Here is a 121,896-nt window from a genome sequence, read left to right on the forward strand (position 1 = left end):
AGTCCCACGTCGGGCTCCCAGTGCATGGAGCCTGCTTCTCCCTCTGCCTGTGTCTCTGCCTCTCTCTCTCTCTCTCTCTCTCTGTGTGTGACTATCATAAATAAATAAAAATTTAAAAAAAAGAAAAAAATGCAAACAATAACATTTCACCATGGCAGAAAGTGCTATTGGAAAGCATTGCTTTGACCTATATAGAGTTGATATCTAAATAATAATGGCAAAATAAAGATCATAGTGTCAGATAATTTTACAAGGGTTTACTGTTACAGATTTTTTTTACATTTAATGTATTATCATTTAGTTCCAATTATCTGTGAAGAAATAAAATTCCAAGATATGTACTAATTGTTGACACATGTATTTGAACTTTTTGCTCTTGGTATAGTATATCAGTGTAATATGAAAAGAACCTGAAGTGGGAACAGGCAATGAAGGCACTGGCAAAATAGAGATCTCCTATCTTTAGAACTAAGAAATGCTGTGCTTCCTGCCACGCTGCCCAGAGAGGAGCTTTATATGAACCAACCATTGATGGGTGAGTTGAATCTTCTGCCAGAAGGGATGACTGACATTCTAGCCCCATGCTGAGTGCAGCTGAACTGCAGAAACAGGAGATCCTCTACCATGCTACTGTCCAAGCAGGGCATGAAAGAGTGCCTAGACGAGATTGAGGCGTGTCCTCTGAGACTGAAAGGCATAGACTATTGTCTAGATGATGAGAAGCAATGGGAGGTGCTTCCCATCCAGAGTCTGAAAAGACTTGGAAGCCTGAGTCTTCATGTGAGCCAAGGAAATAACAGAGAAGTAGCCAGGCTTGAGACATCTAGGAAAAACTTCAGCAAGAAGACTGCCAGCATTGGACATCTTGAGGGTGTTGCCAGGGCATTTATAGAAAAAATTAGCAAAGAGCATTTCACCTTATCAGGGAATGCTGCAGTCTGGAAATGAAAATGCCTTTTGGACTGAGAATGATGGGTTATGGAAATGCCTTGAGGGAGGATAGACTAAAAGTCTTCCAAAGACTCATCAACCCAAGATTCCCAGTTCCCCTTCTGTCTTATCACAAATCTTTCTTCTAAGGCTCCAAAAGTGTCCACAACAATGGCAATTGTGATCTACCATTTTGGTTTGGCATTTTTTAGGGGGTTTGGGGGCTTGGGGCATTTGTTTTTTTATTCTTTGGTTTTGGTTTTGGGGGGTTTAATTATTTATTTATTTATTTATTTATTTATTTATTTATTTATTTATTTTAATAAATTTATTTTTTATTGGTGTTCAATTTGTCAACATACAGAATAACACCCAGTGCTCATCCGGTCAAGTGCCCACAGGGGAAATTAACAAGGCAGGAAACCACAAATGTTGGAGAGGATTTAGAGAAAGGGGAACCCTCTTGCACTGTTGGTGGGAATGTGAACTGGTGCAGCCACTCTGGAAAACTGTGTGAAGGTTCCTCAAAGAGTTAAAAATAGATCTGCCCTACGACCCAGCAATTGCACTGCTGGGGATTTACCCCAAAGATGCAGGTGAAACGCCGGGACACCTGCACCCCGATGTTTCTAGCAGTAATGTCCACAATAGCCAACTGTGGAAGGAGCCTCGGTGTCCATCGAAAGATGAATGGATAAAGAGGATGTGGTTTATGTATACAATGGAATATTATTCAGCCATTAGAAACGACAAATACGGGCAGCCCCGGTGACGCAGTGGTTTAGCGCCGCCTGCAGCCGGGGGTGTGATCCTGGAGACCCGGGATAGGGTCCCACATCGGGCTCCCTGCGTGGAGCCTGCTTCTCCCTCTGCCTGTGTCTCTGCCTCTCTCTCTCTCTCTCTCTCTCTCTCTCTCTCTCTCTCTGTCTATGAATAAATAAATAAAATCTTTAAAAAAAAAAAAGAAAAGAAAAGAAATGACAAATACCCACCATTTTCTTTGACGTGGATGGAACTGGAGGAGTTATGCTGAGTGAAATAAGTCAATCGGAGAAGGACAAACATTATGTGGTTTCATTCATTTGGGGAATATAAAAAATAGTGTAAGGGAATAAAGGGGAAAGGAGAAAAAATGAGTGGGAAATATCAGAGAGGGAGACAGAACATGAGAGACTCCAAACTCTGGGAAACGAACAAGGGGTGGTGGAAAGGGAGGTGGGGGGGGGGGCGGGTGGTGACTGGGTGACGGGCACTGAGGGGGGCACTTGATGGGATGAGCACTAGGTGTTATGCTATATGTTGGCAAATTGAACTCCAATAAAAAATAAAAATAAAAATAACTTGTGGTGGGGACAAGGGGTGAGATGGTGGTGTAAACAGTAAATGGAGGATATGAGGATGAGCTCCTACATTCAGAAATCCCAAGAGTTACAAGGACAACAACACAACAACTCAAGCGAACTTAATAGGAAGTGCTATGAAGAGAGACTTGGAATTGTAATCATGATTCTTCCCAAATTTTGCAAACAATTGGCACTAGATGCCCCTGTTCATTTGAAAATCAAAGAAAATCCTTATTTCTAGACCATCACTCATGTAAACCCCCCACCACCACCAAACTCTTACCTTTTGGCTTCTCATCTGTGGCTCTTATAAATTATTAGCAGAACCTCTGAATTCCTTTACTTTATGAGATTCCTACTTTGAGAATGCACAGGTGACCTTACGTGCCTCTTTGGTCAGAAAGCTACAGTTATAACAACTGCATTCTCCCTTGTGAGCTTCTGATAATTTGGGTATGAAGCTTAAGTATGATCTGAATAGTTCAGAAAAATGTCCAATTTTCCTTAAGTTCAACACTCTGGCCTAAGAAAGAAAAGAGTGAGGGTGTTTTTACAAACGTCGTTTGTTATTTTGTTGGGAGAGTAATTGGAACCCAAAAGGTCCCTCCTCCAAAAGACTCAAGAAGAAAAAAATATGCACAACAAAACAAATAAGATTGCAACAACTGAGACTTATTAAACGCTAACTTTGGGTTGGACACTGTACACATGTTATCACCAACTTCATGACTCCTTAGCTCTCAGATTTGTTAAACAAGAGGAGATATGTGTACCAGGATCTAGGAAGGAAATCAAAACCATGATAACCCAAACCCAGAGACTGGCCTCCAGCCTCCTTGACTGCAAGAGATTTCATAGTTCCACCTAATATCAAATTTGTGTCCCCATTTCTGTCCATGGAACCAACAAACAAGCATCAAGCTTTTCGTGGCCGGGTTCAACCATGTCTAGACTCCCATCTCCAGCATGGTAGTGTGAAGCAGCTGAAATACTTCTCTCTACACAGTTGCCCAGTCTTTTAATCACATATTTTTATTACTGGCCACCCCAGACTTATTTCCTTTTTTACCCTCAAATTCATGGTTGGAAACAGACACAATGTATGAGATGATGTATAAGGAACAGTGGCCAGGGAAGTGATTGGGATTCCATGAAGTTTTGATACCATTAAATTCATGTTGTTCCCCACTTCCTGACTCAGGTAGATTTGTCTGTACTATTGGCATGTCCATTCCCACTATCAGTTGGAGTCAGTTTATCAAGCGTTGATCAAACACAAAGTACCTAGTTATTCCCCTGGATCATATTCCAGAAAACTGTCCACTCGGTAGAGTCAGAGATAGGTCCTACATTCCATCAGTATTTTATCAGTTTTTAGGAGCTTTTTCCAAAATTGAGAACAAAATTGTGGGTTTTGACTACAGGAAAGAATACCTCCTAGGGCATTAGGAAACCCTAGAGTCTAGCCTCACAATATTCTAACTCTTTTTAAGGGTAAAGGCTAGGGCAGGAATATAACCCCTCCTGGGGTCTCAGTACTGCTCTTACCATCAAGTCTAATATTCTGGAGCAGTGAGTAAAGCACCCAGAAGGGTTCAGATGAACCTCCTAGTTGATGCTATCAGGACAAGATGGGAGAACTTTTATCTGAGCTCAGATTATTCTTTTAAATTGGGACTTAAATTTTTTGTGGCTCCTCTTAGATTTAGTTCCTATCTTCCCCACTTAACAACATTTCAGCCCTTGGGACAGGACAGGATGTTCCCAGTAGCTAATGAACCAAGGGAGACCTTGTGTCCCAAGAGCCCCATCCCATTCTTTCCACCTTCAAAGCAGCTTGGTGTCCTGGAAAAAAAATTTTACTTTAATATGAAGACCTGGGTTCAAATCAGTTTATGGTTTTTATTTTTTTATATTCAACCTTGTTTTGAAGAATGTAAGGCAGCTTACCAGGATTCATAATATGTAATATTTTTTTAAAAAACAAATCTAGGGGCACCTGGGTGGCTCAGTCAATTGATTGTTGGACCCTTTTTTTTTTAAAGCTAATCTTATGCTTACTCTAAAGGTTGTAACTGTGTTCTTATTGTATAGTTATTACAAAAACTTCTAGCCAATTTTATGATACCTCATAGCAAGTGTCTGTGACCTTGTAGCATGTATTTGCTATGCTAATCTCCTATGTAGTTCTACCATACTTTATTATTTTCGTATCTTCTTTCCTCTACATAAAGAGCCCAAAAAATAGGCTAATTTTTTTTATTTTAAAATATTTTTGTTTGTTTATTTGAGAGAGGGAGAAGGAGAGCATGTGTGCAAGTGGGGGGAGGGGAGAAGGAGGTAGAGAGAGAGAGAAACAGAATCTGCATTGAGTATGGAGCCTGGCATAGGGCTTGATCTCAGAGCCCTGAGATCGTGACCTGAGCCAAAATCAAGAGTCTAACACTTGGGATGCCTGGGTGGCTCAGTGATTTAGCTCCTGCCTTGGGCCCAGAGCATGACCCTGAGGTCCTGGGATCAAGTCTCACATCGGGCTCCCTGCATGGAGCCTGCTTCTCCCTCTGCCTGTTTTCTACCTCTGTGTGTGTGTGTGTGTGTGTGTGTGTGTGTGTGTGTTTGTGTCATGAATAAATAAAATATTTTTTTAAAAATTAATTTTAAATGGATAAGGACTTAAACATAAGACCTGACAATGTAAAACTTGTAGAAAAGCATGAGGAAAAAGTTCCTTGGTATTAGTCTTTGGTAATGTTTTTTTTGTTATGACACTAAAAGCATAATCAACAAAAGCAAAAATAAACAAGTAGGACTACATCAAGTTAAGAAGCTTCTGCAAGCAAAGGAAACAATCACAAAATGAAAAGGCAATCTATGGATTAAGAGAATATATTTGCAAACCACATATCTGTTAGGGAGTTACTGTCCAAAATATATTAGAAACTCATACAACTCATTAGGTGGGGGGGAAAGCCAAGTACTCTGATTTTTAAATAAGCAAAGGACCTGAATTGACATTTTTCCAAGAGACTAATAAGTAGCCAACAAATACATAAAAAGGTATTCAACATCAGGGGATCCCTGAGTGGCTCAGTAGTTTGGTGCCTGCCTTTGGCCTGGGGCGTGATGCTGGAGACCCGGGATCGAGTCCCACATCGGGCTCCTGCATGGAGCCTGCTTCTCCCTCTGCCTGTATCTCTGCCTCTCTCTCTCTCTCTCTGTGTGTGTGTCTATCATGAATAAATAAATAAAAACCTTTTTAAAAAAAGGTATTCAATATCACTACTCATGAAGGAAATGCTTATGCTAGACATAAGATTAATATATAATATAAATTACGGTTTTGTACATCAGAAACAAATAGAAGTATAATGTTTAAAGATACCATTTACAATAATACCAAAAATATAAATAAGGTTACAAGACCTGTTTGGGAAATATTGTAAACCTTGCTAGGAAGTTATTAAGAAAACCAATATAAATGAAGAACTACTGTATTTATGCAAGATAATATTGTAAGGATGTTATTCTCCTCAAATTGACCTGTAAATCCAAAGCAATTAAAATCAATATCCAAGCTGGGTCTTTTGAAGAATTTGACAAACTGACCCTCAAATTTATGTGAATATGCAAAATCCTAAGATAATACAAAATTCAAGTAATCAAGAATGGCTTTGGAGCAGGAATATACAGTAGAGTAAAATAAAGAGCCCAAAAATAATCCCACATGTATAAAAGAAGTTATCATATAAGTAGATAAAAGTTGAATTCATCAACAACTGGGTCTGAAGCCACTGAAAAATTAAATTGTATCACACCTTATTATTATTTCACACCTTACCAAAAATAATCAATTTCAGGTAGTCTAAGAGTTTAAATGTGAAAGCCAAAATTCAAAAGCCTTACAAGAAAACAAAACCAAGGTGTCCCATATTCCTAGGTAATATAGTATAGTGAGTTCAAATTTGATTGCACATATAACTTAGCCTCAGCCTCAGTTTTTTCATCTGTGATAATAATAATTGCTCCTAACTCATGAACTGCATATGCTTTTTGTGAGAAAAAAATTTTTGTTTTTGAAATTTAATGATTTTATGCAGATGGATAGATAATAGTGTCTCACATGAAGGAAGTACCATAAGGGTTAGTTACTATCATTACTACTATTGGTTTTATTACATTCTTCCTGTTTCACCGGGATCAGTCACTTCCTTGTTGTGGAAGATTGAAGAGAGAAAAGAAATCAATCTTTTTTTAATTCATTAATCATTCTATCTTCCATGATTAAGCTTATGCTACAATCTCTGATCCTTTTGTTTTTATGGTTTCTAAGATGAACATGGGACTCACTATCAGGGGTCTAATTGGCCTGGGATCTTCAGCTTCATGGCTGGGCACCCAAGCATTCACTGTTCAACTCAATGCCTAGTAATGCCCTGGGGTAAGTGGGCTTAGCCCTCTCAAGTATCAAGCCCAAAATATAACATCAGTTGATACCAAGCCTCTCCTACCTTCTGCTTACTACATCATGAAGCCTCCTGAGTTGGGATTTCTTCTAGGGTTCTTCATCTTCCTCTTGCTGACTACCCCATTAATGGGTGGTGTTGCTAAACTTGCTGAAATGATATGTGGAGACCTCAAAGGTATGAACTTAAAGTAGAAAATAAATGCAAAAACCAATTATGAATGGGGGAGAGAGTGTCAAAAAAATGTGATATCCAGCTGGTCCAGAAAGGTCCCCCTTTTGTGTTAATAACCATTAACACTTAGTCCCTTGACTCCAGGCATTACTTACTCTGGGTATCTTGTAGATGTCTGATGAGAAAAAACAATGAGGCAAATGAATCCAGATGGGGCTGTCTTTTAGATGGTCCAAAGGATCAAACATATTTTGAATTAGGGGTTTCATGACAAATTTTGAAGATCCAAGACCATTTAAGAATACATATTGAGAGGAGAGTAAAGGAGGGCTGGAAATGGAGCAAACTGAGGCATTTTCAATATCTGGGCTATGGGCGCAGAGAGAACACTTGAACCCATGGTCCCTGTTAGAGAAGTTCACAATGTAGATGTGAAAGATAATGAAGTTTTCTTCCACAGGTAATGTGTATAGGCTTGGTGCTTCTGGAGCATGGGGAGGTGGCACAGTCTACGCTGTGAGTCAGACACCCCAAATTCTGGCCCTGCCACTTAGCAAATGTGTGCCCTTGGTCAAGTCACTCAATCACCTTCCACCCAATTCCAAACTAATGTGAGGAATTTTTAAGGGCCCTGGAAGGCAAAAATCTCCTGCTAAGTCCTAACTCATTCCGCCTAATGCAATGGGAACCTCTCGTGCAGATCCTTGCAAAATGGATATGAAAACTGGTAGCTGCTTTGAAATTCACTTTAGATATTTCTACAACCGAACCTCCAAGAGATGTGAAAGTTTTGTATTCTCTGGATGTGATGGCAACCTTAACAACTACAAGCTTAAAATAGAATGTGACATAGCCTGTGTCAAAGAATACAAAATAAAGTAAGAAATCCCACCCTGCCCTTGGCCCTTGGGGGAGAGGAAAAGGAGAGGTTCTTAGATCCTAGGATCCCTGGCTTGGGATGGGAAGTGGGAGAATTGTCCTCATTAAAAAACTTAATAGGTTAGATCTCAGGATCATTTGTCATTTTTCCTTAGGAAATCCAAAGTCCAGAGAAAAATTAGTAGTCACCATTTATCAGATAATTACCATGTGCCAGGCACTGCACTAAGCAATTTACATATATTGATATAATTTAAAATTAAAATCACCCTAAGGGAGATTTGTATCATTATTTTAGAGTGGCAAATGAAGAAACAAAGTCCATTAGAGGTAACTAACTGGACCAAGTTCATATTAAATGGTTTCTAATCAGATGTGATGGTCACCAGGGCTTGACTATTTTACAAGCACAAGTTCACCCAAAACCAATCCTTGTAATCTCAGACCTATGAACTCTCCATAGCAACATGCTGTTTTATACAACTAAGCTCTCAGCCCACACTTGACCATTTCCCAGTCATTGGAACTAGAAGAAGGCCCATGGAGGCTTTGGTATGGCTGATTCCCAAGAAAGTGAGATGGAAAGTGATCTTGTGAGTAACTCAAAAACAAATTTTGTTTTATTTATTTAATATGCCTTGTGAATTTTTGCAATGCCTGGCACATAGTAGTAGACAATTACTAAGTTTTAGGGAATGAAAGAATAAGATATCAATAAATGGAACAGGAGAGACATTGAAAGATATGATATCCTCTGGACTTGTTTTGGGATAAAAATGACTTAAATTAATCCAGGGAGACTTTCCAAAACCTTTAACACAGATCTGTTTTGTTGTTGTTGTTGTTTGTTTGTTTGTCTGTTTTTGCTTTAACAGAGACAATAAGCCGAGAGGTTAGAGTTGATACACCATTCTGAAACATAGTTGTAAGAAAATTCAAATCAATTTTAAGACCTTTGTAATATTTCCATAATCCTGGAAACTTCCATATGTTTGCTATTTTCCTAACTTGAGGTTTGCCTTTCCTGAGAAATAATTGTATGACCATTAAAATGAAAGCAACTTTGTGTCAGCCTTCCCTACTCTCTGAATGTCTCTTCCCTTCCTCTGCCTTATTTAGAGTTGAATGTCAACTGGTCCCATCCTTTAGTTGCCCTCTATCCCATCAACCATTTCTCATATATGTGTATGGTGTTTTAGGTGTGACAAACCCAATCTGTATAGGTTTGTATCACCTCCCTTCTCATGTTGAACTAGTTAGTAGAACCAGAGCACCAAACTAGTGCTCTTTTTTTTTTTCCTTAGAACCAAATTGTGCAGTGAACCTAACACATGAAATTTATGTCCACCAAGTCAGGAGTCCCAGTTAGTTTAACTAGCCTCCTGACCTGATCCCTAATAATAAGTAGTTATTTAGACATTGTTTAGTACCCCAGTCAATGAAATTTGACTTGGCTGTTCTCAGTCCTTCTGGAAAAACAACCCTCAATTTCAATCCAATGACTGTGTTTTAGCCGCCAAGAGAATAATCACCCAAACACTGGTTACCAAGTTTCCTGAATGCTACAAGGTTCAACATGGCCATCTTCCCAGCTGTAGGACACACAGCCTGACCATTTCATCTCTGAATTTATCCAAGCATCCCTTTTCTGCATACCTTCCCTGTCCATCTTATTGACTAAGTCCAATCCCTTACGTGTGAATGCATCCTGGACTATTGGTAGCTAGGGCCAACATCAGAGGCATTATAAATGAGATCCTGTAACTAGGCATGCAAACCTGTCTTTTCTCAATCTTAAGAATAGGAAAACTAGTCCCCTAAATTGATACCATTTTCTGCAAGATATCTGACTACTTCAAGATCAGACCATTATCCAAACAGGATTTATTCTGAACAGGTAAAGCATGTTCCAACTTTAGTGAAGACCTGGGAATTATAAACTATTCTTCAGCTAAATCAGCTGCTGGAAACATGCTATGAACCTGAAATAATAGGAACTGGGCTAACATGACTGGTTCACATAAATGGAAGTTCTGAGATTTTCCTGTTGTGAGTCATGAAGCTGGATGTCCCAGAAATAAACAATCTTTCAGGGACAAAATAACATATTCCCATAGCCCATTTGCTTCCTTTTCCAGCCAAATCCTGGAAAAGTGAGACAACTAAAAATAAGGTGAATGGGGGGGGTGCCTGGGTTGGTTGGTATCCAGCTCTTGATTTCGACCCAGGTCATGATCTCAGAGTTGTGAGATCAAGCTCCACCTTGGGCTCTGTGTGGAGTGTGGAGTCTGCTTAAGATTCTCTCTCTTCGGAAAAAGGCTAGGGGATGACAAAGACAGATTTCCAGAATTACCACATTATTAGGTTCAAATGTCCAGTTTTCATTAAAAATAAATCACAAAGCTATATGTTGGCAAATTGAACTCCAATAAAGAAATATACAAAAATAAAATTTTTTAAAAAATCACAAAGCATAAAAAGAAACACAAAAATATGGCCCATTCAAATAAAAATAAACAAATCAACAGTCCCCAAAAAAGATCCAATGGCAGATCTTCTAGACAAAGATTTTAAAACACCTATCCTTTCATAAAAAGGAAGAAAATGGGGCAGCCCCAGTGGCGCAGTGGTTTAGCACTGCCTGCAGCCCAGGGTGTGATTCTGGAGACCCGGGATCGAGTCCCACATCAGGCTCCTGCATGGTGCCTGCTTCTCCCTCTGCTTGTATGTGTGTCTCTCTCTCTCTGTCTCTATGAATAAATAAATAAAATCTTTTAAAAAAAAGGAAGAAAATGAAAAAAATAACAATAAATAAATAAATAAGACAACTATCTTTAAGATATTTGAAGTACTAACATGGAGAAAATCAAGAAAACAATGTATGAACAAAGTGGAAATATTAATAAGGAAATTTTTTTGGTCTTTAAAAAAACTGAAAAAAATTTGAAGATAAAAAGTACAATAACTGAAATGAACATTTTAGTAGAAGTGTTCAAAGGCAGATTGAAGTAGACAGAAGACAAAAAGCAATAAACATGAAGATAGAACCATGGAAATTACAAATCTAAAGAACAGGGATGCCTGGGTGGCTCAGTGAGTCCAGGGATTGAGCACCACATTGGGCTTCCTGCGGGGAGCCTGATTCTCCCTCTGCCTATATTCTGTCTCTCTCTGTGTGTCTCTCATGAATAAATAAAAACAAAATCTTTTTTTAAATGAATAAATAAATGAATCTCTAAAAAAAAACAGAAAGAAAAGGGTATCTGGGTGGTTCATTTGGTTAAGTGCCTGGCTGACTCCTGGTTTCTGCTCAGGTCATGATCTCACTGTTGTGAGATCAAGCCCCATCAGACTCTGTGCTAAGCACAGAGACTGCCTCAGATTCTCTCTCCCTCCCCCCTCTGCTTCTCTCCTGACTCATGCTCTCTCTCTCTCTCTCTGTCTAAAATAAGTAAATAAATACATAAATAAATAAAGTAAATAAATAAAATCTTTTTTAAAAATGAAGAACAGAAGGAAAAAATATTGAATAAAAGTGAACAGAGCCTAAGTGATGTTTGTACACCTTTGAATAAACTAACATATGCATTGTGGAAGCCCCAGAGAAAGAGAGAGAAAAGACCAGAGATAGAGTTTGAAGAAATAATGATTGAAAACTTCCCAAATTTGATGAAAGACATGAATATAAATATCAAAGAAGTTCAACAAATTGGAAGTAAGATGAACTCAAAGAAATGCACACTGAGACACATTATCATCAAACTTTCAAAAGCTTAAGAGAATCTTGAAAGCAATAAGAGAAAAGTGACACATCACGTACAAGGGATCTTAATTAAGATAACAGCAGATTTCTCATCAGAAACTTCACAAGTCAATAGGCAGCAGGATAATACAGGAAAAATGCTAGAAGAAAAAAAACCTGTCAACCAAAAATCCTATATCCAGCAAATTGTCCTTCAAAAGAGGAGAAGGTAGGGGAACAACCAAGATGGCAACATAGGATGCTCCTGAACTCCCCTCCTTCCATGAATACACTGAATATTCAGCTACACATGCAACAGTTACTTCTGAAAGAAATCCAGAAACTAAGGTGAGCAACTCCTACACACTGAGAAAATGAGAACATACTCATATTGAAACAGGTAGAAAAGCCTGAGATACTCTCATCATAAATCCCACCCCTAGCACAGCACCATACAATCAGGAAGGAATTCTCAATTCCCAGCCTTTTCTTGAGGAGCAAAGTATTTTTAACCCGAATTAGTGCCCCAACTTTTAAGACTCCCCCAGGGTTCAATGCACAGGAATCAAGCAAAACTGCCTTCTTCTAGCCTTTCCCCCAAATGGGTCCATCTGCATACTTTGAAAGTTGCTGCCTTAAAATCAGGCTCCTAATTTAGTACACGTCAAGAGGCTAGCTGTGATCCTTCCCAGAGACTAGGGAAACCAGTAGACACAGGAGCACTGCATCACTGCCCATGGGCAGTCCATGCCAGCAGAGTGAAGACAGGAATCTGATGGAAGACTAACCACAAGAGGGGAGATTTTTTGCTCTTCTGTGAAGGCTTTCTGAACAGCAATTGGAGCAAAATCACCTCTCCAGGGAAGAGAGCACACTGCTGGTTTTCACCCCTCCCATCAGTACAGATGGACTTCAATGCAGAGTGCACACAGTGGAGGCTTGAGCCACTGATACCAAGCCCCACCATCCCCCGCCATGCTCTACAGGTGTCTTTTTTAATAGGACAAATGTGATTGAGAACCAAAGCAGCAGCAGGCCCCTCCCCAAGAAGACTAGTACAAACCCTCTCTCCATACACACACACACACACACACACACACACACACATACTTACACACACACCAGTGTCCACTGACCACTGAGTGCTGCAAAGCTTCAGCTCTAGTGAAAATGGGACCACAACACTATCTGGAGCTGAATCAGACACCCTGTGCCTCAATTTCCTCAAAGATACATGGGGATAGTAACTGTACCCATTCCATAAAGTTGTGCTAAGGATTAAATGAGTCTATAAACAGTTAATGCTGAAAATTAGGAATCTATAGGACCCTCCATCTATATGGAAAAGAAGGCATATGCATATACACCTGAAGCTACAATAAGGCTGTCCAGTAGAAAGGATAGAGAAGTCTGGGAAGTTGGAGGAGTCTTTGAGTGCCACAGGTAGAACATGTGAGCAGTCACTCATGTTGCTCATTCAGGGGCAGCCCTGGATATTCTTTAAACCTTTCCAGGACATTCCACTGGAATTTGTTCCCTAACCACCTTATTACCTAAAGGAGCTCCTTTTACTCTCTCTGACTCGTTTTTATCAGATACCAATCAGACTCTAATCATGTAATTTAAACTTTTAGGGCAGCCCCGGTGGCTCAGCGGTTTAGTGTCGCCTTCAGTCCAGGATATGATCCTGGAGACCTGGGATCAAGTCCCACGTTGGGCTCCCTGCATGGAGCCTACTTCTTCCTCTGCCTGTGTCTCTGCCTCTGTGTGTGTGTGTGTATGTGTCATGAATAAATAAATAAAATCTTTAAAAAAAAAAAGAAAAGAAAAGAAAATGGGACCAAATGTAGGCTTTACTAAGAAGACAGAGACCTAAACAAAATGCCAAGACTGAGGAATTCATCACAAAAGAAAGAGTCAGAAGAGGTCACTGCCAGGGAGAGCATCAAAATAGATATAAGTAATATGCCTGAACTAGAATTTAAAACAACAATCATGGGCAGCCCTAGTGGCTCAGCAGTTTAGTGCCACCTTCAGCCCAGGGTGTGATCCTAGAGACCCAGGATCCAGTCCCATGTCCAGCTTCCTGCATGGAGTCTGCTTCTCCCTCTGCCTGTGTCTCTGCCTCTCTCTCTCTCTGTCTCTCATGAATAAATACATAAAATATTTAAAAAATAAAAATAACAAATAAATAAAACAACAATCATAAGGATACTAGCTGGGCTTGAGAAAAGCATAGAAGAAACCAGAGAAACCCTCACCATAGAAATAAAAGAACTAAAAACTAGTCAGGCCAAAATTTAAAAATGTTATAAACAAGATACAAGACTGACTGGATGTAATGGCCACAAAGATGGAAGAAGAAGAAGAAGAATAAATAACTGATATAGAAGATAAACCTATGGAAAATAATGCAGCTGAAAAGAAGAGGAAAGAAAGGTATTGGACTACAAGCGTAGACTGAGGGAACTCAGCAACTCCATAAAGCATAACATTCCTGATAGGAGTCCCAGAAGAAGAGACAAAAATGAGGCAGAAGGTTTATTTGAGAAAATTATGCTGAAAACGTCATTAATCTGGGGAAGGAAACAGACATCCAAATCCAGAAAGCACAGAACTCCCATCAAAATCAACAAAAGCCAATTAACACCAAGACATATTGTAGTAAAATTTTCAAAATACGGAAATAAGGAAAGAATCCTGAAGACAGCAAGGGAAAAGAAATCCCTAACCTGTAAGGGAAGACAAATCAAGTTCGAAGCAGATCTATCCACAGAAATATGGCAGGACAGAAAAGAATAGCATGACATATTCAATATTCTGAATGGAAAAAATATGCAGCCAAGAATACTTTATCTAGCAAGGCTGTTGTTCAAAATAGAAGTAGACATAAACAGCTTCCCAGACAAACAAAAACTAAAAGAGTTTGTGACCACTAACCAGCCCTGCAAGAAATATTAAAGGGGACTCTTTGAATGGGAAAAACAACACAAAAGCAACAAAGACTAGAAAGAAACAGAGAAAATCTTCAGAAACAAACAAAAAAAACCTATGCTTTTTTTTTATTTTTTGTTTCCTTTCATTTTATTTTTTTATTATACACACCATAAAATATACATATATGTATACATATTTTTTCTACTTTTGGGATCTAGTTTCTTTTAACAAGCAGATCAAAATACACCTAGGATCTAGGGTTTTTTTGTTTTGTTGTTGCTGCTGCTGCTGTTTTTTCCTTTTTCTTTCTTCCTTTCTTTTCTGAACAAAATGATGAGACAGAGAAATTCACCCCAAAAGAAAGAACAGTAGGTAGTACTCACTGCCAGAAATTTAATCAATAGAGATATAAGTTAGATGTCAATAAGATAGAAAAACCCCTGGCCAAACTTATTAAAAAGAAAAGAGAAAAGACTCAAATTAATAAAATCATGAATAAAAGACGAGAGATCACAACTAATACCAAGGAAACACAAATGATTTGAACTGAAATTTAAAACGATTGTAAAGATACTAGCTGGGCTTCAAAAAAACCATAGAAGATACTAGAGAATCCATTACTGTAGAGATGAAAGAACTAAAATCTAGTCAGGCCAAAATTAAAAATACTATTACAAGATGTAGTCCCAACTGATAACCATAAAAATGAGGGTGAATGAAGCAGAAGAGCAAATCAGTGCTACAGAAGATAAAATTATGGAAAATAAGGAAGCTGAGGAGGGAAAGAAAACTATTAGACCATGAGGGCAGACTTAGGGAACTCAGCAATTCCATAAAGTGAAATACTATCCATTTTATAAGAGACCCAGAAGATGAATAAGCAGGGAGATAAGGGGCAGAAAGTTTACTGAACAAGCTGAGAATTTCCCTAATCTGGAGAAGGAAACAGGCATTCAAGTCCAAGAAACACAGAGAACTCCCCTCAACAGAAATAAAAAAAAAAAAAACAGGTGAGCACCTCAACATATTATAGTGAAACTTGCAAATTACAAAGATGAAGAGAAAATCCTAAAACCCACTCGGGACAAGAGGTCCTTGAGCTAAAAGAGTAGACACTTTGGCTGGCAGCAGACCTGTCCATGGAGACCTGGCAGGCCAGAAAGGACTGGCATGATATAGCCAATGTGCAAATTGGTAAAAATATGCAGCCAAGAATACTTTATCCAGAAAGGCTGTATTTCAGCATAGAAGGTGAGATAGAGAGTTTCAAAAGACAAAAACTAAAGGAATTTGTGAACACTAAACCAGCCCTCACAAGAAATATTAAAGGGGATCCCTTGAGCAGAAAGAGAGACCAAAAGTAACAAAGACTAAAAAGGAACAGAGAAAATCTCCAGAAACAAGGACTTTACAGTAATACAATGGCACTACAATCACATCTTTCAATAATCACTCTGAATGTAAATGGACTAATTGCCCCAATCGAAAGACATAAGGTATCAGAATGGATGAAAAAACAAGACCAATCTATATGCTGCTTACAAGAGACTCATTTTAGACATAAAGACACCTCTAGATTGAAAATGAGGGGATGGAGCGCCATCTATCATGCTAATGGATGTCAAAAGAAAGCCAGAGTACCCATATTTATATCAGACAAGCTAGATTTTAAGCCAAACACTGTAACAAGAGATGAAAAGGGGCATTATACCATATTTAAGGAGTCTATCTAAAAGAAGATCTAACAATTGTAAATATTTATGCCCCCAACTTGGGAGCACCCAAATATATAAATCAATTAATAACAAACATAAAGAAACTCAGTGATAATGATACAATAATAGTAGGGAACTTTAACACCTCACATACAGCAATGGACGGATAAGCTAGCAGAAAATCAACAAGGAAACAATGGCTTTGAATGACACACTGGACCAGATGGATTTAACAGATATATTCACAGTATCTCCTCCTAAAACAGCAGAATACACACTTTTCCAATGCACATGGAACATTCTCTAGAACAGATCACACACTAGGTCACAAATCAGGTCTCGACGGGTACAAAAAGATTGATATCATACCATGCGTATATTCAGACCAGAATGCTATGAAACTTGAAGTCAACCATAAGAAAAAAATTGAAAAGACCACAGTGTAGAGGTTAAGCACATCCTACTAAAGAATGAATGGGGAGGGCAGCCTGGGTGGCTCAGCGGCTTAGCACCACCTTCAACCTAGGGTGTGATCCTGGAGACCTGGGATTGAGTCCCACTACAGGCTCCCTGCATGGAAGCCTGCTTCTCCCTCTGTATGTGTCTCTGCCTCTCTCTGTGTGTCTCTCATAAATAAATAAATAAAATATTTAAAAAAAATAAAGAATGAATGGGGGGCACCTGGGTGGCTAATCCATTAAGTGTCTGCCTTTGGCTCAGATCATGATCCCGTGGTCTTGGGATCAAGCCGTGCATCAAGATCCCTGCTTGGCAGAGAGCCAGCTTCTCCCACTCCCTCCACCTCCCACTCCCCATGCTTGTACTCTGTCTTTCGCTTTCTCTCTCTCTGTGTCAAATTAATAAGTAAACCTTGAAAAAAGAAAAAAAAAAAAAGAATGAATGGGTCAACCAGGAAATTAAAGAAATTTTTTTAAATATATGGGAGCAAATGAAAATAAAAACATAAGAGTTCAAAACCTTTGGAATGGGAAAGCACTGGGAGCTTTTCCCCTAAGATCAGGAACAAGACAGGGATGTCCATCCACTCTCACCACTGCTATTCAACATAGCACTGGAAGTCCTAGCCTCAGCAATCAGACAACAAAAAGAAATAAAAGGCATTCAACTGGCAAAGAAGAAGTCAAACTCTCCCTCTTCGCTGATGACATGATACTCTAGATAGAAAACCCAAAAGCCTCCACCCTAAGATTGCTAGAACTCATACAGCAATTTGGCAGTGTGGCAGGATGCAAAATCAATGCCCAGAAGTCAGTGACATTTCTTACACTAACAATGAGACTGAAGAAAGAGAAATTAAGGAGTCAATCACATTTACAATTGCACCCAAAAGCATAAGATACCTAGGAATAAACCTCACCAAAGAGGTAAAGGATCTATACCCTAAAAACTACAGAACACTTCTGAAAGAAATTGAGGAAGACACAAAGAGATGGAAAAATATTCCATGCTCATGGATTGGAAGAATTAATATTGTGAAAATGTCAATGTTACCCAGGGCAATTTACACATTTAATGCAATCCCTATCAAAATACCATGGACTTTCTTCAGAGAGTTAGAACAAATTATTTTAAGATTTGTGTGGAATCAGAAAAGACCCCAAAGAGCCAGGGGAATTTTAAAAAAGAAAACCATAGCTGGGGCCATCACAATGCCAGATTTCAGGTTGTACCACAAAGCTGTGGTCATCAAGACAGTGTGGTACTGGCGCAAAAACAGACACATAGATCAATGGAACAGAATAGAGAATCCAGAAGTGGACCCTGAACTTTATGGTCAACTAATATTCGATAAAGGAGGAAAGACTATCCACTGGAAAAAAGACAGTCTCTTCAATAAATGGTGCTGGGAAAATTGGACATTCACATGCAGAAGAATGAAACTAGACCACTCTCTTGCACCATACACAAAGATAAACTCAAAATGGATGAAAGATCTAAATGTGAGACAAGATTCCATCAAAATCCTAGAGGAGAACACAGGCAACACCCTTTTTGAACTCAGCCACAGTAACTTCTTGCAAGATACATCCACTAAGGCAAGAGAAACAAAAGCAAAAATGAACCATTGGTTCTTCCTCAAGATAAGAAGACACCTGCACCCCGATATTTCTAGCAGCAATGTCCACAGTAGCCAAACTGGAAGGAGCCTTGGTGTCCATCAAAAGATGAATGGATAAAGAAGATGTTGTTTATGTATACAATGGAATATTATTCAGCCATTACAAATGACAAATACCCACCATCTGCTTCGACGTGGACGGAACTGGAGGGTATTATGCTGAGTGAAATAAGTCAATCAGAGAAGGACAAACATTATATGGTCTCATTCATTTGGGCAATATAAATAATAGTGAAAGGGAATAGAAGGGAAGGGAGAAGTAATGAGTGGAAACATCAGAAAGGGAGACAAAGCATAAAGACTCCTAACTCTGGGAAACGAACTAGGGGTGGTGGAAGGGGAGGAGGGTGGGGGGTGGGGGTGACTGGGTGACGGGCACTGAGGGGGGCACTTGACGGGATGAGCACTGTGTGTTATTCTGTATGTCGGTAAATTGAACACCAATAAAACATAAATTTATTATTAAAAAAAAAGGAAATATCAGAAAGGGAGACAGATCATAGAAGACTCCTAACTCTGGGAAACAAACTACGGGTGGTGGAAGCGGAGGAGAGCAGCGGGTGGGGATGACTGCCTGGCGGGCACTGAGGGGGGCACCTGACGGGATGAGCACTGGGTGTTATTCTGTATGTTGGCAAATTGAACACCAATAAAAAATAAATTTATTATTAAAAAAACGAAGCTTTTGCACAGCAAAAGATACCATCAACAAAACTCAAAGACAACCTACAGAATGGGAGAAGATATTTGCAAATGACGTATCCGATAAAGGGCTAGTTTCCAAGATCTATAAAGAACTTATTAAACTCAACACCAAAGAAACAAACAATCCAATCATGAAATGGGCAAAAGACATGAACAGAAATCTCACAGAGGAAGACATAGACATGGCCAACAAGCACATGAGAAAATGCTCCACATCCCTGGCCATCAGGGAAATACAAATCAAAACCACAATGAGATACCACCTCACACCAGTGAGAATGGGCAAAATTAACAAGACAGGAAACCACAAATGTTGGAGTGGATGCGGAGAAAAGGGAACCCTCCTACACTGTTGGTGGGAATGTGAACTGGTGCAGCCACTCTGGAAAACTGTGTGGAGGTTCCTCAGAGAGTTAAAAATAGACCTGCCCTACGACCCAGCAATTGCACTGTTGGGGATTTACCCCAAAGATTCAGATGCAATGAAACGCCAGGACACCTGCACCCCAATGTTTATAGCAGCAATGTCCACAATAGCCAAACTGTGGAAGGAGCCTCGGTGTCCATCGAAAGATGCATGGATAAAGAAGATGTGGTTTATGTATACAATGGAATATTACTCAGCCATTAGAAACGACAAATACCCACCATTTGCTTCAAGGTGGATGGAACTGGAGGGTATTATGCTGAGTGAAGTAAGTCAATAGGAGAAGGACAAACATTATATGGTCTCATTCATTTGGGGAATATAAGTAATAGTGAAAGGGAATATAAGGGAAGGGAGAAGAAATGTGTGGGAAATATCAGAAAGGGAGACAGAACATAAAGACTCCTAACTCTGGGAAACGAACTAGGGGTGATGGAAGGGGAGGAGGGCAGGGGGTGGATGTGAATGGGTGACGGGCACTGAGGGGGGCACTTGACGGGATGAGGACTGGTTGTTATTCTGTATGTTGGTAAATTGAACACCAATAAAAAATAAATTTATTATTTAAAAAAATGAGTTTCAAAAGACAAAAACTAAAGGAATTTGTGAACACTAAACCAGCCCTCGCAAGAAATATTAAAGGGGACCCCTTGAGCAGAAAGAGAGACCAAAAGTAACAAAGACTAAAAAGGAACAGAGAAAATCTCCAGAAACAAGGACTTTACAGGTAATACAATGGCACTACAATCATATCTTTCAATAATCACTCTGATTGTAAATGGACTAATTGCCCCAATCAGAAGATATAAGGTATTAGAATGAATGAAAAAAACAAGACCAATCTATATGCTGCTTATGGATGTAAAAAGATTGATATTATATCATGCATATATTCAGACCAGAATGATATGAAACTTGAAGTCAACCACAAGAAAAAATTTGGAAATATCACAACACATAGGAGTTAAAGAACATCCTACTAAGGTGATTAGAGCAGAACTCAATGAAATAGAGACCAGAAGCACTGTAGAACAGATCAACCAACCCCGGAGCTGGTTCTCTGGAAGAATAAGATAGACAAACCCCTGGCCAAACTTATTAAAAAGAAAAGAGAAAAGACTCAAATTAATAAAATCATGGATAAAAGAGGAGAGATCACAACCAATACCAAGGAAATACAAATGATTTTTAAAACATATTGTGAGCAAATATATGCCAAAAATCAGGCAATCTGGAAGAAATGGATGCATTCCGGGAAATCTATAAATTACCAAAACTGAAACAGGAAGAAATAGAAAACCTGAACAGGCCAATAACCAGTGAGGAAATTGAAGCAGTCATCAAAAACCTCCCAAGAAACAAAAGTCCAGGGCCAGATGTCTTCACAGGGGAATTCTACCAAACATTTAAAGAAGAAATAATACCTATCCTACTAAAGCTGTTTCAAAGGATAGAAATAGAAAGAATACTTCCAAACTCATTCTATGTGGCTAGCACTTTGATCTCAGAACCAGGAAAAGACCCCTTCAAAAAGGAGAGTTACAGACTTATCCCTGATAAACATGGATGCAAAAATTCTCACCAAAATACTAGCCAATAGGATCCAATAGTACATTAAGAGAATTTTTCACCATGACCAAGTGGGATTTATCTCTGGGATGCAGGGATGGTTCAATGTTCATAAAACAATCAGTGTGACAGATCACATTAATAAAAGAAAAGACAAAAACCATATGATTCTCTCAATAGATGCAGAAAAAGTATTTGACAAAATACAGCATTCATTCTTGATTAAAACTCTTCAAAAATGTAGGGATAGAAGGAAGATAACTCAATATCATAAAAAGCCATCTATGAAAAGCCCACAACAAATATTATTCTCAATTGGAAAAAACTGAGAGCTTTCCCCCTAAGGTCAGGAACATGAAAGGGATGCCCACTCTCACCACTGTTGTTCAACATAGTACTAGGAGTCCTACCTCCAGCCATCAGACAACAAAAAGAAATAAAAGGCATTCAAATTGGCAAAGAAGAAGTCAAACTCTCCCTCTCTGCAGAGGACATGATATTGTATATAGAAAATCCAAAAGAGGGGCACCTTTTGGCTCAGGGTGGCTCAGTGGTTGAGCATCTGCTTTCCGCTGTTTGTAATCCCAGTGTCCTAGAGTTCCACATCAGGCTTCCTACCTGGAGCTTTGTGGCAGGTTACAAAATCAATGCCCAGAAGTCAGTAGCATTTCTATACACTAACAATGAGACTGAAGAAAGAGAAATTAAGGAGTCAGTCCCATTTACAATTGCACCCAAAAGCATAAGAAGCTTTTGCACAACAAAAGAAACAGTCAACAAAACTAAAAGACAACCTACAGAATGGGAGAAGATATTTGCAAATGACGTATCCGATAAAGGGCTAGTTTCCAAGATCTATAAAGAACTTATTAAACTCAACACCAAAGAAACAAACAATCCAATCATGAAATGGGCAAAAGACATGAACAGAAATCTCACAGAGGAAGACATAGACATGGCCAACAAGCACATGAGAAAATGCTCCATCCACATCACTTGCCATCAGGGAAATACAAATCAAAACCACAATGAGATACCACCTCACACCAGTGAGAATGGGGAAAATTAACAAAGCAGGAAACCACAAATGTTGGAAAGGATGTGGAGAAAGGGGAACCCTCTTGCTCTGTTGGTGGGAATGTGAACTGGTGCAGCCACTCTGGAAAACTGTGTGGAGGTTCCTCAAAGAGTTAAAAATAGATCTGCCTTATGACCCAGCAATTTCACTGCTGGGGATTTACCCCAAAGATACAGATGCAATGAAATGCCAGGACACCTGCACCCCGATGTTTATAGCAGCAATGGCCACGATAGCCAAACTGTGGAAGGAGCCTTGGTGTCCATCGAAAGATGAATGGATAAAGAAGATGTGGTCTATGTATACAATGGAATATCACTCAGCCATTAGAAACAACAAATACCCACCATTTGCTTCAACATGGATGGAACTGGAGGGTATTATGCTGAGTGAAATAAGTCAATCGGAGGACAAACATTATATGGTCTCATTCATTTGGGGAATATAAAAAATAGTGAAAGGGAATAAAGGGGAAAGGAGAAAAAATGAGTGGAAATATCAGAAAGGGAGACAGAACATGAAAGACTCCTAACTCTGGGAAATGAACTAGGGGTGGTGGAAGGGGAGGTGGGCAGGGAGTAGGGTGGGGGTGACTGAGTGTTGGGCACTGAGGCGGGCACTTGACAGGATGAGCACTGGGTGTTATCTATATGTTGGCAAATTGAACACCAATAAAAAATAAATTTATAATAAAAAAAGAAAAGATATAAAAAATAAAAATAAGAGAAAAAATAAAAACTCTCTGTGTCTCTCATGCATAAATTAATAAAATCTTTAAAAGGGGGTGGGCACCTGGGTGGCTCAGTGATTGAGCATCTGCCTTTGGCTCAGGTCATGATCCCAGGGTCCTGGGATTAAGTCCCACATTGGGCTCCCTGTGGGAAGCCTACCTCTCCCTCTGCCTACATCTCTGCCTCTCTTTCTGTGCCTCTCATGAATAAATAAATAAAATCTTTTTTAAAAATGAACAGTTACCTGGAACATAAATAGTTTCATATTATGGGTCCACTTATTGAGCAAATTATTCTTCAGCAATAATCATGTACCATAATGAAATTCCATTCATATTTCCCTCCTCTAAAACTTGTTCTCACTAAGTTTCTAATCTTACTTATTCCACTACTCTTGCAATGTAGGCACACCATTACAACTGTCCATAAATCCATCATTTGGATTGTCCAGTTAAAGTGGACAAGGATGGATATTTCTTCAAGTCTGCCCACTGAGAAATTTTCCATTCCTGTCTTTCAGGGCACGGGATAAGCAGTTCATTTCTAATTGTCCTAAAACACTTATCGTGGAAGGATTATGCAAAATAATTTTTTCACCATAAGTCATCTGGTCTTTGGGAATTCCTGAAGAAGCCATTAGTATGGATTTCAAATTCTGTGACAACACAACACAACAAAAAGAGTATATTTCAAGAGCGGAGGGTGTAATTTGCTTGCTCATAAAATGTTCTTATGCCTTGGGGTCATCTCATATTCACTTCACAAAGTCAATTCTTTCCTTATTTTGATGGGCTTCTAATGGGTTCACTAGGTACTCTAGGCTTTTTTCTCAAGTGTTTTCCTTTCATAGGATTTTACCAGACAAATCAGGGAGTTAATGACCCTCACACACTGAAATGGAACATTTTATCCTCTCCTTGTGGACCTGCAGTTCAGAACATTCACTCCCATGCTTCCACATGACCATAGAGAAACTTCAGGAACCCAATATTTAAATAATAATGTTATCAGATAGCCCTTCTTCTGAACACACAGGGGAAGAATTCAAGGCATTCAACACTCCGGAATATATTTATTTCTCCATCACAGCCTAGGGCCTCTCCCACTCAGCCCTGCCACTACTCAGCCTTGTCCTTTATAGAGATAAGGAGTCAATGACCTGAAGAAGTGAAGATGCTGACCCTCTTGAAAACATGAAACTACCAACTCAGATTCTATTTACTATATAACCTCTGGCCCTGACCTTTCTCCACACTGTGGAGAATGTATTCCAGCCAACACCAGACACTTAGTCTCTACTCACTGACCAGGTTTCAAGTCCTTAATACAATTTCATTATAAAAGCCTTAAAATGGGAATCATGTCTCATTTGGGTCCCTCTAACAATGCATAACCTAGCACAGTAGAGAAATTAGGTAATTGTATATCAATTACGTTATCAGTGCAGCACAAGATCATGATTAACACCATAGAACACAAATACACAAAAACAATTAGAGGTCATCAGAAATTTTTAAATATGAGCTTAATATTTTTCAAAAAGAATATCTCACCTATATCCATATTGGGGTTACTTAGATTTATTGCCACATAAAATGTATATTATTAATCATATGGAGATGTAAAGTCATAACATGTAACAGAATTGAAAGTTATACACACAAGCTGGACTTTTTTTTTTTTTTAAGTAAGCTCTATGGCTAATGTGGGGCTTATACTCATGACCCCAATAGTAACAATTACAGTCCCTACCAACTGAGCCAGTCAGGTGTCCCTAAGCTGGACTTTTTAAATACCTTCTCATTCATAATAGTCAAATACAAAATAAAGATTTACTTCCTTAGCAAAAAGAAAATATCCTAGCACCAATAAGCGAATAATATTAAGATTTGTTCAATGTGAACCAAAATCCAGATGAAAAATCCTGAATTTCCTGACTGTTACTCAAATATTCACAACTCTCAATCCTCCCATTCATGAGTTGTTCTTGCCCACACTCACAGGAAGGAAAAGATACAACATTGAGAGTCCAATACATGGAAGGACAGTTCTGCAAAGAAAAATTGGGATCCCATTACCAGAGGCATATAATGGGAGGATGTAATGCTCCCAAACAAACAGACAAAACCAAAAATACTCACTACATTCCACCTCTTGACTTTTCAACTCACATGAACTGTTTTCTATTCTGGTCATCACTGGCCTCACAAATCTTTGTGCATTGACCTCATTGCTTGCTGCCTTCTCTCTGGTAGAGTTTGGCACTCATATATATAATGGTATATAAAGAGTATATAATGAGCTGCAGCTTATTCCAAGTGGTCATTTTGGGCTATTAAAGTAACCAGTGCTGATGACCACAAACCTTACTATTGTCTCTTTCTAAAGTAAGCAAAGCACCCGCCCACATCCCAAAGGGAGACAAATCTCCATTTGCTCTTTCAACCATTTCCAGATCTAAGGGATTCAGGTCTCATTCTTACAGTACTGCGTGGATCTTCACAAAAAGCTCTGCAACATCTGGACTAAATAGTAAATTTTATTACTCAAATAGCCTAAAAAAATAAACATTCACACCCTAACTTAAGCATTGGGTTTTTTCTTTTAGTTTTGTAACACAACAAACACGGGAATAGAAGTTTTATTTGTGCCAATCAAGTAAGGTCATAGTGGGTCTTTATGCCATCCCTCCTCCGTTATATACCATATGTCTCTGCCTTCCACCAGCACCTCAGATAATCAGGATTCTTTACACCACCATGAACCAAACCTTCATTCCTTTTTTTTTTTTTAATTTATTTTTATTTATTTATGATAGACAGAGAGAGAGGCAGAGACACAGGCAGAGGAGAGGGAGAAGCAGGCTCCACGCCGGGAGCCCGACGCGGGACTCGATTCCGGGACTCCAGGATTGCGCCCTGGGCCAAAGGCAGGCACGAAACCGCTGAGCCACCCAGGGATCCCCCAAACCTTCATTCCTAAAGAATAAGAGGTAACCCTGGATGGAAACAACCTAAGTGTCCATCAATGGGTGAATATATAAAGAAATCATATATATGTGTGTATGTATATACCATATATGTGTGTATATACACCTACACACACGCAATGGAATATTATTCACCATCAAAAAAAGAGGAAATCTTGCCATCTGTGACATGGATGAATATAGAGGACATTATGCTAAGAAAATAAGCAAGACATAGAAAGACAAATACTAAATGATTTGCTTATATGTGTAATCTAAAAAAGTCAAACTCCTAGATATAGAGTAGAATGGTAGCTAAGAGGTGGGAGAAATGGAGAGTTGTTGGTCTAAAGGTAAAAGTTTTCAGTGATACAATAAGTTCTAGGGATTTAATTTACAACATGGTAATTACAGTTAACAATAGTGTATTGTGTACTTGAAAATGCTAAGAGAAAAGATCTTAAGTTTTCACACCTCAAGGGAAAAAATGGTAATGATGTGAGGTGAGGGATATGTGTAATTCTCAAGGTATATGTACATCACAATATTACATTGTACACCTTACACATATATAATTTTTACTTATCAATTATACTTCAATAAAGCTGATGGAAAAAAGAGATAGATCTCAATAGTCACTTTATGTTTCTATATTTCAAACTTTCTATTTTCTATTACATTTTACTCCTTAATAGAATAATGTAATTAGGTGCTGGTCCAGGAACGCCATTCATATCCTTCATGTGCCCTATCGTAACACATTAACCATATTTTTCCCTGATAGGGTCAATTGAATAAAATTGAGAGAACAGAAATAAATCCTTACTTTTTTGATTAATTTATTTTCAACAGTCAAGATAATTCAGTCAGAAATGCAATAGTCTTCTCAACAAGTGGTGCTGGAATGATTTACATATGCAAAAGAGCAAGTTTGGACCTCTATTTTAGACAAAAACTAACTCAAAATGGATCAAAGACCTAAATGTAAAAGCTCAAACTATAAAACTCTTAGAAGAAAACAGAGCAAATCTCTGTAGCCTTGGGTAAGGCAATGGCTTCCTAAAATGACACCAAAAACACAGTAGCAAAAGAAAAAAGAGATGCAAAGGACTTCATCAAAATTAAAAACTGTTGTGCTTCAAAGGGGACTATTAAGGAAGTTAAGATAACCCACAGAATGGGAGAAAATATTTACAAATTGTCTATTTGGTACAAGATTATCATCCAAAATATATAAAGAATTCTTACAACTCAAAAATAAGAAGACAACAATTAAAATAATTTTTAAATTGGCAAAGGATTTGAATAGACATTTCTCCAAAGATATATAAACAGACAATAAGCACATGAAAAGACCTCCAGCACCATCAGTCATTACGGAAATGCAAATCAAAATCACAATGAGATACTTTTCACATCCACTAGGATGGCTACAATTAAAATGTTAAATACCACTGAGGGGGGCACTTGATGGGATGAGCACTGTTGGTGGGAATGCAAGCTAGTACAGCCACTCTGGAAAATAGTGTGGAGGTTCCTCAAGAAGTTAAAAATAGAGCTACCCTATGAACCAGCAATTGCACTACTGGGTATTTAGCCAAAGATACAGATGTAGTGAAACAATGGGACAACTGCACCCCAATGTTTATAGCAGCAATGTCCACAATAGCCAAACTGTGGAAGGAGCCTCGGTGTCCATCAAAAGATGAATGGATAAAGAAGATGTGGTCTATGTATACAATGGAATATTACTCAGCCATTAGAAACAACAAATACCCACCATTTGCTTCGACATGGATGGAACTGGAGGGTATGAGTGAAATAAGTCAATCAGAAAAGGACAAACATATGGTCTCATTCATTTGGGGAATATAAAAAATAATGAAAGGGAATAAAGGGAAAGGAGAGAAGATGAGTAAAATATCAGTGAGGGTGACAAAACATGAGAGACCCCTAACTCTGGGAAATGAACAAGGGGTAGTGGAAGGGGAGGTGGGCGGGGGCCTGGGGTGACTGGGTGATGGGCACTGAGGGGGGCACTTGGTGGGATGAGCACTGGGTGTTATGCTAAATGTTGGCAAATTGAACTCCAATAAAAAAATTAAAAAACAAAAACAAAACAAAATCGCAATGAGATATTTTTCACATCCACTAGGATGGCTACAATTAAAATGTTAAATACCTCTGAGGGGGGCACTTGATGGGATGAGCACTGGGTGATATGCTATATGTTGGCAAATTGAACTCCAATAAAAAATAATAATTAAAAATAAATAAAAATAAAAATAAAATGTTAAATACATTAATTCAAAAGGATACAAGCACACCCATATGTTTATTGCAGCATTTTTTATTATAGCCAAATTATGGAAGTAAACCAACTGCCCATCAATAGATGAGTGGATAAAGAAGATGTGGCCTATATACACAATGAAATATTAGTCATGAAAAAGAATAAAATCTTGCCATTTGCAGCAACATGGGTGAAGCTAGAGTGTATTATGCTAAGCAAAATAAATCAGTCAGAGAAAGACAAATACTGTATTATTTCACTCATATGTGGAATTTAAGAAGCAAAACAAACAAAGGGTGAGGAGAGAAACTAAAAAGAGACTCCTAAACATAGAGAACAGAGGGTTACCAGAGGGGAGGTGGATGGAGGGATAGGTAAAACAGGGGTTGGGGATTAATAGTAAGTACACTTATCATGATAAGCACTGAGTAATATATGGAATTGTTGAATTACTATAATATACATCTGAAACTAATATAACACTCTATGCAACTACACTGGATTAAAATAATAATTAAAAATATTTTTTAAAACTTAGACAATAGAAAGTGTTGGCAAGAATATAGAGAAATTGAGGCAGCTGGGTGGCATAGTTGGTTAAGTGTCGGAATCTTGGTTTCAGCTCAGGTTGTAATTTCAGGGTCATGAGATCAAGCCCCACAACAGTCTACTTTAGATTCTCTCTTCCTCTTCCTCTGCCTTTCCACTCATGTGCTCGCTTGCTCTCTCTCTCTCTCTCTCTCTCATAAATAAATAAATAAAGCTTTAAAAAAATAATGTAGAGAAATTGGAGCCTTCATGAATTGCTGTGGAATTGAAAAATGGAGAGGCTATTTGGGAAAGCAGCTTGACATTTCCTCAAAAGGTTAAACACACTGCAATTCCACTCCCAGGAGTTTACTCAAGAGAAATGAAAACATATGTCTACTTGTACATGAATTGTTCATAGAAGTATCACTCATAATAGCCAAAAAATAGAAAAAAAGAATCTTCAATACTATGACATTTCCGTTAAAAGTAACCATAATTTTGTAAAGCCCTTCCTTTAGCTTCCTAGAAAAGGAATTAGAGACTCTAACGGAGTTTGTTGCATGCCTGCCCTTGCCCCACTGAAAGTTTTGCTGGACTCAGCTTTGGCAGTGCAATAGGAGCATGATTTAGAGGTTGCTAGGACAGCTGCTCTCCCAAATGAGGATGGTGACCTGTGAGAAAATGAAGCTGGAACCCAGCAACAGAAGTCTGGTATTAGGGATCCCTGGGTAGCGCAGCGGTTTTGCGCCTGCCTTTGGCCCAGGGTGCGATCCTGGAGACCCGGCCGGGATCGAGTCCCATGTCGGGCTCCTGGTGCATGGAGCCTGCTTCTCCCTCTGCCTGTGTCTCTGCCTCTCTCTCTCTCTCTCTCTCTGTGACTATCATAAATAAATTTTAAAAATTTAAAAAAAAGAAGTCTGGTATTATAGGAAAACCGTGATGTCAGTGGCACAACCTGTCTACTTCTATAATGTACAGCTGAGAGAACATGTGCTTCCTCTTTAGGATGCTGAAGATGAACGGGCTTTGGAGTAAATGTTGCAGCTAAACAAAGCACCTTCATCTTTTGGATCTACATACTTAGCTGTTTTATTTTTTTTTATTTATTTTTTATTGGTGTTCAATTTACTAACATACAGAATAACCCCCAGTGCCCGTCACCCATTCACTCCCACCCCCCGCCCTCCTCCCCTTCTACCACCCCTAGTTCGTTTCCCAGAGTTAGCAGTCTTTATGTTCTGTCTCCCTTTCTGATATTTCCCACACAATTAGCTGTTTTAGAATACAGCTGTTTCCTTCTTGAATTTCCAGTATAAGACTACTGCACTCCGATGTTTCTAGCAGCAATGTCCACAATAGCCAAACTGTGGAAGGAGCCTCAGTGTTCATCGAAAGATGAATGGATAAAGAAGATGTGGTTTATGTATACAATGGAATATTACTCAGCCATTAGAAATGGCAAATACCCACCATTTCCTTCAACGTGGATGGAACTGGAGGGTATTATGCTGAGTGAAATAAGTCAATCGGAGAAGGACAAACATTATATGGTCTCATTCATTGGGGAATATAAATAATAGTGAAAGGGAATAGAGGGGAAGGGAGAAGAAATGGGTAGGAAATATCAGAAAGGGAAACAGAATATGGAAGACTTCTAACTCTGGGAAACGAACTAGGGGTGGTGGAAGGGGAGGAGGCGGGGGTGTGGGGGTGACTGGGTGGTGGGCACTGAGGGGGGCACTTGACAAGATGAGCACTGGGTGTTATTCTGTATGTTGGCAAATTGAACACCAATAAAAAAATAAATTTATTATTAAAAAAAAAAAAGACCACTGCAATCATGGGACTCCTGAGTGTCTCGACGGTTGAGCATCTGCCTTTGGCTCAGGACGTGATACCTGGCTCGGTATCGAGTCCCACATCTGGCTTCCTGCATGGAGCTTGCTTCTCTCTCTGCCTATGTCTCTGCCTCTGTGTGTGTGTGTGTGTGTCTCTCTCATAAATAAATTAGTTAAATATTTTTTTAAAAGACCATTGCAATCACAGCACGATATTCAAGGGTGAAATCTTGTTTTCTACCAAAGGTAGATCTAAATCACTGAGCCACACAGGCATCCCACTCCCATGCATTTTCATTTAGAAGCAGAATAAAGTTGTATTTCAAATGTCAGAAAAAAAAGAAGAAAGAAAGAAAGAAAGAAAGAAAGAAAGAAAGAAAGAAAGAAAGAAAGAAGAAAGAAAGAAAGAAAGAAAGAAAGAAAGAAAGAAAGAAAGAAAGAAAGAAAGAAAGAAAGAAAGAAAGAAAGAAAGAAAGAAAGAGGAAAGGAGAGAGGGAAGGAGAGAGGGAGGGAGGGCAGGAGGAAGGATGGAAGGAAGGAAGGAAGAAGGGAGGGAGGGAGGAAGGAAGGAAAGGAGGAAAGGAGGGAGGGAGGAAGGAAGAAAATACTATGATACTAAGTTAGGATCCAGATACAAAAGACCCCAGATTGTAGGATTCTGTTTATGTAGAATATACAGAAAAAAGCAAATTTATATAGACAGAAAGATTAGTGATTGTGAGGTGCTGGAGCAATGGCGTAAAGGGTTTCTTTTTGGGGTGATGAAAATGTTCTGGAAGTAGATAAGGGTGACAGTTGCACAATTTTTTTAATATATTAAAAACCACTTTAAATTTGTGAATTTTATTAGAGTATGTAAATTATATCTCAATTTAAAAAAAAATAGTGCAGTGCTGGTACAGAAATGGAAACATTCATGGATACATCAATAGAAAATCCAGAAATAGATCCAAGTATAATTGAGAATATGATGAAGTAAACATTTCAAATCAAGGGAAATTTGACATATTCTTCAATAAATGCTAGGACAGAGGGGCAAGATGGCGGAAGAGTAGGGTCTCCAAATCACCTGTCTCCACCAAATTACCTAGAAAACCTTCCAATCATCCTGAAAATCTATGAATTCGGCCTGAGAATTAAAGAGAGACCAGCTGGAATGCTACAGTGAGAAGAGTTCGCGCTTCTATCAAGGTAGGAAGACGGGGAAAAAGAAGTAAAGAAACAAAGGCCTCCAAGGGGGAGGGGCCCCGCGAGGACCCGGGCTGAGGCCGGGGCGAGTGTCCCCAGGACAGGAGAGCCCCGTCCCGGAGGAGCAGGAGCTGCACCGACCTTCCCGGGCGGAAAGGGGCTCGCGGGGAGTTGGAGCAGGACCCAGGAGGGCGAGGATGCCCTCGGGTTCCCTGGGACAGTAACAGAGCAACTGCGCGCCCAGGAGAGTGCGCCGAGCTCCCTAAGGGCTGCAGCGCGCACAGCGGGACCCGGCGGGACCCGGAGCAGCTGAAGGGGCTCGGGCGGCGGCTCCGCGGAGGGGGCTGCGCGGCCCCGGGAGCAGGTCAGAGGGGCTCGGGCAGAGGAAGAGGCTCCGTGCGGAGGGGGCTGCGTGGTTCCAGGAGCAGCTCGGCTGCTCGGGCGGCGGCTCCGCGGAGGGGGCTGCGGGGCAGGAGCGCGAATCCACCAGCGCAGGCTCCGGAGCACAGGGCGCCGGGACACAGCCCAGGATCCCGCCTCCCCCGGGACAGGCAGAGGCCGGGAGGGCCCAGGACAGCAAGGACGCTCCTGCCCCAGCTGAGCACATCAGCGGCCCCGCCCCGGAGCCTCCAGGCCCTGCAGACTGAGACCTCCGGAGTTACTGCGGGGGCTGAATCCAGGTTTCCAGAGCTGGCCCCGCCACTAGGGCTGTTCCTCCTGCGGCCTCACGGGGTAAACAACCCCCACTGAGCCCTGCACCAGGCAGGGGCACAGCAGCTCCCCCAACTGCTAACACCTGAAAATCAGCACAGCAGGCCCCTCCCCCAGAAGACCAGCTAGACTGACAACTTCCAGAGGAAGCCAAGGGACTTAAAGTACACAGAATCAGAAGATACTCCCCCGTGGTTCTTTTTTTTTTTTTTTTTTTCCTGTTTTGTTTTGTTTTGCTTTTTGATTTGTTTCCTTCCCCCACCCCCCTTTTTTTCTCCTTTCTTTTTCTTTCTCTTCTTCTTCCCTTTTTTTTTCTTTTTTGTTTTTTTTTTTCTTCCTTTTTTTTCTCTTTCTCTTTTCTTTCCTTCTTTCTCTCCTCTCTTTTTCTCCTTTTCCCAATACAACTTGCTTTTGGCCACTCTGCACTGAGCAAAATGACTAGAAGGAAAACCTCACCTCAAAAGAAAGAATCACAAACAGTCCTCTCTCCCACAGAGTTACAAAATCTGGATTACAATTCAATGTCAGAAAGCCAATTCAGAAGCACTATTATACAGCTACTGGTGGCTCTAGAAAAAAGCATAAAGGACTCAAGAGACTTCATGACTGCAGAATTTAGAGCTAATCAGGCAGAAATTAAAAATCAATTGAATGAGATGCAATCCAAACTAGAAGTCCTAACGACGAGGGTTAACGAGGTGGAAGAACGAGTGAGTGACATAGAAGACAAGTTGATGGCAAAGAGGGAAACTGAGGAAAAAAGAGACAAACAATTAAAAGACCATGAAGATAGATTAAGGGAAATAAACGACAGCCTGAGGAAAAAAAACCTACGTTTAATTGGTGTTCCCGAGGGTGCCGAAAGGGACAGAGGGCCAGAATATGTATTTGAACAAATTCTAGCTGAAAACTTTCCTAATCAGGGAAGGGAAACAGGCATTCAGATCCAGGAAATATAGAGACCCCCCCCCTAAAATCAATAAAAACCGTTCAACACCTCGACATTTAATAGTGAAGCTTGCAAATTCCAAAGATAAGGGGAAGATCCTTAAAGCAGCAAGAGACAAGAAATCCCTGACTTTTATGGGGAGGAGTATTAGGGTAACAGCAGACCTCTCCACAGAGACCTGGCAGGCCAGAAAGGGCTGGCAGGATATATTCAGGGTCCTAAATGAGAAGAACATGCAACCAAGAATACTTTATCCAGCAAGGCTCTCATTCAAAATGGAAGGAGAGATAAAGAGCTTCCAAGACAGGCAGCAACTAAAAGAATATGTGACCTCCAAACCAGCTCTGCAAGAAATTTTAAGGGGGACTCTTAAAATTCCCCTGTAAGAAGAAGTTCAGTGGAACAGTCCACAAAAACAAGGACTGAATAGATATCATGATGACACTAAACTCATATCTCTCAATAGTAACTCTGAATGTGAACGGGCTTAATGACCCCATCAAAAGGCGCAGGGTTTCAGACTGGATAAAAAAGCAGGACCCATCTATTTGCTGTCTACAAGAGACTCATTTTAGACAGAAGGACACCTACAGCCTGAAAATAAAAGGTTGGAGAACCATTTACCATTCGAATGGTCCTCAAAAGAAAGCAGGGGTAGCCATCCTTATATCAGATAAACTAAAATTTACCCCAAAGACTGTAGTGAGAGATGAAGAGGGACACTGTATCATACTTAAAGGATCTATTCAACAAGAGGACTTAACAATCCTCAATATATATGCCCCGAATGTGGGAGCTGCCAAATATATAAATCAATTATTAACCAAAGTGAAGAAATACTTAGATAATAATACACTTATACTTGGTGACTTCAATCTAGCTCTTTCTATACTCGATAGGTCTTCTAAGCACAACATCTCCAAAGAAACGAGAGCTTTAAATGATACACTGGACCAGATGGATTTCACAGATATCTACAGAACTTTACATCCAAACTCAACTGAATACACATTCTTCTCAAGTGCACATGGAACTTTCTCCACAATAGACCACATATTGGGTCACAAATCGGGTCTGAACCGATACCAAAAGATTGGGATTGTCCCCTGCATATTCTCAGACCATAATGCCTTGAAATTAGAACTAAATCACAAGAAGTTTGGAAGGACCTCAAACACGTGGAGGTTAAGGACCATCCTGCTAAAAGATGAAAGGGTCAACCAGGAAATTAAGGAAGAATTAAAAAGATTCATGGAAATTAATGAGAATGAAGATACAACCGTTCAAAATCTTTGGGATGCAGCAAAAGCAGTCCTAAGGGGGAAATACATCGCAATACAAGCATCCATTCAAAAACTGGAAAGAACTCAAATACAAAAGCTAACCTTACACATAAAGGAGCTAGAGAAAAAACAGCAAATAGATCCTAACCCAAGAGAAGAAGGGAGTTAATAAAGATTCGAGCAGAACTCAACGAAATCGAGACCAGAAGAACTGTGGAACAGATCAACAGAACCAGGAGTTGGTTCTTTGAAAGAATTAATAAGATAGATAAACCATTAGCCAGCCTTATTAAAAAGAAGAGAGAGGAGACTCAAATTAATAAAATCATGAATGAGAAAGGAGAGATCACTACCAACACCAAGGAAATACAAACGATTTTAAAAGCATATTATGAACAGCTATACGCCAATAAATTAGGCAATCTAGAAGAAATGGACGCATTCCTGGAAAGCCACAAACTACCAAAACTGGAACAGGAAGAAATAGAAAACCTGAACAGGCCAATAACCAGGGAGGAAATTGAAGCAGTCATCAAAAACTTCCCAAGACACAAGAGTCCAGGGCCAGATGGCTTCCCAGGGGAATTTTATCAAACGTTTAAAGAAGAAACCATACCTATTCTACTAAAGCTGTTTGGAAAGATAGAAAGAGATGGAGTACTTCCAAATTCGTTCTATGAGGCCAGCATCACCTTAATTCCAAAACCAGACAAAGACCCCACCAAAAAGGAGAATTACAGACCAATATCCCTGATGAACATGGATGCAAAAATTCTCAACAAGATACTAGCCAATAGGATCCAACAGTACATTAAGAAAATTATTCACCACGACCAAGTAGGATTTATCCCTGGGACACAAGGCTGGTTCAACACCCGTAAAACAATCAATGTGATTCATCATATCAGCAAGAGAAAAACCAAGAACCATATGATCCTCTCATTAGATGCAGAGAAAGCATTTGACAAAATACAGCATCCATTCCTGATCAAAACTCTTCATAGTGTAGGGATAGAGGGAACATTCCTCGACATCTTAAAAGCCATCTATGAAAAGCCCACAGCAAATATCATTCTCAATGGGGAAGCACTGGGAGCCTTTCCCCTAAAATCAGGAACAAGACAGGGATGTCCACTCTCACCACTGCTATTCAACATAGTACTGGAAGTCCTAGCCTCAGCAATCAGACAACAAAAAGACATTAAAGGCATTCAAATTGGCAAAGAAGAAGTCAAACTCTCCCTCTTCGCCAATGACATGATACTCTACATAGAAAACCCAAAAGACTCCACCCCAAGATTGCTAGAACTCATACAGCAATTCGGTAGCATGGCAGGATACAAAATCAATGCCCAGAAATCAGTGGCATTTCTATACACTAACAATGAGACTGAAGAAAGAGAAATTAAGGAGTCAATCCCATTTACAATTGCACCCAAAAGCATAAGATACCTAGGAATAAACCTAACCAAAGATGTAAAGGATCTATACCCTCAAAACTATAGAACACTTCTGAAAGAAATTGAGGAAGACACAAAGAGATGGAAAAATATTCCATGCTCATGGATTGGCAGAATTAATATTGTGAAAATGTCAATGTTACCCAGGGCAATATACATGTTTAATGCAATCCCTATCAAAATACCATGGACTTTCTTCAGAGAGTTAGAACAAATTATTTTAAGATTTGTGTGGAATCAGAAAAGACCCCGAATAGCCAGGGGAATTTTAAAAAAGAAAACCATATCTGGGGGCATCACAATGCCAGATTTCAGGTTGTACTACAAAGCTGTGGTAATCAAGACAGTGTGGTACTGGCACAAAAACAGACACATAGATCAGTGGAACAGAATAGAGAACCCAGAAGTGGACCCTGAACTTTATGGTCAACTAATATTCGATAAAGGAGGAAAGACTATCCATTGGAAGAAAGACAGTCTCTTCAATAAATGGTGCTGGGAAAATTGGACATCCACATGCAGGAGAATGAAACTAGACCACTCTCTTTCACCATACACAAAGATAAACTCAAAATGGATGAAAGATCTAAATGTGAGACAAGATTCCATCAAAATCCTAGAGAAGAACACAGGCAACACCCTTTTTGAACTCGGCCACAGTAACTTCTTGCAAGATACATCCACAAAGGCAAAAGAAACAAAAGCAAAAATGAACTATTGGGACTTCATCAAGATAAGAAGCTTTTGCACAGCAAAGGATACAGTCAACAAAACTAAAAGACAACCTACAGAATGGGAGAAGATATTTGCAAATGACATATCAGATAAAGGGCTAGTTTCCAAGATCTATAAAGAACTTATTAAACTCAACACCAAAGAAACAAACAATCCAATCATGAAATGGGCAAAAGACATGAACAGAAATCTCACAGAGGAAGACATAGACATGGCCAACATGCATATGAGAAAGTGCTCTGCATCACTTGCCATCAGGGAAATACAAATCAAAACCACAATGAGATACCACCTCACACCAGTGAGAATGGGGCAAATTAACAAGGCAGGAAACAACAAATGTTGGAGGGGATGCGGAGAAAAGGGAACCCTCTTACACTGTTGGTGGGAATGTGAACTGGTGCAGCCACTCTGGAAAACTGTGTGGAGGTTCCTCAAACAGTTAAAAATATACCTGCCCTACGACCCAGCAATTGCACTATTGGGGATTTACCCCAAAGATACAGATGCAGTGAAACGCCGGGACACCTGCACCCCGATGTTTATAGCAGCAATGGCCACGATAGCCAAACTGTGGAAGGAGCCTCGGTGTCCAACGAAAGATGAATGGATAAAGAAGATGTGGTTTATGTATACAATGGAATATTACTCAGCTATTAGAAATGACAAATACCCACCATTTGCTTCAATGTGGATGGAACTGGCGGGTATTATGCTGAGTGAAGTAAGTCAGTCGGAGAAGGACAAACATTATATGTTCTCATTCATTTGGGGAATATAAATAATAGTGAAAGGGAATATAAGGGAAGGGAGAAGAAATGTGTGGGAAATATCAGAAAGGGAGACAGAACGTAAAGACTGCTAACTCTGGGAAACGAACTAGGGGTGGTAGAAGGGGAGGAGGGTGGGGGGTGGGAGTGAATGGGTGACGGGCACTGGGGGTTATTCTGTATGTTAGTAAATTGAACACCAATAAAAAATTTAAAAAAAATAAAATAAAATAAATAAATGCTAGGACAATTTGCTATTCATCTGATATGATAGTCAAGTTAAATAACCCACATCACATACAAAAATAAATTTCTAATATGTTAAGGTTATAATGTAAAAAAATTTAAATGATAAAGTACTAGAAGAAAATATTTTGTAAACATTTAACTTTGAGCTGATGGAGGACTTTCTAAGAAAACTCAGAAACCCCTAAATTTGTGCATGACAGATTTAATTATATAAGTATTAGAAGTACTCAGTTGAAGAAACTACAAGATAAAAGGGAATATAATATCCTGGGAGAAAATACTTACAGCAGATGTAACTATTAAGACTCATACTTTATAAAATATTCTTGTAAATCGGTAAGAAAAAAACAATATCCCAAGACAAAAATTACAGAAGTGTAAGAGGAAATTCAAAATGTCAATAATTAATCTCATCCCCACTAGCAGCCAGAGAAACCTAAATTAAAACGACAGTGGCCTACCATTTTTCATTCATTAGATTTACCAAAAAAATAAGTGTTATCAAGGCTGTGGTGAATTGGGTATTATCCATGAAACTTGTAAATATATATGCTTTTGATCCAGAAGGCCACCTCTAAAAGTGTACGCCACAGAAATAATTATACATAAAGACCCATGTACAAGAATATTTATTAGAGTATTATTTGTAATTAAATATCAAAAAACAACCCAATTTGCCTTCAATACAAAAAATAAAATAAGTTATCATACAGTGATATAATCCATGTAGCTACTTAAGAGGCTCAGCAATGTAACATTAAGAGATAAACCCAAGTCCCATATCTACCTGCATAGCATAATTTCAATTATGTCTTTGTTTTTTTTTAACTGAAATAGAAGTTCTCTTAATGAAACCCACTTAATGAATTAATTAGCACTTCATTTCCTATATGAAATATACTGACTGATTTGTTCTCACTTTAAGAGACATTCATGTTAGTAGATGGGTAAACCATAATTTGTCCTCAAAAAGATGATTCTAACTTTTAAAGGAGCAAAGAATACTACTGATACTTACAGATAGGTTTCTAAGCATCTGAGGAAAAATTGGAGATCTAGGTGCAAGGATTGAGGAGAGAAGTAACCCTTCCTTTTCTCTAATTCAGTAAAGAAAATGATGTGGATATAGATGTAGATGGTCTTCAACTTCAGGATGGTTCAACTTAATGACATTTCAACTTTAAAATAGCATGACAGAGGGATGCCTGGGTGGCTCAGCAGTTGAGCATCTGCCTTTGGCCCAGGGCGTGATCCTGGAGTCCTGGGATCAAGTCCCACATCAGGCTTCCTACATGGAGCCTGCTTCTCCCTCTGCCTCTCTCTTTCTCTGTGTCTTTCATGTATAAATAAATGAAATCTTTTTTTTAAAATGGTATGATAGCAATACACATTCAATAGAAACCATACTTTGAATTTTGATCTTTTCCCAGCAGCACTAACCATCTACATTCCACAGCTCTCTTATGTTGGGCAGGGGCTATGAGCACAATTCCCAGTTGGCCACCATAATCTGAGGATCAACAGTCTACACACTTGCAACCATTGTCCACCCATGCAACCATTCTGCTTTACACTTCCAGTACAGTATTCAATAAACTACATGGGATATTAAACACTTTATTATAAAAAAGACCTTGGGTTAGAGGACTTTGCCCAACTGTAGGCTGCTCTAAGTGCTCTGAGCGTATTTAAGGTAGATTAGGCTAAGCTAGGATGTTTGGTAGGTTAGGTGTATTAAATGCTTTTTTGATTTATGATATTTTTTATTTAAAATGGGTTTATTGGAATATAGTAAGTCCAGGAAGATCTGTATCTTTTCATTTTCTGTAATTTTTAAATATTTTTACTGTAACAGTTTAAAAGACACAAAAAAAAGGCACCTGTGTGGCTCAGTTGGTTAAGCATCTGCCTATGGCTCAGGTCATGATCTCAGGGTCCTGGGATCCAGTCCTGCATCAGGCTTTCTACTCAGCAAGAAGTCTGCTTCTCCCTCTCCCTCTGGGCTTTTGCTCTCGCTCTCTCTCTCTCCCTCTCTTTCTCCCTCTCTCTCTCTCTCTCTATTAAATAAATAAATAAATGATATATTTTAAGTAAATAACAGACTCAGAAAATTGTTGACTGGTGTTTGGTAGAATTTATAGTATAATCATCTCACCTATAAAGTCAGTATTTACTTCTATTTCATACATGCTTATTAATGAGTTTAAGCATTCTGCTGTATATTGAGTCAATTTGAGTAATTTCATTTTATGAAGATTTTTATGCTTTTAACCATAAAAATGTACAAACTATTCCCCAGTAAGCTTTTCCTCTTCTCCATGTTTGAGTTCTATCCTTTTCACATTCCTATTATTGAAAATGTTTTTTTCTTTCTTGGCCGTTCTTGTCAAAATGTTGTCTTTTTTTAATATTTTATTTATTTATTCATGAGAGACACAGAGAGAGAGGCAGAGACACAGCCAGAGGGAGAAGCAGGCTCCATGCAGGAAGCCCGACATGGGACTCGATTCCAGGTCTCCAGGATCAGGCCCCAGGCTGAAGGCAGCACTAAACCACTGAGCCATCCGGGCTGCCCAAAATTTTGTCTATTTTAATGATACTTTTAAAGTACAAACTTTTCATTTTATTTGACAATCTTAGTGGTTTTTTCTAACTCATTAATTTCAACTACTATCTTCATCAATATCTTGTCTACTTTCTTTATATTTATTTTGCTTTTTTTGTTCCATCTTATTGAGTTCAAGCCCACATTAACTTTCAAGTTTTTACATTTATATACTAAATACATTTATATACTAAAATACTGATAATAATTTATTTACAACTGTTCATTATAGAAATGCTAATGTCCTGAACCAGGAGTAGTCGAGATCCCCAGATATGAAGAAGAAAGGAGGGATGCTGAGGCTCACCAGTAGAACTGTGACAAACCATGACTTTGTATGCTACATGGTTGGGTACCCAAGCACTTAATGTTCTGCTCACCAGGCTGATTCTGGACACACCAGAATCCTGCCCAGGCTTGGACCCTGGGGGGATGAAAGAGATGGATTCAACTTCTCCCAAGAGAAGGAACTCCACCCCCAAGATATAATGTCAGCCCAGTCCAGGACTCTCCTATCTGCTGTCTGCAACACCATGAAGCCTAAATGGATCCTCTTTTCTTTGTGTATACTCATCATGTCCATGCCTCTCCAGACGCTTTCAGGCATGCTGTTTCCTGAAAATCTCAGAAAACAATTGTGTGAAAGTGGACATCTTGGAAGTAAGACAAAATAGGAAGGGCAGTCCTGGGGAACAGTGTGAAGGCAATGGTGGTCTAGGCAGCCTGGGTGACAAGCAGGAATGAAGTTCTGCTTTTATATCAAACCATATGGCTCAAGAGAATCTGATTCCAGAAGTTTCATTCAATTCTGCCTATGGATTGGAGAAGGAGGAAGACATAAAATAAAATCAACTTAAGTTTTTTCTAAGGGATTTCGGTGGAAGAGGAGCGGGATCATGAGAATTGGATTAATGTCAAAAGTGTCTAGGAAATCCTTTTATTGGGGTGTGTATATGTATGTGGGTGTATTAGATGTGCTTTAATTCTACTTAACACATACAGGACTACTCTGCATTCTATGGATACAAAGAAGCAGAGGCCATCACTCACAGGCTTAGGGCACTCACATCTACTTACCATGATGAATACATGTGAAATACTCAGAGTAAATGTAGCAAATTCCCAGTTGTGGGTAAGGGCTGTAGTTGGACTTGAAGAAGACTGACATTAATTCCTTCTTTGTCTTCAACATGGCCATCATTGTTCCTGCTTTGACCACCCACCTCCATGGTCTCAGCTAAGCCAGGTGAGTCTGCATGGTAGGCAAAAAGGGGGATCAGATGGGAGAGGACATAGACACAGGTGGAGGAAAGGAAGATCTTCTGCCAAAATAAGCATTTTAAACCTATCCTTCAGAAGTACATGTAGAGAGCCAAAGATCTTTTTAGCTTGTGTGTTTGCAGGGAGTCTGTAAAAATCAAAGTAAGGGTTCTGACCTGTGGCCTTGGGAAAGCAGATGATGACATATTCAGTTCCAGTGCCTTGGGGAAAGTCTGTGGAGAGTCAGAAAATGAGACCTATTTAATATAAAGTTCTGTGATACAGGGCAGAAGCCTCAGGTCTTTCTTGCTTTCAGCTCTTTAAAATTACTTCAAAATTTTTATAATTTTCCAATTACTTCTCAGAATCTCTGACCCAGGCCAGAATCTAAATCATTGCCCTATATCGCATATACAGTGAAATTTATGTTGAAGGAACTCGCTCAATGAAAAGGTATCAGGTAGATTCACATGGACTGATGACCATCAGTCATCTGAGTCCATGAGGAAAAGAATGTCCATTTGGCAGTAGAAAAGAAAACCTGACTCCAGGATTCTCATGCCCAGAAATCTGCAACTACCCTCCGCTATTTGGTACCTGTAAGTCAGTTTACACCAGATTCTACTACAACACCTTGACATTTGTGTGTGAGCCCTTCGTCTTCTCTGGCTGTGGAGGCAACAGGAACAACTTTAAACAAAAATATCTCTGTGAAAAATACTGTATTCCTGAAAAGTAAGTCTCTCAACACTTCATCCCACCCCAAATGACAACAACCAAATACTAGAAACCCTGGTTTTTCAGGAAAAAGAAAATAAGAGGCCAGGGGAGATTAAGCAATGGGACAAGAGATTATACCTGGGTTGGAAACAATCAGTCACAGGCACAAATTTCAATGCCTTGGGTCATTTAGTCCAACAAAGCTCTTTTTTAATTGTGAAAATTGAAGCCCAAAGTGAAAACTGGCTAATGACTTCCCAAGCTCATTCAGAAGAAGGACATGGATCCAGACCCCCTAGCTCTTTACCCAGCATCTCACTACTACCACGATGGCCGCATGTCTTTAAGATCCTATCCAACCCTTATTTTTGCACAGGTAAAAGAGAAGTAGTGAGATTTGGCTGAATAGTTCAGTATCTATAGTGAATGGCCACACAATAGCCTCAGGCTCAAGAGCAGAGACTTCAAAGTATTAATCCTCAGAGTATAGCACTATATTTGCTCATTAACATTTTATGGATGGATTATGGGTCAGGATGTATTATAGGCATTAAAAACATCTCTGAAGTTCTGCTAATGTGCAAAATACCCTGGATTCTACCAAAGACCATAACAATCACTACATTTATTTATTAACAGTGACAGAGGTGGTGGAAAACAGGAGGCTTAACATGACAGAAGGAAGAAACAAGCAAAATGGAATATTCTTCATGCAAAAGTATCCCAAAATAATTCTGAGTAAATAAATTGAAATATTACTGGAAGATTTTCAAATTTAGAATTCTTGCTAATTTCTTTGCCCAGATTTGCCTTTCATATTGATTAGATGTATAAAATTTTAATTGGAAAATTTTTGTATGTCAGACCCTGTCTAAAATCCTTTATCTCTCTCAACCTAGATTCTTCCAATGTAAACTACAGATGACCTACATTGGCACAAACAATGTAATGAGTTAGTCTGTATAAGGACAATCATTATTGATATCTCCTTGGTATGGCCTGCCAAAACTGAGTTTGCTTCTGTATTTTGTCACTGATCCCAGTGGATTTCCATATAAATGGCACTAAAATAATCATCATTAAATTATTTCATCCTCCCCAAATTAATGAGCATTCAACCCTCAACAATGCTCACATTCTAGGGAAATGGCTCCAATGCCACAGATGCCTGCAATATAGAAATTGTGACTTTACACCTGGAAGCTACAAATATTAAATTAACCTGAACTTCTATAATCAGACTATGGAAGATCATTCCCCTTTGCCCTGACTACCCTATTTATATTCTTTTTTTTTTCCTATTTATATTCTTATCAAGGACCCACCCTCACAAAGGAGTAGAGTGGTATGAGCAGCCTAGGCCAGTATTTTAAGGACCACAAACAGTAATGGCCAATGTAGCCCAGGGTAAATCCATACATGGGCATTCTAGGTCAATACCAACAATGGTAACCCCTGCTTCTGGACTTTGGGCATAGACTGGGAGCTACCTTGGGAATTGGCAGAAAGCATAAGTTAGATATGTCACTCTAGCCCTTCACCCAGAAATTGTTCCTGTGTAAAACCGGACAAATTAAAAAGGTAGTTTCTGGGTACTGAGCCAAAGTCTAGTATCCCAGATCATTCTGACTCCACGGAAACTTTTTTCTAGGCCTGGTATCCTGAGTATAGCTTATCTGGTGTCCATTCATGGATTCTGGAGATTTTCCTCCCTCTAATCATTGTGAAACACAGTATCACATAAACAAGACTTGAGTGAAATTTCCTTGAAAACTCTTTCAGAACTATAGTCTAGTCTATTCCAAAGAATTACTATAAGCAAAATACTCTCTGAAGATAATTATTACCAAAACAAGTCCATTTTAGCCTCAGATTTTCAGATTTCTTCTGGGTGCTCAAGTGATTATCCAAGTTTCCTTCTCATTCAGTCTCAAATTTGCCTCTAAGAAGTTTTGTGTGCGCTGTCCGTGGTACTGAAGGAATATTCACAAGTGCCCACAATGATCAGTAAGATGGCACAAGGCCATACAACATTTGCAGACCTTCCTACAGAACTACACACCCAAGGAGTAACACAGGACATCAATCTACAAGAAATCCAAATGAGTTTCACATTAAATTCAAGTGAGATATTTTGAAGGGATGATCACTGGTAAAAGAGGGACACAGATGACAACATAAAACAAGGTCTTGGGGTACACACCAAGGATAGAATGAAAAGATTACAGTCCTGAGTCTGGTCTATTCCCAAAATCATATCCGATCACTAGAGAAACTCAAAAGGAAAATTCCATTATATATGACAGAGAATTAAAAGTAGTTCAAAAATGATTTGGTTTCTGGTTCCAGGAGCCACCAAAGAAAAGGAATTTGTGCAGTAGATCTTGAAATTTGGCACAAGCTTGCCTGCCATTCAAGAGATACTCAGTGCTTGTGAAATCAGAACTTTCAGAAGTCTTCTACAGTGGGGTACATCCCTGTATTAAAGTTGCTCAGGTAGTAAGGTGGTGTGGAATCCCAGGTAGGACAGTGTTGTCTCAGGATCCTCAGTGTCACAGGAAGAACAGGTGGTGCCTAAGTGTGGTAGATTTCCCAGGCATAGGAGCAGGGAAGCCCACTGAGAACAGTGAGTCTAGATGCCAGCTTTCTGGTCTGTGTTGCCATAAACTGTGAACCACTAGATAGTCATAGGATTGCTTTCCTGGAGGTCCAGCAAAATGCAGAAGCATGTCAAGACCCTCTCCCCCCACCACCTAGCACCACTGGAGGAACAGCACTCTCCATATGGAGGCAGTCTCTAAAATTTGGAGTTTTGAAACTCAGTAGCAACTGAGATAGAAACACTCAGTCACAGGCTGGACAAAAATGGAGTTCTGACAGAAACCTGGGAGACAAGAGTAACTGAAGTTTTACTGTTAGGGCTTACTAAAGAGTGCAAAGGGAGGGAGAATCTTCAGCTCTGGGGCTAGAGAGTGGGCACAGCCATATTCATCCCACCCATCAGTGCTGAAAGCCTTTAGGGAGCAAAACAGCACCATGTAGTGAAGTCCAGAAGTGCTTATGCTGAGCTCTGCCTCCCTACACACTGGACTTACTCCTCCACTAGGGCAAGTCAACCTGAGAACCAGTGCGACAGACCCCTGCTCCAGAAGACTGCCACAAACAACTGGCTGGCACCAAGTTTACTGATCATAAAGGGCTAAAGCTTCAGTTCTTAGGGAAAACAGTATACAGAATTCTTCCTATTTTTATTCTTTACTCTTTTAGTATTGTTTTTTCAGTTATTTTCTTATTTTCTCAATTATTTTTTATTACTTTTTAATTTTTATTTTTATATATACTTTATATTTTATATTTTTGTTTCATTTTATTTTTTATTATAAACACCTTAAAATTTATTTCTTTCTTTCTAATTTTAGGATTTAGTTTCTTTTAACAAGGAAATCAAAACACACCCAGGATCCAGGGTTTTTTGTTTTGTTGTTGGTGCTGCTATTTTTTCCTTTTTCTTTCTTCCTTTCTTTCCTAGACAAAAAGATGAGACAGAAAAATTCACCCCAAAAGAAAGAACAGTAGGTAGTACTCACTGCCAGATTGAATCAATAGGGATATAAGTTAGATGTCTAAACTGGAATTTAAAACAATGATAAAGATACTAGCTGGGCTTCAAAAAACTATAGAAGATACTAGAGAATCCATTACTGTAGAGATGAAAGAACTAAAATCTAATCAGACCAAAATTTAAAATGCTATTACGAGATGCAGTCTCAACTGGTACCATAAAACTGAGGGTGAATGAAGCAGAAGAGCAAATCAGTGCTATAGAAGATAAAATTATGGAAAATAAGGAAGCTGAGGAGGGAAAGAAAACTATTAGACCATGAGGGCAGACTTAGGGAACTCAGCAATTCCATAAAGTGAAATACTATCCATTTTATAAGAGACCCAGAAGATGAATAAGCAGGGAGATAAGGGGCAGAAAGTTTACTGAACAAGATGAGAATTTCCCTAATCTGGAGAAGGAAACAGGCATTCAAGTCCAAGAAACACAGAGAACTCCCCTCAAAAGCAATAAAAAAAAAAAAAAACAGGTGAGCACCTCAACATATTATAGTGAAACTTGCAAATTACAAAGATGAAGAGAAAATCCTAAAACCCACTCGGGACAAGAGGTCCTTAAGCTAAAAGAGTAGACACTTTGGCTGGCAGCAGACCTGTCCATGGAGACCTGGCAGGCCAGAAAGGACTGGCATGATATAGCCAATGTGCAAATTGGTAAAAATATGCAGCCAAGAATACTTTATCCAGAAAGGCTGTATTTCAGCATAGAAGGTGAGATAGAGAGTTTCAAAAGACAAAAACTAAAGGAATTTGTGAACACTAAACTAGCCCTCACAAGAAATATTAAAGGGGATCCCTTGAGCAGAAAGAGAGACCAAAAGTAACAAAGACTAAAAAGGAACAGAGAAAATCTCCAGAAACAAGGACTTTACAGGTAATACAATGGCACTACAATCATATCTTTCAATAATCACTCTGAATGTAAATGGACTAATTGCCCCAATCGAAAGATGTAAGGTGTCAGAATGGATGAAAAAACAAGACCAATCTATATGCTGCTTACAAGAGACTCATTTTAGACATAAAGACACCTCTAGATTGAAATGAGCCATCTATCATGCTAATGGATGTCAAAAGAAAGCCAGAGTACCCATATTTATATCAGACAAGCTAGATTTTAAGCCAAACACTGTAACAAGAGATGAAAAAGGGCATTATATCATATTTAAGGAGTCTATCTAAAAGAAGATCTAACAATTGTAAATATTTATGCCCCCGACTTGGGAGCACCCAAATATATAAATCAATTAATAACAAACATAAAGAAACTCAGTGATAATGATACAATAATAGTAGGGAACATTAACACCTCACATACAGCAATGGATGGATAAGCTAGCAGAAAATCAACAAGAAAACAATGGCTTTGAATGACATACTGGACCAGATGGATTTAACAGATATATTCACAGTATCTCCTCCTAAAACAGCAGAATACACACTTTTCCAATGCACATGGAACATTCTCTAGAACAGATCACACACTAGGTCACAAATCAGGTCTCGACGGGTACAAAAAGATTGATATCATACCATGCGTATATTCAGACCAGAATGCTATGAAACTTGAAGTCAACCATAAGAAAAAAATTGAAAAGACCATAGTGTAGAGGCTAAAAACATCCTACTAAAGAATGAATGGGGAGGGCAGCCTGGGTGGCTCAGCGGCTTAGCACCACCTTCAACTTAGGGTGTGATCCTGGAGACCTGGGATTGAGTCCCACTATAGGCTCCCTGCATGGAAGCCTGCTTCTCCCTCTGTATGTGTCTCTGCCTCTCTCTGTGTATCTCTCATAAATAAATAAATAAAATATTTTAAAAAATAAAGAATGAATGGGGGGCACCTGGGTGGCTAATCCATTAAGTGTCTGCCTTTGGCTCATATCATGATCCCGTGGTCTTGGGATCAAGCCCTGCATCAAGATCCCTGCTTGGCAGAGAGCCAGTTTCTCCCGCTCCCTCCACCTCCCACTCCCCATGCTTGTACTCTGTCTTTCGCTTTCTCTCTCTCTGTGTCAAATTAATAAGTAAACCTTGAAAAAAGAAAAAAAAGAATGAATGGGTCAACCAGGAAATTAAAGAAATTTTTTTAAATATATGGGAGCAAATGAAAATAAAAACACAAGAGTTCAAAACCTTTGGAATGGGAAAGCACTGGGAGCCTTTCCCCTAAGATCAGGAACAAGACAGGGATGTCCACTCTCACCACTGCTATTCAACATAGTACTGGAAGTCCTAGCCTCAGCAACCAGACAACAAAAAGAAATAAAAGGCATTCAACTGGCAAAGAAGAAGTCAAACTCTCCCTCTTCGCAGATAACATGATACTCTACATAGAAAACCCAAAAGACTCCACCCCAAGATTGCTAGAGCTCATACAGCAATTTGGCAGTGTGGCAAGATACAAAATCAATGCCCAGAAGTCAGTGACATTTCTTACACTAACAATGAGACTGAAGAAAGAGAAATTAAGGAGTCAATCCCATTTACAATTGCATTCAAAAGCATAAGATACCTAGGAATAAACCTCACCAAAGAGGTAAAGGATCTATACCCTAAAAACTACAGAACACTTCTGAAAGAAATTGAGGAAGACACAAAGAGTTGGAAAAATATTCCATGCTCATGGATTGGAAGAATTAATATTGTGAAAATGTCAAGGTTACCCAGGGCAATTTACATGTTTAATGCAATCTCTATCAAAATACCATGGACTTTCTTCAGAGAGTTGGAACAAATTATTTTAAGATTTGTGTGGAATCAGAAAAGACCCCAAAGAGCCAGGGGAATTTTAAAAAAGAAAACCATAGCTGGGGCCATCACAATGCCAGATTTCAGGTTGTACCACAAAGCTGTGGTCATCAAGACAGTGTGGTACTGGCGCAAAAACAGACACATAGATCAATGGAACAGAATAGAGAATCCAGAAGTGGACCCGGAACTTTATGGTCAACTAATATTAGATAAAGGAGGAAAGACTATCCACTGGAAAAAAGACAGTCTCTTCAATAAATGGTGCTGGGAAAATTGGACATCCACATGCAGAAGAATGAAACTAGACCACTCTCTTGCACCATACACAAAGATAAACTCAAAATGGATGAAAGATCTAAATGTGAGACAAGATTCCATCAATCCTAGAGGAGAACACAGGCAACACCCTTTTTGAACTTGGCCACAGTAACTTCTTGCAAGAGAAACAAAACCAAAAATGAACCATTGGTTCTTCATTAAGATAAGAAGACACCTGCACCCCGATGTTTCTAGCAGCAATGTCCACAATAGCCAAACTGGAAGGAGCCTCGGTGTCCATCAAAAGATGAATGGATAAAGAAGATGTGGTTTATGTATACAATGGAATATTACTCAGCCATTAGAAACGACAAATACCCACCATCTGCTTCGACGAGGACGGAACTGGAGGGTTCCAGTCCTCAGTCCATGCTGAGTGAAATAAGTGAATCGGAGAAGGACAAACATTATATGTTCTCATTCATTTGGGGAATATAGATAATAGTGAAAGGGAATAGAAGGGAAGGGAGAAGTAATGAGTGGAAACATCAGAAAGGGAGACAGAACATAAAGACTCCTAACTCTGGGAAACGAACTAGGGGTGGTGGAAGGGAAGGAGGGCGGGGGGTGGGGGTAAATGGGTGACAGGCACTGAGGGGGGCACTTGACGGGATGAGCACTGGGTGTTATTCTGTATGTTGGCAAATTGAACACCAATAAAAAATAAATTTATTATTTTTTTAAAAAAAGGAAATATCAGAAAGGGAGACAGAACATAAAGACTCCTAACTCTGGGAAACGAACTAGGGGTGGTGGAAGGGGAGGAGGGCGGAGGGTGGGGGTGAATGGGTGACGGGCACTGAGGGGGGCACTTGACGGGATGAGCACTGGGTGTTATTCTGTATGTTGGCAAATTGAACACCAATAAAAAATAAATTTATTATTAAAAAAAAGAAGCTTTTGCACAGCAAAAGATACCATCAACAAAACTCAAAGACAACCTACAGAATGGGAGAAGATATTTGCAAATGAAGTATCCGATAAAGGGCTAGTTTCCAAGATCTATAAAGAACTTATTAAACTCAACACCAAAGAAACAAACAATCCAATCATGAAATGGGCAAAAGACATGAAGAGAAATCTCACAGAGGAAGACATAGACATGGCCAACAAGCACATAAAAAAATGCTCCGCATCCCTGGCCATCAGGGAAATACAAATCAAAACCACAATGAGATACCACCTCACACCAGTGAGAATGGGGAAAATTAACAAAGCAGAAAACCACAAATGTTGGAGAGGATGTGGAGAAAGGGGAACCCTCTTGCACTGTTGGTGGGAATGTGAACTGGTGCAGCCACTCTGGAAAACTGTGTGGAGGTTCCTCAAAGAGATAAAAATAGATCTGCCCTGTGACCCAGCAATTTCACTGCTGAGGATTTATCCCAAAGATACAGATGCAATAAAATGCCAGGACACCTGCACCCTGATGTTTATAGCAGCAATGTGCACAATAGCCAAGCTGTGGAAGGAGCCTCGGAGTGCATCGAAAGATGAATGGATAAAGAAGATATGCTTTATGTATACAATGGAATATTCCTCAGCCATTAGAAAGGACAAATACCCACCATTTGCTTCGACGTGGATGGAACTGAAGGGTATTATGCTGAGTGAAATAAGTCAATCGGAGAAGAACAAACATTATATGCTCTCATTCACTTGGGGAATATAAAAAATAGTGAAAGGGAATAAAGGGGAAAGGAGAAAAAATGAGTGGGAAATATCAGAAAGGGAGATAGAACATGAAAGACTCCTAACTCTGGGAAACGAACTAGGGGTGGTTGAAGGGGAAGTGAGCGGGGGGTGGGGGGACTGGGTGACGGGCACTGAGGTGGGCACTTGACGGGATGAGCACTGGTTGTTATTCTATATGTTGGAAAATTGAACACCAATAAAAAATAAATTTATGAGGGGATCCCTGGGTGGCTCAGCAGTTTAGCACCTGCCTTTGGTCTAGGACGCGATCCTGGAGTCCCGGGATCAAGTCCCATGTCAGGCTCCTGGCATGGAGCCTGCTTTCCCTCCTCCTGTGTCTCTGCCTCTCTCTATGTCTATCTTAAATAAATAAATAAATAAATAAATAAATAAATAAATAAATTTATGGAAAAAAAATTTGGAATGCAGCAAAGAAGGTACCTGGGTGTCTCAGTGGTTGAGCGTCCGCCTTTGACTCAGGTTGTGGTCCCGGGGTCCTGGGTTCAAGTCCCACATCTGCCTCCTGATGGGAGCCTACTTCTCCCTCTGCCCATCTCTCTGCCTCTCTGTCTTCCACTTTCTGTGTGTCTCTCATGAATAAATGAATAAAATATTTTTAAAAAACAGAATGCAGCAAAGGTAGTCTTAAAAGGGAAGTATATAGCTATACAGGCCTCCCTCAAGAAGCAAGAAAAGGCTCAAATTAATAATCTTGCTGGAAAAGTACAGCAAATGAAACCTAAATCTAGCAGGAGAAAAAAATAATAAAAATTAGGACAGAAATCAACAGTATAGAAATCAAAAAACAGTAGAAACAGATCAACAAAACTAGGAGTTGATTCTTTGAAAGAATTGACAAGATTGATAAACCCCTAGCCAGACTTATCAAAAAGAAAAGGGAAAGGACCCAAATAAATAAAATCGTGATTGAAAGAGGAGAGATCACAACCAACATCACAGAAATACAATTATAAGAGGATATTATAAGCAATTATATGCCAACAAATTAGGCAATTTGGGAGAAATGGATAAATTCCTAGAAACATATAAACTACCAAAACTGAAACAAGAAGAAATAGAAAACCTGAACAGACCCATAACCAGCAAAGAAATTGAACCAGTAATCAAAAGTCTCCCAAAAACAAGAGTCCAGGGCCAGATGGCTTCCCAGGGGACTTCTACCAAACATTTCAAGAAGAATTAATACCTATTCATCTGAAACCATTCCAAACATATAAATGGAAGGAAAATTTCCAAGCTCTTTCTATGAGGCCAGCATTACCTTGACCCGAAAACCAGACAAAGACCCCACCAAAAAGGAGAATATCCCTCATGAACACAGATGCAAAAATTCTCACCAAGATACTAGCTAATAGGATCCAATAGTACATTAAAAGGATTATTCACCACAACCAGGTGAGATTTATTCCTAGGCTGCAGGTGTGGTTCAACATCTGTAAAACCAATCAATGTGACACACCACATTAATAAAAGAAAGGACAAGAACCATATGATGATCTCGATAGATGCAGAAAAGGCTTTGGACAAAATACAGCATTCTTTCTTGATAAAAACCCTTCACAGTGTAGGGATAGAGGGAACATACCTCAATATCAGAAAAGTCACACACAAAAACCCACAGTGAATATCATCCTCAATAGGGAAAAACTGAGAACTCTCCCCCTAAGGCCAGAAACACAACAGGGATGTCCACTCTTACTGCTGTTGTTCAACGTAGTACTGGAAGTCCTGGCCTCAGGAATCAGACAACAAAAAGAAGTAAAAGGTATCCAAGTTGGCAAAGAAGAAGTAAAACTCTTGCTCTTTGCAGACAACATGATGCTCTATGTAGAAAACCCAAAAGACTACACCAAAAAAATTACTAGAACTGATACAGGAATTCAGCAAAGTCACAGCATATAATATCAATGCACAGAAGTATGTTGCACTCCTATATGCTAATGAGGCAGAAGAAAGAGAAATCAACAATTGCACCAAAAACCAAAAGATACCTAGGAATAAATGTAACCAAAGAGGTAAAAGATCTGCACTCTGAAAACTATTAGAACACTTAGGAAAGAAATTGAGGAAGACACAAAGAAATGGAAAAATATGGGACGCCTGGGTGACTCAGCGGTTGAACGTCTGCCTTCAGCTCAGGGCATGATCCCCAAGTCCCGGGAGTCCTGGGATTGAGTCCTGCACTGGGCTTCCTGCACGGAGCCCACTTCTCCCTCTGCCTAGGTCTCTACTCCTCTGTATGTCTCTCATGAATAAATAAATAAAATCTTTTTAAAAAAAAAAGAAAGGAATGAAAAAACATTCCATGCTCATGGATTGGAAGAGCAAATATTGTTTAAAAGTCTATACTACCCAAAGTGATCTACATGTTCAATGCAATCTCTATCCAAATACCGCCAGCATTTTTACAGAGCAGGAAAAACAATCTAAAATTTGATGGAACCAGAAAAGGCCCTGAATAGACAAAGGAATGGGGGAAAAAATAAACCAAAGCTAAAGACATCACAATTCTGGAATTCAACCTCTATTACAAAACTGTAATCATTAAGACAGTATGGTAATGGCACAAAAACAGACACATAGATCAATGGAACAGAATAGAAAGAGAACACAGAAATGGACCCTCAACTCTATGGTCACCTAATCTTCCACAAAGCAGGAAAGAATATCCAATGGAAAAAAGACAGTCTCTTCAACAAATGATGTTGGGAAAATTGAACAGCCACATGCAGAAGGATGAAACTGGATTATTTTCTCACACTATACACAAAAATAGAGTCAAATGGATGAAAAATCTAAATGTGAGACTGGAATCCATCAAAATCCTAGAGGAGAACACAGGCAGCAACCTCTTTGATCTTGGCCACAGCAACTTCTTGCTAGACACATCTCCAAAGGCAAGGGAAACAAAAGCAGAAATGAACTATTGGGACTTCATCAGGATAAAAAATTTTTGCACAGCAATGTAGACAGTCAACAAAACTAAAAGGCAACCTGTGGACTGGGAGAAGACATTCACAAACAACATATCAGATAAAGGGCTAGTATCCAAAATCTATAAAGAGTTTTTCAAACATAACACCCAAAAAACAAAAAATCCAATCAAGTAACAGGCAGAAAAGCACCTGGGTGGCCCAGTGGGTTAAGCATCTGCCTTCGGCTCAGGTCATGATCCTGGGGTCCTGGGATCGAGTCCTGCAATGGGCTCCTCCCCCCAGTGGGGAATCCCCTCTGCCCTCCCCTCCTGCTTGTGTTCTCTTTCTCTCTCTGAAATAAATACTTATTTTAAATATGGAAAGAAAGAAGAAAGAAAGAAAGAAAGAAAGAAAGAAAGAAAGAAAGAAAGAAAGAAAGAAAGAAAGAAAGAAAGAAAGGAAGAAAGGAAGGAAAGAAGGAAGGAAGGAAGGAAGGAAGGAAGGAAGGAAGGAAGGAAGGAAGGAAGGAAGGAAGGAAGGAAGGAAGGAAGGAAGGAAGGAAGGAAGGAAGAAAGAAAGAAAGAAAGAAAGAAAGAAAGAAAGAAAGAAAGAAAGAAAGAAAGAAAGAAAGAAAGAAAGAAAAAACATAACAGACATTTCTCCAAAGAACACACATGAAAAAGTACTCAACATCACTCAGCATCAGGGAAATACAAATCAAAACCACCATAAGATACCACCTCACACCTGTCAGAATGGCTAAAATGAACAACTCAGGAAACAATAGATGTTGGCAAGGATGTAGAGAAAGGGAAACCCGTACACTGTTGGTGGGAATGCAAACTGGTGCAGCCACTCTGGAAAACAGTATGAAGGCTACTCAAAAAATTAAAAATAGAACTTCCTTAGGACCCAGCAAATGCACTAATAGGTATTGATCCAAAGGATATAAATGCAGTAATTCAAAAGGGCATATGCTGGGATGTCTCGGTGACTCAGTGGTTGAGTGTCTGCCTTTGGCTCAGGGCGTGACCCTGGAGTCCCGGGATCGAGTTCTACATTGGGCTTCCTGCATGGAACCTGCTTCTGTCTCTGCCTCTCTCTCTCTCTCTGTTTGTGTGTGTGTGTGTGTGTGTGTCTTTCATGAATGAATAAATAAAATTTTAAAAATTTTTTTAAAAAGGGGGCATATGCACCCCAATGTTTATAGCAGCAATGTCCGTGATAGCCAAACTCTGGAAAGAGCCCAGATGTCCATCAACACATGAATGGATAAACAAGATATGGTACACATACACACACACACACACACACACACTGGAATATTACTTGGCCATCAAAAAATGAAACCTTGAAAAAAAAAAATGAAACCTTGCCATTTGCAACAACCATGGAACTAGAGGGTATTATGCTCAGTGAAATAAATCAGTCAGAGAAAAACAAATACCATATGATTTCACTCCTGTGTGAGATTTAAGAAGCAAAACAGATGAACAGAGGAGAAGGGAAGGAAAAATAAAATAAGATAAAAACAGAGAGGGAGGCAAACCATAAGAGACTCTTAACTATAGGAAACAAACTGAGGGTTGCTGGAGGGGAGGGAGGTGGGGAGGATGAGGTAACTGGGTAGTGGGCATTAGGAGGACACTAGATAAGGAGCACTGGGTGTTATATGCAACTGAAGAATCACTCAATTCCACCCCTGAAACTAATAATACACTATATGCTAACTAAATTGAATTTAAATTTTAAAATAAATTTTTAAAAAGAGATACTCAGTACATTCTGCCCTCATATCTGGATGCAGAGCAGGACCTGGGAGAAGATGGAAAGAAATATCATCACAAAGACTCTGATCTCTTTCCCCATCTAACCATCCCCTTCCATCTCCTGTAGGGACATAAAAGCTTAGGAGAAAACCTCCAACCCTTCTTCTGTGTAGCCTTCGCTGGGTCTGGTAGATCACTTTCTCCATATGAAATTCCATATCCAGTACCCTGAAACCTGTCCCATCTACCAGGCTCTCTTCATCAGATCCATTCATGATCTGGCCGCTTCCACCTCATTAATTCTATCTCCTGTTGCCAGAATCATTATCTGCAAGTACCATTTCTGTTTTTCAGGCTCTTGATCCGAGACATGCAGTGTCTGTGGTTAAAATTTTAACCTAATATCCAGGTCTCCCGCATCTGCCCCATATTATTACTCTTTCCTACACTGGGCTTTTGTCTCAACTTCACTAGTCTTTTTATGAGTAGCATGGATTTTGAGAGAGGAAAGCGACCTAAAAGATCCTCTAATCCAATTCTGACCTATTATACATACTGGAATTGAAGGTCTGAAATGTGAGGTGACTTGACAAATGCCCCATTGTATCTCAGAGTTTCCTTTATGTCTTATACTTCAACTCTCAGTTGGGAACTTTCTTCCATGTTATTAGCAGGTAGAAGAAAGGAACTTAATCTATCCATAGATTCAGCAAATATTTTCCAGAGTAAGTGATATTCGAGCTGATATCTGAGGTATAATTAGGCACAAGGGGACAGGTGTTCCCACCAGAGGGAATGATATGCATAAACCTTGAGGCAGGATAGAGCATAACATAATCCAAGCATTGAATGTGCTCCCATGAGCTAGGGGCCATAGTGAGGATAAAGAGGTTTGCAGGCCCAGGTCTTCCATATGACTTTATACGTCAGGGAAAGAAGTTTAGATCTATTCCAGCTGTGATGGATAAAAATGGAGGGTTTCAAAATGAAGAATAATGTGTCTCAGAGAACATTTGAGGGATTATGGTTCTGATAATGGCAGAATGGTTTAGATCAAACTATCCTACACATAACAATTATAATATCTTAACAAAATGTTAAAAAAAAAATGCAGATGAAGTTCAAGCAGAAGGCCACAGTCTTGTGTCCTGAGCAGTCAGAAGACAGTAATGAGGATGGACTCCCAAAGTAGCTATGTATCAAGGGAGGAAGTCCAAAGAGGAGACAACCACAAGGGGAAATCTCCGATAATGTTATACAGTCTCCTCTCAAATCCCTGATTGTCTTTCCAATCTGTAATGTGCAGGTGATATTCCAAAGATCCAGCCATGACACAGGTGCCAAATCACTGGGTAAGCTTTATAGCTTTGATTTTTTTTTTTAAATAAGAGAGTATTACATTTGTGAACCCTTTCCAAAAAATAAAAAAATAAAAATCTTTAAAATGTTGTTTTTTTAATGAAATAACAGAAGGACAATAATCTAAAAATCAAAATGAACAAACTAAAAGCCCAGGAGCATCAGCACCATCTGGGAGCTTGTTAGAAATGCAGAATCTTGGGCCCACTAGAGAATTGGCAAATTAGAATTTGTACTTTAACAAGACCCCTTGGTGATTTATAGGCTCATTTCACAAGTACAAGCCTATGAAAAATCAGGAAGCTATCAGGAAAGGAAATCTACCTGAGTAGCTTCTTAGAACAAAGGTTTCTCCTACACCAACTAACTTCTACCCATAAAATGTGAAACTCTTAACAGGAGTCTGTATAGCTCTGAGGATTTACAGTGACCTGTATCCGTCCCTTCCCACTTCTAGGAGCATTTTATTTTCCTTTTAGGGAACTCTCTCTCTCCATCCTATGATGTCTTGTAGGGGCCAATTCCAGGAGCCTGCTAACCACAACCAAAGTCAGGGAACTAGACCACTTTTCTACACAATGCTGTGAGGGGACAGCGTTGTGTAGAAATTTTCAACCAGGAGCCATTTGGCCCCTCAAGGATATTTGGCAAAATCTGGAGATATTTGGGATTATCACAAAGAAGGTGAAGTCTGCTGGCATCCAGTGGGAAGAAGCTAGGGATGCTGCTAAACATCATAGAATACACAGGACAGGGATCCCTGGGTGGCGCAGCGGTTTGGCGCCTGCCTTTGGCTCAGGGCGTGATCCTGGAGACCCGGGATCGAATCCCACATCGGGCTCCTGGTGCATGGAGCCTGCTTCTCCCTCTGCCTGTGTCTCTGCCTCTCTCTCTCTCTCTGTGACTATCATAAATAAATAAAAATTAAAAAAAAAAAAAAAGAATACACAGGACAGCCCCTCCACCTTGACAAAAAATTATCCAGTCTAGGGGCACCTGGGTGGCTCAGTCAGTTAAGCATCTGCCTTCAGCTCAGGTCATGATCCCAGAGTCACGAGATTGAGCCCCATGTTGGGCTCCCTGCTCAGCAGGGAGTCTTTTCCCTCTCCCTCTGCCCCTCCTCACCCCACTCCTGCATTCATTCCTCCTCTCTCTCTCTCTCTCTCAAATAAATAAATAAAATATTTAAAAATAATAATAATTAAAAGAAGTATCCAGTCTAAAATAATAGTAGAACCAAGGTTGAGAAACCCTTAATCAGGAATCATGATCTTTGTCTCTTAGAAAATCTAAATCTTAAGAGAAAGACATAGGAGAAAGGGAACATCACTGTTACAGCAGTACCACCAGAACCCCATCTAGGTAACCTTCCTGCTTAGAGGACATGCTTCCTCTTTCTTGACCCTCCATGGCACCACCAGTTCCCAACCATGGAACCCCACCTTTCCATGAATAGAATGAGTATCAATATCTTTCTTGTTTGCTTGAGTCAGCCAGTATCTTTCTGTTGCAAGTAACTGAGAATACTGACCCACAAGTATCTAGTCAGATGAGAGTCCCGTTCCAAGGAAGGGTGGACTCACCCAGCCACTAGGCTAAGCATACATGTAAAACATCAGCAAAGTAAAGTTCAGCTTTAATGAACTTTACTAGAATTTGTAATCTGAAAAACTAGAAAGAAAACTATTTTCATTTAGTCTAAATGAAAATTTTGTATCACTGATACAAACTGCTCATTATTAGGAGCCCAATGATCTAGACCACTGGATGGGTAGTGAAGCAAGCTTGCTTTAGTTTTGAGTATCAGTGCTAAGAAGGCAGAAGAAAACAAGGGAGAGAGAAGAGATTGGATTGCTTCTATATGGCCCTGGGGGAGAGAATGGTGAAAAAAGAAGCCTATATTCAAAAGACCAAAAAAATGTTAAAACTGGGAAAATAGGGATCCCTGGGTGGCGCAGCGGTTTGGCGCCTGCCTTTGGCCCAGGGCGCGATCCTGGAGACCCAGGATCGAATCCCACATCGGGCTCCCGGTGCATGGAGCCTGCTTCTCCCTCTGCCTGTGTCTCTGCCTCTCTCTCTCTCTCTCTGTGACTATCATAAATAAATTAAAAAAAAACTGGGAAAATATTAAAAATGGAAAGACATAACCTATAAAATGGAGTGTGCTGCAGAACAGGAGAACCTAAAAATTAAAATCAGGACCATCATATATCAAGAAACATCTGAAAAAAAAATAAAAAAAAAAAGAAACATCTGTAATGATCTACCTGCAAGCCTAAGAAGTGTTGCAAAAAACAGAGTCTTTGCTGTTTATAAACACTTACTGGTTTAATCGCAGTAAGATTGAAAGTAAAAGCCTTTGAAGCTGATTGGCAAAGAACATGGGGAACAAGTCAAGGAGCAGCTACAAAGTTATGGGGTCTTGTTAAATATAAAACATCCATATGTATTTTTTTTTTACTAATACTTTAACAATTAAAAATCATGTCTATCAGGGCAACTGAGTGGCTCAGTCAGTTTGGCAGCCAACTCTTGGTTTCAGCTCAGGTCATGATCTCATGGATCATGAGATTGAGCCCTGAAGCAGCTCCGCATTCAGGAGAGTCTGCTTCTGCCACTCCCCCTATTCACTCCCTCTCTGTCTCCAATAAATAAACCTTTTTTAAAAATCATGTCTATCTATGACATACTGTTGAGTGACAAAAGCCTACTGTAGAACAGCAGGAACTTCCTTCCCATTCTTGCTATCCTATCAACGTTTGCCTGAGTACCTAAGGGTAAGGCTGGAGGGATGCGCACCAGTTAGCAATGGTAATCTATGGGTGGGAGATCCTTCTCTTTGGACTTTTCCATGTTGTTTGAATATCTCAATAGTGATCACGCATCCTTTCTCAAAAAATAAGAAACTGGAAAAGGAGGAGGAGGGAGAAGGGACAGAGAGGAAGAGGAAAAGAAAAACAAAAAAGATGTATGATCCCAAGCATATCAGCAGCTCTGACAATGCAAGAAAACTGAAGAAGAAAGAAAAACATGGAAGAGGTGAAGGAAGGATGAACATTTGAGGTTACTGAGTTGGGCTCAGATATCCTCAGAGCTGGGAGGGGCTTTCACAAACTTCTAATTCAGAGATTACCAAACCAGATCATCTATGAGAATTCCCTGATGAGCATTTTTTTAAATGTAGCTACTAGGGGCATCTGGGTGGTTCAGTGAGCTAAGCATGTGCCTTTGGCTCAGGTCATGACCTCAGAGTCCTCGAATTGAGCCCTGCATTGGGATCCCTGCTCAACAGGGAGTCAGTTTCTCCTTTTGTCCCAAACCCTCCCCCTCCCCCTGCTCATGGGTACACTCACTCGCTCTCTCTCTCCCAGATAAATAAATAAGATCTTTAAAAATTATATAAATAATAGTGAAAGGGAATAGAGGGGAAGGGAGAAGAAATGGGTAGGAAATATCAGAAAGGGAGACAGAACATGGAAGACTCCTAACTCTAGGAAATGAAGTAGGGGTGGTGGAAGGGGAGGAGGGCAGGGGGTGGGGGTGACTGGGTGGTGGGCACTGAGGGGGGCACTTGACGGGATGAGCACTGGGTGTTATTCTGTATGTTGGCAAATTGAACACCAATAAAAAATAAATTTATTATTATTATTATTATTATTATTATTATTATTAATAATATAAAATGTAGCTACTAGTGGACAAACCAGCAGTTCCTTTGGCCTGCCCCACCTTTGACCAATTGAATCAAAATATCTGGGATGAAATTTGGGAATCTGCACATTGACAAGCCCTCTCAAGTAACTCTGCTCTAAAACTAGCCTCTGGCAACCTCTATTCTGCTTCCTGTCTGTATGGGTCTGCATAACTTAGGTATTTCTTATGAATGGAAGCCTACAGGAGGTGGCCTTCTGTGTCTGGCTTCGTTCACTCAACACAGTGTTTGCGAGGCTCGTCAAGTTGTAGCAAGTGTCAGTACCTCAGCCCTTTTCATGGCTGAATACTACTCCATTGGAGGGATAGGCTACATTTTGGGGTTTTTTTTTTATTTTTTTTATTTTTTATTTTTTTATGATAGGCACACAGTGAGAGAGAGAGAGAGAGGCAGAGACATAGGCAGAGGGAGAAGCAGGCTCCATGCACCGGGAGCCCGACGTGGGATTTGATCCCGGGTCTCCAGGATCGCGCCCTGGGCCAAAGGCAGGCGCTAAACCGCTGCACCACCCAGCGATCCCCATTTTGGGTTTTTTATCTATATATCCTCTGATGGACATCTGCCTTGCTTCCACCTTCTGGCTATTGCAAACGGCATTTTGCGAACATTCAAGTACAAGTTTTGGGTTGAACACCTGTTTTCTATTCATTTAGTTCTATACCTGAGAGTAGAATCACTGGGTCGTATGGTAATTCCATGTTAACTTTTTGAGGAGCCACCAAACTTTATACTTTTTTAATTTGGCCACTGGAAAACCTGAAATTACATATGTGACTTGCATTATATTTCTCTTGGAGAGAGCTGTTCTAGATGTTTCTTTCTGCCCACGCATTCCACAGATGCTAACCTCTCATGCATGTATACCACACCATCTGCCAAGCAGGATTAGAGGAACTTAATACTATAAAGTAGATTACAGGAAACTGAAAATCATTATACCAAGAGTAAAAGAGAGCCAAGAGATTAATTTTTCCAGGAAAACGTGAATAACCATCACTGAATGTGCCTTTTGTGTCAGGCTCTGTGCTAAGTGCTCTCTTTATGTATTCACTCAGCAATCCTGTGAGGTGGGCAATGTGATAATGTTATTGTCCTCATTCATATTGCACAGAGCTAACAAGCAGCAGAAGAGTTCAAATTCAAACCCAGACCTTACTGCAAAACCCAACTCTAGGCGTCCTGGTAGCCACAGCAAAAATGAAACACTTTTCCACAGGGGTCAGCAACAGAGGAGATGCCAGTGACTTTCCTGCCCATTCTCAGAATGGCTCATGGTCAGAAGGAAACTTTCTCCTGATATTGAGCTCCACAAAGAACTTGCCCTCTGTGACTTTATACAAGAAACACTGATACAAGGGGATCATAAGTGATACAATATAAGTGTTACCAAATGGCAGTCATTCCACAAGGTATGAAAAGAAAGGGCATAACATTAGGTCTTATAGGGGCGCCTGAGTGACTCAGTCGGTTAAGTGTCTGCTTTCAGCTCAGGTCATGATCCCTGGGTCCTGGGAAGGAGTCCCACATCGGGGTCCCTGCTCAGTGGGGAGTTTTCTTCTCCCTCTCCCCCCACTCCTCCCTGATGCTTGTGTTTGTTCTCTCTCTTTCTCTGTCAAATAAATTAATTAAATCTTTTTTAAAAACATATAGTAGGTCTTATAATTGATTAAGTGCAATTCAGTAGGAATCTGGAGTATAGAGCCAGCTGTAACTTTTTCTCATAGTGACTGGAAAAAGCTGGGAAGAACTCAGACAATACTGAACTTTTCCCTTAACTAGGCTTCTAGATTTTAGGTTCTTTTCTCTTGCCTGGAAATAGTCTGTTATTTAGACCTCTGCTGCCCTCTGGTGGCTGTGAGAATAAAGGCACCCAGCCAACAATTGTTCCCACTCAAAACTCCCCCACCCATTGTTGTTTCCACAAGTGTCCCCAAAACAGCTGAGCTCAGGGTCTGAGAAGAGGAGCATCTGAGCTCCTCACCACTCCTCATAGGCCTCGAGCCTTCGCTGAATACCCGCACCCCATTTTCACGGTCTGGGCTCTGCCCCCACCCTCACAAACTGCATTTCATTTGCCTGCCCTGGTTGCACAGTGTCCTGCTTCAGGCGGGAGCCAGGGCCCAGGTCACTGTTGGAAGAAAACAATTCAAGAACTGCTATCCGATATGGTTATGTAAGACCAGGAGGGCAGAGTGACCAGAATATGAATGAGAAAGATGAAAGGGAGGGTATGAATAGGTCACAGATTTCCAGGGCCAAGCTCCTTCCACCTGGGACCTGCTCGGCCCTAGAGTCCCAGGGCTGGAAGGGACTTTAACTCAGGTTATCCCCTTCTCTTTCTCTTAGTCTCCCTCCCTCTCCTTCTCTCCCTCCTTCTCTCCCTCCCTCCCTACAGAGGGAGCACCCTGCCCCAGCTCATGCAGCCAGTCTGGACTGGCACCCAGAGTTACCCCTGCCTATCCCTCTTTTCTTACTTCTCAAACTGTCGCAGTTGATCCCAAACCACTTGCCTACCACCATTTCACGGTGAGAGAAAGTAGCGTACCAAAATTGCCGGAGTCATACAGACCAAGGGTCAAACTACCCCGTGACACCCTCAGTGTCACCCTTGGGCCAGTTATTTAAACGTTCTCGGGGGACGCCTGGGTGGCTCAGTGGTTGAGCATCCGCCTTTGGCTCAGGGTGTGATCCCACAGTCCCAGGGATCACAGAGGGCTTCTCCCTCTGCCTATGTCTCTGCCTGCCTCTCTCTGTGTGTGTCTCTCATGAATAAATAAATAAATAAATCTTTAGGGGTGGAAAAAATGCTCTCGGTTTCCTCGTTAGCTCGTGTGGAAGACACAGAACGTCCCAGGGCCTCTCTGCATGTCCAGGTTCTGAGCCCAGCACTTGGGACCCGGTAGGCACTCAGTGTTAGCTGTTAACTCTTTGGCAGGGGACTTCTTCATTCTTTTCTGATGTTTGTGAATCTATTGGAATCTGGCCTTCTGGGCACCAATTCCCTTGACAAGAGGGCTTAACTTGGGTAGGAAAAGGAAGGTCACCCTCAAGAGCACTCCCTTGCCACGTCACCCCACATATCCCGCCTACCAATGACATTATGCCCCCCAGAGAGTAAGACCCAGAAGAGCAGCACACGGAAGAGGATCCAGGGCCCGTGATATCACTAAAGTGGCACACAAGTGTGCAGCCTGGGGTTTCTACCAGCTGTTGGTCAAGGAAAGGGATGAAGAAAGACCCAGTGACTTGGGTCAAAGAACAGATCTCACGTGACTCACACTTGAGGACCAGGAAATATCAGAGCCCCAGAAATTCCTGCCCACTGTTCGGAAGTGTTGGAGGCCACAGAGAGGCCATGACCCCCTGTTGACCCCAGGGCAATGGGAGGCTCTTTCCCCTTCCCTGCCCTTAGAATGTACCACCACTCACGCCACTCACGTTCCATAGTGGGAGCCATCTGCCAGGATGTAGCCTGAGGGAGCAAGGTGTTGTGGAGACCCTCTGACAGGTGCCTGTGACTGAGCCCCGTTAAGGCCTCTCTGTAAACTGCTAAGGCTCTGGTGGGTGGGCAGGCGCTAAGATCTGCTGCCCTCAACAAGCATCCTGTGGTAGCTCCCTGATTTATTACACCTGCTACCTGCTGATCAGAGCTGTGCTTCCCTCCCTCTCACCAGGCCCTCTGTGAATGGGGAGCTGGCTTCAGACTTCACCCCCTAAGGTGAGCCACAGGAAGCTGAGGATGTGGGGAGGAGTGTGTGTGTGTGGTTTTTCAATCTGGCCAGGGCTAATTTCAGGGTGCAAGATTAGGGCGTCATAGGAGCAGGATCCACTGAGCCTATTCCTCCAGGCCCAAAGCTGACATGTCCTTAAACTGAGGAAGGAAAGGTTCTGATAGCTTCTTTGGTTTGGGGTACAACGGTAGGAAAAGCAACCTAGAAAAGCCTGGGAGGAGGGTGGGGTGACATGGAATTGGACCCCATCTCAATCCTTGACGTCCAACTCCAACACAATCCCAAGGTCAAATTCGGCCCTTCAGTTCATGCTTTCTCTCTCTCTCTCTCTCTCTCTCTGTCTCCCCTCCCCCTTCCCCATGTCATTGCTCCTATGTGGACAGAGTGGGCTGCCCCCGATGAAGAGGAAAAATCTGGAAGGGACCTTTCTCCCAGTGTTCAGCCTGAGCTGTGCTGGGGCTCAGGCCTTCCTTTCCAGTCTTAGCCCCACCCCCAACAGAAAATCACCCCAGCAGTATTTTAAGATCCCAGGACTGCTGTTTTGCATCAAAAGCAGTATTTTAAGATCCCAGGACTGCTGGTGTGCATGTGTTGTTTTGTTTTTTTAATAAATCATAACATGATAAGCAAAACCATGGAAGAGGAACCTACCAAAAGTTTAGCAGCCTATTATACTGACCCTGGTGGGTCCTCCTACTTCCTTTCACTGAGCCTGAAGCCCTGAGTGTCCCTGGGATGGCCACTGCGATGCTTATGCCAGCCACTCCTCCTGGCATCAGGCAACATAGACATGTCTACTCATCTTTTTCAGTTCTCCTTGGTTCAGAACCCAGGAGAAACCAGAATTTCACAGGCTAGTGTGAAAACAGAGGGAGAAGAGGCACAAAAAGATAGCGGTAGTGGAAATCTTTTTTTAAGATTTTTATGTATCTAGGGGGCAAGCAGAGGGAGCGAGAGTCTTAAGCAGACTCAGCTCACCATGGGGTTCAATACCACATCCCTGAGATCATGACCTGAGCTGAAACTTAAGTCGGATGCTTAACAGAATGAGCCACCCAAACGACCTAGAAATTGTTGTTGTTGTTGTTGTTGTTTGAAGTTGTAACTCACCTTTTTCCATTAGTGTTGGGAATTATAAAGATATTTTTGCAATATTCAAGGTGAGCACTACTATTCTTTTTTTTGTTATAAAATCCCTGCCTACTTAGTAATTTCTGTCCACATTTTGGTTTTTGGGGGGGTTTTTTAATAAATTTATTTTTTATTGGTGTTCAATTTGTCAACATACAGAATAGCACCCAGTGCTCACCCCGTCAAGTGCGCACCTCAGTGTCCGCCAATCAGTCACCCCCACCCCCCGCCCACCTGCCCTTCCACCACCCCTAGTTCGTTTCCCAGAGTTAGGAGTCTTCCATGTTCTGTCTCCCTTTCTGATATTTCCCACTTCTTTTTTCTTCTTTCCCCTTTATTCTCTTTCACTATTTTTTATATTCCTCAAATGAATGAGACCATATAATGTTTGTCCTTCTCCGATTGACTTATTTCACTCAGCATAATACCCTCCAGTTCCATCCACGTTGAAGCAAATGGTGGGTATTTGTCATTTCTAATGGCTAATATTCCACTGTATACATTAACCACATCTTCTTTATCCATTCATCTTTCGATAGACACCGAGGCTCCTTCCACAGTTTGGCTATTGTGGCTGTCCACATTTTGAACATATATATCCTTTGACCCCATGCAACACACGCAGTTCATTACTTACCTACCCCAAAATCATTCTCCCCTTCTTTCTTGCTAATAGAATCTTGACTTTTATATCCAGGTGGGCTCCTCCCTCAGCTTCAAGGATAAAGCATGTATAATCTAAGAACAGTCACATTTTCCCTTTCCTATTTGCAGACATTTGCTTCTCTGTCCTCCCGGGCAGCAACACCTCTGGCCAATGAGAGGATGAGGAAAATGTGGGGAGGGGTCAGCTTCTGGGGAAGATGGTCGCCATCACTAAAAGGAGCTCACCAGGGGCACCTGGGTGGCTCAGTGGTTGAGTGTCTGCCTTTGGCTCAGGTTGTGATCCTGGAGTCCTGGAATCAAGTCCCACATCACGCTCTGCTTCTCCCTCTGCCTCTCTGTGTCTTCATGAACAAATAAATATTTTTTTAAAAATGGAGCATATCATTTGAGGTGAAGGTCTTTCCACCACTCTGCTCACCACAAACCTTCCTGCCATGACATCCAGATCTGCAGCAACTATCCCAGGTGACAGTCTCACTGACATTGGTACAGGAGGAAGGAAGGAGTCTGCTCATTAGTATTGTGGGTGAGCTGCTGGACCAGCCTCATAGCCTCTCTCCGAAATCTAATATGAGAAAATTAAATGTCTTTATTGGCTAAGCCACTATTAGTTGGGTTTTCTATTACTTGCAGCTCAACAAATTCCTAATGGAAAGACTCAGGGATTATATTCATTCATTCAACAAACACTAATTGAGGGCGTTTTTTGGGGTCAGGCTCTATTGAAGGAACTAGAATTCTACTACAAAGAATTTCCCCAGATTTACCTGCAAAAGTAGGCCAACACTTATAGGTACAAGCATTAATGTCCACCAGGAGATGACTAGTTAAATTAGCTATTTTCACGGTGTCCCATTACAAGAATAATGTGATGATATAAACTTCTCCAAGACATAGAATGTGATCCATTTTGTATGCATTTTAAAATTATTTTTAATTGTTTATATTCTGAGACCCTAAGAACAATCCCTCCCTACAGCAAAGCTACCCAGAGAGGACAAACTGCCTGTCTTAGAGCTAAGGGACGGGCCCCCAAGGAAGGAACTCCAAGGTGGGAACAACCAAGGGACTACAGTAAACTAGTCGCTCACCCCCATTCCATCACCATTCATACTTTCCAACAAAAGAAAGGTCAGCAGGCCCAAGAAGGAGCCTGATGGTCCCACTCCTGAAGCTTGCGAGAGACATCTGTGACAAGTCAGCCTAGGCTGAGCTCTCACCTACCTGAGCAGCACCCAGGTTTGGTGTTCTCAGAAAGGATGGATTGCCTTAATCCTGTAATCCTGTAAACATGCTCAGACCCCTGGCTCTCTCTCCTCATCCTGGCCCTCAAACAGCACAGACAAGAAGGTGAGCAAAGTCTTTATTGGGGACACTGCACACCATTGCCCAAACCCACAACTCTGTTTCCCATGCTCAAGGCAGCAGCAGGAACAGAAGCAGAGCAAAGAGGGCCACGAGAGCCCCCACGAGGCTCACAGCCCCAGGGCATCACCCTCTCCTGGCAGCCAGAACAAGCCCCCTGCAGTCACCAAGCAGCTCAGGATAAATCAGGACAGCTAAGGCATCGGGCTCTCTACAAAAAGAAGAAACATCAGGTCAAAGCTGTGCCCTCCTGGCTCCCCCCATCCTAGAGATGTTTCCCCTCTACCCTAGAGAAGTTCGGCATGTGTTGCTACCCAGAGCCTTGAATGGTGTCCTGCTTTCCAGACAATCCAGTCCAAACTTGCAGTGAAGACTCTCCTCATTCAGATGTCAACCTTATATCTCCTGGCACAAAAACAGCCCACTCTCACCCACCCCACCCCGCTCCCCAAACACATCACATACATCCCACCCTTTGTGCCTTTGCTAACCACCAGACCACCCATCCAGCATGCTCTCTGTGCTGTCCTCCCTTTGTCACATCCTGCCTAGCCTCTAAGGCCCAGATCAAATCCGGCTTCAGGTGGGAAAAACTACCAAGGAGGCATACCCACTCTGAGAGCCTAGAAGACCATGATGTCAATAAAAAAGGGTTCTCATCTGTGACATAGGATCTTTTTCCCCAACTAGAACTTTGTCTTGACCTTCTGAAATCCCCTACCCAGCACCTAACCCAGTGCTCTACACATAGCAGTTCAGTTATTATCAGTGATGACAGACCATACTCACCTAATGCAGAATCAGACCTGAGGTCCAGTTGGAGTTCATGGCTGGTTCTGGTGGCAGAACTGGAGAGAAACAGAAGCGGCCACAGCCTGACTTGCAGCATTTTGCCCCAGCCTGGCAGTTCTCATCCATCATGCAGCCAACAATGCACAGGCCCACCAAAATGTTTGGACAATCACCACCCCGCCCTGCAGGATAAACAGGCACAGGTAAAGAGACAGGACGGTCGGCTCCACCCACTCCAAGTTCCTGGCTACAACTGAGACCTGGAAGTTCCAGAGAAATCCATCCCTGACTGTAACTAGATCTTAACCAAAGATCTGCCTGGGAAACCTGGAAGCTAGAGCCTCTGAAAATCGGTAGGGCCCACGAGAACATCTGGACTAAAACTTTTCAAATGATACCCCATAGAGTTCCCCAGAGGTCCCTGGGTTTGATATCTCTGTGTGTGGGGCTGGGTGGGGTGCCAAGGAGCCCCCTTCTCTCTCCCCTCTGCCTGGGCTTCTCAGGGTCACTTCCTCAGGGAGGCCTCCTCTGCCATCCCAGACAAGGCTTGGTGCCCTGGGTTGTGCTCCTCTCATCAGGATTTATTACAATTCCTGATCTGATCTACCTTCCCTGATAAACTACATAATTTCAAGAATATGTCTTCAGAACCTTGAACACTGCCTGGGAATCTACATGTTGTCTAAAAACCACATCTGAGGGATGCCTGGGTGGCTCAGCAGGTGAGCATCTGCCTTTGGCTCAGGTTGTGATCCTGAGGTCTGGGGATCAAATCCCATATTGGGCTCCCTGCAAAGAGCCTGCTTTTCCCTCTGCCTGTGTCTCTCATGAATAAATAAATAAAATCTTTAAAACACACACACACACACACACACACACACACCTGAGACAGTGATTCTGAAATGGAAGTTTCACAGCACCTGGTATAAAAGGAGCATTCATAAATATGGATTTGTTTTAAATATATATTTTTTGAAACAAAGAAATCAGATCAGGAATGCTTTTATCTGTTGCAGATATGTTCCTAAGAATTTGGTCAGAAAACCATGATCTTGGGCAGTTCCCTCATTTTACTGAGGAAGAAACTGGCTCAATGAGAGTTTGCTTCCCCAAGGCCACAGAGCCAGTCAGCAGTGGGACCAAGACCAGCAGCCATGCTACCAGTCTTCCAACCTCAGAACTTTTCCTACTAACCCACACTGCCTTCCCCTAGTTCTTAAAATGCCAGCATGGGCTCCGGAGCCTGAGGAGGAAGGGTGGCTTTGGGCTGGAGGCTAGGAGGACAGGAAGGATGAGAACTCTGACTCCCCCCAGGAAGGGAAAGACAATAAGGCCACCAACAGCTCCCTCCCCAACCAACCGTGGAACTCAAGGATTTCTTCCCCAAGGAGCCAACATACCTCCCTTAATGTCTCCGCGGCAGGCGTGCCCACAGCCGGTGCTACAGCATTTTTGCCCCTGGGGACAGGACTCATCCCTGTCACATAGCTCCTCACATGGAAGGGGGTCAGCAGGACATTCACCACCAGACTCTGCAATAGAATCAGAGCATGGGGCCCAGAGGTGTTCAAGTCCAGTGTTTCCAGTTGTTTTCATTGTGATTCTTGAGTGCAAAATTACATTCTTCATTGTGTATATTAATCCATAGACATGCTTAAACTTTATATATATATATATATGTACATATATCAATATACTCTATAGTCTTTCTATGTATTTTTTCAAATGCTGGTCCTCAACTACTAAACTAATCTCAAGACTCACAGTCTGGAAAACACTATTGAGCTCTAACCTACTGTGGCAAACAGACCTATTGCCCACCCCATATTCACTCTTTCTCCCCCCTTCCTGTGGTAGACATCCATGGTGGTGGTCCCCAGTGAACCACACCTCCTATATTGTCTCTGGGCTGGACTGTGTGACTTGCTTTGACTAACAGGACACCATCAAGTGTGATGAGAGCAAAGGCTGGATAAGCACTTGTATATTGGGGCTTGGGAAACAGCGCCCCCCCCCCCCCCCCCTTGGAAACAGGCTGCTACACTATGAAGCAGCTTGGGCTCAACTGTGGAATGATGAGATAAGCTAGATGAAGAGAAGCATCCTGAAAGGTCCAGCCATCATCAACTTCCCGGCTGAGCTACCAGCTACATGCAGCTACGTGAGTGACCTAGCTGTGCCATGTGGCTATAAGAACTGCCGAGCTGAGCCTGTTTGGGCCAGCTGTGAGAAAGAGTCAAATGCTGTTATCATAAGCCACTAAGTTTGGAGAGTGCTTGTTATGCAGCCATGGATAACTGAAACACCTGCTAATAAAACCGCAGGTTTGTTGTGAGGCAATGAGCCTGGCCAGCTACAATGATTTGCTTCCCCAAATTACCTTGTAACTAGGAGAGACTACAAACTAAGACATAAGCTGGGAAAACTTTTGCATTCTGACCCAGAAAATGCACCTTTCAAACTGCCCCCTGGCTTCTCTTTCTTCCAGTGCAAAGACAGACATAACACAGGGAGATAGAGCCGTCTTCTTTCAACCATGGGGGGCAACTAGACTGAGGATGGAGCTATGGAATGCAAAGGAGAAGGAAAATAAACAACCTCATCCTTGTTAGCATCATGGAGCCACCACCCCAGCCCTGGTCCCTACTTCAGGACTTCTTATATGAGAAAAATGAATCCCTATTTGGTTAATTTTCTGTTGTACAGAGTCAAGCACATCCATGATGCACTCCTTCACCACCCCTCTGAAGATAATAAGGCTCAGAGAAGAGAAGGGGTTTGCCCAGAACTACAGAGTGAGTCAGCAGGAAAGCAGGACAAAACTCAGCCTCTTGGTTTGCAAGGAAGCACTCTTTCTACTACACCATCCTTAAAACATGCAGGCACCAGGCCAGGTCCTCTGGTGCAGGCACTCCCTAGGAAGCCTCATCCAAGCCAAATTGACTTGCCACGACTCATTCATCTCAGTGTTTATTTCAGGTTTTTTTAAGTAGAGAAAAGAAGAGGCAGGCTATTAAAAGCATTGTAGAAAACCAACGCAGGACTGGCCCAGTGCCCTTGAGTAGGGACATGTAATAATTGCATATGTCTGGCTCTGGGAAGTCTGCCATGATGGAAAAGGCAAGTGTTGGACTCCAAGGAAAACACGTACAGCTAAACAATCATGGTCTAATAACCCTGCATCACAGGATTTTCCTGAACAGCCCCTATTTCAAAGGTTCTATGCCATTGTCAGATCACATCAAATCTTATTTTCTAATCCAGAAAATATGGTCACTGCCAGATGTAGCCCTCCACACCTCCCCACCTGCCAGATGAACACTAAAATCTATTTAACAAAGAGCAAAGTCTTTCATCCCACAGTTGAGAAGGCTGGGGGCATTAAAAAAAAAATCTCTCTGGTGGAAAAAACCTAGCAACTTTAACTTTTCATGGAATTACACTGAGCAGAACACTTCCCAAATACCATTTTGCTGAGCTTGGCCCTAAAGTGACCAATACCAGGAGCACTCTGCTCTCTGCCCTCATACTGAGGACCAGGCATAAAGACCAAACCTCTACTCTCTTCCAGGCCAGACTTCCTTGAGGTCCCTGGGGTTGTGTCAAATACTAGACAGTGAAGAGACTCTTGGGGAATAGGCTGAAGCCCTGGGGGTCAGAACGCGTCCTTTGACCAGTGCCCACCATGGCCACCCACTACATCACCCATGTCTGATGCCTGAATCCCTGCCAAATAATTCCCTACTCTCAGCTCAAATGCTGGAATTCAGGGGGCCTCACAACCTCCAAGCCAGACTATGCCATCATTATACTTTTTTTTTAAAGATTAATTTATTTATTTGAGAAAGACAGAGCACATGAGCAGGAGGGACAGAGGGAGAGTGAGAGAGAACCTCAGGCAGACCCCACACTGAGCACAGAGCCTAATGCACGGCTCAATCTCATGACCCTGAGACCATGACCTGAGCCTAAATCAAGAGTCAGTTAACCAACTGAGTCACCCAGGCACCCCCATCCTTACACTTTATCCTCAACTGAAATCTGGCTGTCTAGAAGTTCTGTCCATTGGTCCAGGTCCTATGTCCAGAGACCTTGTGAAAACATGGCTTGTGCCATCAGCCTAGACAGGATCCTCTGCCTCTCACTGTCTCAGCTTTCCCAAACTAGGTAAGCTCAGTTCCTCATACCACATGGTTTCCAGGCACCTCACAGTTATCTTACCAGGAATCAGGATGACAAACAGGAATGAGAGTCAGAATGGGAATGGTCATCCCCACCCTGCAAATATATCCCTATCCCAAGACCCAAGATATCACCAAAAAAAAAAGGTGGAATAAAAAGCTGAAGCCCAGGAAATACTCTTAGACTTTACTATTACCCCAGCTGTAACCTTCCACTATATCTGAGGGAAGGACAGTGGCGCTAGTTGAAAAGTGAAATCCCAAAACTTCTTAAGCCAAGGACTCTCTGAGTTATCAAACCTACTCCTCTTGCAAATAGACAGCCAGCCAGCCAGCCAGGAAAGGGGTAGGATTGGCCTGAGGTCAATGGTGGCAGAATTGGTTCCCAAATTCCCAGCTCTGACACTAGGACCAATGATGTGGTCCTTTAAGCCACTCATTATGATTCCCTACACTCTACAAGGATTACACAAGAACAAGAGCTGAGACTCAGTCATGGGGCACCTGGATGGCTCAGTCAGTTAAGCATCTGCGTCCCACTTGGGTCATGGTCTCAGGGTCCTGGGTATAGAGCCCCCTGGGTCTCAGGTTCCCTGCTCAGCTTCTCCATCTCCCTCTTCCCCTCCCCCCCTCCACCCTCAAAGTAAATAAATAAAATATTTTTAAAAAGAAATAGCTAGGACTCATTCAGCTGTATTCTGACAAAAGTGAAGACCCAGTGGTAGAGAATTGCAGGGATTAGTAAAACCTAGCAAGAAACCAGTGTGTTGGGAGTCTCCAAGACAACTCCTAGGTTGGGTGATGTGTTACGACTCACAAGACTCAGTATACAGTTGTACTCATGACCACGCTATATTACAGGAAAAGATATAAAGCAAAATCATCTCAGGGAAAGGATGCATGAGGCAAAGTCTAGAGGAAATCAAGCACAAGCTTCCATGAGTCCTCTTCTAGTGGATTCCTTTTTTTTTTTTTTTTTTTTAATTTTTAATTTTTATTTATTTATGATAGTCACAGAGAGAGAGAGAGAGAGAGAGAGAGAGAGGCAGAGACACAGGCAGAGGGAGAAGCAGGCTCCATGCACCGGGAGCCCGATGTGGGATTCGATCCCGGGTCTCCAGGATCGCGCCCTGGGCCAAAGGCAGGCGCCAAACCGCTGCGCCACCCAGGGGTCCCTTCTAGTGGATTCCTATAAGTCATGACAACACAGTGTGAAGGGTTGTCAACCAGGGAAGTTCATTAGAGACCTGGGGTTTTTATTGGGCACTCTCTGCTTAGCAGATATGATTCTTTTTTTTTTTTTTTTTTTTTAAGATTTACTTATTTATTTATTCAGAGAGAGTGAAAGAGAGGCAGAGACACGGGCAGAGAGAGAAGCAGGCTCCATGCAGGGAGCCCAACGTGGGACTCGATCCTGGGTCTCCAGGATCACACCCCAGGCTGCAGGCGGCGCTAAACCGATGCACCACCAGGGCTGCCCTAGCAGGTATGATTCTTACCAGTTAGGGTAGTAGGAACACTTTCAAAATCTAAGTTCCCAGAAGCCAGTCAAGGCCGGTCTTGCAAGTAGACCTTTCTAAGAATATCAATCTCAAGCCTGCTATGTTAAGTCTTCTCTGAACAACCAGCAGTGAGGTTTCAGGAAAAGGTCATCCAAACACACAGGAAGCCCAGGCCATCCATCCACCCAAAGGATATAATTCACAGGTTGTAATAAGCAAAACAATGGGTCACTGGGTTTCATGGGGGAGGGGAGGCACCTTAAGGTAGCCAAAGGAGAGTCGTCTCTTAGGCTGTAATCTGCATCTTTGCTCCAAAACCTCTTGCCTCCAAGACCTCCCATCACTCAACTACTCAAGACAAACACTTTAGTACAGCTCTTGACACTTCCTCTCCCTCAGCACACACATCCACTTATTTCTTCACTTAGTCTTGTCAACTCTACCTTAAAAGTACTCCAAGTCTGTCACTTTTCCCTGTCCACACCATCACCACCCTGGTCTAAGCACCTCCCCCACCAAGCCTGCCTCAACCGCCTCTTAATGGGCCTGCCATCTGCTACATTTGTCTCCATCTCTTCTTCACACACCAACAGAGTGCTTATTTTAAAATAAATAAAATATACATATATTTGAAAAAAAGAAAACCAGGGGCACCTTGGTGACTCAGTGGTTGAGTGTCTGCCTTTGGTCAGGTTGTGATCCCGGGGTTCTGGGATCGAGTCCTGCATAAGGCTCTCCACGGGGAGCCTGCTTCTCCCTCTGCCTATGTCTCTGCCTCTCTGTGTCTCTCATGAATAAGTAAAATCTTTAAAAATAATAAAATTAACTAACTAATTAATTAAAACCAAGGGGCACCTGGGTAACTTGGGCAGTTAAGTGTCCAACTGTTACTTTTGGCCCAGGTCGTGATCTTGGGGCATGCAATCCAGCCCTGCACTGGGCTCTGTGCTCAGTATGGAGTCCACTGGAAATTATCTCCCTCTCCTTCTGCCTCTGCTCCTCCTCCTGCTAGCACACACTCTCTCTCTCTCTATATATATATATATATATAAAATAAATACATAAAATCTTTTTAAATAAAGTAAAACAGGGCAGCCAGGGTGGCTCAGCAGTTTAGCACTGCCTTTGGCCTGGGATGTGATCCTGGGGCCCCGGGATCGAGTCCCACATCAGGCTCCCTACATGGAGCCTGCTTCTCCCTCTGCCTGTGTCTCTGCCTCTCTCTCTCTGTGTGTGTCATGAATAAATAAAATCTTTAAAATTAATAAATAAAATAAAATAAAGTAAAACGAAAACCAGACTAGGCCTCTCCTCTCTGCTTTCATAAGCCTTGCAAAGGCTTCCCAGTGCACTTAGAACAAGGGCTTTGACAGAGGCCCCAGAGACTCACTGGAGGTCTGGACTCTCCCTAACCGGAGCCACTTTCCTCCTCCTTCCCTTTCTCTTTTCTCCAACTCCACTGACCTCCTTTCACTTCCTTGAATCAGTAAGCTCTTTCCTACTCTTCACACACCCTACAGCCAGCTCTCTCTCATCCTGCAGGTTAAAATGACACCTCCCCTATAGCTCTCTTTGATTTTCCTCACAGCTCTCATCACAATCTCTGCCTATTATTTATAACCTCGGCTGCCTTGCTCACACCAGACACACATAATGTCAGCTGCAGACACTTGATAAGTAGTGAGGGAGGGGACACACAGATCTGACTTCAGATGGCAGGAGGGAACGTGAGCAGAGAGGTGCTGCGCATCACAGCATGAGCTGCTGAGCATTATTTGGCAGGCTTTCTATAGGCTTTTAAAATAAATTTCTTCTTGGGATGCCTGGGTGGCCCAGTGGTTGAGCATCTGCCTTCATCTCAGGGTATGATCCTGGAGTCCCAGGATTGAGTCCTGCATCAGGCTCCCTGTAGGGAGCCTGCTTCTCTCTCTGCCTATGTCTCTGCCTCTCTCATGAATAAAAAAATAAAATATTTTAAAAATAAATAAATTAAAATAAAATAAAATACAGTCTTCTAAACTGTATGATACAGGCTGAATGTTGTGTTCCCCCAGGATTCATGTCTTGAAATCTAACCCCTAATATGAGTTTCAGAGATGCGTGCTTTGGGAGGGGGGCCCCCATGAATAGGACAATGCTCATATTGCCCTTTCACCGTGTAAGGGCTCAGTGAAAACATGGTAGTATGTGAACCAGGAAGCTGGCTCTCTCCAGGCACTGAATCTGCTGGCACCTTAACCTTGGGCTTCTCAGCCTCCAGAACTATAAGAAATAAATTTCTGTTATTCATAAGCCACCCAGTCTATGGAATTCTGTTCTAGCAGCCCAAAGGACTAAGACACCAAATTATCACTCTTTGAGGTAAATAAGCTTATCTCCACTGTACAGAGGACAAAGGTGAGGTTCAGAGAGATGAAAAGGATTTGCCTGAGGCCACACAGCAAGCAGTTAGAAGCCAAGGTTCACTTGCATGCTCAAACCAGAACTGCCCCACCTGAGCAGGTCCCAGGGTCTACTCTGAACCCTCAGCCAGCCTGTCCCTCCACCTTACCAAATAGACTAGCACTGGCTACGTAAACCTCTGGCAATGTCAGAGCCGAGGGAAAGCAGGAACTGTTCAGAGCCCAGGACTGACAGCTTCCTGTCCCATGGAGTAGCTCAGCCCAGGCCTGGAGCCGTAGACAGGTCATTAACTACTCTCACCAGACTAGGACGCCCGCTCAGCCAGTAAGTACACTCTGGGAGATCTGCAGGGAGGTCACTATTGCAGGCTGCCTGGCTCCAAGGAAAGAAGAAGCCCCATCTGGGCTGGCCAAGGCCCAGAGCAGCTCACAAAGGGCCTGGCCTAGGTGCCAGCCTCACCCTCAGCCCCCATGACTCAGCCATCAGCCTCACACACTGGAAGACTGTGCTGGGCCTTACAGGCTGGCAGTGAGTGACTGGCCTGACACAGGTTCCCAGGCTCTGGTTCCAAAGCTGGGCCGCAAGAGTCCTGGCAAGGAGTACAACCCTCTATTCTCTCTTATGGGCAGGGAGCCCAAGAGAGCTGTCCAAGCCAAACACAGCCCCACAAGGTCCAGAGAAGAGGCCCGCTACCTGGGGAGGTTTGGCTGGAAAGAAAGAGGTGGTCACATGCTGTGGAGTTCCAGAGTCTTCCACAGGAAGAGGAATCCTTGTTCTTGATAAAAGGGGCTGGTAAGCAACTGCACTCCTAATAAAGCCCACCTTAGCAGGCAACAGGAAGGAAGCTGATGTCTCCTGAGGGCTAAACACTTTACCCACTTTGAATCTTTACAACAACCTCCAAGGCTCATTCTTTCCATTTTACAAAGAAGGGAACTGAGGCTCGGGGAAGCAGAAGACACTTGGCCAGGGACCTGCTGGCCAGTAACTGGTGAGCCTCAGGCTTGAACCCAGCTCTCTGATTACCAAAATCTAGGCTTTTCTACTGGAATAGCTGCCATATGCCCTCAGAGAGAATGGTTCCGGTTTTTTAGAAAACATAATGGAAGGTGTAAATGAAGACCTCATTTAATGCAGATGAGAAAAAAATAAAACAACTTAGGCATTAACTTATCAAGAAGTATTTGAAAACTATAAAATACCCTGAAATACACCAAATGCACATGGACAATGGGAAGACATAAAGATTCACATAAAAATGTCAGCTTTCCCTAAATTAATTTTTTTAAGATTTATTAATTTGAGAGAGAAAGAGCATGGGAGGAGAAAGTAGCAGAGGGAAAGGGAGAAGCAGGCTCCCTGCTGAGCTCACGTTGGGCTCCCAGAACCCTGGGATCATGACCTGAGCTGAAGACAGATAATTAACCTGAGCCACTCAGGCACCCCTGAAATTAATTTATACATCTAACACCTCTCCAATAAAAGCAGCCCTCCTATTTGAGAGGAAGGGGGTAGTGATGGACAATATGATAACAAAATATATGTGGAAGCACAAACAAGCAAATAAACCATAAAAATCCAGAAACAAGAGGGAAATGAGAAGGGGAAGCTACGGAAGATGCATCATCAATTTCTGATACCTTTTGGAGGCCTCTCAGGGACCAAAAGAGGAGGCAAGCAATAGAGCAGAAAGTTCTGCATGCCACGATCCTCCTTCTAGCAGCCTCCTCTGCCTGCCTGGACCCCATTCCCAGATCATCAATGGCTGACCCTTTGTCTATCATTTTTTAGAAAAGTTCTCAGAATATGGCAGCCACTTAATTTTTGTTGTTCAAAGTAAAGTAAAACCAACAATAAGATGGTGCAGGCTTATTTGAGAAAGAAGCACTCAGGCCAAAGAGCCCATGGGCCCCGGGGTAGTGTTTCTTACCCAGCTTTGGCTTAGGGACTGGGACCACACAGCTCTTGTTGCAGCCAAACGTGCAGCATTTCTTTATACCCGGACAAGTCTCATCAGTGACGCACCTTTGAAAACAGGATTGTTTCCGAACAGCCCTGGGGCAATCTCCTTTCCTCCCTGTAGCAAAAAAGGGAGACAGCCATAAAGAGAAGAGAGAGAGAGAAGTGCCTGGTGGCACCCATAGGTGTAGCAAAAGGGAGATTTAAAGGAAGGAACCCCTGAGCTTCTTTGGGACTCTCAACCCTGGCGCTACAGCAGAGACAGTAACAATGATAAGAGCTCACATTTACTGAGTTCACTTTGTGCCAGGAACCTCTCATTTGAAACTCACAGCAATTCCAAGAGGTGCAAACAATTATCCCCATTTTACAGATGAGGAAATCGAGGTAAAGGGCTGTTTAAGTCTTATTCAGCCTGGCTCGGGGTCTACTCTTTTGATAACTACCTCTAACAGGCTTCCCCTCACAACTTTGCCCTCCAGCCTTCGCAGGAGCCCTGAGTTCAAATAAAAGAGATCGTCAGTTGTGTGTTCTTTCCTGATAGAAGACAAAGAACTGAGGACTCAGTGATTGAAGAAGAAACACCAAAATGGAGATGAGGCACTTCAGGCAAGCTAGATTTCAAGAGCCTATCTAGGAGGTTGGAGGCTCTCTGGGTCTTTCTAGCCCAGAGGCAAGGTCAGGAAGCACACTTGGATTTTGCCCCTCCAGTCAACATACCCTCTGGAATGCCTCCTTGGCAGACCCGACCACAGCCAGTGCTGCAGCACTTCTGCCCAGCCAGACACGATTCATCCCCCTGGCACAGCTCTTTACATGGGTTCTTATCAGGAGGGCATTCTCCTTCTTTCACTGCAAAAGATATCACACAAGGTTGGAGTGACTGGCTAAGCCTCAAAAGATGGGGTATAGAAGCCAAGTGCACTTCAAGGATGTTCAACCTCTCCAAACTTTCCTATCCAAAGTACCTTTCCCCTCCCCCAACACAACCCCTGACACTCACCTAACCACTACTGAATGTCCAGCCACTTTGTAAATAAAGAGAAGGAAAGGTTGGGGTTGATCCTGTTCACATTTAAAGAGCACTAGGGAACAGCTAGAACCTCTAGTAAGCCAGACTGGAAGTCCTACCTCCTTGTCCAGAGAGAGTAAAGAAAACCAAGAAGACCTACCCTGTCAAGCTGTCCTGAGAATCTGTGCATCCAATCCTGACCTACAGATATGACCATCTCCACAAATGAGGACTCTCACTCCAGGATGAGGAAAGGGATGACTTATTCTTAGTCATTTTCTGTTACTGTCAGCCAGGGATCCCACATAATAGCTCACCATGCTCTCCTGCAGCCACCCAGGATGTCAGGGACCCAAGAGCAAGAAGTGCCTTCAGGAAGAAGCAGCAGCTAGACATGATGATGGCGCGGAGAGTTGAGATGAGCGCTCAGTCCAGGCCGGAGGTGTACACCTCACCCAGAGCATCAATCAAGGGAAGGGCAGGACTAGGAGACTGGCCCAAACCCAGCCCCAAAGTCTTCCCTTTCGCAATATTCCCCAAGGACGTCTTCTCCGGACAAGAAGAAAAGTGGTTGCTGGTGTGTGGGAAAATGCCTGGCACTCCCAAAGGGCACATGTGATGATGGTGATCAAACTCTGTAATGCAATATACACAACACTCATGGGCAGGGATAAGGAACCTGGTTGGTAGCTGGGGAAATGAAGGGATGGCCACTGGATTAAGGATCAAAGAAAGCCCTAAAGGGCTTTGGAAGGACACAGCTGCAGCCAAAGAGACAGAGGGAAGGACCAAAGACAGGACTTAATCATAACCAAACTAACAAAATGCGGTGTGGCTCCTAGCAATCCAAAAAACAGAGTGGAGCAGACTACTTAGAAAACATCAGAAAGGGGCAGCTGGGGTGGCTCAGCAGTTTAGTGCTGCCTTCGGCCCTGGGGCCTGATCCTGGAGACCAGGATCAAGCCCCACATTGAGCTTTCCTGCATGGAGCTTGCTTCTCCCTCTGCCTGTGTCTCTGCCTCTCTTTCTCTCTCTCTCTCTCTCGAATAAATAAATAAAATCTTAAAAAAAAAAAAAAAAAACTACAGCAAAACCGTATGTGAGTTTGTTCAGAACTAATACAAATGCACCAAACACCTACATCTTGGTCCATCTAGCCCATTCAGGCCATTTTTGGATTGCATGAAGGCTAGCTGACAGAACCAAAAAGAAGTTGCTATGATTCAAGTAGTCTAGACCATCTATACTCCCTTACTTTATCTCCTCTTCTTCTATTTCGTTTTACTTTTATCTGTACTGTTGACATGTCCTGTCCATGATGACTTTGGTCAGACATGATATTTAATGGTATCCACTGACGTTGCTTGGCCCAGTAAGATTAAAGAGCAGAGGAAATTCAAGGCTTAAAGCAAAAATCTCGGGGCACCTGGGTGGCTCAGTGGTTGAGCAACTGCCTTTGGCTCAGGTTGTGATCCCGGGCTCCTAGGATCAAGTCCTGCATTGGGCTCCCCACAGGGAGACGACTTCTCCCTCTTCCTATGTCTCTGCCTCTCTCTATGTGACAAATAAACAAAATATTTTAAAAAAAAATAAAAAATAGGGCAGCCCTGGTGGCGCAGCGGTATAGCGCCACCTGCAGCCTGGGGTGTGATCCTGGAGACCCCGGATGAGTCCCACGTCAGGCTTCCTGTAAGGAGCCTACTTCTCCCTCTGCCTGTGTCTCTGCCCCTCTCTTTCTGTCTCTATGAATAAATAAAATCTTTAAAAAATAATAATAAAATAAAAATAAAGCAAAAATATCCACTATAGAGCCAGAGTTTGGTGCCAAAGAGTTGCCTTATTGTTTTAAGGTTGATATTGGACCATGGAGATAATTAACATTTGTTGATAACCTAACATGTGCTTTATATGTATTATCTATTTTAATCCTCACAATAATCTTGCAGAGGTAAGAAAACTGGTTCAGAGGGGTTGAGAAAGAATGACCAACGTCATAAAGCTAGTAAATGGTGGTTACTGGAATTTAATAATAGCAGTGACAGATAGCATTGCTTGGGGGTTTACCTGTGCCAGAGTTCTTCACATGAATTAGCTCACTTAATCCTTAAGTGCAACCCTATTAGTTAGGTACCATTGTCCCCACTCTACAGATAGGGAAACTGAGGCACAGAAAGAAACCTGGATCACACAGAGGGTGGTAGACCAAAGGCAGGCAGACCAATTCCATAGTCAATATTCTTAATCACCATATCATGCTGGATTTGAACTCATATCTTTCTACATTAAAAACTCAGGTACTGGGGCGCCTGGGTGGCTCAGCGGTTGAGCGTCTGCCTCTGACTCAGGTCCTGATCCCAGTCCAGGGATGGAGTCCCTCATCGGGCTCCCTCCAGGGAGCCTGCTTCTCCCTCTGCCTATGTCTCTGCCTCTCTCGGTCTCTCATGAATAAACAAAATACAAATAAAAACTCATGTACTTTTTACTATTCCACATTGTGACCTGGGAAAAGGAACTTTCTCTACTACCCGTAAATCGATCCAGTTCTATTTACGGACATCCTACCTCTAAGCCAGAGCTAAGGGGAGCTTTGCGAAACTCCATAGCTGTTAAACCTCTGCATCCCCGCCCATCCCAGGATCACCTTCCTGGAGAGAGAAGCCCAGGTCGCTGGGGCTTGGGAGAGTCCACGGGCCAAGACCCAACCTTCATTATGATGCCTTTAGATGCAAGAGGCATCCCCTGGAGCCTAGGCCTCGAGGGACCCGGTGGGTGTTTGGAAGGGCATGGGCCAGACCCCCTCTTGAATTTTCGGGTCCCCGCATTAGGCGCACTCTACGGCTTTCAAAGACTGAACTGCGGGCCCCGCTGTGCTCCCCTCCGCACCTAAGCTCCAGCCCCGAGAGCCCGCTCTCGTCCTCCTGCCCCGCACTTCTCCACCCGCCTTGGCCCAGCGGGGAGCGCTCCCGGGCCAAATACCCACAGTCCGCACCCGAGGAGCCGGCCGGGCCGCAGAAGAAGCCCCCGCCGCGCGCCTTACAGCGCCTGCCTGCTTCCGGGCCCCAGCGGGACGCGGCCTTGCGGTTCCCATGGAAACCCCGCGGCTCGCCGCGTCGCGCTTCCGGGCCGGCTCGCGGCGCCCTCCAATGACGTCACAGGGCCACTTTCCGGCCGGTGGCAGAGTCGGGCTGAGGTTGGGGGGCGCCGGGGGAGCCATGGGGGCCACTGGCGACGCCGAGCAGCCGCGGGGACCCGGCGGGGCAGAGCGGGGCGGCTCCGAGCTGGGCGACGCGGGCGCAGCGGGGCAGCTGGTACTCACGGTGAGGGCGCCCCCGGGAAGGCCGGGGCCGGGGCTGGGGCTGGGCTCGGGCCGGCTGGGCCTCGGGCTCCCGGGACCCTGGCCCGCGGGCGAGAGAACGCGGCGGCTGGTGCTGCCCAGGGCGGTGGCGTTTTCGCAGTCCGACCACCCGGATTCAAATTCTGGTGCCGCCCTCCAGGCTAGGCGATGTGAGCCGGTCCTGTCACCTCTGAGCTCCAGTTTCCTCTTCTGTAAAATGGAGAGGATTGGTGCCTGCCTCGTAAAGTTGTTACGGGGATGGGGTGTAAAGGCGAGCAGAGCGCCCAGCACCCTAGCAGCCCCAGAGTGGTCCCTCGGTAAACACTGGTTCCCTTCCCCCTCCCATCCCAGAAAGGGTGGGGTTGGGACTTTTCCAGGCAGGAAACTTCAGTTCCTCCACCCCGGCAGGACCTTTCAACCGCTGCCCTCCCGCCTACCCGAGGGTGGGAGAGATGCTGACAGTACCTGAGAAGCAGAGGTGTCCACGTTTAACTTCATACTCACCGTCCACCTGTACCCTAGTGTCACAAGCCTCGGTGACATCTGTTCCCTTGGTCCCCACAGAACCCTTGGAACATAATGATAAAGCACAGGCAGGTGCAGCGAAGGGGCCGCCGCTCACAGATGACAACAAGGTAAGGCTGGGCCTGAGTATTGACCTCCCCGGCATTGATTGGCTTGGATGGCACCCTTGGGGTCCCCACTACACAGAGCTGAAGAGAGATCAGCAGCTGTTAGAAGGAGCAATGGACTAGGAAAAAGGAGACTCGGCTTTTGTCACTCTGGATGTGACCTTGGTTGAATCATTGCCACCTCTGAACTCTTGTACAAAATAGGAGGAATCATGAATTCAGCAGTGCCTAAGATCCTAACACTCACTCGCTCTGTGGTTGAGGGCTCTAAAGAGGCAAAATAGCATAGAGGTTTAGAAAAAAGTGGGGCTGGGGCACCTGGGTGGCACAGTGGTTGAGCGTCTGTCTTCAGCTCAGGGCATGCTCTCAGTCCAGGGATGGAGTCCTGCATCGGGCTCCCTGCATGGAGCCTGCTTCTCCTTCTGCCTGTGTCTGCCTCTTTCTATGTGTGTCTCATGAATAAATAAAATTTTTTTTTTATTTTTTTAAAGAAAGAAGTGAGGCTAATAGTAGTATTTATCTCAGTGAAGGGAGAGAGCACAATGGACCCATGGGATCCTGATTAAATTTCTTGACCTGAGTAGTGATTAAGTGGATGTTCACTAAAACTATTTGTTAAAATGAAAAAAAAAAAGTGTATAGACTTTGTATTTCATAAAACACTTTAAAAAATAATACTTATTTTGTAGGGTTCTTATGAAAATGGAATAAAGCCATACATATGTTTCATTTGCACAGAACCTGGGCACATAGCTTGTTTTCAATAGAAGCTATTACTGTTATTAAAGGAGCCTGTGTCAATAATTGGCTGGGCAGACTAGGAAAGATATGTTTGGGACATGACCCCTGACTGTGTCTCCCTCCTGAATGCAGTTTCACAGATCCTGCCATTTCCATGGACCTCCTTCGAGCTGTCCTGCAGCCTAGCATCAACGAGGAGATCCAGACGGTCTTCAACAAGTATATGAAGGTGAGAGGTACAGAGATGCAAGGGCAGACCTTTCCTACATTACAATCCCCCTCGCTCTTTTTGGTACAAACAGATGAGTCAGGTTTTCCAATTCTGAATCCCTGAGAACTTTTTTCGCCCTCTTTAGAGGTAATTTGAATACCTCTTTCGCCAAGCTATTATGAGGATAAAATAATTTAAGTTTAATGTGCTCTGCACCATGTTACAAACAAGTGTCTTTCTTATTTGTTTAACAGGATCAACATTATTATTATTTAAAATTCCTTTCTAGGCCTATAAATAAACTTCCACATGACTCTACCTGATTGTCCCCTAGATGCTTGAAACAGCATGTCCAGAGCTGAACTCTTTCTTCCTAAACCTCTTCCTCTTATGTTTGTTTATTCATTCAAGAAGCATGTACTGAGCACCCACCATTATAGCAGGCACTGAGGATGCAGCAGCAAACAAAATGAACAGTGTCTCTGCCCTCTTTAAACAAATAAGTACTATGCTAGGAAATGCCAGAGAGAAGGGGGAGAGAGTAACCAGTGGGGAACAGTAGTGCTGTTTCATAGATTGTGTCCAGGAAAGCCACATGTGAGCAGACACCTGAATAAAGGGAGAGAAAAACAAGCTGTGTGGACACATCGGGAAAACTCCCCAGGCAGAGGGAACAAGAGCAGACACCCTGAGGCAGGAGTGTGCTTGGACACTCAAAGCAACAAAGTCTCGGGCAGCCCCAGTGGCTCAGCGGTTTAGTGCCACCTTCAGCCCAGGGTGGGATCCTGGAGACCTGGGATCAAGTCCCATGTCGGGCTCCCTGTGTGGAGCCTGCTTCTCCCTCTGCCTGTGTCTCTGCCTCTCTCTCTCTCTCTAATGAATGAATACATAAAATCTTTAAAAAAAAAAAAAGTCAAAAAAAAAAAAAAAAAAAAAAAAGTCTCCAGTGTGGCTAGAGCAGACTGAGCCAGGAGGAGAATAGGAGAGGTAATCAAAGAAAATAGGGGCCCAGTTCATGCAGAACCTTTGAGGCCATGGTAAGGATATTGGGGTTTACTCTGAGTAAAATAGAGGCCCTTTTAGACTTTTGGGCAGAGCACTGGATCTAAACTTTTTTTTTTTTATCTAAACATTTTTTTAATATTTTTTATAGATTTTATTTATTCATGAGAGACACAGAGAGAGAGAGGCAGAGACACAGGCAGAGGGAGAAGCAGGCTCCATGCAGGGAGCCCAACGTGGGACCTGATCCCGGGTCCCCAGGATTATGCCCCGCCAAAGGTGGCGCTAAACCACTGAGCCACCAGGGCTGCCCTGATCTAAACATTTTTAAAGGGTCAGTCTGACTGATGTGAATCACCTGCAGGAGAATCAGTTAGGAGGCTTGAGAGGATAGTGGCTTGAGTGTTAGCAGTAAGGGTATTGGGAAAGAATCCCATTCCATGTGTATTTTAAAGGGGTGTGGGAGGTTCAGTCAGTTAAGTGTCTGCCTTTGGCTCAGGTCGTGGTCTTAGGGTTCTCGGCTTAAGCCCTTCATCAGGCTCCCTGCTCAGTGGGGAGTCTGCTTCTTCCTGCCTCTCCCTTCACTTGTGCTCACTCTCTTCTTTCTCTCTGTCAAATAGATAAAAATCTTTAAATAAAAAATAAATAAGACAAAGGTATTGCTGATGATTCAGATGTGCAGGGTAAAAGAACAACTAAGGTAATCATGCAAGTTATCTGTCCAGGGCAGCTATAACAACAACGTTGCCACTGACTTGATATGAGGAAAACAGGAACAGGCAGGGGGAATCAGGAGCTCAGTTTTGGACACGTGAAGTTTGAATTGGACTACATTCACTTAGAAACCAGAAACCTAGGGCTCTGCCTTTCCTTCACCTTCTCCACCCAGAGTCCTGTACATTCCACTTCACAATCTGTCTTGCATACCTTTCTTCTTCCTCACCTCTGCCTTGGTTCAAGGCTCCTACTACAATTTCCAACTGCTGCTCTTCTTCCCCTGCATCCATACAGCTGCCAGTGACCTCTAAAGTGTAAATATAAGGGTGTCACTCCTCTATTTAAAATCCCTTGGGTAAATAAAAAAAAAAAATTTAAAAAAAAAAAAAAAAAAAAAAGGGATCCCTGGGTGGCGCAGCGGTTTGGCGCCTGCCTTTGGCCCAGGGCGCGATCCTGGAGACCCGGGATCGAATCCCACATCGGGCTCCCGGTGCATGGAGCCTGCTTCTCCCTCTGCCTGTGTCTCTGCCTCTCTCTCTTTCTCTCTCTGTGACTATCATAAATAAATTAAAAAAAAAAAATCCCTTGGGGATCCCTGGGTGGCTTAGCAATGTAGCGCCTGCCTTTGGCCCAGGGTGCGATCCTGTAGTCCCAGGATCGAGTCCCACGTTGGGCTCCTGGCATGGAGACTGCCTCTCCCTCTGCCTGTGACTCTGCCTCTCTCTCTCTCTCTCTATGTCTATCATAAATAAATAAAATCTTTAAAAAAACAAATAAATAAAATAAAATCCCTTGGTGGGCACCTGGGTGGCTCAGTCAGTTAGGCACCTGCCTTCAGCTCAGGTCATGGTCTCTGGGTCCTGGGATTGAGCCGCATGTCAGGATCCCTGCTCCCTGCTCAGGAGCCCTGTTTCTCCCTCTTCCTCTGTCCCTCCCCCTACTCATGCTTGCGTGCGCGCGCGCGCTCTCTCTCTCTCTCTCAAATAAAATCTTTAAAAAAAAATCCCTTGGTGACTTTCCATTACCTTCTAGATAAAACCCAGATTCCTTAACATGGCACATAGGGCTTGCTATAATCAGATCCCAGCCATACTTTGCTGTATACCCTGTTACTGCTACCCCTAATTATTGCATATTCTAGACTGCACCATGTATTCTCCTACCTCACCTTTACATATGCAGAAGTAAAGAGTTTAAGCTGCTAGGAAAAGACTAGGCCAAGATTCAGTCCAGGATTGCCTGCCTCCAAAGCCCTCTCCTTATTGCTTCCCAATAGCAGATACCATAATTCAACAACTTTCTCTCCTGGACAAATGCTGGATAGACACAATTTTTAACTCTGGGCTCCCTTCTTAATATAATCTGTCAGGATACCTCTTCATCACCCTTGTTTTCAGACAAGAGGCTGAAAAGATTATATCCTCACTTCAGGTAAGTTCACACTGCTGACTGACCTCCTCTGATCACTTTGTTTGACATTGTCCCCAAATTTCAAGTATCCAATGTCTTAAAAATGGTTAGGATAATAACTTCTAGGTATGGCTGATCTCATCTAAGACATTATTCATCATTATTGCTTTATTTCTGCAATTATTAAATGCATCCCTATTTTTTTAATATTCTAATATATCTTATAAAATAGATTGATGAATGGACGAAGGCATGAGTAAATAGATATGTGATAACATACGGTAAAATGTTATAGACTCAACATGGTAGATGTTAGTGTTCACTGATGGAATAATTCAACTTGATGTTTGAAATTTTTCATAAAATATTGGGGAAAATAATACAGATATTTTAAAAAATGGGATCCCTGGGTGGCGCAGCGGTTTGGCGCCTGCCTTTGGCCCAGGGTGCGATCCTGGAGACCCGGGATCGAATCCCATATCAGGCTCCCGATGCATGGAGCCTGCTTCTCCCTCTGCCTGTGTCTCTGCCTCTCTCTCTCTCTGTGACTATCATAAGTAAATAAATAAAAATTAAAAAAAAAAAAAAAAGATATTTTAAAAAGTAAAAACCTAAAGTCACTAAAACTTCCTAGAGATACCAAACTATTAACAGTGACCATAGGTCTCCTATATTTATTTATGGGCAGGTACGTGTGCACACGTTCAAAAAGTACATGGCATTATTTTACACACACTGTTCTGCAGCTCAATGTTTTCATTTAATGATATAATTTGGGGGATCCCTGGGTGGCGCAGCGGTTTGGCGCCTGCCTTTGGCCCAGGGCGCGATCCTAGAGACCCGGGATCGAATCCCACGTCGGGATCCCTGTGCATGGAGCCTGCTTCTCCCTCTGCCTGTGTCTCTGCCTCTCTCTCTCTCTCTCTCTCTCTCTGTATGACTATCATAAATTTAAAAAAAAAATGATATAATTTGGTCATGTTTCTAGATCATGGTTCTTTTTTTTCTTTTTTCTTTTTTTTTTTTTTAAAGTAATCTCTAGGCCCAACTTGGGGCTTAAACTCACAACCATGAGAGCAAAAGTCATGTGCTCTACTGACTGAGCCAGCCAGGTACCCCATCAGCCTGATTTGTTTGTAACAGTTGCAGAGTACCCTATTGTATAGAGGTACCACAATTTAATTCTATAGTCTCAAGAACATTTGGATTATTTTCAGTTTTTCTCTATTACAAATAGTGCTACACTGAACATTTGGAGAGCACATGTTCATTCACTTGTGAGAGTCTCTCTGGGGGATAGATTTCTAGAGATGAATTGGTGGATAGAAAGGAAAACAAGGGCATCTGAGTCGCTCAGTCCATTAATCATCTGACTTCAGCTCACATCATGATCTCGGTCCTGGGATTAAGCCCTGAGTCTGGCTCCCTACTCAGTGGGAAGTCTGCTTCTCCCTCTCACCCTCCACCCCACTCATGTGTATGTGCACACATGCGCATGCTCTCTTTCAAATAAATGAATAAAATTTTTTTTCTTAAAAAAGGAACGGAAAACATCTTCTTTCAAGAAAATTTCTGTCCAGAAGCTTGTACAATTTTGTTTTTCTCCCAGCAGCATTTGCAAATGCCTTCTGTGGGACCAGATTTCATTCTTAGGTTCAGAGATTGCTTACAGTCACCCCCTGTATGTTCATTACACTTCCCACCTCACAGGCTGGCTGTGAAGAATCCAGATTGTTTTAGCTAGCTTTCACTTACCCACTTACCCAGTAATCAATATTGAACACTAGTATTAATCTTTAGTTCTTAGGGATTTGTTTTATTTTTGTTTGTTTTATTTTTTTCATTAGGGTTTTTCTTTTAAAATGAAATTCATGGGATGCCTGGGTGGCTCAGTGGTTAAGCGCCTGCATTCAGCTCAGGGCATGATCCTGGAGTTCCAGGATCGAGTCCTACATCGGGCTTCCTGCACGGAGCCTGCTTCTCCCTCTGCCTATGTCTCTGCTTCTCTTTGTGTGTCTCATGAATAAATGAATATAATCTTTAAATGAATGAAATGAAATGAAATTTCATCTGACCATTTGTTTAATTTGGCCTGAAGAATTTGTGAGGTTTCTAATCCAAACCTTCTTGTTCTTCTCCTTGGTTGGACATTAACGATAGCAGGCATTTGACCTTGCTAAATATAAAATGAAAGTACAGGGATCCCTGGGTGGCGCAGCGGTTTGGCGCCTGCCTTTGGCCCAGGGCACGATCCTGGAGACACTGGATTGAATCCCGCGTCGGGCTCCCAGTGCATGGAGCCTGCTTCTCCCTCTGCCTATGTCTCTGCCCCTCTCTCTCTCTCTCTCTCTCTCTCTCTCTCTGACTATCATAAATAAATTAATTAATTAATTAATTAATTAAAAAATAAAATAAAAGTACATCCCCTTGGGGAGTAGCTGGCTCAGGCAGTACAGCATACAACTCTTTTTTTCTTCTCTCTTTTTTTAAGATTGATTGATTGATTGATTGATTTATGAGAATGTGAATGGAGGGAGGTCAGAGGGAGGGAAAGAAGCAGACTTCCCACTGAGCATGAAACCTTGTGTGGATCTCAATCTCACAACCCTGAGATCATGACCTGAGCTGAAATCAAGAGTCGGCCTGCTCAACCAGGGACCCCACGCATGGAACTCTTAATCTCAGGGTCATGAGTTCAAGCCCCAGGTTGGGGGGTATGGAGCCTACTTAAAATTTTTTAAAGAAAATACATCCCCATAGTTGTCTCCCATAATAGGAGCAGTGGTTATAGGTGCAGAATTTTTCTGTATGACATTGTCTTCTAAAGACACTACTCGGACTCTTATTATGAATGTGTTTCCAAGTGCCTCCACTTGGGACCTCCCATCACCTCTTCCTCAGTGTTTTCAGGCTCCAGCTCTCCCTCATCCCCAGTGGAGGAACCTTGTCCCTTTACCTTCCCCTGCTAATTGAGACTGCTGGTGTCCATGGACTCTGACCAAGTCTCATGCTGCCAGTCCCAATTGGGCAAACTCAGAATTCAGGGAGGACCTTCTGCTCTCAGACTCTTCTGGCTTGCCCTGGGTTGTTCACTACAGGCACTGTCATTCTTCTCTCTTCTGCAGAACTAATACAGATATATTGTAAAAATTGAGAGACTATAGATAAGCAAAAAAAGAAAGAAATCATCCATAATGTCACCACACTTTTAACATTAATGCTGTAATGACCAGACTCTGGGCACTTCGATGATCATTACCCTCCTTAAGACAGGATAAAGTACAGCCTAGGATTGAACTCTAAATCTGTCTGATGTGAAAGCCACATTCATAATCGCTTTTCCCTTCTGTATGAGAGTAAGATAAAAGCTTCTCTTTCATAATCAGTTTCCTTCAAGTTGTTGAAAATTAGCAGATCTTCTGACATTGTCTTCTGTTGCACTTCTCCCTAGTTCTTCCAGAAGGCAGCACTGAATGTCAGAGACAATGTTGGGGAAGAAGTGGACGCAGAGCAGCTGATCCAGGAGGCCTGTCGGAGCTGCCTGGAGCAGGTGAGACCTGAAGGGACAAGAGATGCAGAGATGTAGGCCTGGGCTTAGTCCTCAGGGCTTTGCTAAGAAGTGTAGTCACTTCTATGATATTTTGGGAGATGTCTGACAAGCCACTAACCTCCAGAGAGGACCTGGAGCTGTTGCTGATAGAAGGGAAGTGGCTACTCTGTGCCAGGTGCCAGGATAGATGCTTTCACACGCTTTAGTTCATTGGCTTCCCAGAAGGCATATTTTAATCCCTAGTGTCCAGATGAAGAAACTGTGGCTCAGAACAAGCCAGAGGTAGAATAGCTGGGGACTCTCTCACCTCTGCAAGTGGTGACTTCACTCTCCAAGTAGTCATAGCCCCTTTTGGTACTGTGGGGCCTGTCACCCTTTCTGCCTCCCTGCCTCATGGGCTGTGCTCAGGAGGCATGACATCAGGTCTAAAAATGCCCATGTTCCCAAAACAGAAGTGAACCTGTTTGCGCTGTCAGCTGTTCTTATTAATAGGAATTGTCAGCATCACCCAGATTCTGTACTTGACTGTGAAACCACTAGCTGTTAGAGATGGAAATTTCTTCACACTCAGAGCCACAGACTGGTTTGAGCTTAGTCCTAAGAGGGTGATTCTCAGGAGAGAGAGAGTAATGTCTTCTGGAAGGTAGGCTGGCCAGCCTGCTCAGGCACAGCCTCAGAAATGAGCAAGACCAGGGCCTGCGCCTCAGCTTTGGAGAGGGCGGAACTATATCATTAGTACAATAAAAGCTCATCTGTTTCTCATGGTCTTACATTTAAGCTAACCAGACTCGTAGGAGGCCAACTCATTACTTCACTCTGGGACTGTAGTATGTTACAGTCATTTATAACATCTGCTGATGATAAAACATGGCAGTTTGTTAATGGTCTTATAAGTTTGAATTGAATCAAAATTAAATTGATAAACCTTCAGTCTCAACCGCATCCCAGAATGCTTTCTTGAGTTTTTTACCTCTCCAGCTAATATATACTGAGAGCTTCCTGTGTGCCATTTCTGTGCCAGGCCCCAACAGCGCTGTCAAAACAGACATAGTCTTTACCCCCAGATTCCTGACGTTGCTCCGTTAATTGTACAATAGATCTGTAATTAGGAACTGTTCTAAATGCTCTCAGCATATGAGGCAATGAAGAGTACACTAAAAGGTTCAGAGCTTGGGGGCAAAAGAAAGCAGAGTCCATCCAAGAGACACAAAGAAGCCAAGGTTACTAGTTTCAGAAAGTGGAGAGAGAATGATACATGGTAAGGTTGGAAAGGTAAGCAGAGACAAATCAAGCCAAATGATAGGTGTAGAGTTTTAAGCAAAAGAGCTACCTACTGAGATTTGCATTTTGAAAGCTCACTCTGGGGGATCCCTGGGTGGCTCAGCAGTTTGGCACCTGCCTTTGGTCCAGGGCGTGATCCTGGGGTCCCGGGATCGAGTCCTGCATCGGGACTGCATGGAACCTGCTTCTCCCTCTGCCTGTGTCTGCCTCTCTCTCTCTCTGTCTTTCTTGAATAAATAAATAAATAAAATCTAAGAAAGAAAGAAGAAAAGAAAAGAGAAAAGAAAGCTCACTCTGGTGGCCATAAGGAGATTGGTTTGGGAATCTGCCCTAGAGATTGGAAGGGAAATGTATGAAACTCTTCAGGAGTCTCCATGAAAGACAATATTAAAGTGAACTGGGCATGATCTGTACTCCCAGATCATGGATGGGTACACCTTTACAGTCTCCTGAGTCCCTGCAACTACCTCGTGCGCAGTCCCCCTTGCCAGTTTTGATATGACTGGGAAGCTGGAGTGTGGAACAGAGACAATGGGTGATCAGAGCACAGGAATTGGAACACAGGAAAGTAGAAAGCCCAAAGTCCAGCTGGAAACCAGACAAATCAAGAAACTTCAAACAAGTCTTTTTTGACCTTTCTGTTCCTCAGTTTCCTTATCCCTAAAATTGAGAGTAGGAATCCCAGTGGTTTGCTTTGAGGATTAAATGAGAAAATAAATACACATCTACTACCAGCACAGTGTGGGTGCATACAACACAGAACCTGCTAGATATTAAATACTTGGAAGTTCTATTCATAATTATAATACACAACTGCCTCACAACAGAGCCTGGCTTTAGGTTGCCCAGGATACTTGGAAGTTCTTTGGGGTCCCCTTGTCTAAACTGCATACAGAACTTCTTGTTGCATGAAGAGATTCTTCAGACTGGACATGAGACAATTAGAGAGGGGTTTTTGTTTGGGTTAAGGCTTGATTTGCTTGTTTGCACTTGAAGCACCACATCATTGGCCATCTCAGTCATGCTCCCTAATCTCCTTAGCTACCCCTTTCTGGCAATTTCTTAGGGAGAAATGGCTAATCTATTCTGTAACCCTTTGCCTTGCATTTTTTGTTTGCATGGTAGTTGTTTTTGTTTGTTCATTTTAATCAAGTAATATACATCTGTTAAGAAAAATGTGGCATGGGGCTCCTGGATGGCTTGCAGTTGAGTGTCTGCCTTGGGCTCAGGGCGTGAACCCAGGGTCCTGGGATCGAGTCCCAAATGGGGCTCCCTGCAAGGAGCCTGCCTCTCCCTCTTCCTGTGTTTCTGCTTCTCTCTCTCTGTCTCTCATGAATAAATAAAATATTTTTTAAAAAAAAAAGAAGAAGAAGAAAGAAAAAAGAAAAATGTGGCATGATAGTTAAGAATGCAGGCTTTCTCTTGATTTGCACTGTCCAGATAGGAGTCCTGACTTTACCACTGACTAGCTGTATGACTTGAGGTGAGTTACCTCACCTTACTAAATCTCAGTTTTCTCATCTGCAAAATGGATATATAGGATTGTTTTGTTTTGTTTTGTTTTGTTTTGTTTTGTTTGTTTTTTTAAGGTTTTATTTATGAAAGACGCAGAGAGAAAGAGAGGGACCTGGGACCTGTGGTAATACTCTTAAAGCATTTAGATCAGTAACAAAGACTCAATAAATGTTACCTGCTGCTGGTTTATATTAAGATTAGACAACATAGGGATGCCTGGATAGCTCAGTGGTTGAGTGTCTGCCTTCAGCTCAGGGCATGATCCTGGAGTCCCGGGATTGAGTCCCGCATCTGGCTCCCTGCATGGAGCCTGCTTCTCTGCCTATGTCTCTGCCTCTCTCTTTCTGTCTCTCTCATGAATAAATAAATAAAATCTTTTTTAAAATAAATAAATAAAAATAAAATTAGACAATATAAATCATAAGGAAGAAAACTAAGATTTCTAATAATCTCCTTACCAGCAATAACTTCTATTAACGTTTTAGTACATTTTTTTTTTTAATTTCCCTCTGTATATTTTTGTACACATGCATTCATTCACTGGGCACTAGGAATACAATGAGGAGAAATTCCACTCTTGAACCCATGGTCTCCTTTAGCTGCCACACTGTCTCTGTTCCCTTTGACAGCTCAACTTTGGGGAAGGTGGCTATTGCTGGTTCCACTTTGTCACCTCCTGTTCATTCTTTTGCTCATTTTGTTCAGTCCCCACCACTTCACTGAAACCCCTCTTTTATATCAGGATGATCAGTAACCTCCATGTTTTCAAATCCTGTGGACCCTAACTATCCTCAGTTTACCCAACTTCTTGGTGGCATTTGTCACAGGGATCATTTCATGTTTCTTGGAACACTCCTTTCTCACTTCCAGTGCCTTGACTTTACATCCACTCATCCTTGGCTTCCTGGACCAGCTCGTCTTCTCTTCTGTGGTTCACTCTCGTTCTAGCTGATTCCCTCCAGTCCTGACACTTTAAACCAGTTTAACTGCTGTTAATTCCCAGATGTGTGTATCAGCCCTGAGATGCTTCCATTCTTGCCTTCTCCCCATCCATTCTCACAGCAGGCAGACCTATCCTTTTAAAGATGAACCAGAGTGTGTTCCTCTCCTCTTTAAAACCCAGTGACTTCCCACTGCAAGCAGAATAAAACCCTGATATCTCAACGTGATCACCAGAGCCCTACCTGGACTGGCTCCTGCCCGTTTCTTTAACTCATCCCATCCCATTACTCCCTCATTGGCTGTCTTCTAGCTGTACTGGAATCCTTTCTGCTTCTCCATTTACACCAAGCTCAGGGTCTTTGCACTTGCTGTTCTGTCCTTAACTCTTTCAATAGCTGCCTCCTTTTCTTCAGATTTAGCTCAAATATTGCCTCATCAGAAAGGCCTTCCTTGGCCACTCCATCTATAGTAGCTCCCCAGGGACACCTAGGTGGCTCATCAGCTAAGGTCTGCCTTTGGCTCAGGTCATGATCTCTGAGTCCTGGGATTGAGCCCCAAGTCAGGCTCCCTGCTCAGCAGGGAATCTGATTCTCCCTCTCCCTATACCCCTCCCCACCGCTCATGCTCTCTTTCTGTGTCTCTAAAATAAATAAGTAAAATCTTTTTTAAAATAAATAAAGTAGCCCCCCCATCTCCTTCCCCACCTTCAGGTAATCTCTATCACCTTACTTATTGATGAATTTATTTTCTGTTTCCCTTTCCACCCCCACCTCTGCTGAAAGCTTGAGCTTTACAAGAGTTCACTGGTTCACTGCGGTATGCCCAGTCCTAGAATATGACTGAATGTGTGGACACTGAGTGTGTGCTAAATGACTGCATGCATGAATGAAGGAGAAAATGAAGGAACAAATGGCAAAGGACCACACAGGGTTCCTATTCTTCTAAAACCTACAGTCTGGTTAGGCAGACAGTATGAATTACTGCAAAACATGCACATAATTTCACACAGAGGCTTGTACACTCTTCACTGCAATGTTTGGAGAAGGTTCATGAACCCAGTATTGGACTTAGCAAATTTGGGACCTCCACACAACAGACACCAGGAAGACTGTTATATGAATCTGGAGCTCAAAGGAGAGGCCACAGCTCAAGAGAAAAAATCATAGTCAACATTGTGTGTCAACTGTACACACATTTTTTTAAAATATGGGCGTCATCAATTTATTGATGTTAATTGAAGCTGTGAGCATGATGAGAGCAGATAGAGTACCAAATGGAAGAAGACAGAATGAACCACATTGAGGATGATAAGCCACCAAAGAAAGCCAACAGAGAATGGCCAGGCAAGTAGGAGGAAAACCAGGGAAGTGCCACATGCTCTACCAGCTGAGCCAGCCAGGCACTCCCCCATATAAACTTTTGACTCCAAAAAACTACTAATGATTTATGTTGACCAGAAACTTGACCAATAATATCAACAGTTGATTAACACCTATTTTGTATATGTTTTACAGATTGTATTCTTATAGTAAAATAAACTAGAGAAAAGAAAATGTTACTAAGAAAATCATAAGGAAGAGAAAATACATTTGTAGTATTGTACTGTTTTTATTTAATTGAAAAAAATATAAGTGGGCCTGTGCAGTGCAAACCCATATTGTTCAAGGGTCAACTGTACTTAAGGTTTAAAAAAAAAAAAACATATCTACATATATGCACATCTTGGGGTGCCTTTTACTGACCATGAAAACATTTCAACCCAGTTTGGAGTTTTAACCCAGCTATTACCCACCAAAATAGTGACTGTTAACACTTGGTCTTTTCCCTTCAGGCTAAACTCCTGTTTTCAGATGGAGAAAAAGTAATACCCAGATTGGCCCATGAGCTTCCAGGGATAAAGGTCAGAATCACTTGTCTGTGTCTGGGGTGTTAGAGGGGGAGACCGATGCAGCTGGGAGGCAGATGAACTCTGTGGACCCGGGGAGCTTCCACAGATTACTCATTCGTAGGACCAGGTCCAAATGGCATCATGCTGGGAGAGCTTCCGAGGCCCAGCCCAGGGAGGGGCCTGAGTGTACAGTCCAGGACTCTGTCTTCTCCAGCCCCCAGGGACCTGCCGCTCCCAGGCACTGACTCTCCACTGACCCCTCCCTTCTATTTTTCTTCAGCGTGGCCGACAGACAGAAGAGGAATGTGCCCATCGAGGAAGCCCTGTTCCCAAAAAGGTAACTCATCTCCATATTTTCTGCCTGAGAAAAAGCCCTACAACTCCAGAAGAAGGTAGAGGGCTTTTTCCACACATGTGGGGCCTTTCTAGCATGAGAAGTATGACCCCTGGAGACTGTGAACTCTCCCTGTTTGCTCTCAAGCATCATTTGGTCTCTTTGGAAGGCCATCTCCAACAAATGACCCTGGGCCTGCCAGTGTGGTGGGCTGGGGCTTCCCACAGGGTCAGGCCTCTGACGGCTGTTCTTTCTGGCAGAGGAAAGGACGGCCTCCTGGACATATGCTGTCGAATGACCGGGCAGCCGCTGGCATGGTGTGAGTAGGGGGCAGCAGTGTGTTGAGAGTGGGGCGAGGGTGGGCCTGGAGGGAGAGAGGCCAGAGTTCCTCACCTGCTGAAATCAGATCCAGCTATTTGAGTCGCCATGGAGGAGGGTTAGTCTGGTTTGAGGGATGGGCAAAGAAGGCAGCAAGAAGAGGACACTATTTTATCCTGCTTTTGCCCCAGAACTGTTCAGCCCAGCTTGATTAAATACCAGAGCTGTTTCTAACATTGCATAACTGCTCTAAACACCGTACATTATCTTTTAATCCTTGCAACCACCCTCTAGGGAAGGTGTAATTAATTTTGTAAATCGGGAAACAGAATTTTTATCCAAGGTCAACCAAGCTAATGAGCAAAATAGTATTACAATGGTTTTTGAAGCAACGGAATAGTTTTTTCAAATAAAACTTTATGTGGAAGTCTGATCGAGAAAGCCACACCGGTCTGGTTGGGAGCAGCAGGGACAGTCTGAAACCACTGGCTTAAGAGACAGAGCAGTGAGGCCGTCACATCATGACTGGGTCCCCCCCTTGAAGCAGCTCTGAGTCTCACAAACACAGGAGGAGGGACAGTTGCTGTTGTTCCTTCCTTTTCACAGAGGAGGAAACGACAGCTCAGAGAGCTTCCTGGACCTGCCTGCATGGCTAGGTAATCCCAGAGCCAATCCTAGAATGGCATTTTGTCTTCATACCTCCTCCAATGGGTTACAAGGAGGAAAGACCACCAGGGCCAAAGCAAGAGTGTGTGAGGAACTCCCACCACCACCAGCAGGCTTGGTCCAGCCCTAGGCCTCACCTCGGAGGAGTCACCTTTCTTCTTTCCTTCCAATCAGATGGAAACCAAAGTCCTGTGAACCAATTCGCCGAGAAGGCCCCAAGGTATGATTATATAAGCACGGCAGTGACCACTGTCCCAGAGAGACCCAGTCAAGGCCCTGGACCCACCATGAGGGATGTGTGCACGCCATTCCAGAGCCACTGAACCTATTCCCCAACCCCCACCCGGCACCTGCAACCCTGCTGGCCTCCCAGAAGATCTTAAACTGGGATTGGAACTAGGGGTGCTTAATATATGACAGACCCTGCCCTAAATCTTTTGTATGTCATCTCATTTAATCTTTATAACAATCTTACGAGATATATTGTTACTCTGTTGTGGTGTAGTGTATTAAGTGTTGTTATCTTAAATTAAGGCTTAGAGACCTGCTCTTATATTAAAGCTTAGAGACCTGCTCAGAGTCACAAGCTGCCAAATGGTCAAGCCAAGTCTCAAAGCCAAGTTCCATTGCCACCAGAGCCTTTGCTCGTAACCATTAGCCTCTGTTGCCTCCAGAATGATTGTTGGCAAGCTCTTTTAGCAATAGAATCTTCTCTTCAGGTAAAATCACATATGGAAGCCTAGTAAGGTAGGTGAAAGTTCCACGTGCCTGGTTGAGACTATCCCAGTAGAAATGCTCCACCTTCGGGGTTACTGGCCCTCTCTGCTCTTACCTGGTGACCATGCCTTTCGTCTTAAACTCTCCTTTAGAGCCAAAGATCATACATTTCCCTGACCTTTCTGTTTTTCTCCAGACATTCCTTCTCTCTCTCGTGAGTTCTTCTTCAGCAGCGATCCATGTAGTGGGCATTCCTCAGAATTGTCTCACTGGCCCACTCCTGCTTCTAAAGTTGCTATGAATGATCTCATTCACTCTTAGGATCTCAGGGACCTGAGTGTGCAAAGCTGCCATACCTCTTTGTTGCACATGTCTCTTGTTTAAAATTTGTCTCCTGGGGCAGCCTGGTGGCTCAGCGGTTTAGCACTTCAGTCCAGAGCCTGATCCTGGAGACCTGGATCAAGTCCCACATCAGGCTCCCTGCATGGAGCCTGCTTCTCCCTCTGCCTGTGTCTCTGCCTTTCTCTCTCTCTCTCTCTGCTTTCATAAATAAAATCTTTAAAAAAATAAAAAATAATAATAAAATTTGTCTCCTGCTGTCTGCTAGGCTTCCCTGCCTGGAATTTCCCTAGCACTTCAAACTCAGCCTATCCGAAGTTACAGTCAGAATCTTTCTTCCGAGACCCTCTTTGACATTCTTGACTTTAGTCATCTTTCCCTCTTCCCCTCATTCCGTCTACGTCCACTCAGGTCCTGGTTGATTCTGCTTCACAATAGATCACAGCTTCTCTTCCCTTGTTGTCATCCTTATTGCTGTCAGAGCTCAAACCCTCATCTTCTTTCAGAAACCTTTAGTACAGCAGCCTCTAAACCACTCACTGCCTGTCATCTTGCCACTTTGAATCCATTAGCCACATTGTGGGTGAGTGAGCTGTCTTTCAAGCAAATCTGGCTCTCCCTGTTGGGAAACCTCAGTGACTCCCCAGGGCCTACAGAATAAATAAAATGCAAACCCCTAAAAGCAGCACACCCAGGCCTAGCCCCTCACTGCCCCTCTCCAATCTCATCTGTTACCACTCCCTAATCTGTGCTCTCTCGCCTTATAGCTGCACAGAATTGCTTGTGGTTTCTCCAGCATGCCAAGTCCACTCTCACTTCCTGCCATTCATCCTATATTGGTCTTTCTTCCTCCCATCTGCCCTTCCACAATTAACTTGGGAATTTGCTCTATAAGGGAACCTTCCTATTGCCCTCCCCCATGGCATCCTTCACATCCAACACCTATATCCCCACCTGTCTCATGCTGGTATAATTATATATACAGGGCACCTGGATGGCTCAGTAGTTGAGCATCTGCCTTTGGCTCGGGTCATGATCCCAGGGTCTCAGGATTGAGTTCCACATCAGGCTTCCCTCAAGAAGCCTGCTTCTCCCTCTGCCTATGTCTCTGGCTCTCTCTGGCTCTCATGAATGAATAAATACAATCTTAAAAAAAAAAAAAAGGTTATACATTACGTCTGCGGCCCCAGACCAGAGACTATATCTTACGTCTTTATTGTCAGTACTTGGTTTCTTGAATCAGCGGTTTGGAATAGTAGATGAGGATGGATGGTGGTAGGAGAAGGCAGGAGAAGAGTATTTCTATCCTGCCCACCAGGTCAGCCTCATCCTCATCAATCTCTGTCTTTTGCATAGTGGGACCCAGCCCGGCTGAATGAATCTACCACCTTTGTGTTGGGATCTCGAGCCAACAAGTAAGTTTAAGAGCTTTGGCACTGAGGGAGGGGGCACCCCAGGGGCTCACCCATAGGACTGTAGCTGCTGGAATCCTTACCACTCCTCCATTCCTTTTCAGGGCCCTGGGGATGGGGGGCACCAGAGGGAGAATCTACATCAAGCACCCGCACCTTTTTAAGGTAAGTGAAAGCTGGGAGGCAGGCAGGCCATTGCAGTGTGCGTGTTGGGAGTTCTGGAGGGCACAGAGATTCTGGGAACAAATACTGATCTGGGAGTCAGGACTTCTGGGTTCCAGTTACCCCTCTGCCCTTAACCTTCACCTCTTGTAATTTAATGAACACCTCTGCCCCTCAATAACAACTACTTTCCTGGGTGTCTCAGGCAGTTAAGCATCTGCCTTCAGGTCAGGTCATGATCCCAGATCCCAGGACCAAGACCAGTATCAGGCTCCCTGCTCAGCAGGAAGTCTGCTGCTCCCTCTGCCCCTCACCAGGCTTATGCTCTCACTCTCTCTCAAATGAATAAAATCTAAAAAAAGAACAACTACTTTCCTTATGTGCTTGTTGCAGACCAAACAGCATTTCACCTGCTGCACTTGCATTACCTCTGGGAGCTATCCTGTAAAATAGGGATGGCTGTTATTGTTTTACAAATTAAAACACACACACACACACACACACACACACACACACACACACACAAAAGGCTAAATGACTTGCCCAAAGTTTTCAGCCAGTACATGGTGAGTAGACTCAGTCTTGGTCTGTCTTCAGCAAAGCCTGAGCTCTTAACCATTACCTTATTCAAGCAGCAGTTCTAACCCTTCTCAAAGAGAGGTACTTTGGTCTCTACTATTTAGAAAATAATAGGGAACATGATATCAGTTACCCTCTTCAATGAAGTGGGTTTTTTGTTTTTTTTTTTAAGATTTTATTTATTTATTCATGAGAAACACAGAGAGAGGCAGAGACATAGGCAGAGGGAGAAGCAGGCTCCATGCAGGGAGGCCGATGTGGGGCTTGATCCCGGGTCCCCAGGATCGGGCCCTTGTCTGAAGGCGGTGCTAAACCGCTGAGCCACCCGGGCTGCCCGAATTTGTGTTTTTTTAATCACAAAAGTATCCAAATATATTGGAAAAATAGTGCATGTGTGTTCAAGATATGCATTTTTGCATGTATACCTAAGGCTTGGAGTTCCAGAATTACAGCTCTGTCCAATACATTCTGTGCAAGTTAAGATTCTTTGAAGGGCAGACCTGCTGCTTCTACTTCTTCAGTCTTACACCCTGAGATCCTCAGCACCTAGACACTGTGGCCTACGTGCTACTTCATTTTCCTTCAAGTGTCTTCAACTCCTGCTATTCCCTCTGATGACCTTCCTCCCCTCTCTGCCCCTTCTGCAAGATCCACCTCTTCTAAAACCCTTCCTGCATCGTTCCCCCCCAGTGTATGTGCTCTGGGACCTCCTTGGAATTCCAGGAGCATAGTGGTTAAGACCATGGTTTCAGTCCTGGTTCCACTACTTAGCAGCTGTATGACCTTGGGCAAGTGGCTTCACATTTCTTTTTCTTTTTTTTTTTTTTTTAATTGTTTAGTTAACATATAGTGTATTATTAGTTTCAGAGATAGAGTTCAGTGATTCATTAGTTGTATATAACACCCAGTGCTCATTACATCACGTGCCTCCTTAATGCTTGTCACCCAGTTACCCCATCCCCATCCTGGATCCGGGATCAAGTCCCACATCGGGCTCCTTGCATGGATCCTGCTTCTCCCTCTGCCTGGGTCTCTGCCTCTCTCTTTCTCTCTTTCTCTCTCTCTCTCTCTCTCTCTCTCATGAATATATAAAATCTAAGACAAAAAAAGTGATTTTAAAAACTTAAAGTGGGAGTGCCTGGCTGGCTCAGTTGGTGGAGCACTCTTGATCTTGGGGTTGTAAGTTCAAGGCCTATGTTGGGTGTAGAAGTTACTTAAAAATAAAACCTTGGGGCACCTGGGTGACTCAGTCAGTTAAGCATCTCCCTTCAGCTTAGGTCATGATCCCAAGATTCTGGGATTGAGCCCCGCATCAGGCTCCCTGCTCAAGGGGGAGTCTGCTTCTTTCTCTCATTCTGCCTCTGTGTGCACTCTCTCTCTCTCTCAAATAAATAAAATATTTTTAATAAAATCTTTAAAAACAATAATAAAAATTAAAATGAAGGATATGTGACAAAGATGTATATGGCCAGCAAAACCTAAAATATTTACTAGCTGGCCCTTTATAGAAAAAGTAAGCTGACTACTATAAAGCTGACCACTTAGAGATTTGTCCATGTTATTAAATTTAATCTCCCTCATTTTATTTCTAACAAATAAGAATTCATAGCATAGATATTCCATAATTTTTCAATACTCCCCTATTAGTGGATATTTATGTTTTTCCAGCAGTTTTGCTATTACAAAAAATGCTGTCTGTCCCAAACATCTCATATGAACATGTGTGGGTGATTCTGCAGGAATCAGAAATCCCTGGAAATAAGATTGAAACTGAGTTAGAAAATGCATACTTTTGGGGTGTCTGGGTGGCTCAGCGGCTGAGTGTCTGCCTTTGGCTCGGCTCAGGGCGTGATCCCACATCAGGCTTCCTGCATGGAGCCTGCTTCTCTCTCTGCCTGTGTCTCTGCCTCTCTCTCTGTGTCTTTCATGAATAAATAAATAAAATCTTAAAAAAAAAAAAAAGAAGAAGAAGAAGAAGAAGAAAAGAGGGCAGCCCTGGTGGCGCAGCAGTTTGGCGCCGCCTACAGCCCAGGGTATGATCCTGGAGACCCGGGATTGAGTCCCACATTGGGCTCCCTGCATGGAGCCTGCTTCTCCCTCTGTCTGTGTCTCTGCCTCTCTCTCTCTCGCTCTGTCTTTCATGAATAAATAAAATCTTTTAAAAATAAATAAAATAAATTTTTTAAAAAATGCATACTTTCAAATTTTTTTATATTACTTGGGAAGTGAAATAATTATTTAAACTCAAAGGCTAGGGATCCCTGGGTGGCGCAGCGGTTTGGCACCTGCCTTTGGCCCAGGGCGCGATCCTGGAGACCAGGGATCGAATCCCACGTCGGGCTCCCGGTGCATGGAGCCTGCTTCTCCCTCTGCCTGTGTCTCTGCCTCTCTCTCTCTCTCTGTGACTATCGTAAATAAATAAAAATTTAAAAAAATTTAAAAAAAAATAAAAAAAAATAAACTCAAAGGCTAGTAGCCATACAGATTTCTCAGCTTTGTCTCTATTTCAAATGTTCTACCTATTTTATAAAACTTTTATTGAGCACTTACTGTGTGTCAGATACTATCTTTACCATTTTTTATGCACTATCTCCTTTATCCTTAACAAGCCCCAGATAAGATAAATATTAATACTGTCTGTTTCACAGATGAAGAAGCCGAGTTTCAAGGAAATTACTGTCCAGGTTGACACCATCTAACAAAAGGCAGGAACCAGAATTTAAACCTAATTCCAAAACCAAGTTCTTGATTTTAGGGGGGGACATCTCTCTATCTCCTAGATCTGAATGCCTGTTTCCCTTCCCAAGTTAGGGAAGTTCTCAGCTATGATTTGTTCAGATACACTTTCTGGTCCTCTGTCCCTTTCGCGCCCTCTGGAACCCCAATTAAACGTAAATTTTTCCTTCTGAGGCTGTCATTTATTTTCCTTAACCTCTCCTCGTGATCTTTTAATTGTTTTTCTCTTTTTTCCTCAGCTTCCTTCCTTGCCATCAACTTGTCTTCTATGTTACTCACTCATTCTTCTACCTCATTAACCCTCGTCGTTAGGACCTCCAGTTTGGATTGCATCTCATTTAATTTATTTTTAATTTTGGCCTGATTAGATCTAAATTCTGCAGTCATGAAGTCTCTTGAATCCATTATGCTTTTTTCCAGAGCCACCAGTAGCTTTATAATTGTGCTTCTGAACTGGTTTTCTGACATTGAATTGTAATCCAAATTCTGTAACTCTGTGGGAGAGAGTTGCTCTGATTCTTTCTTTTGTGGGGAGTTCTTTCTAGTCATTTTGCTCAGTGCAGAGTGGCTAAAAACGAGTTGTACTTGTTAGAAGCATGAACTCTTCTCTCTGTAGTGTTCCAGCTATTTAATTCTCAGGCTGAATTCGTAGGTTTTCAGGATGATTTGAAAGTTATCTAGGTAAGTTGGTGGGGACAGGTGACTTGGGGACTCTACTCTTCCACCATCTTGTTCCACCCCCCTCCCAAAACGAAGTTCTTTTTTTTTTTTTTTTTTTAATTTATTTATGATAGGCACGCAGTGAGAGAGAGAGAAAGAGAGAGGCAGAGACACAGGCAGAGGGAGAAGCAGGCTCCATGCACCAGGAGTCCGACATGGGATTCAATCCCGGGTCTCCAGGATCGCGCCCTGGGCCAAAGGCAGGCGCCAAACCGCTGCGCCACCCAGGGATCCCCAAAACGAAGTTCTTTTAAGTGCATCTGCCTCCCCCAGAGCATGACCTGTCCTGATTTTTGTTTCAGAAAATATGGTCACCATAACAGTTGACATGTGTGGTAAACTACCTCAGGTTATTTGAAAAGGAATAGAGCTCTAGAATAATAGTCACCAGTCTGACCAGCTGCCAGAGTGCTTGAGAAAGGAAGAGGTAGAGATTAGACATGTGCTAAACCTCTGGGATTTGGGTGCTATCCCCTGGCCTCCTGGGCTCAGCTCCGCTTGCTGTGAAGAGGTTGGCAAGTGCTCTGCATTCACCAGGCTGGGCCGAGGTCTTGGTGAGAGCTGTTCCGGGACCAAATGAGGAAACTTCCTCACACTAGGCTAACATCTGTGACTTTATCCCTCACAGTATGCAGCTGACCCCCAGGACAAGCACTGGCTGGCCGAGCAGCATCACATGCGGGCAACAGGGGGGAAGATGGTAAGCACCATTCACGCGTGCACTGTCAGAAACCCACCCAGCCCAGGGGCCAAGGCTTCAGCTATTGGTGGCAGCTTCCCTCCATGTCTGAGATTCTCAAGTCCTGATAAATGTGGAAAGGGAGACTTGTCAGGTGGAGAGAGCCCATTCCTTCATGCTGAAGACCAGACTTAATCCCTGGATTCCCTTCCCACACACCGGTCCCTCACTCCCTCATACATCATCCCTCATATTCAGATTATATTAGCTGTGCATAAGAATGGCAGGTATATGACACACGTAACACTACTTTTCCCTCGTGGGTCCATTGTCAGACTGCACTCATGGATCACAACTCTTCCACCAGACACAGCTGTAGGATCTTCTCCCAACACAGTGCTCCAGGCAGTATCTCCTGTCCGTCGGAGTTAGCACATGCAGTGGAACATGTTTGCCATGCCTAGCAGCCCCATCCAGAATCAACTCTGCTTAAACAGTTCATAGCTTATTGAGCTACAGCCTTGGGGAAATCACTGTTGTGTTCTAAAACTGGCAGGGCTTTGTCCATCACATGCAATGTGCCCCATCTGAGGACTCGGTCCCACCATGGGGACTGTTCCTATTAGAATTCAGTGGCCTTGCAGACAAACCAATGTGCCATCTCCTTTCTGGCAAGGAAAGCTCTCTTCTGTTTTACTACTCTACTTATTCCTACACCCTGTGTGAGATTTCAGGGAACTTAGCACTGATACATAAAATGCAACATAACACAAGTAAGAAATAGATGGGAAAAAGGAGATAGGATGTAAAGCCATGAGCAAGACTAGCTTTAAAATGGGTGGGTGTTTTTCATTGCTGACTTGGGAAACTAGCATACTTTCATGGGTTTTCTCAAATTTAGCTGTAGGCTCTTCTCAAGGACATCTCATTGGTTACATAGTTCACAGTCCTCATAAGATGAAGGCAGATTACTCAGGGGACACACAACCCTGACCCTAAGACTAGAAAGAACTGTCTCCCACAGAAGACTTTCTCATGTGATGAACAACACCCCCTGTGTGGTAAGCTTATGAGAAGGCTCTCTCCCACTGCAGACCGTGGCGTTGTGCCAGTGCCATGCTGCAGGCCCCTGGACAGTACAGCCCAGGAAGAGACAGCAGTGCAGCTTCTCCTGTTTCCCTTTTTGCCAAGTTCAAAACCAGATCATCTCAGTTCCTAGAGTTAACATACAGCTTCCTCCTCCTGATTCCCTGTTCCCTTGTGTGTTTTGATAACTCTCTTACCATTTCACTTTATGCCACCTCAGAGTCCATTTTTAAAAGAGGAGGAGGCTGGGGGCGCCTGGGCGGCTCAGTCAGTTAAGCATCTGCCTTCTGCTCAGGAGCAGAGGAGCCTGCTTCTCCCTCTCCCTCTGATCCTCCCCCCCTGCCCCATGCTCAAGAGGAAAAGGCTATAAATAAGTCACACCAGTCCCCATTCCCTAATCCATAAAGTTTCTATTTGAGTGAAAGGTTGACTCAGGGAGCTATTCTCCAGACAGTCTCTCCCTACTCACTACTCTCCCCTCCTAAACTGTGAATTATGCCCCCCTCCCTTCCAGCCCTTACATTAAACACACATTTAATCAAATGTTAATGAGTTGAAGTGAACCAGAGGCAATGACCACTCTTCTTTGCTTCTGCCCCAGGCCTACCTCCTCATCGAGGAGGACATCCGGGACCTCGCAGCCAGTGATGACTATAGGTAAAACTGGTTGTCTGTCCCCTGCCCCACCCACCCCCACAGGAGCCCCTTGGGGTGACCCTGGGACCACACCCTCCTTTGCTTTGACCCCTCCTCAATGTCTGTTCCAGAGGATGCCTGGACTTGAAGTTGGAGGAGCTGAAATCCTTTGTGCTGCCCTCCTGGATGGTTGAGAAGATGCGAAAGTACATGGAGACACTACGGACAGAGAACGAGCATCGTGCTGTTGAAGCGCCTCCACAGACCTGACCGAAGCCAAGACCCCTGGCTACACTTGGCAGCCCTCCTCCAAGGCCCTGGCACCCACGTGGCGGAGGCCACTGCTGGGACTGCACCTGGATGGATCTCAGCAGCATTAAGCTGTGCCTGGGCTAGTCTGTAGTGACTCACTACAGAGCACCCCCAGACTGGCGTGTGGTTCTGTTTGTAAAGTTATCGGGTTAAGAAACAATTAAACAGTTTGTAATAGTGAGCTAGATGTGCAGTCTGTGTTGTAGGGGCCAACATACCGAGGGATCTAGAAGTGGGTGTAGGAAAAAAAGGACCAGGTATCCCTCCCCCATCACAGGTAGACCCAGTAAGGTCCCCCTGCCCAGGGCATTTCTGCTTCTGAGACGGAGCTGGGAACACCACGGAGCACCGTGCCAACCTTCCCTGGCTCTCGGCTTGTTTCTTCATCCCCTAAGGTACAGAAGTGGCAGGATGTGATGGCTGGCACCAGGAGGTCGATGACAGACCAGAAGAAAAACGCGGAGAGGCTTTTATTACCCCCGTTTTACACGTTGAAATACTAAATGCCGTGCCCGAGGTCACACAGCAAACGCTGGGAACGAGCCTGTTTGTCGCAGTCTCCCGCTCTTGCCGTCATTCCCCTCCCATGAGTTTTCAAACACTGGACCCTACGGAGGTGTCCGGGACGTCACGATGTGTCGTAGGGGTTTCCGGGGAGAGGGAAGGGTACCAATGTCGTCAGGCCGGAGACGCTGCCTTCCGCCGGGAAGTAGGGAATCCCGCTGGGCGCGCCGGTCGCTCCCTCCCCAGCCAGGCGTTTAACCCGAAAGGGTTCGGCCCACGTGGACTTTTTCTTGGCCCTTTAATGGTCGGCGTTTTCCAAAGGCCACCACTCCGCCGCGGAGTCGTTAGTTAATGACAGCCTCTTCTGCCAATCGCCCTTCAGAAGCAGGTTCCCGCCGCCCAATAGTGCTGCGCCGGGGGGCGGGCCTAGCAGTTGCGCGGTGACAGAGCGCCCCGGCGCGCCCCATTGGCTGGATCAAACCCAAGCGAGCCGCTGATTGGCCGGTGCTGCCGGAGGGTTACGATTCAAACGCGGGCGGGCGGGCCCCGGCCCCGCAGTTGCAGCCGTGCTCTCCGGGTTCCTGCCTCCCCCCCTGCGCCGCCGGGATGGCCTCCCAGAACCGAGACCCAGCCGCCGCCAGCGTCGCCGCCGCCCGGAAAGGAGCCGAACCCAGCGGGGGCGCCGCCCGGGGCCCCGTGGGCAAGAGGTGAGGAGTATGGAGGTACCATTGGCCGGGCCGGCACGCCCTGGGCCCTGCGGTCCAGAGCTCGGACTTCCGGGCCCCCACCTCCTGGAGTGGGCAGGTATGCGGGGCCGGAGGGCGCGCCGGGAGCTCGGGCTGCCCCCAGAGGGGGCCCCGAAGGCGGACAGGAGGAGGCGCGTGGCCGGGGCCCTCCGCAGGTGAGCCAAGATGAAAGTGTGCCTGGGCCCCCGGTGGCTTGGAGTAGGGGGAAGCGGGGACGGAGTGGGGAGAAACAGGGATCCGGCACAGGGAGAGGCGTCAGAGAAGCTGAGGGGCCAAAGAACAAGGCAGAAAGAACAGGGATCCCTGGGTGGCTCAGCGGTTTAGGGCCTGCCTTCGGCCCAGGGTGTGATCCTGGAGTCCCAGGACGAGTTCCTGCATCGGGCTCCCTGCGTGGAGCCTGCGTGGAGCCTGCTTCTCTGCCTCTCATGAATAAATAGTAAAATCAATCTTAATTAAAAAAAAAAAAAAAGGCTTAACTGAACTAAACTGCCTGAGCCTGGAATCAGGAAGGGAGAGGACTCTCTGCCAGAAATGGGGTTGAGTGTGCCCCTGCCGCGTCTGGCTGGCCTCAGGGTTGGAGAAGCCTCTTTGACAGCTCTTCCAGGGACCCCGGGGTTGGGATTGGGGAAGCGGCACCGGGTGGAGCGCTGGCCCATGCAGGCCCCCAGATGACTCCCAACACTTACGTTGCAGGCTGCAGCAGGAGCTGATGACCCTCATGGTGAGTGACTACCTGCCCAGACCCCAAGCCAGGTGATCCACCTTCCACCTCCCATTCACTTATCAGTAGTGGCCTCTCCTACATCAGGCTTTTTGCTAGACACAGCACAGGAGATAAAAGGATGAGTCGGGTTTCCTCTCTTCTGGGCCCCACCTACACCTTTCCTTCCAGCAGTGTCTACTCCAGGTCCCCCTCAACCACCACTACCACCACCACCATCCTCTTTAAGTTCTCTCTAAAATACAGCTCCCCCCAAAAAAATAAAAAATAAAAAATAAAATACAGCTCCCGAGGATCCTGGATGGCTCAGCGGTTTAGTGCCTGCCTTCAGCCCAGGGCGTGGTCCTGGAGTCCCGGGATCGGGTCCCACATCCAGCTCCCTGCATGGAGCCTGCTTCTCCCTCTGCCTTTGTCTCTGCCTCTCTCTCTCTGTGTCTCTCATGAATAAATAAATAAAATCTTTAAGTAAAATAAAATACAGCTCCCTTGCTATATGTTGGCAAATCAAACTCCAATAAAAAATACATACAAATAAAATACCGCTCCCTGATGCCAGGCAAGTCCTTCTCTCTGTGCTGCCTGGTCCTACTTCCCACACCCAACTCTCCACCCTTACTCTTCTTAGGGAATATACCTGTCAAACTTTCAAATAATTTTTCCTAGATGACCTTGTCTACTTTAACCCTGAATATCCAATTTAAATCCTTCTATGCTGATGTTGTATATCTCCCCGGTCTGTGAATGGTCCTTAGGCTTCGTTTGCAGCCAGTACTAACTAGCATGTTGAACCCAATTCCCAGCATCCAACAAGCTGCCTTCTGTTTCTCTGCATAACCCCTCCGCCCTTAACACATCCAGTACTCCTCCCCCACGGGGGCAGGTTCAGCCCCAGGAATCGAATCACTTCCTCAAAAAAGCCTATCAGTTTGGTCTGGTTGCTTTATTTTGGATCAAAATTTGACGAGCTTAAGGGGAAGGGTTTTACCCACTGATACCCAAAACCATATTCTGCAGCCCAGCAGGTGTTGTTTCTTCCCCAGATGTCTGGTGACAAAGGGATTTCTGCCTTCCCTGAATCAGACAACCTTTTCAAATGGGTGGGGACCATCCACGGAGCAGCTGGCACAGTAAGTATAAGGTTGAGGTGGGTGAGTCTGGGGAGAGGTATGAGGTGAAAACCAAGTGCAGGTCAGCTTAAAGCCTGGCAGGACACTTCCCTGTTCTGTTCCTGTGCTCTGAGCCTGTGGCCCTTGTCTCCCTCTGGATAGTAAGAGGTTGGGTTTAAAGCGTAGCTTTCCATCTTAGATGCCTAGAAAGGGCAAGACGGAATGAAGAACAGAGGGTACGTGAGGACTTCAGCCAGTGGAAGGGCACAAGTCCCAAGATGGCAGCTCCCATTGCTGCACATCTGGTTTAAGTCAGAAATCCAGGGGTCCCCTGCGGGCTCTGTCAGTGAATGAATGTAAAACGCTTGTTCTCAGGGCTGTGCCCTTAAGCCCCACACTGGGGCTTTTGATTGCTTAACAATAAAATCTTTTTAAGAAACAAATTCAGGTGTATGTCTAAACTACCCTGATTTTCACATGTTAGCAGCTGATGTTGTGACTGACTAAAGCACAGCTATGGTAGCCCTCAGGATGCCAGTTGACAGCCCACAGACCAAAGGATCACTGATGTCCCTCCTAGATAGGAGAGAAAGTACAGAGCCAGTGTAACACTCTGTCTCTTATCAAGTCCCAGACAAACTCAAAGGTCCTTGTAAGCCGTTTATTGGGACTTGGGGTGGGAGGCCTACTCCCCACCCCTGTTTCTCCATTGCCAGGTATATGAAGACCTGAGGTATAAGCTCTCCCTGGAGTTCCCCAGTGGCTACCCTTACAACGCACCCACAGTGAAGTTCCTCACACCCTGCTACCACCCCAACGTGGACACCCAGGGTAACATCTGCCTGGACATCCTGAAGGACAAATGGTCTGCCCTGTATGATGTCAGGACTATCCTGCTGTCCATCCAGAGCCTGCTAGGAGGTGACTTCTGAGACCAGCCCCTCCCCTGAGCCTGGGAACCCGTCAGGACTCCCAGGACACCCCCGCCTGGCCAGCCTTTTCCCTTCCTACTGACCATTCTCTGTCCATCCACAGAACCCAACATTGATAGTCCTTTGAACACACATGCTGCCGAGCTCTGGAAAAACCCCACAGGTGGGTCCTTCATCCTTCTCAGGCACCAGGTGGTCCCTTCCCAACCTCCAAAGTATCCCTCAAACAGAAGGATCCTGCACATGACTTGCTCACTAAGGCCCCCAGCCGCCTCCCCAGCCCCCCTGGGAGCAGAACCCATCCAGGAGACCTAGCTGAGTGGGCAGCAGAAGGAGAAGCTGTTGTCGGGAAATCCTCCCCAGCTCCCCAGACTTCTCCCACCCCTGTATCCTTGCCTGCCCCCTGGCCCACCTTAGCCCCTGTCCCCACCACTCCTTGAGACCTGCCTGTTCTCTTCCAGCCTTTAAGAAGTATCTGCAAGAAACCTACTCAAAGCAGGTCTCCAGCCAAGATCCCTGACTATCCAACCTACTCTCCTTGTGTTGTCTTTTTATTTTCTCCCTACATGGTCTGTCCTTCTCTTCATTTCTGTCTAGGACTCTGTATCTGAAGCTGTGGTGTCGTTTTTGTTTTGTTTTGTTTCTGTTTTTTAAATTAAGTCTCTGTTTGAGCCCTTGTGATGAATATATTAAATAAATACATTGATTTTTTTTTTTTTTTTTTACAAGTTGCCTTGTAGTTACCCTAGGGTTGGGCGTGCTCAGGGTCAGTGGAGTGGATCCAGGCTCTTGCCCTGCTCATCTAACCCACAGCCTGAAGGCAGCTGACAGGCTGAGCGGCTGAGCAAGGAGGTGACAAGGATTCCTTCCCTTGTGACCTTAGTCATTTTATGACTGCATCCGTTTCCTCTTCGATAAGATGGTGTCATAAAATGCCTCTTTCTGTCGAGTTGTGACATGCACCAGGAATGGCAGTGGATATTGGAGCTGTCCCAGCCGAGTTACAGATGAGACTGAACCAGACCTTAGAGCAAAACAGCTGTAGAGTGTTATGTGCAGACACATGCATGTACAGCAGGGGCTTGGGGGGTGAGCACCAGCTACCAACTCTTATGTCGGGGTGTTCTGGCCCTGAGACAAGGCGATCGGGTCACCACCCTACAGCAGGCCCAGACAGCGAGGGAACCCCTCTTCCCTGCCAGACACCCCAGGACAGCTCTCGACCCACCTCTTACCCCAGGCCCTCCATGGATGGCTCCACACTCCTGCTCATCTCCACCAGTGATAACTCCAGCTGCTGCACCCACTGGCCAGGGGCCTCCAGCCCTGAGGCCTTCTCAACACTGGTTTGCCACAGGCCCTACCCTTGGAGCCCCTGAGAGGGAACTCCTATGCTGGCCATTTGGGGTCCCTCCAGGGGCAGGCAGGGGGAAGAGCAGGCTAGGGTGATGGCCCTGGTCCAGGTGCTGCAAGATCTTCAAGGTGGACTGATCCAGCAGCCAAGTGCCCTCCAAGCCCCACCTGGATCTTAGCTTCACCCAACCTAGTCCGCTCTGCCAGCAGCTGATAGTGCAGGCCTGGGGGAAGGGGCAGGGGAGCAGAGGAGGGCATCAGGTTCTCGCCTTCCTTGTGCTCTGCCAGCCCAGGCTCCTTTCCTGCCCTGTGCCCCCATGAGTAGCACTGGCAGGCAGGTCTGGGATTGGATTTGATGTCCTCTGCACGGTTTTAAATCTCACACATGGGGGGCGGGGGCGGAGTGGTGCTTGGAACAGTGCTACCCTGTTACTGCAGATAAATCTGCCAGGGGTCTAACAAATGCAAATTTTGATTCAGTCACTCTGGTGGGGCTTGAGGTCCTGCATTTCTCTGGAAGGTAAAAGTGTAGAGCAGAGCTCTCTTCCAGGTGTGGCCCTCCCACTTGCACCTGGAACTTGTTAGAAATGCAAAGTCTTAAGGGAGGCTTGGGTGGCTCAGTGGTTGAGCGTCTGCCTTGGGCTTGGGGCATGATCCTGGGGTCCCGGAATCAAATCCCACATCGGGTTCCCTGCATGGAGCCTGTTTCTCCCTCTGCCTGTGTCTCTGCCTCTCTGTGTGTCTCTCATGAATAAATAAATAAAATCTTTAAAAAAAAAAAAATGCAAAGTCTTGGTTCCAACAAGCTCTCCAGGATTCTGATAGCTCTCCCAACTTTGAAAACCCCTGGCTAAAAAAAAAAAGAAAAAAAAAGAAAACCCCTGGCTAGAGGATGTCTTAAGAGGAAGCTCAGAACCTGGCACTAGTGGTTCTTACTCAATGCTGGCCAAATGGGCATATTTTTTTGCCTGCCTTAGGATGCCTCTGTGTGTGGTCCCCTTGATCAAAGTGTTTGCTCCCCCACCCCCAAATGGCTAGCCCGCCAGCCTTGTGTCAATCCCAGGGGCTGACTGGTTCAGAACTAGTGTTCCCTGGAATTAATTCCTGGGAAAAAGTAAAACGATGTTACTAATAGGGATGCTAAAAGAGGAGGAAGTCTGGGCAGCTGGAGCACACAGCTGCAGATGAAAAAAAGCCAAGCACAGAGAAGTAGCTAGCTATGAGATGGAGGTGACATTGAGGCTCTGGCCTCCAGCTGACACCTTAGCATCCCAGTTTCATGAGCTAGTAAATCCCTTTTTTAAGTCTGTTTGCTTTAGGTTTCTGGCACTTGCAACAAAAAAGTCTAATACCGTATCAGAAGGTATTGTTACCATTCACCCCATACAATTACTGTAAAAGCCCTATGCTTGGGGCAGAGGAAAGGACGCAGTCCTGTCCTCAAGAGGCTGAGGTTCCGGGGCCAGATAGGCATGTCAGTGGGGTGGAGTGCCATACAGAGTGCTGGTTAAGAGATCAGGCCCAGCAGGCAGAACAGTTAGAATCCCCACACCACCCCATGCTACATGCATACACTCAGACTTAACCTCTCTGTATAATGGAAGTGTTAATAGCTACCTCATAGGCTCAATGGGCCTTAGAATAGTGCCTGACATGTTAGATAATGAATGTCAGCTGCTAGACTCACATGTTATGAAAGCTCTGAAATGGGTACCTAATGAAGACCAGGAGGGTCAAGGAGGGCTTTCTGGAGAAGGAGATTGGGCCACTCTGGACAGCAAGAAGTCCAGGGGTATAGAACACAGGCAAAATAGCTTGGAAGTCAGGCCACACAGGGCTTGTAAGGCCTTTAAGGCTTTTAATTAAAATGCGGGGGCTTTACCCTGAGGCAGCTAACGAAGCCTTGAGTAGGGCAATGATGTGATCAGGTTTGGTTTCAGAAAGCTGCTTCTGGATGCCTTACGGGAAGTGACTGGCAAGGAGGTTAACTACTCTTCTGCAACCTGGTGAGCAATGGCTTGGCCTGAGTCACAACAGCCAGTGGGCTCAGAAGGGAGGGATAAAAGGGTAAAGGGAAAGAGAGAAAGTAGCAGGGCAGAGTAAATTACAGGTGGAAAGGAGGCCGATCTCTTGGGGTGCCATCTCTGAGATAGGGAACACTGCAGAACAGGATGGAAGGTGAGGGGATTTATCAGTTTAGCACAGGACCAGCTTGAAGTACTCAGGATATGCAGGTAGAACTGTCAACAGGTAGCCGGTGCCATGGTTAAGAGCCTTGCTCGTTTCCACCAAATGTCTGTGTGCCTGGATAGGTACCTTCACTCTGCCTTAGTTTCCTCCACAGTAAAATAGGGAGAACAGCATCCGATTGCCTCTCCGGTTGTGTGGACGAATGAGACCCGCCTGCAAAGCACAGGGCACTGCACACAGGAATCAGTCCTGGTGACAAGCCCTGATCCTGGCTGGAAACGTGAACTGGGAAATTAATGTGTCAGAAAGGGCAGCCGAGAACACGAAGGAGTTGGACAGGGAGGACCATGACAATAATAGTACAGGTTAATGTTTCAAGGTGACAGTAATGATATTAATAATAGCATTTATTAATAGTGTTTAGTCTGTGCCACGCTCCATTCTAAGCACTCTGCACACTAGCTTGCACTCACAACCCTGCAAGGTAGATACTATCTATCATTGTCCCCATTTTACAGAGTAAAGGAAACTGAAGCACCGGGTGATCTGTCCCCAGCAATGAGGATTCAAACTCGGGCAGCCTGACACTAAAGCTAAAGCACCGCTGCACTGAGTCAGCTTGGCCCTGAGGCCTGCTAGAACTGAGTTGTGTGCAAAGAGCTATAGAAGCCAGAGCACAGCCAGTGGCAGAGGGATCAAGGGAGAAGATGGTATCTGAGCTGGGCTGAAAAATTTGCCAGGCTTATTAGAGGAGGAAGGGCATTCCAGCATGAGCAAAAGCCCAAAAGCTTCAAAGTGCACCTCCACTGTCCAGAGCAGTAAGGATAGATTACCCGGTGTGGCTGGAACCTGAGAGGGGTAGGAGGGGAAAGGAATTTGGACTTGATTCTAGAAGCGAAGGGGAGCCCTGAGGGTATTTCAACAAGGGAGCAGCCAGGTCAGATTTCTTTTAGCTAGATCTTGCTAATGGCCCCATGTTGAGCACACTGGCATTGGCGGGAGCTGGAGGCAGGGATGCAGGGTGGAGATGATGACGTCAGAACCTCCTTCCCGGCTGTGTGCCCCTACCCTCCTCTCCCATCTCCAGTATGGAGCACCTATAAACGCTCAGAACAGACGAAGTAGAAAAAGTCAACCAAGAGTGAATGCTGCCTGGAACGGATGGATACGATACCCGCTTCTCCATCGCCAGCCCGGTAGCTTGCACCCCAGACCCAAAGGCTCCAGAAAGGAACGACGGCGGGGAAGGAAAGGGGCCTCACCTCGGCCTCCCGCGGGTTCCAGCCTCCTGCCGCGCCCTCACCCCGACAGCTCCAAGCGCCAACCCGCACCCCCACCGCCGGCCTCCCTCCTCCAGCGCCAGGCGCCGCGGCGACCCCGCCGGCCGAGCTGTGCACGCCCAGCGCCAGCGCCCGGGAACCTGCCCGGGGTCCCGCGCCTCGGTGCGTCCCGCAACTCGGGTGCCCGCTCCTTGGAGCCCCGAGGCGCTCGGGTGGTGCCCCGGACGGCGGCCCAGCCAGGCGGGCCCTGACACCCTCACTCAGGCTACGCGCTTCGCAGTGTCTGCTTTTATTCCCCTGCACACAGAGCCCGCAGGGGCCGCGCCTCCCTCCTGGGGCTGAGGCCGTGACGGGGCGGGGCGGGGGTGCCGGGCCCGCCCTCGCCCGAGGGACGCGCGTCGGGGCGGAGGCGGGGGCGACTTCTTACTGCACGCCTTCCATCATCTTCAGGAACTCTGCGGGGATGGAGCGCGGAAGCGTCAGTCGCACGCACCGCCGGGGCTCCCGCCCTGCGGACAAAGCCACGGACGGCCGCGTGGGAGCCCCGCCCCGCGCCCCGCGCCCCGCGCCCCGCGCCCCGCGCCCCGCGCCGGCCCTCACCGTCGAAGTCGATGCGGCCGTCGTTGTTCTTGTCGCCGTCTTTCATCAGGGACTCAATCTCCTCGTCTGTCACGTGCTCCCCGGAGGCCCTGAAGATTTCAGCCAGCTCCTCCGCATCGATGTAGCCGTCTGCGTTCCTTGGGGCGAAGGGACAGGGTGTCAGGACAGGCGGGGCCGAGCCGCCCCCCACACCCCCACACCGCCCACCCGCGCCGCCTGGTCCGCGCACTCGCCCAGCCCAGCGCCTTCTCGGCTCCCCAGCCCTCAGTGCACCTGTCGAAGATGCGGAAACACTCGGCCAGCTCCTCCTCGCTCTTGCCCTTCGCATCCTCTTTCATCTGGCGCACCATCATGACCAAGAACTCCTCGAAGTCGATGGTGCCGCTGCCTGAGGCGAGCAGGTGGCGAGTGAGCCTGAGCCCTGCGGGCCCACCCCGCCCGCCGCAGTCGCAGCCCCTGGAGGGCCACCTGCTCACCATCCTCGTCCACCTCCTCGATGATGGCGTCCAGCTCCTCTTTGGTGGGGGTCTGGCCCAGCATCCTCATCACCGTGCCCAACTCCTTGACGCTAATGTCCCCGCCACCATCAGCGTCGAACATGTCGAAGGCAGCCTTGAACTCTGAGCGAGGCAGAGGACCGAGGTGGGCCTGGCTGGACTGTCAGCCTCACACCCTCCCTCCCACCCTGCCCAGCCCCCAGCACTGCCCAGCACGCAGCCACCCGCCCGCCGGCCCGCACTCACCAGCGATCATCTCCTCGCTGAGGTAGGACCGGGCCTCCGCCTGCTGGTCCGTCTGCAGGAGACACAGAGTCAGCCAGCAGAAGGGGTGGCCCCAGAGCTCATTCTTGCCTTAACCCCCTTCTCTTCAACCCCTTTCTGTCAGTGCCCTTTGGTCTTCCAGAAGAACAGTTCCAAACTAACAACACCTTCTGCATGCTCCCGCAGCACCTGAACCCCAGTTTTGAAGAACAAGGAGGAAACACAGATTATGCCCAGGGTCTCCAAACCTGCTAATCAGATGTCAAGTCAGGAATCCCCCTTTCTAACCTTGGGCAAGTCACTTATTCTACTCTAGCTCTTCTCAGCTGCTTTTCAAGAATGAAAAGATCAGAGACGTCAAAGGGTTTTGTAAAGTACCAGCACTATTCCAGCATCATTTTTCAGTGTCCCCCAGCTCCCAGTAGAGCCTGGTACTATAATAGGGGCTCAGTAAATGTTCTCAATAATGCAAGGCAGAGTCATTGAGCCCCAACTAAGCGTCAGGCCAGAGACTGGACACTGAGGCCAAGAAGACCCAGACACCCATCCCTTCCCTCCGACAACTTGTGGAGATGGAGATTTTAAGCTCCCTTCTTATCACTTAGCCATTGGAGTAAATCATAATCATGCTGGACAGAATATAATGGGGGCCTTGTGGAGGTGGAAATAAGATTTCGGGGGAGGCGATCTGGCCACATCCAAGCCAAGCCATCTGGCTATGGGACTTTGGACTGAGGCTGGCGGGGAGGAGGGGCTGAGGTGGCCAAGGCCTTCTTCGGCGGCCAGCTAGCCACTGCCCTCCTCCTTACCCTCCCCTCCTCCCTCCTCCTTGACCATGCAGGAGGGCAGGCTATTTTTAGCCTGGCATGGGCAACAGCAGCTGTCCTGTGGGGTCTAGTTACCCCTTGAAGTGGGGAGAGGGACCTCAGGGGAAATGACCTCCCTCTCTGGGAGGCTGGGGTCTCTAACCTTGGTCTATCATCTTCTGCCCCTTCTCTCCCTCATAGCTCTTGGGATCCTGCACCTTAGCTGGCTTGAAGCTCTGTAGGCCTCCCTTCTTCTAGAGGACTCCTCTCACCGGCAGTAGGATGATTTGGCAAGACCTCCAGCTAGCTCACCCCAGCCACTGGCTTGCTAGGTGACTCACTCTGGCCCTCAGGGTCCCCACCTCCACCGTGAGGGAGACAAGCTAACACCCCCCTCACAGCTCCGTGGCCAACACTGCCAAAGCCTTAGGTCTGCAGGGAGTTGGCAATCCCAGAGCACCCAGCCCTCCCCTTCCTAGAGAAGTCCAAGGCCTTCTTCCCAGGCTTCCTCCTAGACATCTAGGCTCCAGAAGCCTACATGTTCCATCTTTAAACGTCCAATTACTGAACTACAGAGCACCCGGATCTGGCCTGGAAGAGGTCCAGAAGTGCTCCAGCAAGCAAAGGGTTGAAGTTCCTTCTTGTCCTTACCATGGTTGCAAGTCACTGGGCCTCCCCTGCTTCAGGTCAGTCACCTCCTCAGCACTCCACCACCCAAAGATACCCTGGCCTGCTCCAGCACCTTGGATTTGTAGGGGCACCCTCTCCTCCCACCTCTCTGCTCCCCAGGACTAATTGCCCTGGCCAATCAGATCCTGGGGTCAGCGAGCACCTCCTCCTTTCCTCCCCCACCCCCATTCCAGAGTCCTGGCCCATTACCTAATTTAGCCAAGGGCCCTTGCAGAGAAATTTAAGCCTGTGAGCAGGTGGCAGGCCTTGACGTCCTAGATTCTTGGGAGAAGAACCCGCCCTGCTCCACTGCTTTAGGGAGCCCCTGCTCAAGAAACACGCTTGCTCCAAGATGGGTGAGGATAATCAGAATCCAGAAAAGTGAAGCAGCATGGCAGACAGGAAAGAGCACGAGCCTTGAAGTCTTAAACCCAATACTTTCTTTGCAAGCTGTGTACTCTTAGGCAGGTGACATGCCACTCTGAGCTTCAGTTTCTGAGCTTCAGTTTCCTTCTCTGTGAGGTGGAGATGGGGACAGTCATGACCCGCCCTCACAGAGAGACCAATGAGAAATGGGGCCCAGGTGTAAGTCGCCGAGCTTGTGCCTGCTCCATAGGGTTGGTGCTTGGCAAGTGGAATGTCCTGTCTGAACCATGCTAGAGGGCAGGGGAGGGGAGGAGGAGAGAATGACAGCCAGTCACTGAACCTCTAGGTTCACACTCCATGCTAAGCATTTTAACCATGTGATCTCACCTAGTCGTCATCTATAGGGGAGAAGCTATTATTATTCCCTTTTTACTGGGGAGCTTTGTTAAATCACAAAGGTCTATAGTCATGTCAATGATTCTTATTATTCCTGAAGGGAAGTTGGGACAGCCAGGAGGGGACCTGTCCAAAGGAGAAATCTACAGATCCAGGAGATGGGTATGCATTTGGAAGAGAAATAAACATTGAGGGATGCCTGGGTGGCTCAGCAGCTGAGTGTCTGCCTTTGGCTCAGGGCATGATCCCAGTCTAGGGATGGAGTCCCACATTGGGCTCCCCACAGGGAGCCTACTTCTCTCTCTGCCTATGTCTCTGCCTCTCTCTCTCTCTCTGTATCTCTCTGAATAAATAAATACAATCTTTTAATTAATAAATAAACATTGAAAGCAGATCTTTCGAGTTTACCTGCTCCAGGGAAACGGTGTTTGTGATTCACTTTTTTTGAGGGAGAGGGGGACTGGGGGCAGGTTCTCTAGGTGGGTAAAGGGGCAGCAGGCCCTTTCCTAGAGCTCGGTGAAGAGGTCTGGAGCAGCTTGGCCGGCCATCTGGAGAGTGAAGGGATGGGCAGAGCAAGTCTAGTCCATACTGAGCCCAACACCCAGGGTCTGGGCTGGGTGTTGGAGAGGTAGCCGAGGCTGTGGACAGCAGCTAAGTCAACAGAAAGAGCACTAAGGCAACTGAGCGCAGAGCCCAGGGCCAGCGAAAGGAGGCTGGATTCCAAGGAAAGGCAGATAGACAGTGGCAGCTGGGCTGCCATCTTCCTCTATTTATAGACATTCCCAAGAAAAGCTCAGTGGAGCCAAGCAGGGCTACATAAGGCCTCCCCCTGCCAGGCAGAGGGCCAAGGGGCAGCGACACTAGGGGAGTCCAATTTGGATGTGAGCCCTGGAACCACAATGATTTCTTTGAAGCAGAGAGTTTGGAACCCTCCACAACCATTTGTTCATTAATTTGTTCTTGCATTTATTCAGAGAAATAGATAAGGTCCAGATTTATCTATTCCCTTTAACCTCCCAATCTCAATCCCCTTTCCTCCCCATCTTGCATGCTGCTCTGGTCTGGTCAAACTAAAATAGAGCTCCAAACGCCACCCTTTAGAGCCTCCAGGTCTTTGTACATGCTGTTTGTTTTCTGCCCGTAACCCCCATCTTCTCTTCACCTGCCTACATCCCTGTCATCTTTCTCAACTTGAACATCACTTCCTTGTGGTGCCTGGCTAGCTCAGTCGGTAGAGCATGCAACTCTTGATCTTATATATAAACTCTTATATATATACTTATATAAACTCTTGTCATGAGTTTATATATAGAGATAGATATAAAATATATATATTTAAAAGGGCACCTGGCTGGCTCAGTCAGTGGAGCATGGGACCCTTGATCTCCAGGTCATAAGTTCGAGCCCCACGTTGGGTGTAACTTGAAAAAGAAAAATACAAATCAAAAATAACATCACTTCTTTCAGGATCCCTCCTCCCCTACACAGGCCAAAGGAGTCCAAGGCAGTCTTCAATCATAGTCCTGAGCATGCCACATGACATGACCTGTTCTGAGTTCCATGGACCAAAGATTGTTAGTTGTTCATCACTGCATTCCCCGGTACCCAGCACCTGGCACTTAGCAAGCACTCAATAAATATCATGTTCTTTTATATGAATAACTGAACTGAGTGGCATCTGGTTATGAGGAGGAACTTCCTAACCATCATGGTTGGATAATAACAGGAATGGGAAGCACTGGGAGATAATGAGTTTCCTGTTACTGAATGTGTACAACCAGGAACTTAATGACCATCTCTAGGGGCAGTTTTAGGGAGATATTATACAGAATCCAGGATAATGGAGAGAATATAAGACATCAGGAGAACTAGTTCTCGTCCTGTTTGTATGACCCAAGGCAGGTCCCTTCCTCTCACTGAGCTGCAAACTTCCCATCTGTAAAAAACAGAAGTACCAGACCAGATTTCTGACAACCCATGGTTTTGTCTTTTATACCCAGACTTGTGAGACATATGCCAAAAGTTAATATTCTTGTTTGCTGTTCAGTAAATGAGTGAGTGTTGAATAAATTAAGGAATGAAGTGTGTCTTTTTTGCCCCAATGTCCTACGCTAAGTGGAATGAAAATTAGCTAGAGCCTTGAAATTACATGGGACTTGGCCGTAAATCCCAACTCCCCTATTTCCTTGCTCTGGATTTTGGGAAAGTCAATTTGGCTCTTCATCCTGAAAAAGGACCATTGTTATCC

General features: G+C 43.9%; 5 protein-coding genes and 1 long non-coding RNA gene across 15 annotated transcripts; 4 read left to right on the forward strand and 2 right to left on the reverse strand.

The window, feature by feature from the left end:
• Nucleotides 1–6,715: 6,715 nt before the first annotated feature.
• On the forward strand, nt 6,716–8,855 carry SPINT4 (serine peptidase inhibitor, Kunitz type 4). Its single transcript, XM_077873369.1, has 3 exons — nt 6,716–6,913; nt 7,611–7,788; nt 8,665–8,855. Exons 1-3 carry the CDS (start codon nt 6,799–6,801, stop codon nt 8,684–8,686), a joined length of 315 nt encoding a protein of 104 aa, XP_077729495.1. The 5' UTR covers nt 6,716–6,798; the 3' UTR covers nt 8,687–8,855.
• Nucleotides 8,856–41,665: 32,810 nt separating this feature from the next.
• Nucleotides 41,666–43,167, forward strand: LOC144298432 (uncharacterized). Its single transcript, XR_013365394.1, has 2 exons — nt 41,666–42,408; nt 43,033–43,167. It is a non-coding gene; the product is annotated as an uncharacterized LOC144298432 (long non-coding RNA).
• Nucleotides 43,168–67,432: 24,265 nt separating this feature from the next.
• WFDC3 (WAP four-disulfide core domain 3) lies at nt 67,433–82,399 on the reverse strand. The gene is made up of 7 exons (XM_077873407.1): nt 82,289–82,399; nt 79,617–79,934; nt 79,008–79,139; nt 78,259–78,405; nt 69,643–69,774; nt 68,240–68,424; nt 67,433–67,661 (listed from the first exon to the last, which is right to left on the reverse strand). The coding sequence occupies exons 2-6, from the start codon at nt 79,693–79,695 to the stop codon at nt 68,240–68,242; spliced, it is 675 nt and encodes a 224-aa protein (XP_077729533.1). The 5' UTR covers nt 79,696–79,934; nt 82,289–82,399; the 3' UTR covers nt 67,433–67,661.
• Nucleotides 82,400–82,458: 59 nt separating this feature from the next.
• On the forward strand, nt 82,459–107,399 carry DNTTIP1 (deoxynucleotidyltransferase terminal interacting protein 1). Of its 2 annotated transcripts, XM_077873387.1 has the most exons (14): nt 82,459–82,616; nt 83,198–83,268; nt 84,139–84,235; nt 90,798–90,896; nt 96,466–96,534; nt 96,803–96,859; nt 97,117–97,173; nt 97,781–97,830; nt 98,015–98,060; nt 100,253–100,311; nt 100,413–100,473; nt 105,134–105,205; nt 106,872–106,927; nt 107,038–107,399. In XM_077873387.1, exons 1-14 carry the CDS (start codon nt 82,512–82,514, stop codon nt 107,174–107,176), a joined length of 1,038 nt encoding a protein of 345 aa, XP_077729513.1. In that variant the 5' UTR covers nt 82,459–82,511; the 3' UTR covers nt 107,177–107,399. The 2 variants fall into 2 exon arrangements, with proteins under 2 accessions (XP_077729513.1, XP_077729514.1); XM_077873388.1 differs by lacking the exon at nt 97,781–97,830 and having other exon boundaries at nt 82,460–82,616; nt 97,117–97,175.
• An 831-nt stretch (nt 107,400–108,230) lies between these two features.
• On the forward strand, nt 108,231–118,507 carry UBE2C (ubiquitin conjugating enzyme E2 C). Of its 9 annotated transcripts, none has more exons than XM_077873401.1 (6): nt 108,231–108,429; nt 109,162–109,189; nt 110,212–110,316; nt 110,979–111,216; nt 111,331–111,390; nt 112,468–118,507. In XM_077873401.1, exons 1-6 carry the CDS (start codon nt 108,329–108,331, stop codon nt 112,674–112,676), a joined length of 741 nt encoding a protein of 246 aa, XP_077729527.1. In that variant the 5' UTR covers nt 108,231–108,328; the 3' UTR covers nt 112,677–118,507. The 9 variants fall into 9 exon arrangements, with proteins under 9 accessions (XP_077729527.1, XP_077729528.1, XP_077729531.1 ...); XM_077873402.1 differs by having other exon boundaries at nt 110,230–110,316; XM_077873405.1 differs by lacking the exon at nt 112,468–118,507 and adding an exon at nt 111,689–111,938 and having other exon boundaries at nt 108,244–108,429; nt 110,230–110,316; nt 111,012–111,216.
• On the reverse strand, nt 116,324–119,015 carry TNNC2 (troponin C2, fast skeletal type). Its single transcript, XM_077873408.1, has 6 exons — nt 118,869–119,015; nt 117,394–117,445; nt 117,127–117,270; nt 116,924–117,038; nt 116,651–116,787; nt 116,324–116,505 (listed from the first exon to the last, which is right to left on the reverse strand). Exons 1-6 carry the CDS (start codon nt 118,869–118,871, stop codon nt 116,474–116,476), a joined length of 483 nt encoding a protein of 160 aa, XP_077729534.1. The 5' UTR covers nt 118,872–119,015; the 3' UTR covers nt 116,324–116,473.
• Between the last annotated feature and the right edge of the window lie 2,881 nt (nt 119,016–121,896).

This window comes from Canis aureus, chromosome 26 (assembly GCF_053574225.1).
Source record: "Canis aureus isolate CA01 chromosome 26, VMU_Caureus_v.1.0, whole genome shotgun sequence".
Taxonomy (NCBI): Eukaryota; Metazoa; Chordata; class Mammalia; order Carnivora; family Canidae; genus Canis; species Canis aureus.

Excerpts from the sequence above, each read along its gene's own strand:
- SPINT4 (XM_077873369.1), top strand. The coding sequence starts at position 6,799 with ATGAAGCCTCCTGAGTTGGGATTTCTTCTAGGGTTCTTCATCTTCCTC. Across the intron at positions 6,914-7,610 it reads GATATGTGGAGACCTCAAAG|ATCCTTGCAAAATGGATATG; the intron begins GTATGAACTTAA and ends CCTCTCGTGCAG. Across the intron at positions 7,789-8,664 it reads GTCAAAGAATACAAAATAAA|AGACAATAAGCCGAGAGGTT; the intron begins GTAAGAAATCCC and ends TTGCTTTAACAG.
- WFDC3 (XM_077873407.1), bottom strand. The coding sequence starts at position 79,695 with ATGTCTAGCTGCTGCTTCTTCCTGAAGGCACTTCTTGCTCTTGGGTCC. Across the intron at positions 79,140-79,616 it reads GGTGGCTGCAGGAGAGCATG|TGAAAGAAGGAGAATGCCCT; the intron begins GTGAGCTATTAT and ends TATCTTTTGCAG. Across the intron at positions 78,406-79,007 it reads CCAAGGAGGCATTCCAGAGG|GGAGGAAAGGAGATTGCCCC; the intron begins GTATGTTGACTG and ends TTTTTGCTACAG.
- DNTTIP1 (XM_077873387.1), top strand. The coding sequence starts at position 82,512 with ATGGGGGCCACTGGCGACGCCGAGCAGCCGCGGGGACCCGGCGGGGCA. Across the intron at positions 84,236-90,797 it reads TCTTCAACAAGTATATGAAG|TTCTTCCAGAAGGCAGCACT; the intron begins GTGAGAGGTACA and ends ACTTCTCCCTAG. Across the intron at positions 97,174-97,780 it reads ACCGGGCAGCCGCTGGCATG|AGGAGGAAACGACAGCTCAG; the intron begins GTGTGAGTAGGG and ends TCCTTTTCACAG.
- UBE2C (XM_077873401.1), top strand. The coding sequence starts at position 108,329 with ATGGCCTCCCAGAACCGAGACCCAGCCGCCGCCAGCGTCGCCGCCGCC. Across the intron at positions 108,430-109,161 it reads CGGGGCCCCGTGGGCAAGAG|GCTGCAGCAGGAGCTGATGA; the intron begins GTGAGGAGTATG and ends CTTACGTTGCAG. Across the intron at positions 110,317-110,978 it reads TCCACGGAGCAGCTGGCACA|GCCTACTCCCCACCCCTGTT; the intron begins GTAAGTATAAGG and ends TTGGGGTGGGAG.
- TNNC2 (XM_077873408.1), bottom strand. Across the intron at positions 117,271-117,393 it reads CAGCGAGGAGATGATCGCTG|AGTTCAAGGCTGCCTTCGAC; the intron begins GTGAGTGCGGGC and ends TGCCTCGCTCAG. Across the intron at positions 116,788-116,923 it reads TGTTTCCGCATCTTCGACAG|GAACGCAGACGGCTACATCG; the intron begins GTGCACTGAGGG and ends CTTCGCCCCAAG.